The following is a 144,179-nucleotide window of genomic DNA, read 5'->3' as shown; positions in this document are numbered from 1 at the left end:
TGGCATCATGCCATAGTGCCTTTGTGAAGCATGGAAAAGACCCAACCAGTCCTTATAGTTACAGGTCATTCTCTCTCCAGCTGTCTCGGCAATATCCTTGAAAAAAATATTCACAGTCGACTCGTTTAGATCATTGAAAGGCAAGATCTAATGAGTAATAATCAGCATGACTTTCGCCAAAACAAGTCTTCCTTAGATTTCACGATCACCGCAGAATCTGTAATTCGCAATTCTTTTGGGAAAAACAAACATCTTTTCATGGTTTACGTAGATATGGAGAAGACACCAACCTACCCATGTTCATTAAGAATTTCCTCCAGAGTCGTTCTTTTCAGGTTCGATATCAAAACTACCGTTATACGACATTCTTGCAGGAAGGGGGAGCACCACAAAAGTGCATACATATATAAATTGCATACAGATGTCAAATTTTACATTCCCGATCGCTAATAACATCAGATTTTTGGGATTAATCACTGACGTTTAGTTAATCTTTGAGCACATTAAATTTGTACGCACTACATATCACAAAAAACCGAACAGACTGAAAGTTTGTTCTGTTATCTTGGAGAACCGGTTGTACCGCCTTTCTGCTTTTATATAGAGCAATAATTAGATCCCTTTGGATTACAGTGCTCCATCTATGATAGTCCGAAGTGTACCACGTTGGCTCGATCCTATTCGGCACCATGAAGCCTGGATTGCACTTTGTGCTTTCGGGACATCGTGAGATATCTCGATTAGAGGTGAGACCGTGAGCCTCAATATATAAACATTGAAGCTCACGAGCACCCTCCATACCCCCGCAGAAAAACATTGCTACTTAAGTACACAGCCAAAATACAAAGTTGCTGTCCGCTTCCTATTCACTCACACCTCTTCAATCTACCACTCCAAAATCTCTATAGAAATAAATCTAGTAAAATAAGGCCAACAGGAGGCTTACGCCTTCCTGAACTAACTGAGAGTTGGAATGCTTATAATTATTATACTAATCCCTCCAAATCACATTCAGCTGTTGGATCAGCGGAATTATTTCCTTCTGCCTCAACAACTTCTCAGGGGAACTGCATACAATAAAATTAGCTTTAGAAAATTTGAATCTCCACCCATCTTTAAAATATATATTATACACTGACTCGCTCAGCTCAATTACAGACAATTTAAAGTTCACCCTTTAAAACGAAATCAGGATCCTGTTAATGGAAATTGAAGAACATTTCAATGATCTTCTGCTGGAACTTAGCAATTTCAGGGATAAAGCTGCTAAAAATCCGTCTAATTTAGAATTAGCTTCCGTCCCTATTCCAGCCTCTGACAATAATCACATCATACACACTGCATGCCTCGCACAGTGGAAAGAGACATGGCACAAAAACCAATTATGAGTTGAAATTGTATCCAACACTTTGGCACTATTTGTAAGGATCACAAGAAGTGTCAAACTAGGACAAAAGAAGTAGGATTTTTAGGGTTTTAGGCGCATCAGCAACTCAGGCCATATTGCGCCGTATGGCTGTAGATTGTATGTGTTCTGTGGTTGATTTCTGTTTGCTGGACGAAAAAATAGAGTTTCAGGGGACAGAAAAACCACGCAATCCTCCCGTGAGATCGACTATACTAAGCCACTTTGTGAAAAAGGTCCATAAAAAATTCCTCCCGTCATTGAAAGAATTCGAACTCAGGCTTTTTCCATCCATTCTGGAGAGGGGGTGATTATAGTGTGCCACCAACTGTGCTACCCACGAGGGCACGAAAGAAGTAGGTGCCTTAAGAACCATTGGTGTAGTGCGCAGTGCTACAGTGGTTTGTGTATATATTTGTTATGCTGAATCATTTTATATGAGAGTTGCACTTTCACACTAACTGGGATTGTTCAGAAAGCGCAAATATTGCTGTTTTTTTCTTCTACATTGTCCTCAGTTAACTAGGAAAGATGCAATAAAAATTATAATGTCTTTAATAGCTTAATAATCGTATACCAGGACAGGCAATTTCTGTACTATTTCATCAAAATAACGAGGACAACTATATTTTTTGAGTGTTTGTTAAGTTGATTTGGAAAGATAACACGTTGGAACAAAATATTAAACTTTCTTACAAAAAAAAACTGGATCATTTGAGCTAAGATTGGTGAGTAGCCATTTATGGTGGGGCAAAGATGCTTAAAAATTACGGTGCGTTAGCTCATTTTCTTTCCAATTAGCGTCTATCTCTGGTTTGTGTGTTTTGCTTTCTCGCTTATCCATCTAAAGCATACAGCCCCTGTGGTCAAGGCAACCACGCATTACGGCATCTGTCATCAACAGAGGGCCTCTGAATACAACATTCCAGACACAGACTCGTTACGCGTAGACGTGAGTGATGCTCATCTCAGACCCCGGAACTGCTTTTACTGCCCTCTGGCACGCACGTGCTGGACCCTATGGCCAACAGTAGTGGTCCACATACATACCTGTCAAATGAGAACACTTCGCCAGGCCTCGAGACTCTTCCCCATAGTTTGTCCTGATTAGAGTCCCAATAAATAAAGCCGGGAAATGTTGATGGTTTAATGGATACTTCTGTCAGGTTTGCATTGAGAAACCGTGAAGTACTTTATCTGGATGTCACCAAGCGATGGATGATGTATAGACCCAACATCACCAAGAAACACTACGAAAGATTAACCCCCAAAAAAGTTTGGAAAAATATTTCGTTCCAACTGCCATTAATACTGACTTAATATGTTTATAAGATAAACAGGCTTGGGTAGGCGGGGATGACTGAAGAAAGAGAGAGAGAGAATTTTTGTGTGTCCATTCATAGCCGTGTTTCCGCATGTGCCTACCAGGCTCGTGTCCAGGGCTCCCTGGTATAGTGAGTTCCAAAGGTAGATATTTTGGTTTTCAGTTAAGCGGGCTATCTAGTTTAACCGAAGAGGGAAGGTGGAACTTAGCTGGAAAATATGCATTTAGTTTTAATGTTTTAAAAGATCGCAATGAGGAATTATGCCGGTGCAGACACCATTGTCCTTCTCCCCTCCTTACCTCTAAAGGAAATCGCTCAGAACTTTTATGGACACCCTGCGATACACAAAGGAAGTCCAGTAACGAGAAATCAATACACGAGTGCATTAGTATAAGAATCTCACTTGATGGTGGTTTAAGTTAAGATTGGTTAATGATTAAATTCTTGTTAAAGTGGCTGATTTTGTGGTCATGACGGATTATAAGCAGAACTTAAAAATAGTAAGCTTTAATGCATATTATTATTATTAGAACTACTACTAATAATAATACTTTATTATAAATTTTATTAACATCAATTAGAAAAAGAGGGGACCTCATTCCATTTGCCCAAGGACCCCCTCCCCAATGAGATAAAGTCGACCCTATGTGCACGTGTGTTCATAACAGCGAGGGGAGTTATCAGAAAGTAGAAAGCCAAATAATTTTGCGTGTCTGTATCTGTGTGCGAGCGAGAGAGAGAGAGAGAGAGAGCAGTGAAACGAAGTTCGATCGGTAATTTTAAGAAGCTTCAGCCGCTGCGGAGGTCAGTGGCGATTGACCACTGCAGTTAAGGTAGCTGGCGACTATGAATCACGATCATTACGGCCGAGGTAATGAGTGTAAGCTTTCTGTCACGCTCTCCTACATTTCCCGTTCTCAGTAGGTGTCCCAAAGAGCATTCAAAGTTTGAAATTTAGAGGGATACATCACACTGTCTTTATCGACGACATTTTATTCTTTCTTTATGTGACTCATAATGTTCTTTTTTCTTTTTTTTTTTACCAGGGTACAGAGATATCTGTACAATGCGTATCCTTCAGATTTCTGTCATTTAACTTTTTCAGGGAACGGGTATACATAATGAGATCCTATCGGTGATCTCATTTGCTTTTGTATTCGCGATGATTCAAAGTGCATAATAATGAAGCCGTATAAAAAAAAAAACCGTGCTTCTCGGTTTCATAATTTCTGTTTAGTAAATTTAGTTTGCTGCTTTGAATTTTTAATTCAATATTCTTGAAGAAATATGGTTTTTGCAAGCTTGTGGAACGTATGAGAACTCGCGCAATGAGATACCAAATTCCCTATTTGAATGAAAATGTTTTATTGTATTTTATTGTATTGTACCAATGTAAAATATGTTTATTAACAGATGCGTACCTTATTTAGGTCTACATATGAAGAGTTTGGTTAATCAGGTTTGATAGATTGCTGGTGATAAACTAGCTAAGGGAGAAAGTAAGACGAGTATTGGTGTATTTTAATCCACACTTAGCAAAAGACTTACACAGACTAGAGTTCCAGCACCACTTGACAGATTCAAGCCAACTTTACTAATATTGCTGGACCAGATCTCGTCAACTACTGCAAAGAACTAGATGAGAGCTACTACTGATTGACAAATACGAGGCTAATGGAGCTTGCTTAGAAATAAGCCAAAAGGTATAAAACAAATAGACATCGAAAAAAATTGCTGGAAAAGAGTATTTTGCAAGCCACACAATTTTAATCTGAATTATCACCAGCTAGAATATTTAACCCGGATGAAATTTGATCAATTACTGTTCCAAATGAACTTCTCTGAGTTGAACTCCCTTTTTTTAACTCCCTGAGCTGAAACCTCTTGTGGCTAAAGAGGTTTCAGCTCAAGGAGAGGCCAACTTGTTAATAGATTATGTTTTTCGGCCATGTGTTGTTTTGCATTCTTTCCGCAATGATCTTCCCTTGAAATAGAATAAAAGTAGAATTGTTAGGATCAAGATCTAGTAGGGACCTAGCTTTCATTAATTTCAAATTCAATTCGGCGCAGATTATGATATGATCCAGCGTACCTGCAAATTTTTGAAGACCATCCAGACCAGGACTGGATCCAATTTGGTAATTTTCTAAGTGGTGACATGAAACCTACAGCAGTTACGTTGTTGTCGTTAATAGGGTTTAATGGCGAAATGGCTGCAGCGGTCATATTGAGCGCTTAAGCTCAATGTGATCTCCACTTTTCAGTTTAAGGTAGCACTGTTTCCTATGAGGTGAAGCAGTGTTAACGGTTCAGATAATGTCGGAAAAGATTTGAAGGCGGCAGTCCTGTCAGCGTGATAATGAGGGCAGTCTATAAGGATGTGTTTTACAGTTAACAATGCGTGGCAGTGAACTCATTGTGGAGGATCTTCCCCTGCTAGCACAAAGAGAAGAGTCAGATTGGTGTGACCAATTCGTATTCTAGCAAGAACAACTTGTTATGCGTCGATTTTTCCGGAAACTGTGAGTTCCACAGTTGTGGTTCATGTTTAAGTTGTAATAGTTGATTGTTTGTGTGAGATTGTCAAAGCTTCTTCCATTGATTGTGGCATGCTTGTTGGATAAGAAGTTTATAATCTCAATATTGGACCTGAGTTGGTGAATAATACTGGCTGACGGGGTGTTTAGCGACCTCATCTGTTTTCATTTCCAGGAACTCAGTTGTGCCCAGTCAAATCGAACAAAAATCCACTTGAATTTTTGGGAGTTGCGCCGTCGTGCTAAATCAATCAGTATCGGATTCATTTCACAACAGGAATGGAAGGTAGAGATTTCCATTGTAGCGCATGCAGTTCCTGCACTCAGAGAGTCTGTTTAAATTGTGTTATGTGAAGCTGTTGTTGTAGTAGGGTTTTAAGAGCATTAGCGAATTATTATGTAAAGATTCTTCTAGTTGATAAGGTTATTATTTGTTAGATATTTTCGGAACAAGCCCCATGCCTTTTTTTTATTGTTTTTCTTTCTTGAATTTTTTGCATTCTGTATTCCACCAGTGATTATTACTTTTTCGTTTTTCTGCATACGATTACGTTAGAGAAACTTTGGCTGCAGCTAGTATTTGCTGCATTATGTGTTTTTTTTTAACAATGTGCTGAGATTCACTGACTTTGGCATCAAATACAACATAAGTGGTATATTTATTACAGCTCTAGAAATTTTCCATTTTGTTGCACTTTCGGTTTCTGAAGTTGTTTTTGTTTGGATTCGACTATTATGTAATGGTCGCTGCTGTAGAGTTACGCATCAATGATTGGAAACAATATTGACGAATATATGGAAAGATCGATGGCAGTGGTTGATTCTGTAGGAAGGTGAACGTATGTGTGTGAAGACCGGTGTTAAGTACAGTAAGGATATACTTTCCATTGCCCTCATGGGTAGCCAGTTGATATAATCACCGTCCTCCCCATACTGGGGAGGACGCAGATTTCGAATCACATCAATGACGGGATTTCGAAAGGGCACTTATATTTCTCACTCTTGGAGAACGCACTTATATTGATGGTGGAAAGTGCCAATTATACTCGTGGCTTTCTAAATGATCCGGTTGTCCCTCACAAACAGAAAATATTATGAGTCTCTGAATCAACTACCACAGAGCTGAAAAACAAGAAGTTTAGTCAAAGCCAAGCAAAGGAAAAATCGGATTCTTTGTTTAGTTTCTATGAAACCAGAAATTTCATACACAAGAATACTCAAGAAGAGTTATTCCCTAATTTTTGGAACAAAATTTAATTCTTTGATTGCCAATGCGTGTTTCTGTTTTCAGCCGTTAAACAACTTTATGGACTGCTGTAGATTTTCCTGGTGTGGATTCGCTCAAACCAGTCCGTTATTTTCTGAAGTATTTCAAAATTCAGTTGAAAAGGTATTTTATTGCAATTTTACAGTCTTAAAAGATCATAAAACATTCGAAAAACAGAAACATAAAACTGCCATTATTCATTATCATTTTCATTTACCTTCAAATCAAGAATTTCATTTCGAATGAATAGCATTTCTCCCAATGCGCGGACCTCCCTAAATTGGTAATGAATAAGTCATTTTTATTAGTCACATTCGCAGTGACAAATGACCCCACGCTCCATTTTAAACAACAGAAGCGGTGAGGGCTGATTTCAAGAAGAGATGTCACTGAAAATTGTATTTCTGTTTACTTGCCTTCACCTGTACGTAGAATTAAAATAAGCTTAAATACTGTAGAAAAGTATTTTTATTGCAAATCAATACTGGCGTTCGGAATAATTACTTTGACTTTCTACCCTGGTAAGCCAAAACGCTTAACAGTTTCCTACTCCGGTTCGTTGTGTGTGTGTGTGAAAGTCAGCTAAATGATCTATAAAATGCATCTGTAATTACGTGGATGCTTTATTTCTTTTCCAATCAGGCCTTGTTTGGTACAGAATGATGTCTAATTACATCCAAATTGCTTTTTCTTACCGTGGTAAATTCATCATGGTTGAGCCTTCGTGATATTAATGATACTTTTCTATTCCTTTGGGGTAAACATTCTCCATCCACAGAATTGGCAGTTTTGCTTTTTTTTTCAGGAGGGGAGGGAGACTGGGAAATTTAGCTCCAATTTTTGTCAAGGGAGGCGTTTAATTACTATCAGATTTCGTACCATTATCGGCACGAGGACTGCATTCACTAGCCACCTCACACACCGCCATTTTTAGTATGGTTTCCTCACTCGTTAAAGGGAAAAGTAGATTAGGTCCAACTGCTAAGTCCCGCCCCTTTGCTATTAATAATGTGACATATTTTTCAAAATGCCTATAGAAAGTTTCAACCGCACACTTGGAAAGTATCCCTATGGATATCGTTGGGAAAGCCCTAAAAAAGATCTGCATAATTATGGTAATACAGTCGCCTACCACTGCAATTAAGGTGGTTACTAACGTTGTTATAATGTTCCTATTACCAGTTTCCTGATCAACTGTACGTTGGTGAAAGCGGGGAGGTTACCAGCTAACTGTTGTCCTTAGTGAAATCATTTCGCCGTAATTATGGATGTTGTTAAATGCTGCTCATTATGCAGCAGTCGTATGAGTACGTTGGCTAATTCATTTATGTAAAATTCTTGCTTCTGTTCCGACTGACGCGAATAGGAATGACACCATGAAAGGAATTTGTGCGGATCTGACATACAGCGAAATCGTAATTAAAGGTTCCCTAGAATATGTTTTAAAGGATTGAATGCTTGGCAGTGTCAAACAATTGCATGATGTAATTCCAAATATAGCTACGAATAAATTGATAAGAAAACTGTTTCAGTTTCCTTATTATCTGTACAAAGTCTAGGGCATGTTCTCTGGTAGATTTTGTTTTGTTAGACGAAAAGCCCAAGTTCCAGAAAGAAAAAAACTTGCTCACCTCGCTTAATTCGTCCCACGAAATGAAAAGTCCTACCAAAGTTCCGCACATTATTCATGGGATTCGATCCAGGGCCTTTTCCACAGTATAGAAAGGTGTTTCAAGCCTAAATAAATTACACTTGGACCTCCAAGATCCACATTGTGACTGAGAAAACTCTTTTGATTACAAATTCAATAACCATACAGGTCGAGCCTTAACCTTTCGTTCCGAGATTTTATAGGAAGTTAATTCTATGGGATAACAGTTATTTGGTACCTTTGGATCCTTTTCTTCTTCGGAAAATCTGGACAATTAGTGGGCCCTGGCTACTGCTAAATGATGCTATAGATTATCGTAGTGGATGTTGTCTGGATCTATTGCAATTGTCATACAGAAAACAGTGCGACTGTAATTCTTAGTCAATGAATAGTTATAAAATTCGAGTCCTTTGGGGGAAAAATGATCCCCCCCTCGTTTTTCTAGTTGTTTGAAGGCTAAAAATTTTGATGTATATGGTGAGGGTGGATTTAAACACTCTCATAACCTCTATACATCCTTTTAAATATAAGGATTCTAAATTGAATGTAATCAGAAAAGCAGACAAATTGACTATAGCGTGCACTCAATTTACAGATATTATGTACCGATGCTTTTTGGCCTTTGGTACCGTGGCACTCATTCCAAACAAGCAAACAATTCCTTGTCTTGTTGGCCAGTCTGCAGTGCACTGTTTAGTGATGGCATTTTGTTTAAAATTTGTCCGAAAACTCTCCTTTGTTTTCTGTGAAGATTCTGGGATTTTTGAATGATTTTGAGATTCGCTATTACCAAATGGATATCTAATCCGAAATGATTCTACTAGACTTAGTACAGTTCCAATGATGACCATGAATGCAGTTGTTCTTAGATACCCGAAGAACACTAGAGAATCCAGAATGGATTCCGGAAACCAGCAATAAGAAAAGATTCTGGATAATTCAATGCGCACTTTGGAAAGTGATATTTCATGTTGTCTTGAATGAGTTTTAGGGGACCGCGAGGGTTTATAATCATGATTTAGCAAAAGACAGAGGACACGGAAGGGTGTAAGTTCTTCTTTTTTTAAATCTCAAGCATCGCTTCCAAAACTTAACCTAATATTTCAATGTCTATTCAGTCCTGAAGTCATTACAGAAATCAAATGACTGTCTCAGTAGTACGTTGGTGAAAGATGATCTCCTGTAGAATTTTACTAATGGAATTCTTCAATTTTTATTGAATTCGCATTTCGTCGAGATATATAACGATGAAGAAAGCAAATTTATGTGATGTTAACAAGTTATCAATAAATCCAATGCCGTAAAATGTTCCCAATAATTATCACGAATTGTAGCATAGAACGTTAATTATTTTATCTCCTATTTACTATAACCGAAGTGCATCTCAGCGCTTTGTTCCTGCCAGGAATGAAATTGTTTGGTGTTTGATTTACGAAGACAATATTCATGACTGTTCACAATTAAAGTTGAGAGAGAGAGAGAAAAATAAGTTATCTTGAATAAGGTTTATTATTAACCTTATTCCTTATTAAGGTTTACTGGATGAAAAACTCCAAAGAGAGCGAGAGAGAGATTAGAATAAACTTGCTAATTTTATGAACATAAAATTAGCAAGTTTATTCCATATGTTTTAAAGCTTAAGGCAAATAAATAAAATAAAGGTTTTCTGAGAATAAATCAGTTCATATATGCCCAGCATTTATTTGGAACAGGAACCTTTATTCCAAATAAATGCTGGGCATATATTTGGGTTCCTGTGCTTTTTTTTATCCAAACCTGATCTGCTGCTAAAAAATAAAAGAATAAAATAAGGGATTTCTACCATTTATCGAAATGATCCCTTCATTTGCTAGGTCTATAAACATGAACAAAACCGAAGTAATATTTTACATCACGTGGTCTCTCGAAGACGCATTCAAATACCGGCATCCGATATAAGTCAATAGTGAAGAACCATCTGCGCGAGGTCAGCTTCTTTTTTCTCTCAGTTTCCTCTCGTGATTTCGTTGGAAACTCTACTCCTCCTCTCTGTTTACTGCTTTTCATGTTGAGTCCACATTTTTCTTTGAATAATGAGCAGTTATTTAGTTCCCCTTTTCCCCGTTCTATTCAAATGTTTTCCATTTCCGTAATGAACTTAAAGCAAGATCGCTATCATTACAAAACGCAACGGGGGGGCATCTGTTGACCACGAAGGCCCGAGCGCGGTACGCAGCGAGTCCGCAAACCTGGTCTCCTATGAATTTTGAAAAGGCTACCCTGTAACAGAGAAACTGAATGCGCCTGATCAAATTACCGCTTTGTTCACGAGAGGGGCCCCCAGACTGGAGACTGTTGTCAATAAACGGTAGTTAAGGGAGATCGTGTTGACAAGGTCTGAATAATATCGCCGCCAAAGGATGGCGACTAGTCCGTAATAAGTAGATTAATGGAGGGGGCACCAAGATGTAAGGCTAGAAACCTTTATTGTCTGAAGGGCCACAGATGGCTGCGCTTTCCGTGTCCATGTTGAATAACGGGAAATGGAACAGAAAGGGGGAAAAAGTGACTTCGCTTTTTCATTAAGAAACTTATTTAAGAAGATTTCTACATTGATATACAGTAGCATATCAAAGCACGCATCACGTGGTGCCAGGGCAACCTCTTAAGTTATCTTCATCTAATGTCAGATTGTCGCATTTGTTTCTAAATCTTAATTTAACATCATGGACTCTGCAGTGGCATCAATGATTTAAAATCTGCATTCAAAAATACCTGCATCGGCATGGTTATGAGCACGAGAGTCAATCAAGATTCTAAAATTAAGAAATCGATCGTTCTTCTTTTTGTTTTGCTTTAAAAAAATAACTTGTAGTTGGTTTTTTGTCCTGTTATCTTAGCTAATTACCTATTTTACACTGGTAATTAGATTAATTAGAAAACTCAACTAGAACTTCGTGCATCTTATTCTGTAACTGGAGCGAATCTGAAACTCTAGAGCTTCATTAATAATTTTTTTCTTTTTTTTTTTTACGTTATAACGCGCTCTTCTTCGTATTTCTTATTGCATTCCCTCTCCACTAGCATTAAAAAAAAGCGAAGATCAAGGTGCTCTTTAAGAAACATTCCCTAAACATTTAAATCCCCTCGGTTCATTCATTTTTAAAACTATTACAGGTTGTTCAACGATCCTGACGATTTTTACTCACTTTGACAAACAAAAACTAAACAACCCATGATATTCCTGAAATCTTAATCACGAAAAACCAAGTGGGCGGTTTTTTTAATATACAAAATCAATGCCCTGATGAAATCCACTTTTTGTTACGATGAAAAACTCAACTATCGGGAGATTAAGCTGATGATCAGCTTAAATATAACACAGGCTGGCCATCAGTAATAAATTCCCACGAATATAATCCATCATATGAAGGGTTAAGCATTAGAAAAGAAGTATTACTTTTAAAATGATTATTTTTTGTACTCGTATTAAAAGGTGTGGTTCAGTTATTAATTGGTTTATTTGGCTATTACAGTTTATCATCATATAAAAAAGATCTCAAATGTGTTTTCATTAACTTAACACGTGATAGGATGTGAAATTCAATGGATATAATTATATTCGTGGCCTGCGAAATAGAAGGCAAAAACAGGAGTTTGAAGACAACGTCCCCTTTTCAAAAATATGCTGAGAGAGAGAGAGAGACGAACTTAGATAAGCAGAAAGTAGTTCATTTTAATTATAAAAAGGATAAAGAGAGATAGACGCCACGTTTATTAGGTACACCTACTCTTTTCATGTTCAACATGAATTGTTGTGGAGGCTTCCATCCTGTAGTGGATTGATGATGGCTGCTCCCTTTTACTCTTTTCATGAAATGGAGAGCTCCACAGTATCACGTGGTCGTAATATGCGATGTAAAGTCCGTGGGTCGGATAAGCAGGGACTGTACTGTATATTGTGTCTCTGTCTTGGCCACTCCAGAAGTTTACTACGTGTCCGCCATGACATGATTGGGAAGAAGTTCTGCAAAGCCAAACCAATCTAGTGCGTTGTGTGATGTATTGTGTACTAGTGCTGTGTTGTATGATTGCCACTAAAAATACATGTTGTAAATCAGCGCGAAGATGGGCAAGACGAAAGACTGAAGTGACTTTAAACTTGGAATGGTATTTGGTGCTAGACGCCAGTTTGAGTATCAGAGGAACTGCAATTTTGCTGAGATTTTCACGCAGAACTGAGTCTAAGGTGCATCTAGATTGGTCCAGATGCACCTCATCTAAATAACATTCAGCCAATGGCGATCCTGTGTTCGAAGACAACTCGTTGAGCGAGAATCCAATTCAGGCAGACAAGACTTGTGCAGGAAAACAGAAAGGCTACAGTCAGTCAAATAATAACCTAGTAGTAACTAAACAGGCATTTGAGAAAGCACAACTCGTAGTACCTTGTCGCGGATGGGGTATCGCAGACGATGACCGAACTGGGTTCCATTCCTATCAGTAAAAGCAAGAAGGTAAAGTTACAATGAGAGGAGCGCCAATACTGAAGAGTGGAGATTGCAAAAACATTGCCTGGTCTATCGAATTGCGTTTCCTGCTTCATGTTTTTAGGAAGACCAGAATAATCGTGAAAATGGCACGAGTCCATGGACTCATTCTGTCATGTGCCAGTGCAGGGTAGTGCTGGTGGCGGTGTAATGGTGTGATATATTGGACCCATTGATACTAGTGGAGGAACATTTCAATGCCACAAGTTATGTGGAAATAGTTTCCGATCAGGGTCATCCCCCCCATAATTGCAGTGCTGCATCAAATAATAGTCTTCCAGCAGAATGATGCGACATCTCACAAGGCCAGAATTCTATAGAACAGGTTCCAAGGACAAGAGTGAATTCAGATTATGGCCGTGGCCTTCCCAGTAAACAGATCTCAAACCAAATGAGCTCTTGAGGGACGAAATGGAATGAGCTCTTCGGTGTAAAGTTTCACAACAGTTCAATTTGCAAAAACTGGAAAGCAGTTGACTCAACATCGAACTAGCGTCACTTTTGTCACTTTTTCGTACCTCGTTGAGTCCATGCCACCAGCCATCCAGCTGATCTGAGGGTTAAAGGGAACTCATCCTTTGATGAGTTCCCTTTTAGCCCTCAGATCAGCCTGGAAGCAAGTCGTGAGTCTTTATACTCATTGAGAACACTGTTTCTTTCTACTTTTTTAGGGTTACCTGTAGCAAATGATTACACATTTTACTTTTCTGAATATTTCACTTAGTGGTCTTCTCTGCAAAGAAAGAAATTGCGGATAAACTCCCCGTGTTCTGAACAGGTATTTTTCCCTGGTTATTAACCGCTTTCACCCCAACACACCTTCACTACTTTACGAATTGAGTCGATGGGTGCTGCAGTATTTTTCAGTTATTTCTGAGTCTGCATGGTCTTCGTCTTCCCATGAGTGCATGTAGGGGCTTTATTGGGTACCTCGAATGTTGAGTTATTGCATTTAGCTGTGTCATAACAAAAATTGTTCCCCATTTCGAAAGAAGGCCAGTTCACAGGTTTAAATTGTCGTATGCCAAAAAGTGTTATATTAAAAAAAAAATTATTAAGGTAGTTATCATTTGAAATCAAAAAAACATTAGTAAAGCCGCCATTTCAAAAATGAGGTTATTGAGGACCTCATTTTTACACCATTTTTAGGTATATGTAGAAATGACCTTAATTTCCAAGTCCTTTGCGGGATCAACTCAACTGGCCATCACCCAGTTCAATTCTTTTTCCCGCCGATTTCATGATATTTTCCTTTATTAAATTTAAAATTGAAACTGTAATTTCAGCTAGTACACGTAATGTCACCGTTAGCTTCCAAGTCGTCTCCAAAATTCTAAAACTGGCTTACTTGGTACGTTCTTGGACTCGTGGTGAATCCTATCTTTAGGCCAAAAGGTGGGCTAATAATTCGATTCAGATATATCAAGATAGAGGAAGGGCACTTGGTTAAACGCGGAAGAATTATTAGCCAACTTCTTGAATGGGAGACCACGATTCGATATGAATCCAGAAACATAGCCAAGCAATAAAATTAGAAAGGCAGTTTTAGAAATTTGTTGCTAGACTTTGTATCTTCCGGTTTATGAGATAATAAATTAAAGTTCGAACATCAGAAACGTATCAGGTGTAATTACTGATGGACATTCTGTTATGGTGGGAACACAAGATCATTTGGAGAAATTAATCGCAGATGATGCGGAAATAACTTATTAATGAGATATCAGTGCATCGTCCACCTGGAGAACTTAGATGGCTAAATCATTGAAAACCGAAAGTGTCGTATCTGTTGTGATAAAAGCCATGAACTCCAATCATCTAAACGCTTCCAGAACAGATAGTTTTTAACAATGCTGATTGCTAGGGATGGGAATGTTATTTGCTATTCTGAAGTGCGATAGTCTAGATGAAAGGGAAAATTCAGATTTTCATGAAATTGGAAGAGAACTTGGTGATTCACCCTTGTGGACAGTACAGTGGTTACGACCGTTATCCTTCCATACTATGGGGAAGAGGCCTAAGGTTGAATCCTGTTTCTCAACGGTAGGAATTTTATGGGCTTTTTACCACACGGTGGCCACGTTTTTAGTTCTCATGCACGCATTATATGGTTTTATTAACAAGTACTTTTTTATAGCAAACAGGCATACCAAAGGATACACGAAATTACAGACACAGAACACCAATACCTCTTAGCCGTAGTTGCTTGTGCTTAACACACACTTGTTATTCTTCAGCAACACACACCTGGAAGCAGATGCTTTTCTGGATGAAAAATTTCAAGTGTTGCACAAGATCATTGACGAATATCTTGAGGGTACACCCCGAATTTCTACGTCTTCAACGTTCCGTGCTGTATGAACTGCATACTGCACGGAACGTAATGCCGCTGCAGATACGAGTTCCAATCCATTTTAGCTAAAATGACATAAGGAAAACGAAGCGAGTCCGATTCTTGTGAAACGAAGTAGGCCCAAGAGGCCCTTGTGCCGTTAAACCAACAACCGAACAACAACCCAGTCGGCCATTAGAGCATCACGAAGAAATTCTTGTTAAGTTTTTCAGCTTGTTCATAAACGACATTGTCATTAGCTAGATCTATACTTATAATAGGAAATTTCATTAAGAATGATTCTATTAATTTTAAATAACAAAATATTAATTTTACCTTTAAGCGCACTCATTAAAACACGAAAAAAAAATTATTGAACGCGCAGACGTTTCAAAGAAATTTAAAAAGCTCTTTTTCAGAATGACTGACTCTGATTAGTCAGCCATTTTCACGAAAACGATTTGCAAACACCTGTAAAACGTCATCCATTTGATAAACACTGTTTCGTATTTTAACTTAAAATTACGCCATGCATTCTATTTCTTTTAACCTGTAATCAGAACTTATGTTATGTCATTTAGAAGATAATTCGATGTAATGTTGAGTTCCGGTTTTTTCTCACAATTATTTATCATACTTTTGAAGCGTATTTTAGCCATAATTAGCCAATTCGATAATTAAACTTATTCTTTGGTCTTCTAATAGATACTTTCTGTCTATAAAATCTTTCACTCCTTTTAACGTAACGGCCTGCTAGAAAAGCTTTTCAAAATGTGTCAAAGCAAACACCGCTTGACTTTGCATACAACTATCATTAGGCCAACGGAACTGCTGATTAAACTAATGACAGAGCTCCTATTAGCAACTTATTTTGCGGGCGGAAAATAAAATCAGAAAAATGCAGAACAAAAATTCAAATATTGAAAGGAAAAATACATCAATAGTTTTTATATATAATCCGCCAATATCTGTTATTTGTCTACCTTTCTTTGATTCTCTTTTGAATTAATTTCGTTAGTTAAACGATTAACGAATATAATTCAAACAATGAATCTCTCTTTCTCTTTTATTCGATATACACGGAACAATTCATTGGAGATATTGAAGAGTTTCAATTACAGTTAATGGAAAGGTAATGTAATCTCCATTATCTGTCGTAGTTCACGCTTTTGTTTCTTGTCAATTTTATTAATTTTAAACAAACAAAATTTAAATAGGGAGAGATTTTTTTAAAATTCTTCACTATAACGAGTTTAAATACAAATAACCATCTAAACAGCTTCTAAATCGATCACGTTCGCCAAAAAGTAATCATCCAATTCCACTTTAAACTTTGCTAAACTCTCCTCCTAGGCCTCTTGGCATGTAATTCATGCCAATAATTTGCTGCCTGAATGTAAACTTTATGAAATCCATTCTTCTGTTAATTCCAAAGATTTTAAAGTTGGATCCTCATGTTCTTGCTCTCCTACCAGCGAGAATATACCTCCTTCGCCCATTTTAGTGACCAGTCTCTCTTCACAGCCTCAAAAGCCTTAGTCAGATCACTTCCCATAAGATGACCGATTATCAGGACTGTAGTGAGGGGCTATAAGAGGGTGTATGCTGTATACCCTCTACTTTTTGATTAAGACCCATTGGAGAAGTATTTTACATCTCCTTTTCCCCTCTTTTGATCATCCACAGTGGAGATAACAGAGAGAAGTGGAGCTAAATCAGAACAGAAGGGATAATACGGACAAATGTGGACTGCAGAGTGGTAAGTAGATGGGGTAGGAATTTTCGTCTCACTTCGATCTTTCGTCAAAAAGATCGTCTCACGAATGAGGCTGTCCTAGGTTCAAGCATATACGAGGCTACTCTAGGTTTTCATCGTCACAGGGCTACTTCTCTATAAATGCAAGGTGTCATAGACTATTCGACGTCACCTTGAACTGCTATTTATTGCTGTCAGAGAAAGAATTGTTTCCAGGCAGTTCACAAATCACATGCTCTTCTAAACCAATCAATGTCCAGTGTATGAAATGATTCACGATGACCCATCGCGAAAGAACGAAGAAGTTTCTGTACCCTGCGCAACAGCATAGAAAAAGAATGGCATCAAAGCGGAGTGAATTGCTCTCTAAACATTACTGTTGAACATTACTGGATGATATCCTTGAATTCCAGCAAGAATCGATGCTTAGATTTCTATTAGTTGCCTTTTAGATGGTGTTTTCAATGGTCCGAGATTCAGTTTCGTGCACAATATTGCCACACCACGATTTGGAAGCCTTCTAAAAAAGGAACGTGCTATTTCTCTCTTAAAACTCGTATTGTTCCCTAGATAGAGTTCCTAATAGATTGAGATTCACGACCACAGATGAAAATAAAATGCATGGCAGTCCATTCATCACCGGACCGCTCCATGACTGGATGAATTCGTCACTAGCCACTCATTTCTAAAGTTGTGGGTTCGAATCTCATCGATCACGTGAGGAATATAAGTTCTTAATTAGCTGAGTTAGCCACTCCTCTAGGTATTTTCATCTTACAAACATAAATACCAGCCTCAGTACAATGTACAGACATAATACTATTGATATTGCTCTATAACCAGCCTCCCTCCCCAAAATCTTCATTTACTTAGAAACGGTCTTATCTAGGAGTGGAGCTGCATAAGCCCTATTAGCACGAGGCATAGTCGTATTGCCGTTTAATGAGATCACTCTTTAAATAAAACTTAACTAGGAAACTCAGCAAGTTTATTTTCTACAGCAGGGCCGGTGGTGGATGCCCTAAAAGATATTTGTAATAATCGATGCTCATTTTTTTCATATATAATCCTGCCTGTTCCAAAATATTTAGTGACTTAGGGAATATGTCCATGTTCTGTGATCATAAACAGGGCAATGGACAGCATAAGGAATGAGAATATGATTGAACAGTTTGATATAATACTAGTATAAACACTAGCATTACATCAAAGTGGACAATTCAGCTACACAGCTCAGTGATTTATGACCTATTCATTTATTGTATAGATACGTACATGCAGCAAAGTATCTGCAAAAGCTTCTCCATTAATAATGTAGACAAATAATCCACATTTCAGCAATAAACTACTGCTTCTATTGTCCCAAAAAAAGAGACATCGTATGAGATACTTATCTTGGTTTTAAATAAACTGCTCACGATTGATATGTCATAACTGACATTAAACCGTATTGAAGTCTATGAGGTATTTTTTTTTTAAAGTTCTTTTTATAATGCTCTTATCGGAAAGCACAAAGGCAAAGGTGATTCCAGTAGCAGTGGTGAGAAGTCGTGGCACTGTTAATTATCCAAATCATGCAGTTTTCTTGATGCTCTTGCGCATTTGTAGAAGATGAAGAACAATTGTGGCTCGGATCACATGGGAGTTTCTCGCTTGTGCAAAATAATCAGATATTATAACCAAAAGCACAACCCTGGCAATAGAAGAATGTTGCTTTCCTGCACATTAGCTCTTCTGTTGATTATTGGAGTATTGATTGATCTGTAGCTGAAGAGACAAAATTGCAGGTTCAGTTTTCGCAGCAGCCAAGGGAGCGGAATGGAAAACAGTGTGGAGAGCATTGACCTTGACCTTATGGGTTGATTTACGTTTTGGTATAGAACTGTTATGAAAATAATGGTGGTATGCCACGAACTGGTGTTGGATTCCGGCCGTTCTCAAAGTAGTACTCGTTCTGATCAGCTGCTTGCTGGGTTCTTGCTTTTCTTTCACATTAGAGGATCAAGCTAACTCAATATGCCTTCGTAATCAAAAGTTTTGGAACCACAGCGGACTTAGTACATTGCTTCACTGTATTGTGAGATTAGGTGCTTCCGACGCTGTCTTGTAAATCATGGAAACTACTGCAAAGTAGCAGCTCAGTTTTCTTCCAAGACAGCAGCCAATTCCACCATCTGTTTTATTCCAACAACTGGTGGAATTCTTGCTAAGTCAGAGATTTGATTTTATGGATTACAGCAAGGTAACCAATCAGTATAACAAATAGTTAGACCCACTACAGCACTACACTAAGGAAGATCTCAGTGGTGGGAGTACCTCAAGATGATTTTTTAATCCCAGTACTCAGCAAGTGATTCTGACGTCTTCATGTCACTCGATGTCACTCTGCAGCTTTCGGAACTCATTAAAATTTCTCGAACCACTTTAAATGTTGTATCGGTTATTAGTGCCTTTTCAATGTTAATTTTTATTGCCTAGAACTGCAACATTTGGCTGATATTTCATGTTTTCAAGTCGGACACATGAATTAATTTTTGGTGTCAGTTTTCAGGAAGAATTAAAGATAAATTTCATTTGCTCCTATTAATAGATTAAAGCAAATACTGAAAGGAGTCAGAATTATTTATATCAAGCACAGCAAGAGTAGTTTAATCAGCACGCAGCATCGTGTCTGAAAAGGAAGTGCCAAGTTCTGTTGTGGAGTGCATTGCCAGAAAGTTTTCTAATTAGTTGGAAGAGGGGCGTTATGTGGTTATTCATCATATAGGAATGAGCTAAAGTAAACGACACTTACCTACCGCGTGAGAGATCAAGCTGAACTCCACGTCCAGTAGTTCAATCCACATAAATCCAGGAACCGGCCCAACAAGCCTAACGATTAGAAATGGTAACTTCTCGAATCGTCGCCAAACTTAAGTATTTCCACTGATGTGTATTCAATTTAATTGCAGCGTTTTCGATAAAGCAGCTTAATATCTCACGTGATAATTCAGTGTTGTTTATTTTAGCGAAAACTGCGCCACACTTTTGAAAATTGAAGACCATCATATAAAGAGAGAACATTAAACTTAGCCTAGGGCTATGTTAGGCTTAACTTCCAAAAAAACAAACTGGGATTCACGTCCGCTTTGTAAAAATACAGACTAATTCGAGGTAGTTAACATTTGCAAAAATACCTAACTTTATTATTCAATCGAGACGAAATTCCACATGGAGTTCCTTCTTCAGATTTATCGGTCAATATTTCAAATTAAAATGGCGACCATTGCAGTTGCATAAAAAGTGTGTAACGTGTCATAAATTAAATTTATGACACGTTACCGCAAGAATCACTCCCTCAGGTACCCTGTGTTTGAGTGAGTGGCAGAAAACGTTTTCTTGCAACAGCCTGTTGTTTGAATCAGTTATGGAAAAGTGACAGACCAAGCGACAGCCACACTCAGACACAATAATTTTATCAAAGGAATTTTAAATCTGAACAGAATTTGATTCTTTAAAAAAAATCAAATACTGTTCAAAAATAAAATAAAAACGGTGTGCAGTTAAAAAGTATTCACCTATTTTTAAGTTATACAGTATATTACAAATTAAATTATTTAATTTCAAGTAGATCTAACTTTATCGAGGACTATAGTTCGCACACAGCGATAAGCATCAAAAATACGCCACAATTAAAATATCCATTCTCCATTTTAATGATGCTTAGAAAACAGCAGCGACCAAGTATGTTTTTCTTGGATTACACAGCCTGCATTGCGAAAGAACGAGAAGTTTTCCTCGCTCAGCTGCAGATCATTGGTTATGGATGGTAAAACATCGATGGCTTTCAAGATAAAATAAGGACAAGTATTGATTTGCTATTAATATAATGTTTTAACATTATTATGTTTATATATTATATAAAATTATTATAATTTAATTGGTTTAACTAATTTAATATATTATTCAGTATAATTTAATATTAAATGGTAAATTATTAATATATTATGATTATTATTTTGTTAAAATTATTTAATTATCATAACTAAATTGTTATTCAAAAAAAAAAAAAGTACACCTTTTGACATCTCTCATAGCATGTATATAAGTAATGATTTGGTCAGCTTTGCTGATTTTCAATTGGAATAAATAACAGCAGATCTCTCTCGACGCTGGGAAGGAATTTCACAATATGAGACATATGAGATGTTTCAATAATGATGGCTGATGGACAAACTTCTCTTTGTTTTGAAATTCAACTATGTGGTAATGATGCAATTGCAGTAATAATGATCATAATTTAATATTTCATTTAAACCGCGTTGGAGTACATTTCATAATGTTTTTTGGTGGTGGGGGGCATCCAAACATCGTCAGGAAAGGCGAATACTCTGTCCTACCTGCCTTATCCTTCTTCCTTTAAAGCCTAATTATTATAAGCACTTCTATTGCAGAAGGCAGATGCACAATGGAATTTGTTTTCGGTTTTATATGCTCGCTTATATTGTAGATTTTAATGTGAAGGCAGTGGGATTTGCCTGTGGTATTCCTCTTTCATACTAAGATCTTCGATTAATACTTTTAGGAAAGCTTTAGAAAATAAATTTCCTGTTCTTTGTTCAAAAATACGTTTTATTCGGTATTGTGTGTTCTGTGCAGCTAATAGTTTTTCTGCACAGGATACCATTAACAGTATTTGTATAAAAAAACAAAACTTACGTTTTGTTAGTCAATAATGAAAATTATAAGAATAATATTCGACTCTTTTTTTTTGCTATTTTTCAATAAATAACTCGTGTCTTTAGTAAACAATAGAACCGGAAATTAATTTCTGACGTGTATCCCACAAATTACTCTTTGACGCATAAACATGTCTCTGTCGAATAGAAAGAGAAATTTATTTCACTGCTATGGATACAGTGAATCATTTTACCTTCAACATATTACAACTGTTGCAAAGTAAACACACTCAGACACGTACCATTTTGACGTATATGTATTTATTGACCAGCACATCGACTACACTGGTAGAATAAGGAGACAGTGCAAGAAAAAACGATAGATGTTAACACCAGAAATATTTCTAAAAGCAAATGGCTCCGTAAAGCGATGTTTCGAAAAAATGTATGATGTCTCTATGTAGAGGAGAAAGTACTGGATTCCTAGAAGAAGCAATTACAGACATTAAGTTCTCTGTGAAGTCTTTTTTCCTTCTTCTTCTTTTTTATATACATACAGACTGATGTGCTTGTTCACTCTTCCACTACCTCGTCTGTATACTGCTCTATAAAGCCATAACTACATGCAACATCAGAAACTGGAAACAGTGACGAACAGTTTTAATTTAAATCAAATGTACAGGTATAAAGAAGGTGCTGTGAGGATGTGTTTGACCTTGTTCTGGTCTAGCAGCAGACGGTACTGGTGAAACATCTCCAGCATGCCGGTAATATGTACAGTCACGGGTACGAACTCTACAGTTTCGGACCTTCGTCTTAAATAGGCATTTCTTAAGTTTTGTACTGTTTCTTTAAGGAAATTATGGTACCGCCCCTCCCCCCCCCCTAAGTGATGCATGTCCGCTTTAAGTCGGAGTTATCACCTCCAGCGCAAAATGAGTATTTGAAAGTGGGTAAGTGAAGAAATTGACTCCACCATTAAGTAGTTCCACTCTAACGGTAACAGGTTTGGAAAAGAAGCAGGTTCGTTCCGAATAAACACAGGATTATGGCGTATATTGACTAAAACAAAACGTTTATTGAATTTCGATCGCAATTTAGAGGTGATTTCTGACAACTGTGATTTCGGAACTGTGATTCTGACAACTGTGATTTAGGAACAGTGATGCCGACAACTGTGATTTTGGAATTGTTTCACAGTTGTCATCATTTTAAGACATGTTAGCTAACTGCAAGTTTCCAAAGGAAGGTAGTACGCAGTCTGCGATAATCTTCCAATGATTCACTGGAAAAATTCTTATTTTTAAGATAATTAAGGGGATAATTTAGCTAAATCCAATAAACGTATTTTTTTTCGTTATCTGAAGGACACCTTTTGCTTTAAAGTTTGTTCTTGGATTAATAATAACAAATCTGTTAGACATCTACAGAATAACGTTTAATCAAACTGAATATGTGTGATTATTTCGAGTTCATGTCTGCCTTTCACGACAAACTGGTCCTGTGAGAGTCTATATCGGAACTACCAGTAATCCTACAATCAGTATTCGGACCATTTCAAAATAAATAATATTCCGCACGCTCCACATTTAAAAGTTCTGTTAATGTATGGGGGATACTTTGAAAAGGAAATTCTACTGCGAAATATCTATGAGCGTTGGCTCCTCCAAACGGAGCTAAAATGAACTAATAATTTTACACGTGTACAGATGGGATGTTCGTGTTGGATATGTCGACGAGTGTATGAATGTATGCGAACGCTCTTGAGCTGGACTAAACTGAAGTTGGATCTAACACGGAGTGATATTCTGGCTACTACTCACGGAGATCCCCTCGTCATCATCCGGTCGTGCACGGTCGTGCAGGATGAGTAGCGCGTGGTGTTTGGTTTCGACATATTTTCGTAGGGGAGTTTCCTTTTATTTGTTTGTTTGTTTGTTGTTTTTTTTTTCTTTTTTTACTTTCTTTCTTTCTTTTCCGTTATCAAAATAGGACTTCTAAACGCGGCCTATCACTGTTGGGCTTGAGCAGGAGGCGAAGGGCTGCGACTCGACTCCGACGTGGTAGACACCGCCGCTGGACTACTCGGCGGGGCGCTGCTGCCGTAGAAGCTCCCGAAGCTTCCGTTGGTGTTTTCGTTCTCCTCGTCGGGCGACCTCCTGTCCGCCGTCTCGGCGCCGCGGTGACTCACGGGCAGGCCGAGGCTGGCCGCGCTGCCTGCCGTGCTCCGAGACTGGTTGCTGCTGTTGCTGCTCCCGCTCGACTGCTGCTTCATCTGATGCTGCTGCTGCATCTGCTGCTGGAGGAGTCTGCGGAGGGAAAAATACGGGAAGGTCAGTTTCGGAAGAGCGGAATTCTATAGCCATACAATGCATTACAGATATCAGAAACTCAGCGTGACTTAGAAAGACAACACAGATAGAGCGAAAGAGAGAGAGACAGATAGAGAGAGATGAGTATACACAGCACGGAGGTCGACTTAAGCGACCCAGGTCAAAAGTATCTCCCCCAGCTCACACCTGTAACACGATATCAAGAAAGATTAAATTACTGACTGTAACTTCTGCCTATACCGCTAGATGGCGATAAACTGGTTTTTTTTTATTTTTATTATTTTTTTTTATTTGTTATTTTTCCTCAATAATGATTTAGAAGAACGGGTACTTCATTTTTATATTTATTTCACGCTCATTAACAAATGAGCGTGAAAAATTCCCATAAATTTTTAACTGGGAACAACACTGTCTGTTAACTACAGATCCAATTAATCCGTATAAACTAGACAGCTGAATCTTCTGCTTCGATTAAAACGTCGGCCGAGTGGTCAAGTGCGTAGGTACAGAAGTGCACGCGTTTCAGTAACCATGGTTCAAACTTAGAGTATTAAAAACAGTGATGTCCTTGTATTCTCTCTATCTTGTGAACACCTCTGACTTTTTATTATTATAACAGCATTTTCAGCACTTCCAAGCTGGTGTCTTGTCACTTGCGATTAACCCTAACGCGTTGGGGTTAAATTTTCTAATCTCCCACCATACTACTTTATATACATGCTGTGTTGCCTTCGATATCCATATCGGATATACAATATATTGTTCTTGTTATTTTTATTTTATTTTATCGGTTGGGGGAAATTGGTGGAATTACAAAATACTGTATAACAATTAACAGAAGAACCCATCGCTCTTAGAAGCTGCCGAATACTGTGGGCCAATTTTCTTTATGCACTTCACGCGGACACTGGCTATACAGCTGAAGAAACACACGTGATACCTGTGGTTTTTGCACTCCTTCCGAACAAGAGTCGAAGCAGATGTATTGGCTTTGAAAAGTGTTTTCTCTTCTGTCAGTACTGAACGCTGCAACTTTTATTTCAATCGGTGCTGTGCCGGAAGATCTGGGAGTACGACTGGTAAGCGAGTACCAAGAAAGCGAAGACGTTGGACTGCATGTTAGCGTGTGTGCTGCTCTTGATAGAAGATTTAGACAACGCCTGGCTCTTCATTCAAGAAACACCTCATACGCACCCATAAAAACAACGCAGTGAAGGGATGGAATTATAAATTGAATGCCTTCATATCGAGAGCGTGGATCTTGAATTGGGGGCGGCTTTAAAAAATGGCGCAGAGCATTGTGATTTTTTTATATACCCCGATGATTTTTATAAAAACGTTGAAGGGGAAAACGAAGGACAGAATATACATAAAAACAGACAATAGGAAGAAAAACTCTGACGAGTATCTAGAAATATTAAGAAGTGTTTGGTAGCAGTTTCACTAAATTAGAAATTAAATTGGGTACCCTTAAATTACCATTCACGTTCAAAGGAAGTAAAAGCATCACGTTGCTACTGAAGGAACTTAATGAGACAGGTGAGCTGCACACGCACAATTCAGTATTAGAATAGGCAATACGAAAGATTTAATTGACTTTAAATGTGGCATGGCAGTTGATACCAGATGCACAGGTATGAGCGTCTCGGAAACTGCAATCTTGCTGGAGTGTCCACGTGTGTCTCAAGTATATTGAGATTGGTCCAATAACTATACAGACAACGACGATCATGTGGTAGGAAACAGAGTTGATGAGAGAGACCAACCGAGGACGACTAGACTTGTGGAAGAGGAGCAACAGTCAGCAAGTAACAACCATGTGTAACAAATGTGGCATTACAGAATGTAAAATTTTTGTGCCATGCCATGGTTGTATATTACAGCTGACGACTGAACTTGGTTCTACTCCTTTCAGCAAAACTCTAAAGGTGCTGTTACAGTAGTCTTAGGAACATCAAAACTGGACTGGACTGGACACATCCTAGTCCCTCTTGTTTCACGCTGATGAGAGGTCTAGAATATAGCGAAAACAGTTTGGGTCCATCTTGTCAGGCTTAATGTTGTTGGTGGGGCGGTGTAATGGTTTGGGGGTGTTTTCGTGGTGCATGGTTGCAGTGCATTCATCTGAGAATGGATTCTTACAACAGAATAATGTGACGTGTCATTATGTCAGAATTGTGAAAATCTGGTTCCAGGAACAGAAGAGTGAATTCAGCCTATTGCGGTGGCCTCGCAGGAACAGTGGAACGAGCTCTTCGCAGTAAATATCCATAACCATGCAATTTGCAACAGCCGTGGGAAGCAGTGTGCAACCAGAATTCGTAGTCTCAGCTTTAATTAAATACAAAACTCATTGAAAAATAAGAAACAGTTCAGTTTTTATTAGTTGTCAAGTTTTCGATTTGGCTAACTCCTTAACACCAAATCGTAGGAAGATGTGTTAATGCTCATCATAATATGACTGAGAGTTGCACTAACTAAACCCCAGATATCAACTGTCTTAGCCACTTTAAGGGCATGACCGCAAGTAGCATTAATTCTGCCTTGACTGCAACTTGCACAACTGCAACTGAACTAAGTGGATGTTTGGTGGCTTCGACGAATAACACTTTCGTCTTTTTGTGGCAGCGCATGCGTGTGTGCGACTCTGTACTCTAAATTTGACCAATCTGCTACGGTCGAGCGAAGTAGAATCAACTTTCCACATATTTGTTTAGTTACCGTGTTATTCTAACCCAACCCCATTTGTTATTCCCTCTCGATCTTTCTCTATTTATGTCTTCTTCCTTTGAGGGCTTGTGTTTCGAATTCTTGCATAAGGCTTGCAGCTTTAGTCAGCTAATTTTGAAAAACAATTGGGCAATCTTTGTTTTTATTTTGACGACGCCACCTAAGTCCACTTTTGGAGAAGACGGAAAACAGGATATTGTCATATTAATACCGTCATCCATCAAAGAACGTTTTGTTATCATTCGGATGTGAGCTGGGACATCGAATTCATTAATCGACTGTTGCTGCTGCTGCAATGTTCATCAGGAGGAAATGATTCGGCCATACCAGAAAAATGCCGTGCATGGTATGTCGTCTCTACATACTGAATGCAAGACTATGGCTCTGTCAGTGCTTTAACGCCTAGTGATTTCTAAACCAAATGCAGAAATAGATTGATTTAACGAATCGGTTTTATCCCTTATGCTAATCCTTCTCCACTTTGCCCTCCAAATTTTTTTTGGAAATGACCCTAACTTGTCGTTTCCTTCATAAAAGTTTGGCAATATCGTCGGTGACAGGCACTTTTTTTCAAAATGGGGCCTCCTCTTTCAATTTTTACTGTCTGTAGGAATTAAACGAAGTGAAATTCATCGTACAACGCGCCCGCAATGTAGTAACAGTTATTTTGGTACAATCGGATGTGCTGATGAACTTATTTCAGGACAAAGACATCAGTTTGGATGAATATGGTACAAAAATTGAATGATAGCCAGTTGTAATTCGGTTGGAGTCTCCGACAAGGCGTTCTCCCCAATCCCTGGTTTGGATTAAACTGACTTTAGAAAATAAAGCTAAATATAACAACACACCCACTAACCACTGACTTTTTGAAATGCTATAAAAAGAACTGTAAAGTAGTTTTTACCTTTATTATAACTCGAGCACAATAAATTTATATCTAGTTAACAAAAGAAATACATCTTTCAAGATTGTTTAATTAACACGTGCCTTGGATCAACCCAAGTGTAATACATTGATATGCAACGATACGGTTCCTTCATCCTACTGGCTTTTGAGCACGTATTGATCAAAAGTTTTTGTTTAGAGTTACTACTTCTGCACTCTGACTAGGATTCCTGAGCCCTCCTTTTCGTCAATCCATATCCACTGTCCTCTCAATTCATTAGTCATAATTTTCCTCAATTTCCCTCTGAACCTCTTCGCCCTAACGTTTCCCTCAATCACATCTTTCATTAGGAATCCTTCACCTCGCAACACAGGTCCAATCCAACTTTCCCCCCACCTTCTGATTATTTCATCCAATTCAATTTCTCCCGCACTTTCTGATTATTTGAGTCAAACATCTATTTTCGCCCATCGCTTTCAAAAACGTATGTTTATTTCAGGTATCAAAACAGTCCAAGAACCACCTGATTCATCAAGAAGCACGTCGTATGTCATTACTTACTAGCAATGTATCCATGCAAAATCCAATCCCGAAGCGAGAACACAAACTTGTACGGATATACTCTATAACAGGCATTGGACCCCCGGTTGGAACTCGGAACGATTTGTGGTGTGCAGACAAGATGCAGCAGCATTTGGAACTCAATAATTACCTTGATCGTAGTTGATGAAGCAGTTCATTAAATTACATAAACATTCCACGATTTAAAGAGAAATTTGCATTTAAAATCTGTTATTATTCTAAAAAAATAATAATTTTGGTATCTTCATTTTGGGACACACTACACTAAAAGGCGTACACACACCCTAATCTCAAACACGAAAATCGATTCCAAAAATACCATTATTAAATATCTAGGCGTCATCCGGGCTGAATTTTATGGCAATTTCTCAGAAAACAAACAGCCATTATTCGGTCAGAGTAAACACGTGACATACCATACAGAAGCAGATGGATATCAGTAACAACACCAACTACGCGTGCGCCCAGTCCCTATTGATAAACGTATTTCACACCCTTGTTTCCCTCTTGGTTACGCTGAACGTTATTTTCTTGTTTAAAATGATATTTTAGTGGAATGATCTCTTAGCACAACATTGCGGAGAAATTAATAAGTGGTCGGAATAAAATTACAACAGTCACGTGTTAATTTGCGGCGATAGTTTGCGTTACCTCATACCTTTCGTCTGTGGTTACGTTGCACGGAATGATCGTGTGAAAATAATATCTTAGAGACACGTTTCCTCTGTTTTAATGTCGACGGAATTCGCCCCCATCGTTCTGCGCTTGTTAAGACATTCCGCGCGTGCATCACGGCAGCACATTTCGGTCTTCCGCTCGGCTATGATGGGGGATATTTTGGTATCACATTCGTACACTCCCGTTGTGTACAATTCTTATATCAACGTGGGTATACGAAGTATCTTTCCAGTTCTCTGGACATAGCTGACGCAAGATTTGGTAAAACCATTTAATCCCAGAATCAAAGCTGATGACGACCCTACTGATGAACCTACGGCCGTTTGTTTCTTTTAAGTGACATTTTTTAAGCTTAGGAAACTCAGTATTAAATTTTGTTCGCGCTGACTCCACTCTGAAACTGGTGAAAAGAAAAAAAAAAAAAAAACCCTGCGCCTCCCCTGATCCGAGACGTAATTAGTTGTAATTAAATAAGAGTTTCTAATCTACGAACGAAAGTTGCCCTTAGCAAAATAATCCTGTAAGCAATTTAATGATTTTGACAAGGATGACCAAGATGGAAGTCTAATTCGACAGCCCCCCGATGCTTTTATGCAATCCAATATTAAAATTATCCGTCTCTCATCATTTGTAAATATTCATTTCGAATTTAAACTCTTTCGTCTACTGCTAATGGGCAGCGTGTCATTAGTTTCCGCTTGATTTCAGCGTCTCTGAAATCTGATATTGCGACTAATGAAGCGGATTACTTATATTAGTTGAATTCTGTCTTGACTTTTCTAAAACCGAAATAACAATTTACTTCTCTGGACAGTTCACTTCAAATTGTAGTCGCAACGTGCCGCTGGAAACGTTAACAGATTGCTGCTAATAACAATTGCTGCTAATGCTTTGTAAAGGAAAATGTATCTGTTTATTCCGATAACTGAGTTGAATAACCTTTCATGATAATCCTGCCTCTGCGCATATTATGTATCGTTTGTGTTCGCAATAGAGTTTGCATTTTTAATGGGATGAAAATCTGATAATACATTAGAAGGATGGGACAACACTTCCACTTCAGCTAAATACAGTTTCCTGTGGAACAGCCTTTTAAAAAGTTCCTTTAGGCAGCTGAGGGAATGAGGTTCACACATTCCGAAACGATTATCAAGTAACGAAGACACTACACCACGAATTATTTAATTATTATTTTTATAAGAAGTATACGCATGCTTTAAGATAAACGTTCATAATAAAACTAACTGTTGAACTTTTAAACTTGAATAATTACAGAAGATTTATTTATACACCTTTTTCTTTTTAATAAGACATCATTTATAGGTATAAGACTGGTGACTATTATCTAATGATTCGTCTGTTAAAGTGAAAAGAACTTTCATATTTTTTTTAGTTTCAATAGATTTATTCAGTCTTCCTCAGGGTTCAGCCCTGGGCCCATTGTTTTTCAACTTATATTTAATAATACTGCAGCCACTCTTTCTTTGTGCGTAGATGCTATAAAAATTTATGCAGCTATCTATTTCATTCATAAATTATTTAGATTTTTTAGACATAACTTTCCATTATTGGCCGTAATGCCAATATTAGAACCTGCTGTTCCAATTGGGTTTCGCAGCATTAACTACGTTTACGCCAAGAAAAGTAAGTAAGTTTCTAAACACCTTACATTAAGTCTTTTAATACCCTGGAGTTTTATTTCGCTACGCCTCATTAAAAAAAGGGCGGGGATGCTTTACCAGTCTTCTGATGACCTATCAATAACCATCAAACTCGGATGGCTGAAATAGTTAATGATAGGGTGCCCAGCTGTTGAAGAAATGATGTTCTTTTTAGAAAACCAGCAACCTATCGTTGCTTAAAGTAATGAAACTTAGTCTTTTTAAGATTTGTTGTAAGCCGCATTTGAAAATATCTTTTTGAGATGTCATTGAGAAATAAGGAGTGTGACTTTCACCAATTCATTAAGTTGCTAATATCTGTGTACCTCAGCATGTGGTGGAATATAAATTACTACTAAATTATCTTCAAAAAAGAATAAATAACCCTTCTCATTAATTGATTTAGTTGGGTGGAGTCCGTGCTGGCTAGATATTGAGTTCTTTTCGGTGTGCCATCTGCTCCGAACAGCAGATGTACCTTGACTTCGCCATCATCTGGTCATATATTATGCATTGCTTGCATTCAGCTGGGCTGGTGTCGTTTTATACGCATCTACTCAAACCTCAGACGTCAACAGCGATCAGGTTTCAGACTCTAAACCTCAATTACCGTTTTCCATTTAGTGTAAATAGGGGTATGATGAGGTACGCAAAGAAACAGCGATTTAAAAACTAGCCTGCGCTCATCCATCCATTTTTTTTTTCACCACCGGATGGCCGCCAAGAGAACATTTTTTTAAATTATTATTTTTTTTTTTGTTTGAACTATAGGACGGCCGTAAACAATTAAAATAATCTGTAAAATTAGTCAATTACAGTTTCCAAATAACGTGGCTCATTGTTTAAAAAGCACACATATTTCATGGCGTCGTGTAGGCTTAAACAGGCAGCGTGCTGACTTCTTTACCAGCACGCTATGACCAACTGACGTTTACAATTCTCTTAAGTATTTTATACTTTTTTCTTTCTGCATAGCTTCGAGAAGTGCTATTCCTGAGTATATATAATGACAGGTTCATTAGGAAAGGCTCCGCAATATCTTTTTTCTACCAAACAATATTCTTATCACCCATTAAGGCTGACTTCATCAGCTAACTTTTGAAGCCATTTCTTCGGTGTATTTTAATAATACTTTGAGATCGTCCCAAATGGGAAGAGCTTTCATCAAGCATTCCTCCCCCCCCACAAAAAAAATCAATGTCTTCTGAAGATGTCATCGGTGCACTTAATTTTGTAATTTTCACTAAAAGTAGCGCTGGACCCGATTCTGTAATTCTCTTCATTATAACCATTAGCAGCAAAAGTGCGGTGGCACAGAAAGATGCACGAAAGAAAGAGCGACATCCCTTGCAAGTGTAGCCACAATGACAAGATAATTAAATTGCCCTAAGCTACTAATGTTATTTTATGAGCCAACAGTGAAGCTCTAAATGGCATTGCCTCTTGAGGTTTGGTTCCGGTTGCTATTCAAATATCCCTCGCTGTTTACGGCAACCTTGAGAGGTTACTCGTTAGAGCATTTGCTTAATGCAACACGTGAAGGAAAAAAACGTTTGATTACAAAGAACATTTCAAATGAGTAAATTACTCGGAATATTTGTACTGTGATGGGCTTGGAAAAGTAGAGGGCGCTGCTGTCGGACGTGTCAGAAGTAACAGACGAATGAATCGGGCACCAGTTTCTGTAGTCGCTTGGCGCTAATGATTATTTGGTTTACAAGAAGTGCTGTGGACACAGCTTCCAGCGCTATTAGCTACTTGTGTGTGCGCGCGCGAGCGTGCGAATTCGAGATCACCGTCGGCAGAGACAAAAATATAATTAAAAAGTCAAATCGTCTCCAGAGATGTAATGCATCATCATCACGTGGTTTAAGTCATCGCCAACTGAAGAACATCCTTCCAAAAGATCTTTGAGTACAGTCGGTTTCTCTCATCGTTACCAATGTAACCTTCCGACAGGCGAAAACAACGCTAATCCGTTCCTTACGTTAACCTGCGTTGAATTTTAATAGCTCTAACTTTAATACGTGTTTTGATGGCTTATGGACTGCTCTAACGCTTGGACAGACTTAATAAGCTTGCGAATCATAAGATATAGTATGCTCCGGATGATTTGACATTGAGCGAGCTGTTTCGACAGCAAACGCAAATGAAAACTCCTTAAAAGGTTGTTAAATATGTTGGACACGATCTTGATCCTGCAGATAGGTATTGTAAAATACGAAAAGGAAAAAAAAAAAAAAAAAAAAACGTAAGCTATGTTGACAATAGCGCGGTCCATTATTTATTGACTTTATGAAAAACATCAGTGTTAGATGCAGAAACAATGGCACCGTTCACAAAGAGCAATCTGTTATACCGAAATTCAGTTTGACGTCAATTTTTTTTATTATTAAATCAGGCGACAGTTTTAATAACTTTAAAAATGTATTTTACGTTACTATGCCGTGTTTATTTAGCAATTTACTGGTAATTTAGTGAAGCTAAGAGCTCCTAAAGAAAAATTAATGGATAAAATGAAATTTTTCTAAGAATTTGTATTAAAGGGCTTTTTTTTTTTTTATTCTTTTGGTAACTTCTGGTTGTCGGCACAATCTAAGGATTGTTTAGAAGTACATTAGAAATCTTAAAAATGAACCAATTCTAATTATGCGCCCTAACGTTTCGACATCACTTCAAAATGTATTTCATCAGAATGACTGACAAATTTTGTGCATATCTCACAAAAAAGCATTACTTCCACGCTATTGTGATGTACTTCACTTAGGGGTTAGAAACCGAAACTTAGGGGTTAGAAACCTAGATTTTCGCTTAGAAACCGAAGCGAAAATCTAGTCCAGCACTCTTCTATCTCCACTTCGAATTCCAGTTGCAGAAATACAGTGACCTATTTGCCCGTTAAAGCCCTTAGTGATAAATTAGAACTTTTCTAGTGCTAACAACACGTGATACTTGTTATGTAGAGGATGTACAAAATTACGTTGATAATCGCGATCTCTCTCTCTCTCTCTCTCTCTTTGTGTTGTCTGACGGGCGTCATCTTGACTGTGAGATAGTAATCTTCCAACAGTTCTAGCCGTACGATTATAAGCAACCATGTGTTATTCTACACGAATCATTGGTGGCGCTCCCTTATAAATATACCGCGTAAGAAGTTAGGCATGCACTTCACAGCGTCTCCATGTGACAAGCCCGGAAGAAAGTACTTGTGTCACTGCCGCTCAAAATAAAAGCTTGTTCGTTATTCTAGTCCTAAGCTGGCAAATACTTTCCTTCAATAGAAGAGTGGATGCAGATAGTAATTGTACTTAATCATCCATGCAAGTCTTGCTCATAGTTTGGTTGAAAAAAAAAAAAAAAAATTTGCTACTTGGTTAAAGCATCAAACATGAGTATAAAGTGGGACAAAAGATATTTTCCAAGTATATTATGAATAATTTGATCACGTTTGATTTTCTAACTTTATCAAATTCTGTGACATTGTGACGCAATAAAGAGCTCCGCTTACCATTGTTAAAAAGTCATCTGGTAGGCGCGTGACACTGCGGATAACATATGTTGAATTGTGTTTAGTATTGTTGCAACAAATCAGGACACGTTGAAAGGGATAATATTTGTATTGTTGAAGTGGAACGAGTCACAAAACGCATTGAAAAATGGTAAAAAAAAAAAAGATATCCTGGAATTATTTAAACACGGCAAATAAATTGAAATGTCCCAAACGATGTTAATATAACTTCCAAACGCCATTACTCTTTTATATGCAGACGCCTTACCGGAAATAGGAACAAAAAATGTCTCTCTATTAAAAAAAAAAAAAATGGGTATCATATTCAGTAGGGTAAAAAAGAACGTTGCCTTTTTTTTTTTTTTTTTTTTTTTTTTAACTCACTCCGATCAGGTCCTACGTCATCGGTATCAATGAAAGTGGCAGACGATATTCCCAATATAAACAAATCGTTTGTATCTCCAAAATAAATGACAAAAATTTAATTAAAAATTATATCCACTTATATCTTAATTTGCATATTAATTATAAAATTCTATCAAGCACTTTTGCAACCCCTAATTATCCATTTGGGTGCGCAGTCACCCCTCGGCGGGTAAATTTACATAAAATTAGGCCGGCACTCGTCATCTCCCCGATATTGAGGTGAACCGGCGGAGGCGGACTGGGAATGGTGTGCGGGGGTTCTTTCGATAGTGCTCGCATTTTACCGAAGCTGCGGTTTCTTTTGGAGCAAAGTGCTATTTGGCGAGTAGGTTTCCGAGAAACAGGGTCGAAGGCGTTTTCACGTTAAAAAGAAGGCGAGAAGTTTCCGTCCGCTAATCTAAAGGGCGATCTTATTTCCGTTAATGAGGTTTCATTGAACTAACTTACGGTTTTTCAATTTGCAATGAAAACTCTAATGAACTGTTTTATTTGCTATTTAATAAATATCGAACGTTTTTTGGAGAGAAGGAAAGTTTAAATGAAAAATCAATGCGCTCATCGCTAGGCGAAAAGATTAATAAAAAAAAATCTTCGTTTACTAACAGTTACTGGGTCTCAACCTTTCTCTCTCTTCTCTTTCTTATTGGAACTAAAGCAAGTATGCTAACATCCCGTGAAAAGAAATCAGAAGTGGATAATTGAAAATAGGGGGTAAATATCACGCAGAATTAGCCGCAGACTCAACTCTGAACACAACAACAGGCTTTCTTTTTTTTTTGTTTGTTTTTATTTTTAATAAAAATACGCAGAAACTTTAATCGCGAGATTTTATTTTAGCTCAAATTATATAAAGTGTATTTCTCCAGTTTATGTGAATGTATATATTTCGTTTCAAGACCATAAAAATTGAAGGTGATATGAAACCAAGCTCCAATTTGTCCGTCTTGTGTCTTTGTCAATTCTGGCTTGAAATAGATCAGAGAAAAATACTGGCCACCTCAGATATGATTCCTTAATTGCGTTTCTTTGCGGGGTACACAGACTTAGACACATTAGGGACCAGGACCAAGACTTAGGGACCAAGACCATGACTTATTAGACAGATTAGGGACCGAGGTGGTCCACTGCAGGCATGTCAAAACATGTAAGGCTCATGATACAACCGTCTGTGGCAGTTTCCATCTACATATTCAATTTGATATCGTAAGCCTTTCGCACTCGGTAGCATTAGGGCTGTCGTGCTGGTCAAGGTGGTGGTCATTGTGTTAAGTGATGGAACACAGAGAGAAAGTTAAATTTTGTTTCAAGTTGGGCAAAGTGTGAATGAAACCCAAGAATGTGTTTGGTAACGATACTCTTATCTTGTTGCCATGTGTTTCGCTGGTTCTCAAGGTTTCAGGATCGGTGTGATGGTCTAGAAAATTACAAACGCTGTGGACGTCCGACAACGCTTCCATTCCCAGAATGTCAACTAAGATAAACTGAACTTTGACTTTTAGAAATCATAAACCAAAGTGACATTCAGTTTATCTCTTTCGTTAATATCAAGGGAACCAATCGTTCACAAGGAATTTGTTCCTCCCATGCTATGCTCATGCTAATCCGCATTCTGCGCTGATTATTAAAGAGTTGGTCAAGTGGGATTGTGGTTCTAAACCCCTCCTTATTCCTCCGATTTATCTCTTTCGTACTATTTGTTGTTTCCCCAATATGAAATAAATACTGAATGCACCTGATTTGAGAGAGTAAAGAAAATTAAAAGAAATGTGGGAAAGGAATTGGTGACTGTAGTTCAAATGCATCTAAAAAGCCATTTCGAAAAATTCTACGAGAGTTCTCACAATAAATATGTTGTCATAACAGACAGATGTATTTTAAAATGTATCCATTGAAGTATTACCACACCAATCTATATTTAAAAATGTTGACAACGTTTCCAGGACGCCTGAACATGACTGAAATTTCCCAAAGGCCTGAAGACTGGGTTCGGTAGAACCTCGAAACGTTGCCAATATTTTAAGTGGATTAACGCGGTAACACTTCAATATATATACATTTTAAAGTAAATTCTTGGCATTACAGTATACTAACCACGTATCATCCCCTTTCCACACATTGAACTGTTAAACTTTCTATATTCTAACAAAATGCACGGGAACTTTGTGAACAACTCCATAAATTCATTTAATAGTCAGATGATTTAATAGGCAGATAAAAACACCCCGAAAAAATTGCTTGTCATTTAGCTTAAGAAATTGTTATCAATACTGTACAATTCTAATCGAAATGTGATTATTTTTAAAGGAACTGAAGTCCGCTTAGAATGAAGAAAGTCGTGAGCAGCAAGTTGGATTACCAGATGAAATTTAACCCGAAAATATTCCTGTCTAAGTATCACCCATACGAGCTCATCCACCCACCCAACACACACACACGCACACATGTAGGTGTGGGAGACCAAAGGAGGTGCAGGGTCTACACAGATCGGTAGTATATATCTGAACCTCCCACCGACGTGTAAACTCACGGCTCATCTTCCACGGATCCAACACCTGTAATACCTGAAAATCGAAGCGTCGGAAACAGAGTAACACCGTTGCAACAGATTCTCCTTGACGGTAGGCGTAACCAAGCTTTCTCCAGCTGGGGCGTGCAAAACGTGATGCGGATAAAAACGTTATCGTGAATTGAGAGTCGGGGGGAGAAGACATTGAGGCCTTCTGTGAGAGGCAATACAGCTTGCATGTTGTTACCTGGTAAGATACTCGTACAATAATAGCGTCTCACCCTCCTAGGAGCGATAGTTGTACAAATATCATCTTCCCTAGAAATGTGGCCAACAACCTTGGCGATCAAAACTACTTGAGATAGATCTCATGTCTCAAACAGATCTAATAAACCAAATATATGACGCAAAAAGAAAAGTCGTTGAAAATTTTCACCTTTGAAGATTATATACACTCATTGGGAAAAAAAAAGGATGCATATTAGATTTAAGATCAGTTTTAATAATTGTCTGAGAGTGTTATGTTGTGTATTGGATTGTGTACTCGTAAAATACAATATTCGAAGACTTCCATAAGTACGTTGACACATCCGTACAGTTCAATCTGACCTTTTAAAATCCCTGATCCATTTTGAGAAAAGCGGATCGCTAATTACTAGTTATATAATAGAACGAAATATAAATCCCCAGTGAATATTCTCTGGGTACAAAGACGCAGCTAAAATGTCAATTAATTTTTCTCAGCAATAAAAGACACCGAAGAAAGGAACTACGTCTTATTTAATTTAGTAAAGCTATTTGATATGTTGGATGAAACGTTGCTAATAATGTTCTAATAAACAGCATAAGCTGGAAGAAAATATTACCAGGCGGGTTGCTATTCGTATATTGGTACTGAGTATTAAACACCTCATTAGCGACATTGCTAATAACTCAGGAAATTAATTAGTCACAGCACCCCTACGGATACAATTACTAGCACGAAATCATGCAACCAAACAAGTTGCTGTACACCTTCTGGGGAAGGGGAGTATTCACAAGAGGCAAAGCATTTGAGAGTGTCAAGAGCTGAATCGTTAATAGTTGTGATATTACCAGATATCGAATTTAGAAAATAAAAAATCTTTAATGTGAAACGGTGCTGGAATTTATTGCGTCGTTGGTTCAAGCGTACACAACACCCCAAATTACGCCGTCCGTGCTTGTTCATTGTTGAAGTAAACTACTATTTCAGAAATTAAACAACCGCAACAAAAAGTCTGCAAACGCAAACCACTGGTCCTAAGGACTGACATCTGCAGAACACGTAGAAGGGTGTAGAAAAATCCCGATTGTTAATGATGATGAAGCATCCTTTGGTATTAGAAAGAATAGTTTGTCCCACCTCACGATGGGTATAGGGGACATTAGAGGTTCCCAGATCCAGTACATCATGCTACATCCGTAATGTCCATCCAGTTGGTTATATTTCCAGAAAGGTGACACAGCATTCCGCAACGATTTTCAATGTCGCCTCTCTAAGAATGACGGGCCTGTTATCAATTTGTCACTAAACTGACATACAAATGACTTTCGTATCCCCTAAGGGCTGTTCTGGATGAATATCTGTCGACCAAGTGACAATGCTACGATGTCTAAGAAGATGGAATTATTTTTAATTAGGTAGCGCTTGTTGTTCCGTGACCGAGTTCTTGGATAAGGTGTATCCCAAAAGGAAACACGTCCATACCTCCCTCAGTCTGGTAAAGCGGTCGAATGTATCACACCACTTGTGTAGGTGATAATCACTCAGTGGTTACCATATAAGGTAACCACTGGAACAAGCTCTACAACTCCCTGCCATATCTCAGCACCCCCTTCCTTGGCGTTGTTGCTCGACTATTGGTGAATAGCACAACACTTCTGACACGTTCAGATTTCTTTTTGGATTGCTGCACGCATATCATGAAATCTCAACTGGTCCAATATTGTAAATTTTACGAATACAATACTTCATCTGTGTTAGTATTTCAGTACGTGCCAAGTATCGAAGTAAGGGAGTAGTACTCTTTTGGAAATTGACAATGGTAGCTGGGTTAATAATGAATACACTAATTTATCAAATTTGACTTCATGATATTTACCATACATATTGAAAAATTGTGGCGTGATGCTCTTCCTTCTCAAGACTACGTTATCGATCGCATTATGAAGTCATCTACAATGTCTCAACGTATATACTTCCTTATAGACGTCCCTCATGGCTCATCCTTAGGACCATAGTTGTTCAACATTTATATCAATGACCTAATGGAAATTCCGAAACCAAAATGGACCTCACTTACTGCTCTATGTAGATGTAAATTATATCAAAACTCAGCCATTTGCTCATTTACTACTCGTACGAATACAATATAAAGCAAGCCTTTAAAAGATTATGCTTCATTAAACATCGTAGGTTAGTTAAAATTCTCTTCACTTCATTAGTGTTACCGCTACTGGAATTTCCTTAATAGTCAATCAAATATACGTAAAGTAGAAAATATTCAAATTAGAACAATAAACATTTCGTTCAAACTGAATGACAGACAACAGTATATTAAATCTAACTATAATCATTATTTAACGATGTATCACTTATAGCCATTTATTTGCAGGCGATTATCAAACTGGATTAAAATTCATAATAAATTCTCAAATGCCATGAAACTTCCCTTAGTTTCACTAAATATTCAAAACGTATTCAACTAGAAGAAATCTCACATTTTCCATAAAATATAGAACAGATTATGGACAAAATAATCCAATGTCCCTATTACTGGAGCCTCTTGGATAGCAAAATTTCTGTTATCTTATTTAATATTTATTATTTTGTGTAATCTTATGCATTCCATACGTTGACATTGGGATCGTTCTTGTAATTCGTGTTTATTAATAAAAAAAAAACGTGTTAATGTCATCATCCAATATTAAAAATTAATAATTTCTCTAGGAATATGCGAGCCATTTTGATTCAGTAGTTCATGATGCTCCTAGGAGTGGTAGATCGAAAATAAGAGACTGTCATAGACAGAAAAAATAAATAAACGTTTGTAAACGTTTTGGAAGATGACAGTACAGGTGCTGTGCAGTCACTTATGACAAATTCTTGGCGATGACAAGTATAACAAATAACAATAAGTACCATTCCAGCGAGCAATCGGAATCACTGCACTTTTGAGTGCATGGTTCACTGCACGTGTATACTAATAATTGACACGGATTGATGTGCTAACATCACAGACCGTCTCCCTGATTATATTAAGAAAAGAGAGAGGGAGAACGATTTCAGAGCCGATTTCTAAGTCCTGATCTTTCGAAAACGGCAATTGTTGTTGTAATTTTGGCCAGCATTGTGGACTATGAGATTCTTCTATAACTTGCTCATTCAATACGGTTTCCAAACAATTTTAATATATTTGTAGATCTATCCTTGCTTTTATTCCGGATTTATTTAAAATTTATTTTAAATTACTTCTGCGTTATATTTTCTCAGCTCCTTCCCTCTATTCCCACAAACATTTAAGTTTCCAGCATATGCATCTATTGCAGATTGGAAACCATTGATGAAGGGCAGTACGACACGGAAGGACATTTTAAACTTACTGTCTCATCTTATTCAAATACGTAGATATCTAAACATTGGCTAGACACCGTAATATCTGGGGGAAATATTACTATAATTAGTTCTATCATCTGCCGCCTGTGAACTTCTGCAGGAACAATAATAATAATGCGTCAAACCACATTGTTTTCTCAATCTGGACTACTCTATCTCAAACTACATAGCTCAAGAAGTATTTTTCACCGAAAAAATAAATATATGTGGAGTAGGTAGCACTTTGGATGCTGATTCCAAGTTTGTTTTCGACATTCCTGCAATGCGTCCAATTTTTGTGAAGAGCACGACTACACGAACAAGATGAGCCTGATTTGCAACTCATCCATTTAGCTAACATAAATGACCATAATTATTATTAACTGTGTTCCTGTACCCGCGAGTGCCAGATGTGACACGGAGTATTATCGTCTTGGAAGAGCCAGTTTCTGTCCGGGAAAAAATGCAAGATGGACAGGATGCACACGGTCTCATAAAAGCTGCCAGTAAAACTCACCAGTGAAACGTTGGTCTATACATACCAGAGGTTTTAATACTTCCCAGAAAAACACGCTCCATATTAAGCAACCAGCAGCACCTGCCTGGATAGCGGGCACCACGCACGATGGATCCATGGATTCGTGTTGCTTGCGCTACACACGACGTCGTCTGGTTGTTCCAGGTATTTTGGACTCATCCGAAGAGCACATTCGTTTCGAGTCCTCTAGTGTCCAACCAGCGTGTTTTGGCACCACAGCATTTGCCGTGGACGATGATCAACAACGAGGAGAGGGTGTCTCTTGGGTCGTCTGTTGTGGAATCCCATATGTTTGAGTGTTCGGTGCATTGTCATTTGGGATATAATTCCTGCATTCCCCATATTGTGTTACGAAGTCACCTTTCACACTGGCCTGCCGTTCAGCTCGTACAACGTGCTGCGCTCTTCATTCACTCATCAAGAACATCCACCTTACGTAATTCTTTACAGTTCTGTCGGAGAGAAGTGGTTTGAAAGTGGTGGGCCATGAGCAAACGACAAGACGTGCCGTTTCCAATATGAAGCACCTGATCCACGAGCTCCCACAATCATACCCTTTTGAAACCCCGTGATATCTTTACTACATTTCATAACTGCTACTTTGACTCGCATAACCAGATGCAAATTGCCATTGCTGTAGGGAAAGAAGATATTCGGCTTTTTACACTGCGAGCTAAACAGCATGGTACATTATGGATGAGGATGGTTACTATTCAGTGATCACTGATTGTATATTATTTTGAATATATCTATATCCTTGTTATTTCATAATTTAAGTATTTCATTACAAATTGTTTGAAATTCAAATCAAATTATTTTATTAGAGTCACCCAGAATTTCTTCTATATACCCATATACGTACTGTGTCTGTAAATTGCGTGTATTCTCTACAAATTTGTTTCAGATAAGATCCGGTGAATTGCTGAAACACATTCATCGTCATAACTCTAAATGCAAAAAATCACCAACAAATTCTGCTATGTGCGCCGCTATTTTCTGATTAAATCACAACGTACACTTAACATGCACTGTGCATGTTATGTATACGTAGGTGTACCTAATACAATGGCAGCACTTAACATGCACTGTGCTGCCATTGTATTAGGTACACCAATCTGGTAGCTATTGAGCCTCCTTTAGCCTTCAAAACAGCCTGAATTCGTCTAGGCATGGATTGAACAAGATGTTGAAAACGTTGTGCAGGAATGGAGTACCATGGAGACACGAGTGTGTCACGCAGTTCCTTGAGATTCGACGGAGGTGTAGGCCTGCAGCGAACAGCCCTTTTCAGTTCATCCCAAAGATGTTCAATAGGATTGAGATCCGCCGACTGAGCGGGCCATTGCAGCAAAGAAAAGTCATTGTCATGTTCCGGGAACCATTCCATAGTGATAAGGGCTTTGTGCACCGGCACATTATCCTGCTGGAAATAACCATCTGACTGAGGATAAACTGTCAACGTGAACGGATGCACTTGGTCAGAATTAATGTTTACGTACGATGTTGCATTCAGACGTGAATCTATGGGTATAAATGTACCCGACGTCTGCCAAGAAAACATTCCTCACACCATAACACTGCCCCCACCGCCTTGCACAGTAGTCGTCAGACATAACGAGTCCATGGATTCATGTTGTTTTTTATCCAGATTCTAAGCCTTCCATCAACATGATGCACCAGGCACTTCGACTCGTCAGATCAAGCAACTGTTTTCCAATCCTCGATAGTTCAGTGCTGGTGTTGCTGTGCCCACAGGAGGCGCGCTCTCTAGTTCTTCATTGATAACAAAGGTACGCGCGATGTGGCCGTCGGCTGTTGTAGCCCATTCGCGAAAAAGTGCGACTAGTGGTCCGTTGCGATATTTTGTTCTGCGCACGAAGGTTGTATTCGGACGTGATGTACGACACTGTCACAAGCCCATACCTAAAATTGGGAGAGAGGACACAGCATGGATGGAGACTAACCTACGGAAAGGGACTGATATATTTTCTCAGTACCCATGCTAAAAATACCACAATAAAAAGGAATACATGCTGACTGCAGCACTGTCATTTCAGATAGTCATAACAATGGACATAAACTGTACATGTACCATAATAAACAGTACCAGGAACAAAAGACCAGTCAACCCCAACATGGCAAAAGTCTAAGACACAACAAGTGAGTAAGGGAAATGGAGAGTATACCCTATGCCACAGAAATATGACAATAACAAGAAGTAATGATTGCAACATGGAAAACAACAAAAATAAATTCAAGGGCATGGTACTGAACTACATCCTCAGTGCCCATGTTTCAGACAACACGGTGCACTTACCACACAAGTAGTTTAGCACCATTAAGAAAATACATGTTGACTACAATAGTACCTTCTTAGGGAACCTCAACAACGGTCATAAACCTTATATGTACCACAAATTATCAGTACCAGGCTCACTCAGACCAGTTAACCCTGTCAGTGCCTGGGCCTAGGGCACATCTGGTAGGTATAGGAAGCAGTGAATAATTGTCCTAGATCATGGTAGTAGTGAATAAGTGTCCTAGATCACAGTATGAACCACAAACTATTAGTGCCAAGCTCACTAAGACCAGTTAACCCTGCCAGTGCCTGGGCCCAAGGCTCATCTGGTAGGTATAGGAAGTAGTGAATATTTGTCCCAGATCACAGTAGCACTGCAAGAACAAGAAGGAATGATTGAGGCATAGAAGACAACAAGAAGGGAGGAAAGGGAAGGAAAGAGAGTAGAAGGAAAAGGGGAAGAAGAGAGACAGAATAAAATCAAGGGGCAGGTCACTGAATCACATTCCCAGTGCCCATGCCTCAGACATCTCACCCTGCAAGCAGTTAAGTGCCAATGAGAACAAAGCAGGTTGACTGCAACACTGACATCACAAATTACACCAAGGGCCAAAAACTTTGTACCTCACATCAACAGTACCAGGCACAATAAGGCCAGTTAACCCTAACATTGCCAAAGCCAAAGGCACATCAAGTGAGCAGAGGTAATGGGGTGAAATTCCCAGGTCACAATAGTATGACATGGACAACAAGCAAAGATTGAGACATGAACAACAACAAAGAAGAAGGGAAGGGGAAGAGAAGGAGAAAAGAGGAAGAAGGGAAGAGAAGGAAGAAGGGGAAAGGAGGGAAAGGGAAAGAAGAAGAACAAGAGGAAAAGGGAAAGAAAAGACTAATACCAAGGGGCATAACACTGAACAACATACCCAGTGCCCATGCTTAAGACTGCATAGGAAAAGGTACACACAAGGACATATCCAGGAGGAAAGAAAAGAGAGGGAAGAAGGAGGGAAGAAGGGAAGAAAGAAGAAGAAGGAAAATGGAAGAGAGGGGAAAAAGAAAGACAAGAAGAAATGGACACTACCATGCCAGATTGCGTACCCATATGAACTGATCACATCATTCCCACTCTTGGTCAGGATTGAGCCCTGCAAGAGATGGAATAGTACATCCCTCCCACTCTTGGCCAGGACTGAGCCCTGTGAGAGATGGGGTATAGGGATATCGAAAAGTAAATGATAGTCCTTATATTATTATAGTTTAATTTATTTTATTTTAATATATTTTACTTTATTTTATTTATTTTAATTATCTTATTTTATTTTACTTTACTTTATTGTAATTGTTTTATTTATTTTATTTTATTTTATTTTATTTCATATCTAAGGGGAAATAAAACCAAAAAAGTGTGCCCTGGTAATTCTGAGGGGACCTTCCCTGATGCATTACCCGGCCACACAGGATTAACTTGATGGGACATCAGATGTCCAAAAACTTAACCACAGGACCGGATCAGTCCGTGTCCTCTTAAGATAAAGTAGATCCTGGCTGCCTCCATGTGGCTAGGGATGGGAGTGAGGGGCTGTGACACAAACCTGCCACAGCCCCCTACTGCTAAATGCCAGGTGCCGGCTAACACACAACGCAAACACAACACTAATGCACACCTAATTACATATTTCATCTATCAGATGCATTTTTTTTTTTTTTTTTGTGTTAAATATATACGTGAAATTTTGATGCTCTTTTAAGTTCTTTTCTAAGCCGGCAACTTGGCAAAAGCCTAACAAACGGCGGATATAGGGGGAACCCTGGAAGCCGCTAATAACTTACAAATACACTTTTCTGTACGACACTGTGGCCCGTCTGTTTGCTTGCACAATTCTAGCCATCCTCCTCTGACCTCTCTCATCAACGAGCGATTTTCTTCCACAGGAGTGCCGTTGAGAGGATGTTTTCTGTTCGTTGCACCATTCTCGATACACCCTTGAAACTGTGGTGCGTGAAATTTTCAGCAGAACTGCCGTTTCAGAGATGCTTTGTCCAGCACGTCTTGCACCTACTACCATGCCACGTTCGAAATCCGTTAGATCACTCCGTTTGCCGGTTCTTGCTACGGTTTGTACGCTTAACTGATACTAGAAAGGTTGTTCTGCTGCATTTATATCCCAAACTGTGGTCATGTGACTTGCAACGTGCCGACCGGGCTAGTCGGGTAGGAAACGTACCTGCCTGGCAACCCAAAGGTCGCGGGTTCGAATCCCTCCTCGGGCTTGGATCAGAATAGTGCAAAAACTTTGGGAGGTGCATTATGGCCACAGAAGCCGATGCACCAACAACTAACAAAAAAAAAAAAAACTTCCAATGTTGTGGGACAAACCATTTGTGTGCATAGCAGGGGTGTACCTAATAAAGTGTAGCACAGTGTATATTTAGAAAATTTACCCATGCTAAAAATACCACAATAAAAAGGAATACATGCTGACTGCAGCACTGTCATTTCAGATAGTCATAACAATGGACATAAACTGTACATGTACCATAATAAACAGTACCAGGAACAAAAGACCAGTCAACCCCAACATGGCAAAAGTCTAAGACACAACAAGTGAGTAAGGGAAATGGAGAGTATACCCTATGCCACAGAAATATGACAATAACAAGAAGTAATGATTGCAACATGGAAAACAACAAAAATAAATTCAAGGGCATGGTACTGAACTACATCCTCAGTGCCCATGTTTCAGACAACACGGTGCACTTACCACACAAGTAGTTTAGCACCATTAAGAAAATACATGTTGACTACAATAGTACCTTCTTAGTTGACTACAATAGTACCAGTTATACTTTAGCTGTCCTTTAGCTGAAAAGAATAATATTAGGACCACTCGAGAACCCTCATCTACTCAATGTCAACATGTGCCTCACTACTGAAAAAGAGGAACCAAATTTTGGTGATATTCGTTAGAGTAAATGGACTGCTCCGCTACTGCCATGATATGAATGGAGTTTGTAAGGACAAACAAGTACGCAATGCATCCGAATGGAACCTCTTCTTCGACTCCTCACAATACGAAAGCTGTTTCCTTGCATAATGGGAAATTAAAGACAAACTCCACTGACCTGTGGTCGTGCCAGAGTATAAAACAAGAAATATGATGTGTCCCCGCTGCCCACTCTGTTCACTTGAAGGAGGCAGACTATAAATATAACGACACTATTGGAAACAATTCAATACAGCATTCATTGGTATGCCAATGGGCACTCAAGGAGGGTCACATAATACTGTTCTTTCCTATGCCTGTGGGACAACCATTTTGCAACAGACCATTACGTTAGACGCGACTGACCTCAAAAAAGGCACATATGAACCAAGAACGAGTAACGTGCAGAAGTTCCATTAGCAGATCCAATGAAGATTTTCCTTCCACCTCTTCACATTAAACTTTGCCTAAAGAAGAGTTTGTGAAAGCGATGGAGGAGGTCAATTCGAGGGGATTTCATGACTTAAATGAGAAATTTCCAAAGTCATGCCAGAGAAGTAAAAGAGCAATCTTTGTGGTGCTTCAAATCAGAAAGCTTCTGCAAGTTGAAAGCTTTGAAAAATGACTCAATACATGAAAAGTAAAAGCATGGCAGGCGTTCAAATAGCATTGTGGAGACTTTTTTGGGTAGCCACAATCCTCTCGCATACAAAGATGGAGTTCAGAAACTGCTCGATGCATAGAAAAAAAAAAATAATGGGACGTCGTGTGTTGTGTTGCTCAAACTTCATTTCTTGCATTCGCATTTCACTTCTTTCACGAAAACTTTGGCACCTGAGTGACGAGCAGCGGGAACAATTCCATCAAGACATTAAGTCGATGGAATGTCGACGACAAGGTTTCTGGAACGAAGGTATGTTGGCAGACTGCCGCTGGACACCGCAACATCAGAAAAAGTGTAACAAAGGAAATCATCCACAAAACGAAAATTGAGAAAAAAAAAATGTAATTGTAACTAGTCTCATGTGCTTTGTAATTAAATCCTTAATTAACTTGTACTGATATTACTAGCAGTAGTAGTAATAAACTACTCGTGCTTAAGAAAACAAATAAATGAAGGGATCCGTATTTACCGGTTTATCAAACTGCGTTATTAATATCTTTATTGCAGGCAGTGAATGGTTACATGATTGTAACCATTCATTGTAAAAAAAGAACTAAAACCTAGTGGACCACAAACTCACTCCTTCCTTCCCAACACAAGAAAAAAAAACTTTATCGCATCCTGGAAAACCATGTGCAATTCTGGAACCCTCCAAAACCCTTTTCGATCACAACAAATCTCGGGAAAATAAAATATATCCGACAACCCCAAGGAAAGGAATTTTATCACATCTTGCATCCCCCCCCCCACAATCACAATACTTAACTTCGTAATGTGACCAGGTCAAAACAAAAATGTCTCTCAAGCACCCGAATCGCATATCTAATGGACCTTCTTTATATATTTGATGAACTCCTCGAAGCTCGACAAAATGAACAGAACAAAATACTTTATTGTGACATCGAAGTAAACCTTATAGAGCCACATTCCCGTTTTTTGGTTGCTCATTGGGACTGTCACATCTCCAGTACTCAGAATGGAATGTCATCATCCTTTAGATTATTATTTGAGACGGCGGGCCGTTGGACGACTTGAAGCCGGGCAGTAGCAGGAGGGGTAGGCGCATTGGCTTAATGTGGCACGCAGTGTCGCCCCGGCACAATGAAAGCAGTGTTAGGAGACAAGAACCATTACAAGAAGAGCTGGCTACGGTCGTCCAAGGGCTACGTCAATCAGAACAGACCGCTGTGTGGCTAAGAACAAGACAGAACCCTATTATGTCCTGTCATCAACTGTCTTTTGAGATTGCTGCGGCCACAGGTGAAAACAATTCCAACAGGACTGTGTTAAGAAGGCTCAATTCAAGTGGACTCTACGCGAAGGATCCACAGTTTTGTATCCCATTAACCCGAAACCACAGCACAGCGCGTCGAAACTGGTGCCATAAACATATGGCTTGAAGCTCTGACAAATGGGGTACAGTTCTCTTCTTTGATGAGTCCCGTTTTAGCCTACAAACAGATTGTAGACGTTATTTCATCTGAAGGCAACGAGGAATGAGGTAACAGCCTCCAACATCAGAAAATAAGATACTTACGGTGGAGGTGGCGTTCTCGTGTTGGGCGGAAAAATGATAAACGGCCACAACACTCCATGTTTTTGATAGGGGCACCATAACTGAGCATAGGTACCGAGAACAGATCCTCGAACCCTATGTGCGACTTTTTACGTGTGCGGCTGGCCCAGACTTTTTTCATGCTCGACAACACCATTGCACATAGAACTCAATAGGAGGAGAAATATCTAGAAACTGAAGATATCCAACGACTGCCGTGACAAGCACTATCAACAGACTTAAATGCGATCGAACATGCGTGGGAAGCCCTTCGACGTCGCATTGCACGACGACAGCAATCTTCTCGGTCACTTGGTGAGCTAAAGTCTGAGCTGCTGTAAGAATGGGATTTGTTGTCACGGAATCACCGGTAGAGGGGTTCATACGCGTACTGATGTAATGTGACCATATTTTCAGGTCTCCTGTATCGACTTCTGTAATGTGACCTTTTGGTAATTCTTATACAGCTTCCATAAAAGCCCCTTATACCTATCCGAAGTTTCTCGCTGTCTGCTCATTTCATCGTTATTCTATGGTATACCATCATCCTAAATTTTGTCCCGCTTCATCGCATGCATCGCGAGTTACAATACGTTTTCTAAGTGTTCTGTTAATTCTGTCGAACAGTGTATTTTAGGACTGCTACTCCCTATGTGTAAAACCATTTTCCGTGATCATGCTTGGCATGATCATTAACCACTCTTCGACCCTTCACATTATCTGCAAAGTCTGAATCAACCCTCTATTCCTTCGTCGGTGTTATTTATGACATTACCACTATTTGGAGAACCCCACCTCTAACGTTATCCCAATCTGAAGAGTAACGTTAATCACAACCCTCTGCCTCCTGCCATCCTGCCATCCATCTTAGAATCTTTCCGCGATCCAAACATGTTCCAGCTTATACAGTACGCTCCCAACGAGGAACAAACTGAAACGCTTTGCTCAAATCCAAATAAACAATATCAAAATGATTTTCTTAATAATTTCCGAACTTAAACCGAAAAATATCCTAAATGTACGCTTAAATTATTCACAAGGGGTTTCGGAGTTTCATTATTATTTTTGTGAACTATAAGGCTCTTCATAACAATTTAACGATATTTTAACTGATTGAAAAATACCTAATTTACTACGTTCAGTTTTAAAATAACAAAAATTTCAATAATTAACTCAAGTAAAATAAAAATGTTACCAATACATTTACAATCAAAACAATTTTTATTCTGTTATTGATTTATCGCTGCCCTTGTTTATAATGTACGCGCTGCTAAAGGATATGTGCAGTATTAAAGGGGACTGGTTGATAAATGGGAGACCACCTGGTTAACGATTATAAGAAAACATATCCCCAAAAGTGACAGTAATTTCTGAAACATTTTAAATCCACACCTTAAGAGGAACTCCGATTTAACGGCAATTTATAAGAATCGTATTGTGAATTTCACCATAACTCTCTTGAACTGCTTCGCGTCTTCAGTTTATAACAAGAAAAAGGTCAAGGGGCCCCTCGACTAACAGTAAATCCTGTTGGCTTGCTCTTGTTTATACTCAGGCACGACCACCGTGTCACAGGAGTTACAATAAATCACGAATACGATCGTTAATCGTTATTTAGCAGTCACGAGCTAGAACCCCGGTCCATTCAAAGAGCATGTGCTACTGCACTCTAGCCCCTGACCACTCGGCTACATGAGGCCTATGGTCTCTGCGACTTTGGACATCTGGTGCAACTGTACCTCGGAACATGCAGCCTCAAATTGCATTTATTTTCCAAAGTAGATTTTTATCCCGAAAAGACAGGAAAGAATTTAAATTGAAGAATCGTACTTATGCTCTTTCAGGACATGATTATTTAATTTAATATCAGTTGACCAGAAAACAAAACAAACTAACCATTTGGTAGGTTTGTTTTGTTTTTCCGAATGACAATGGACATCATGGCCCTCTTTAGAGATGTTTAAATTGATCAGATACCAATAAGCGTGGATCTAATTTTTAACCCACACACACGTTGTTTTCTTTATTTATAAAATTGAGAGTATTTTAATGATGTTTTACTATACACTAAACTGCATACTACGTTACATTAATCTTATCTATTAAAATAAGAAAAAAAGCGAAAGAAAAGTAGTTCCTTCTTGTTTCAGAGCTACTCTCTACTGAAATATGCTCCTAGTCCAGTTCTAGCCCTGTAATAAGAGAGTGGTTGTCTGTTAAGTGGTAAGGGCGGATAAAAGTGATCCATTAAATAGTAGGCTAATTAAGTAATCTTACATATACCTCCAGAAACGATGACTTCGATTCCTTATTCGCTTTAGTACATAAGAAGGAAAAAAAAACTAATCACACTATTAATACAGAAAAAAAGAAGGGCTGAAATGCTAATTGGACAGCCAATGAGTAGAGAACCTCGCCCAAATGTATGGGTTCCGCGGTGTAAGTTCCGACTGTGCAGAACTGGTCCAATTATCTAATGGGTTTGTCAGGTAATTTATTTGCGTTTTCCTGTTTCTCAATTCTTATACCTTTGGCCAAATGGTCCTTGAGTAGTATCAGCTCAAGTTCTTGGCGTAATGGTACTCATTACAGACGATGATAACAGGAGAGAAAGGCATAATGCTCGGCACCAGTTGATCAGACTCATTTCCAACTTGCTGTTCCGTGAGACTTTTCGAAGTGATTTCTTTAAGGGGTAATTTTATACTTTGCCCCGGAAATATAACACACGATTGATCAGCTAATAAAATGTATGAAACACTTAAAAGATGTCCTTGAAACTTTCTATTTTGGATTCACTGACAAACTCTGGTGTTTCAAGAGTGGGCATCCGCAATTAGTAGTTTGAAAGCGCAAATTATTTCCTTGTTCGAATTGTAGCTAGTAAATGACGTAAAGGAGGATGGTGCTAATAAAGGGACGAAACCATAGTGGAGATGACACCAAAAACGAAAACCAATCCATCCTTTTCAGAGAAAGTTTTAGGATTTTGTTTCTTCATATAGTAATGTACAAAAACAAAACGTAGGTGAAAGAGAAGAAGTTTGTGGTGGTGGTGCTCCAGCATCTACTGAGAAGTCAAAACATAGAAAGTGCCATCTACTATGATACGTAGTGAGTAGTCCTATTGGAAATTAGCTAGATATTTACCAAAAATCACGGGTAGAGTAACGAATCAAATCAGAGATTACTTAAGAGGCCTCTACATGAAATCTGATAAATGTTTCTGAGATGTTAGCAGACTATTCGTGTTTCTTCCAACTTTTCATGAGTTACTTATGAGCTGGATATAGGAAAAATTTCGACAATTTATTTGGATTTTAGCAAAGCATTTGACTGAGTCCCTCATGAGAGGTTGATGTATAAGCTTGAACAGGTTGGGATTACTGGCAAGATTCTAAGATGAATTGCTGTATGGCTGCAGGCACAGATTTGTGATTAATGGATATTCTTTATATTGGTGCAAAGACAGGAGTGGGTCCCTCAAGGATCTGTTCTTATTCCCTGTTTTTTTTTTCTAATTTTCAAAAATGACATCGACGAAGGGACCAAGGCCTTATGTCGAAATTTTCAGACCACGTAAAGATTGGAAGAGTCGTTATTGATCAGTCTCAAGCAGTGCTCCTTCAGGATGACTTCAACGGGCTTCAAGATGATCAGAAAAGTGGCGGCTAGGTTTTAATGCAGAAAATACAAGGTATTACACTTGGGAAATAGCAAACCCAAAATATCGTTACACTTGGTGGGGTTAAATTAAAAACAGTAAAGAAAGAAAGGGATCTAGGAGTTACGATGCATGCAGGCAGTAAAGACATTGAGCAGGGTGAACAAGCGGCCAGGAAAGCCTATGGTGTGCCATCGATGATTTATCTAACAATATCCTGTAGAGACAAGGAGGTCATAATCCCACTGAACAAGACCGCATTTGGAATACCGTGTCCAAGCATGCAGACATCATCTGAAAAAAAGACATTGAACTTCATAAAATGGTCCAAAGACAGGCAACTCACTTGGTGAAATCAGCAAAAGGGCGACCGTACGAGGAAAGACTTTACTTATGTAGGCTACAGAGCTTGGCAACCAAATGCCTTAGAGATTATTATTATTATTATTAGCTATATGGTGCAAGGAAGCCTAAGGCTTATGCTGCACCAGCCAAAAAAAAAAAAAAAAATTCCCCAGTTACCCTGAGAGAGAGAGAGAGAGAGAGAGAGTAAAAGGGAATCACCAAGAAAGGGAAGAATGATGATATCCAGCTCAGGACCCTGGGTGTGCCAAACCCATATTCACCAGATGTGAGCCCCTGGGGTTAATGATCTGATTGAGGTTTATAAGCCTCTGAGAGGGGTTAGTAAAATGAACGAAAGCGGAATTTTCATTGTTATAAAGAATTTCAGAACTAGGGCCATAAATTCAAATTATAGGGGGAATAGGTTTAGATTAGACTGTATTAGGAAGTTTTCGTTTAGCCAGCCAGTTGTTGTTGATGGAACAAATTGCCTCCGCAGGTAGTCGAGGCTAACAGTTTCAGCAAATTCAGTGAACAATTCGATAGTTACCTACATGGGGAGAGAAGCGCACAATTTGTATTTTACAAAAAAAGTACAAAAACACAAAGAACATCCAATTATACATAAAAATAGGTTTTTTTTTTTTTTTTTCCTTCTTTAAGTAACAAATAGTATGAGTGGCAAAATAGCAAAGGTTCCAAAAATATCTGGAACAATATCGTCAGTACCAAAATACGTGCTAGTATTAAGATTCTGATCTTTTCCTGGAGATAACATTTGGAGTATCAGATGGTTAGTGTACGAGTAGTAGAATTCTCCATGCTCATAAGTCAAAAATTTGCATTTTTTAAAAGGCAAGGTTGAATGATCCTCATTTCAACACGAAGCAAATTTCTTATTCTTCTAAATCATTTTTTGGACTATGAGTTCTCATGAAATGGATGCTGCAGATTTTAATGTCAGCCCTTTCTTTACCACGTTATCCTTGTAGAAAGACAGTGTCTCTTAATTATAAATAATTAATGGAACCGAGAACATATACCGAGGCTTTTGGATTCACAAAAGTTAGAGGGACTCAGTGTTATGTTTCTGGAGATACTTTGGACTGACGGGTATGATGGCATGGCCATCTGTGGCCATGATTATTCTGTTGAAACCACACGTCATCTGTGGGGATGAAGTTGATCACTTTAATGGGATGCGGATTCTAGTATATGATATCTGCTAGTTGGATAATCTCGATGAACTGCGATTGTGCTGACTGTTGAAATTTCCAGCTCAATTGTCACTATTGTATTGAAATGTTATGTGAAAAATGTTGTGTGGTCAATGCTTTTTTTTTTCACATAACATCTCCATAACGTCGTTCCCACAATCCTGACCAGCACCCACTACTGAATACTGGTTTCAGCCCAATTCATCTAAGTCACACTTCGAAATCGGTAAGATCACATTCTTCGTCCATTTTACCTGGAACATGTATTTTAATATACACAATAACAAAATTTACATATTAAACTTTTGTACAAATAACTGTGTACATTGCCAGAGATGTCTGATTTCAGCCTGTAGCACACGCTCACAGCTATAAACAGACAGACGACGCTGGCGCGCCGTGGCCCTCCTAATAAATACGCCCAGCTCGTGTACTCTTATCTTTAGAGATCTCAATACACATGTCTAGAAACTGACTTGATATTAAAGACGATATCACAACAGCGTCTTTTGTCATCTATTCTACGCCTATTACATGATTGTATGGTGCAAATAAACTTGACGTAATTTGTCACCTGAAAGGGTCGGTGCTGCCTAGAGATATGAGAAAAAATTAGATTGTGCAAGACTAGCATTACCACTGATACCAAAGCTCACTCGAAAACCTCACCGGAGAAACAAGAGCGGAAATTGTGTGAGAATGCAAGGGTAAAGAGATATTGGAATTGAAAACATCTTACCTTCCTCTTTCAGTTTATTGAGAATAAAAGAAGAGGATTTTTTAAAAGATTATTCGCAGTCTCTGGTAACAAAATACATGACAAAAGCAGGCCGAAGACGCAATTGACCGGGGTGGGCAAATTGACGTTTAAAACCAATTGATAAATCGAATAAATCGCGATGCAAATGAACTTCAATCGAAACTACCATTACCTTTCCTGTCCCTTACTGGTTACTGACGTGTGGGGGGAGGGGCAATGAGACAACTAAGAACATTGAGAGGTTAATTTCCCTTCAGGAGATCGGTAGAATTCTTGGAACTGGTGCTGTATCGCCCCTCCGTGACCAGACCACCCTCAGGGTTTTGCTTGAATAATTTCTAAGTCAAGGACAAAGATTAGCGGGCTAGTTGTGAGCTCTTCGCATGGAAAGGTCGAATTGAAGATCTCCTTTGTTACCACAACGGCTTGCTTTTAATGTACAGACTTTATTTACGGACCAAAGAACAAACGAAACAATAGAAATAGCGTTCTCGTTTTACCCTCTTCAAATAAATCTTATCAGCAACATCCGGCTTTAAGGAGCTTCAACGTTAGGTATCGAACTCTTTACTTTCTGGAAAGCAAAGAAAAGACACAAAGTAACATTAGCACGATTATTAGATGAATCTAACGTGAACTGTAATCAGGATCGGCTCTAGACGCACGAGAGCTAGAGAGAGATCCTAACAGCACTTTAGATACGCTCACTCGCGTAACCAAAGTAGAATTTTGAAACTTGAAAATACTTGAGAACATACGGGAGGAATGGTTTAAGAAATATTTTGGTTATAATTTGTACAATTTTGTTTCTAGTCTTTCATGTCAGCTCTACTTTTTTCACCGCTGCCTTAACATTAAATTCTTTACAATTTTACAAATTATTACTCTCAGATTTCAAAACTGTAATGTATTTATGGGAGTGTCACGAGGAATTTGCTTATTCACTAATGAAGTGGAAACTTAAATGAAATAATCTCGATTCGTTTATAGTTTGAGTTTAATTGACAAACTAACCTTTGAACACTGTCCTCAAAGGCTAGTTTGTCTACTTAGGAATAAAAATTCATCTCTGTTTAAAACGGGCTCAATATTTGTCACGCCATCGACAAGATTCGAACCCGAACATTTTTTTTTTTTTTTTTTTTTTTAATAAATAGCGAGAGATAAACATATTCAGCGATTGAGCGAACCATCGTGAATTATTTGACACGCGTTAAGAAAGGCATTTTTTTTTTTCCGCTTTACTTGGCGAAAAGAATGCTGTCCAACCGGCTTCCTTGATCTCTCATCCCTTTCAATAATCCGATAATCTAAGACTGATAAAATGCCTTCGTTTGAAACAATAAATAGCATTTATCATGCTGAAGTTCAGTGGAGTGATCCACAGTAGCACGCTACACTGAGTAGAAATTTGTAGGTCTTGAAAATTTAGCAAAATGTATATTTTATTAAATAAGTATATTCAGTTAGCTTTTGTGCCACCCGCATTTCACGAAAGTCTACTGTATTTTAATTGTGTTTTAACTGTTTTAGCTGTCAGCTACCCTGCTTCTTGCATTTGCATATTTGTTTTTTGTTTTTTTCTGAACATGACGTAACCGCAGCAAACCTTATTATGCGTAATAAATCTCTATTAGTTCGTTTCCGTCCATAGTGGACCATTGGTCCACTGCGTTTGACGTGATAAAGCAAGGTTCATTCACATTAAACAGACTTTTCGAATAAACGATGCAGAAATGCACTGGCGGTGTGAAAACAATGGTCGCCAGGCGTCACTAGTCAAGACGCCTCTTGCCGTGTGGTAGTAGCAAATGGACAGGTCAGGGCTGTAGGCCTGGTGTTGCAGCACTTCCTACCTGTACCACTAAAGCCAAGACTGGATGTCAAAGGCTGTGTGCAGTTTCACATTATGGAACAATACCTTTAAGACAGTCCATCTCGTCCATGGTTGCCACAGGGTTATAAATGTTCGTCAGTTGTTCACCTTCCACGCCCAAAAGTTGCATCGCCGCATGTTGTATCCATTAAATAGGCATCGACAACCATAGGCACTCGGACGCTTTTCTGCTGTTATGATACTTTTCCAATTGCTTTTTTTTTTTTTACGTTCATACACCTGTCCAAGTAGCACGCGTGAAGATTTTAACTTTATAACCAACAAAAATCACACTCCCAAGGGAAAATGTTACCAACCCTTGCATTAGAACACACCAATGATATTCACAGCATTAAAACTACAGCTACCATTCCACTGTGCATTGGGTATCCAACGATAATTGAACATCGGTCCTAGACTCGTGTTTTAAACTTTTTTCATCAGCATTTTTCCTCGACTTTCATCTTTATGGCATTCTTTTTATCTTGTCCTCAGTTCCCTCTTTCGTACCGAGGTCATTTCCTTCTCTGTCAATCACATCATTTGTTTTCACTTCACTTTACAGAAGAATCCCCCCCTCCCCGCCACCTCCTCCACTTATTCCGAGATTGTTTTCAACTTAAATCATGGATACGGACTAAGAATCATTATTTACTCGTTAAAACACTAGTTAGTTCTAACTTGAGGTATCACGCGGGGGGATGTTGGTATGCCTTCAGTCAAATATACGTAATCGCCATAATAAGTTGTTCCAGTACAGAAAGTCCGGGTTTCTATTTGTCCCCCGTGGCCCATTCCCTTCCATTGTCATAAGAACAGTAGGGATATTTGCAGGAAAAGCGAATGAAATTATAGCTTAAAATATTTTCATTGCCATTATTCGCAAACCTTGCCTGCTGTAGTGTAGCCTACGAATAAGGAAGTATGATGTACTCACATTAATTTAAAACCCATTATCCACCCTTATTCGTTGATAATGGAGTCTTAAACAAGTGTATTAAAACCAATTTCTATAAATTGTTGTTAAACTCATTTTATTGTCCCAAGCAAGTTGAACAAGCGTTGAAAATGATTCCACTACACCTTCTACTTTGGATTGTCGATTTTTATCAAAGCCTTATGAAAATTCTAAATCTCTATGACATTTAACCTTTCGTTTTGTTTTTCCCGTGCTCAGTTTAACTAGTAGCCCGACCTTTTTCTGTTGTGTGTACGAAAATGTTTAAAAGTACAGTATGTCAAAAAGAAAAAAGCGTAATTCGCCTAAATAATGGAATCAACGTTATCCCAACAGTCCCCTTTGGTACTTATAAACTTGTGTTAACTAGAAATATCCACTGACTGTTTACAATTACAAGAAGTGGCCAAGGAAAGTATCAAATAGACAGATGGTAAACCGTTATGAATATGTAACACGTGAATACGGCTATCTGAATACGGCGGAAGTGAACACCAAAGTTAATGCTGCGGAAATTGAAGGCCAGGTTCCACGCATCGAGCCGACACACCCATTTGACACAAGGTAATTACAAGATTCGCATGATTAAAAGCGCCTCCTATCAAAAAACAATAATAGATAAAGGAGAGTCAATTTATAGCTTGCACGGTTATTAAATTATAATATAAAGCTTTTAGAATTTTAATTAAGAAATCGTCACAAAGAGGGAGTGTGCGGATGTGCCTGACGATTCCCGCTTATCTTCGCTCAATTGTCTTTAAGTCTTTATTAGACTCCAATTGTTTGTATGCAAACAAGCGAAGTGCTTAGAATACGTAACATCCTCTTTCCCCCGCTAGAGGTCACTGTGCTAAGTGGTATCGGTTAGCTATTAATTCTTAACGTGATTCGAATCTTGAGAACTCCTTCTGATGACCCTGATCGAATACGATGTGAAGAAAAAGCATCCTCATTGAAACTTATTATACATCAATTGAAAAGATAAAAGCAGAAGATAAAAATGTTTGTTTTAAAATGAAAAGATAAAAGCAGACGATGAAAATCGTTTGTTTTAAAATGAAAAGATAAAAGCAGACGATGAAAATAGTTTGTTTTAAAATGAAAAGATAAAAGCAGACGATGAAAATGTTTGTTTTTTTCGCTATCCATTTATTTTTTGGCATTATCTAATAATGAATGAAGTGATAAGTGGCATATTAGTGTCTGGTTACATTTCGGCTCTTAAATCAGGGTTGGGTGGAAGTAGATACACAAAATTAGGTTCTCAGACGTTGTTGGTTTCAATTAATGCTCTGATTATTCCATCTATTAACCCATTAACATATTCCGTCACTGTGCGTATCAGTTAATAAAGGCACAGAAGCAGTTTTTATTAAGACACGTACACCAGCAGTTTTTATTAAGACCATTTATGAAAATCCGGTTCCAGGAAACCGAAAACAACCTTGCATGATTTCTCTCCATACCACACTTTCTTCGTAGATCTTTTATAGACTGTTTCTTATATCCTTTCATAATACTACGCGTATGCACACAAACAAATGCAATCTAACCAGGGTACCCATTATAGAATACTCGCTTTGTGTTACAGTCGTGGAAGGAGTCAACATTAATATTTTAACAACCACACAGGAACGATACAATGAGCACAAACATTAGAATACGTAGTCGTGCACTTCTTCAAAAGGCAGTTACATTCAAAAACCCTATTCAACTCGTTAATTACATCGTAGTTGGCATGAACACGGGGATAGAAAGAGAAGAAACATAAATAGTGATTCCGTTTTGTTACTGGCACAACTGTATATCGAATCTAGAATAACCAAGTCCCTCTTCTAAGTGACGTAGATGCGCAATCAGTTCCACTGTCGCAGCCCTTATCACAAATTCATCCATGCTTCAATGTAGCCACAATCTGAGAATAATTATTCCTTCTCTCTCTCTGCATAATGCGCACACACGAATATCGGGGGGGGGGACAATTCTGCTGGTGAAAAATAGGCTCTGAAATAAACAGCGAACAATCTTTGTTGATAAGCACGAGGGACTTCGGGTGGACGCCGCCCCGCTCGAGCTCGCACAATGATTTTCCTATGTAACACACTCTTTCGTTCCTTCCCCCTCTTTGCCCACCCACCCCCTTCCCTTTAGTAGCCACCGAGAACTCTTGTCCCGTATAAGGCAACACGCTATGTTGCATGTGGAATCGGGTATCTGCCGAATCCTCAGTCATCGACTGACAACATTATTTCATCACCACCCTCCGATTTGACTGTAAGGGAAAGGAATCAGGACGAAAGTAAAGACAAACGATACATAAAAAGTTGTAATAAATCCTCCATTTTAACAGTCAAGGGAGGAGTCAGAAGAGGTTGAAACACGGCAGTTAGTGTTTGTGCTAAGCATACGAAATGCCTTTGTCTATCCATCTTCGCTTTCGCATTTAACCCCTGATGAATCGCCAGTTTCCTCTCATCGGTCGAACGAGGTATCTGACGACTTTTAGGAGGCTTTCCATAATAAAAAAAAAAAAAAGAAAGAAAAGAAAAAGAAAGGGACCAACGCAAATTAATAGTATACAAGAGCGATATACCCCTTCGGAGGGCTGATATCGATCTTGCCTTGGGCAAACAACGAGTTTTTAGCTCCAGCAGCCCAGTTGTAGACAAGTAATTATTTTACACTGTTTGTCTCTATCGATCACATTATGTAGTGACGCCACGTGCAAGAGGGAAATCTACAAATCGATGGTTGATCAGCGGGTGTCAAAGTTTATCTCGTCCGAAGTTGTTTCCCACCCCTCCCGTAGTTCGCGACGGGAAGTGGGAATTACACCAGCAGAAAGAAAAGTGAGTACAGTGTTCGATTACCTGTACTCTCACTCTCTCGCTCTTATATTGTCTACAGCACGTGCTCTCCGAGTGCACCTGGGAAAAGAGGTGGGCGAGAGAGGTTCTATAGCAAACACACGATGTTGGATAGAAATTAAATCATGCAGAAAAGTATCAGGATGATAATTAGACGCTATTACTACACGTGTATTTTTTTTTTTTTTTTAAACTCCTTTGAATTTCCTTCAGCAATAACAGGATCATTTGTCAAGAAGATAAAACGTGATCAGGATATCAACAGACTCCAATGGACACTATCGTACGCTAGTTCATCCTGGTACTCAATATTGTCGGATGGAATCTGTAGGTCCAATCCATTTTTGTATGGTGAGAGTTTTATCTGAGTACCCCTGCCTTTAACAGGACAAACATGCATTTGATCACCAAGTATTAAAATTTGTTCTCTTACATGATCCAGCCTAGGTCAATTTTAAATTTTAAAGACAATGCAAAAGAAGAAAAACAATTTTAAAACAACCTTTTGATTCAATTAGGCAGCTTTGCAATTAATTTCTCACCTTGAAGCTTTCGTTGCTGTGGAACATTGATAATTATCTCCCGAGTAAAAAGCATTTCATTATTCTCACAAAAAGAATGAAAATATTTAAAAGCTATAATAATAATAATAATAATAATAATAATAATAATAATACGTATTACTATGAAACGTGTTCTTTATCTTAGCGAAATAATAGGAAATGTGTGTTCCGATCTTTATGTACATATCTGTGAAATGTTAATCACTGCAGCAGAAGATTTATATTCTTCCTGTATCATATCACCTGCTGCTCTGCGACCATCAATTTGTTCTTCACTTTATTGCGTTCAAATATTCGTTATATATATATATCTCCTAGGTGTATCGCTTTGGTATAAGATATAACGGGAGTCTTACAGTTGATGACCCAATGTTCTTACAACAAAAAGCTATCTAGTGGAACACAAACATTGGAAATCAGGGAGACAAAGTCATATACGTATTTGTAAGTTTCAGTTTTTCATGTTTCTTGTTTGGATTGAACCGAGAGATTCCATCTGATAAAATGAGTACCAGGACCAGAGAGAGCCCACCCTTATAAGGGCATCTGCTGATAGAATAGTCCAAATGCTTTCGTGCATCTATGTTATGTTGAATACACGTTTATAATAAGATCCTCCCTAAAAATTATTCAATCCGGAGTTCCAATCCAAAGAGTCCACCCTTATAAGAGTATCAGCTGAGAGAACAGTCCAATTTCTTTCATGTATATATGTTATGTTGAATACACATTCACAATAACATCCTCCCTAAAAAAGATCCAATCCAAAGAGCTCAAAAATTCATTGAGAAACATTGTAAATCATTATGCCATATTTTATTAATTTTCCTAAGTTTTCTTCGCTTCCCGTGTTCTGTGCTATTTCCTAAAAAGCCAAAGGACAGAGGTCGATTATTCCACCCTTCCACAACTTCATTACCTTTATGTTTCTTGGCAACAGTTGAGTCCTTGTTTTACAACCGGGTACGTCGTGTGCTTGCGCCCAAGTTAGACTGCTTATAATAGTGCAAGTTGCCTTACTCTGTCCATCGTACTTTACAACGCTACAGCGTTATTACCAGTTATTAGCGGTTACAATGGTAATATAAACCCCTTCTTGGAAATGATCAATTTGTAGTTAGCGTCTTGTTTAGCCAATTACTGGTGGGCCGGATGATTTTTAGAACCCCTATCATCATTGCCGCCTTTTTTTTTATTAATCGTACTAATGACACAAAGGTACAAACCATCACATCGATACTACGCACTGGGTGTGTGATTAACTCCTCGTAACCTCTGAGTAACCCGAGGAGAAGTTGATGACTTAATAAACAAAACAATGAGTCAAAATGGAGCGCAACAAAATTGTCCGCGAGGACAGCGTCCGCTCATACAAAACGCATCCCTTCGATGTTCAACGCGTGCTGGAGGTGTATACACCTCGAACACAACGGCCACCGACATCGACCTTGTTACGCCAGGGGCCGGCAGTCGCTGTCGGCTACGGAAGCTGGGAGGGCACGGAAGCCCAGAGAAAGCGCATACATCAATGTCAGTAAGGTTATCACTAAGTTCTGTCCCAAGATCGACGGTCCTTGTGCTGTGTGTGGCAGCGACCTCGCTGTACTACTAACGACACTGCGCAGCTGTCTCTCTCTCTCTATCTTGAATACCGATCTGAAAAGTGTTCGTCTCATTGCTATCTCAGGTCTGACCACAGCGCATGCAGCAGAACTGATTAGAGTGTGTGCGATGAATCCAGCGTCTTTGTAAGGTCTATATAAAGCACCTTCTGCAAGCCGCCCCCTTCTGCCCTCCTTCAAAACTTGTAATCACCAGCGACCTGATTCTGGTCTTAATATCAAAGGGTGCTGGCAACGATAAGCTCTGGTTGCTTGTAATAACGTAATTCGCCCTGATTAACTCTTAAAAGGGTTCCTTTTTATTGAGGTTTGATTAAATGTTTATCTACAGTGAAAACATTTTCTCTTGAAATGTGTACAGATTTTACGGTTGCACTTTTATATTAGGTCATTATACCTAATTCAAAAGACTTGAGCGATCACATGTTATCATTTGTGAAAGAAAAAAAAAAAAGGGTGGTGCGCTTTTTTTCATCATTTCGACACGTCTCGCTCGCTATCAGAACCAGTTGACAAGGGTAAAAGGGATTTGTTACACTAAGCATTACATATAGAACAGTTCGTAATGTCTTAGTATGTCAATTGCCAGCCATCTTGGATACGGATACCACTGTGTGAATAGCTTGTAATGATAGCGCAACTGGCTACAGATAGAAGGAAATTTACCATTTTGGAAGCCAATTCGTCATTGCATTTTATTTCCTTAGACTTTTTTTTCTGTAGTTATTCGTCAGTTGTGAATCAAGGAGATTTGATAAGAAGAAAGGCTGGGATTTTCGTTGCATAGTTGACCAACGAATCTCTCTCTTAAGGTGCAGTAGAACGTCATCTAGTCATCTCCCCACCCTCTATTCCTGAGAGAGAGACTTTGGACTAGGGATGTTGCGAAAGCCTTTACGGCTATCCTAATTTCAAGGTGTTGGATTGGATTAAGCCAGCGAAATGTGAATTGTATCGATCAGCAGAAAGGCCTCAAAAATATTTAGTTTCTTCAGGCAGCGTTTTCTTATTATACTGTTTGATTTTGAAAAGTTAAAGTTTGTTGTCGAGTTTAAGTCCTGGGAACCATATAATGTTAGCTAGTGATGTGTGGTAGCTTCCCAGGTAAACTTCTGATTCGGGATGAATTCTGTGTTTTCTTCAGAAGTGGTTGGCAGTAGTTCGTGTGATGAAAAACCGTTTCCATTATGTAGCATCAAGTATTTAATTTTATTAATGGAACATTAAAGTTTCGCCTCCAGAGAACATGTATTTTGTGAGTGACCGAAGATGGTAAGATCGTCAACATACATTGCATTTTTCTACACCAATAGATCACGGTCGATTCTGTGTTATTTTAATTATTGGTATAGCTCTTAAGACTGATCCTTGTGGAACTACATCTTGGAAAATGATGAGAGAGTACATTTTAATAGCTAACTTGAAAAGTTCTGCTCTAGAAGAAAACTTTCAAACTCAGAATTACAAGGAATGCAAATTTTATGTATGCCATAACATCAGGTGGTGACGGAATTCTTTCTGTGTCAAGCATACCTTGACTAATTGTTCGTATATTATGAGAACATTTTGTACATGCTTCGACTAGACCGTGAAATACGACATGGACCTATTTCTCTGAAAACTAATTTGATTTATATTCATCAAGGATTGTGAGTTTAGATGCCATGCATCAGAAATTTTTCTCAAGCAGTTGATAATGGAGATTGGCTAGTTTTGTGGATTAGAATGATCATTCCCTAATTTCGAAAACAGTACTGACTAATTGGGTGATACCAAGAGGTGTGGCAAGGTGAGAGAAAGGATCCGATTGAAAAAGTCAACAAAATTCCCACAGTTCTGGAGTGGTCATATTATACCATTTACATTAAAATTTACCTTCTAGGATTTAGGATCTACAGCAGATTAAATAACCAGCCTTTACAGCGGTCCATAAATTCAATGTGCTAGACGTGAGAATGATCTTGCACGTGTGAGTAAATTGCTCTTCTTTTCTGATCAATATTTATTTCAGTTGTACGCTTGTCTGATTCTATGATTGCCGAACTATTTCTTCTTCTGTCACATCGAGTCCTATTCAGACATGAACCCTTTTAATGTATTCAATGTAGCATGGGCAGTAATTTTAACGGGTATTCCATCAATGACTGTAAACTTGTCCAACTATTCTGATTGTGGCCGATAGTTTCTGCAAGACTATCCCATTATCTCAGTCTTTTAGCATTTTTGTATGCATCATTTTTCAAGCATTTTTGAACAAGGAAGGAGGAGAGTTTTCCCATAGACCGGGTAGATAAAGAATGAATGACAAGAAAACTTTCTCCTTTCTCGGCTTTTACTTATGCCTTTGGAAGCAGAGCCCCTTAAATAAAACATGAAGTATCAAACAAAAAGTCCGTTAAAAATTCAAGAAATCAACCTAAATCGCTTTAAACGTTTGATCAAAAAACTCCAGACATTCAGAACTCCACCATAAGCAATTCAATAAATTTAGAGAGCAGTTTACCAGTCTTTTTATCTTTTTAAAATGTTCCAACAAATGCAATGTTATTACCAATGCTCGCAGAGCAGAAATGAAACTTAATTACTACTGATGAAGACCCAATCCTGATACCAACATTTCGAAACAGAAATTTCGAAGCATCTGTCACTTCCAAACCGGCATAATCATCAATGAGAGTGAGACGACCGTTGTTCTCACTCTACTTCTCATTGCTATGCTTTCTAGAAATCCTCGTTTCTACCAAAAGTGACAGATTCACAGAAGAACTGCGATTACGTTTTCTTGCAATACGAAGATTCTTTTTTTTTTTTTGGTTTTCCTTAGGCGGTGAGAAATTTCTGGCATTTATCGACAGGCTGATTTTTGACGGCTGTCAGATGTGAAGAAATAATGTGGAGGCCGCCAGTTATAAAAGGGCCTCGTTCGATTTCCATATATATGTACACATACACAGCACGCGAATATGTAATTCGAGTGTGACTGATGCTTCTCGTGGCAGAATTGGGAAAACTGCAGTGCAGCATCAAACAGAGATAATGATATCAAACTCTGGAGTGATAGTGAAGGAATTGCCAATCCTATTAGAGGGGTTTCTAATGAACATCGCTCACAACTGGCTTGTTACCCGTACACTCACTTCAGTGCATAAACTTCCAGGTGAACTTCCTGTTATTATCACCTCCATCATTAATATCCTGCTATATCAATGAATCGCTACAGTCGGACTTGAGACAATTGGCACGCAGGGTGTCGAGTTCTAAAGGAAAGGCGCTATCATATCATATTAATGAGAAACTCACCTGCTCGGGGGCATAGCGATGGGGGGGCGGGTTTTCCACTGGGCGCCTGTCTATGGGGCATCGTAAGGTGCCTGATGGCACTATTTATTTGTAGTAAAGGGGCGCAAATATACTGAATTGCCCCTGGGAACCGTATAACCTCGCTAAGCCTGGTTCTCCTATTAACGTTTGATATTTAAAGATTTATTTATGCACGTTGTTGTTGGTCAGGAGGGATGCGAGGTTCGAGATCTGCCTATTCAGAGATTGTCTCTGAAGAAAGTCAGCTCATGCAGAAGTTGTAAAAATCGGAATTTATGATATAACTGATCTGTTTTAAATATAGCTTAGCTGGAATCCTTAGAGTTACTCTCCTAACCTGTTAAATTGCAAAAGCTTACCTGTTTATGCGATCCTGGAGTGGAGTTTTCTTGTTAGTATATGGAATGGTCTGAGAGAGGGGTTTATATAGATTGATTTCGGTGCAGCCAATGGGAAGGTTGCTTATTATTTTTTTATTAGACGGTTTTGGAGCACAGGGATATTAAAATAAAACATTCCCATTGGCTACACAAAAACCAACCTATATAAATCCCTCTCTCTCAGACCACTCTATGCGCTTTCCAGGAAACTCCACGAGGATAGGAGAGACTAAGGAATACTCATAATAATGTCGAATGTTATCAAATTACCCATAAAGAATTATTCTGTAACCCAAGTATCCAAAGTGAAAAAAGAAGCAACTAATCTCATTTGTAACTTCTGCAACCTTAATTTAACATAACTAGATTATTAATACAATTTGGTAAAACTATCTAGAAATTGTACCCCAAACCAATGTTCTACCCCCACAGGCCTGAAGGCTGGAAACAGTAAGTTCCCGAAACGTAGCCAAAATTTTTTTAACTGTTTGGCATTGAGGTGTTTCAGATGTTCAATTTGTAGCATCTCAGTAATAAATTACTTAAATTTACCACGTGATATAATAGCGTAGTCTCAATCAATTAACAATCTCACAGTGATGGAGAATGGCGTAGAGCTCCCAATTAATTAGTTGCTGTCTGGTTTTTGTTCAAAATTGCCTAAATAGACTCCCTTTTTTGGATTATAGGGTTAAAAGTCTGATACTGCACTCAGAAAGTCTGCACATATTAAGATCTGGAAGGTGGCCAAGTTATTAACATGTTCTGAAGCTAGTTTAATGGCATGTAGTTCAGCAGAATGTACAACATTCTATGAGTACAGAGACAGCGTTGTACAATGGATGAGATATTTCTGCTGCACCATTGCAGGTGGCTCATAATTTTTCCCCTAATCTTTAAAAGCAATGGTAGTTAATGCAATTTCGAGCATTATACTGAGAATTGCATTAACTTGTTAGGAGATCAGATCATAGACGTTGTTAGCATGCCTCATAATCCTCTGTATGATTTGTTGCATTATTTTGTGTCCAAGAAAGAAGATGAGTTAGACTGTTTTTTATGAATGTTTAATTGTGACTATCATATTTAATTTCCTTTCTTTTTATAGAAAAAAGGAGCATCCGGAAAACTCGAGTTTCTGGAGTTGTGGGAGGGTGAATCGCCTAACTCAGCAACATTATAAAAAAAGGCCCATAAAATTTAGTTAGGGGAAGACGTTATGTGGTTGTTTTCTATAGATTGCGGGTTTAACTCGACTCCCTGTTTTCTATTGATAGCTGAGGTACCGAAATTATTATGGAAAAGGCTTCTTTGAATTTCCTTCTGTTGTGTTGCCTATCTGTAGAAAGGATTCTCGTGGTCTTGAAATCCCAAGTGTCAGCACATTGGAAAGCATGGAGGGCTGTGCCGGACATTAGAATTCCACCATCTTTATTGTGATCTTTGATTTTTCATTGTAGACGTCTGTATTATTCTACTATATACGTACCCAAACACCCACAGCCTATTTTATAGATAGGACCTCCAGGACTTTCGGGGTTGTTGGACTGATTTTTTACGATCTGCTTGATGGAGTCTGAACTTTTGAAAAAGGTGAAGATACCAAATTTCTTGGCTTCTTTTGCTATTCTAGTGCTGACTGATGGTATGTATAGTATATATATCAGGTTTCTGGGAGATTTGGCAAGAGGTAAGAATTTAATCTCTTTGTATTTACCTAATTTATTTGCAGCTCAACTCGTCTATTTGCAACTCTTAATTGTAAAATCATAACATTGGCAATTGTAATCGTAATATTGATAATTTTAATACTGGGAATTATATTCATATTTGTAACCCTTTCTATATTTGTTCCCCCAACAGCAAGGTCTGATGATGAGTATCGGTAAGACACCTAACATGTTACCTTAATGTACAGTAGTTTAGGCGAATAGCTTAATAAACTATATTATTAATTTCACGTGGTATAAGATGGTAATTAATATAGTAATAATCTTAAAGGCTAATAAAAATTCTTCCTGTCAAAGAAGGGACTCGAACTCAGATCTTTTCCATCCGGTGTGGGGGGTATAGCAATCCTACCAACTGCTACCTACGAGAGCCACTTAGATTGTCTATATTGTGTAACCTCTGTGAATAGAACTCCTTAGTCGAGTCCTCTGACCATTTTGGGTGACCCTGCTGCATTTTCAAGACACCTTTGGTTAAAAAAAGGGGAAAATCTTATTCACAGGTTCAGTAACAACGAGTGTATAATCAAGAAATCTATAGGTTCTTGATTATGTTCTTTTTAATCTCTTTGGGTGAGAGAGGTCGTGGACATATGATACGAGAGCTTTTCTGTAATGTTGTTGTAGGGTTTTAATGGCATCAGGGACTAAGGCCATACTGCGCCCTGTATACTATCTGTAAATTGTGTCTGTTCTGTGGTCGATTTGCTGTTTGACGGACGAAAAACCCGAGTTTCTGGGAAAAAAAAACCATGCTACATGAAATAGGCCCATAAAAAATTTTCACGTCATCGACGGGACTCAACTCAGGTCTTTTCCATCCAGCGTGGGGAGGACGGCAATTCTACTAATTGTGCTACCCATGAGGGCTCTATTCAATAAAGAATGATCATAAAATTTCATGAACAACCTTACTGCTTGCTATTTCTAACTGGACTGCTGAATTTAAAACCATACAAAGCTGCACGGTGTGACCTTCGAGGTCGGTCAAATTTATGCCTGTTCGGTTTCGGGTACATAACAATGGAAGTGACCCGCGAGGAACAGTATGCTGTCCTCAAATTTTGTTTCTGTCTCAAGAAAACATCAGCTGAAGAGTATGAAATGTTAAAAGAGGCTTGTGGTGAATCTACGCTTCCATGCAGCATAGCTCGCAGGTGGTTTAGATTCATTAAGACAGATTTGATTCAATCAGAAACATATGCAGTCCTGGAGCTCCAACCACTGTTGTCACCACAGAAACGTCTTTAGCGTCTTTTATAAATCTTAATCTGTTTCCTATGATTCACAAAATAGAGTTTGAAGATGCTTCAATGACTCTATACCATCAACAAAGATTTTTAAGATTGAGGCATTTTCAAACGCCACAGCAGCTCATTAACTGCTCCTGATCAAAAAGTTATTTATGGAAAATCGGTCGCTCAATATTAATAAAGCAATATGGGTATGAAAATTACTTCGAGCTTTAAATTATAGTAATTATCTTCCATAAACTAACATATCGCCTACTCTGTGTCTTGTCATCTTTGGTTCCATCCATTTTGTTATCTGCATTCTTCGTTTCATCTTATCGTGATACTGAAAAGTACCTCATATGGATTAAAAGTTGGAAACGAGCAGAGATTGACCACGCGCTGATCTTATATTTCTGTGGGTTGTAATTTTCAGGAAAAAAAAAATGGAGGAAGTTTGTTTTAGGTGGCGGAAGTAGAGTGAATAAATTAGGAAGAACAATGGCTAACGAACTTGGAGTTGAATTGGGACTGGATGAACTGGCTTGTGCCCATACTCAGAAGATCCTTTACAACTGAGTATGAGCCAGTAGTAAACATCCTTTACTACTGGCTCATACTCAGAAGGTCCTTTACAACTGCATTGGAAATTTTTATGGAAAGCTGGCAAAACTATTGGTACGCTAGTATTATGGAAACAAGAAGAAAGGTTTTGACATAGAAATGGAAATATATCATTGGTAGATAAAGAGTGTTAATGCCTTTTTATCGAAGTCTTTTTCCATACTAACCTATCTGTACTATTAAAGTGCTGCAAGTTTCAACAGTAACCATTTTAATTCATTCATTTGAACTTTGTGTCATTAATTGTTGTCTGGTTTTTCAATCCTCAAGCTAACTGTGCTAAGTACAGTAGTGCAGACTTCACAACGCATAGCCTCAGATTTCTTATCCCAATAGACAGGAAACCGACACACAATTTATAGACAAACCCCAGGGCCGAAAGGAGCACAAAATGGACAAAACTGGCTATCCGCCATTAGATTCAACGAGCTCTCGGTGGAATGCTTTTACGAGGACTGTTCAATAAAGAATAATCATATGTATATCTTTAATAATCATCCATATTTTGATGGTCCTCTTCAAACTAATCTCCATTTGATGAAGTGCACTTACGGTGGAAGCCATTTTTTGACATGCGTTTGAGAATCGCTTCCAATTTCTTTACAGCTTCTGATTACTAGAACAGTTTTCCTCGCAGCTCCTTCTTTAACTTTAGAAATAAAAATTCGCAGAGCGCGAGGTCAGGGCTGTAGGCGCATGAGGAACACATTTAACATTAATGCTGGCTAAGTACTCGATCACAGTATGAGCAGTGTGAGTTCGCGCATTTTCGTGATGCAGCGTCCATCAAGCTGTGTGCAGTCGTGGTCGTTTGAGACGAATGTGCTCCTGCAAAGTGTGTAGTACAGTTTTGTAGTAAGGACCTGTAACAGCCGCATGCTGGTAAACCATTCCTTGAAGCCCCACTTATTGTTTTTTCGGTGTTCGCGATGACATAGACTTAGAAACAGAGCTTTCTTGCTCACTCTCTGGGTTGAAATGATGAAGCCATGTCTCATCTGCCGTTATCACCTTGTGCAGAATTTCCCCATCTTCAGTAACCTTCCAATGCAGCTCCTGGCAAATCTCCATGCGAACTTGCTGTTGCTCAGGTGTGAGTAGTCTTGGAACCCAACGTGCACAAACGCATGTCATATGCAAATGGCCATGGAGAATACTGTGCGTACTTCCTACTAATATTCTCAACGTCTCTGTCAGTCGCCTAACTGTTACACGACTATCTTCTCTCACGATAGCAGAAGCAGTGTTTCTGGTTTCTGTGGTGACAACAGTGGTTGGAGCTCCAGAACTGCATATGTTTCTGATTGAATCAAATCTGTCTTAATGAATCTAAACCACCTGCGAGCTATGCTGCATGGAAGCGAGGCTATGAAGGTATAAAGTTTCTGAGAATGAGCATATAGGATCAAGGAGTTCACATGACAGAGAATAAAAGAGCATTACAGTAATTAGCAGCTACGTAGGCTCGAACCACGGTCAACTCTCTTCTGACCACTCGGCTACTATTAATTTTTAAGGATAAAACAGTTTCGTCCATTTTTAAAAGTAGTTTAGTTCTTAATGAAATTGGAGAATGCAGAAAAAAAGGCAGAAGACTGGATTTAAGTCTCATTGGACAATTTTATCTGCCAGTGGACAAATGCTCCAAAAAAAATTGTTTGCGATAATATTTCCGAGGCTATACAGTTTTAGAGACTATTGTCCTGACTCAATCAACGATGAGACGCGTCTCATCAATAATGATGAGACGCGTTGTGCTGTACCTAAAGTTTAATTGTTCTAGAGGACGGTTTGTCTGTTTTAGAGTAAAACGCAGTAGAAATCCTAGCACCTCTGTGTGTGTGTGGCACAGATTCTTGCGGTAAAGCAGATGACAGAATCTAGTCAAAAGTTAGCTCTGCTACTTAAATCTCATATGGAAGTTTTAATTCTATTCCCTTGGAAAAACAGATTGCTGTTACGGGCAACATTGCTGAAGGAGTCTGCCCTTATTGTTCACAAGGTTTTCAAGTTAAGAATTAAAATTAAGCTACGCCTTTTATTTTTGTTATAAAATAATGAAGTTCTTTCTTTGAGGGTACAGGTTACTAATTTTTTTCACTGAGTAAGATTAATTTACAATAAAAGTATGCTGAAATTCAATTCAAACGTAATTTCTAGCAATTGGTGTAATTCTCACTTTCATATCGTATCTTCAGCGCTCTTGGAACTTATAGCATGAAACCAAAATCAAACAATTTATTTATATACACTGTGCTACCACTTTATTAGGTACACCTACCTAGTAGCGTGTTGAGCCTTCAAAACAGCCTGAATTCGTCTAGCCATGGATTGAACAAGATGCTGAAAACGTTGTGCAGGAATGGAGTACCATGCAGACATGAGCGTGCATGTCACGCAGTTCCTCGAGATTCGACGGAGGTGTAGGCCTGCAGCGAACAGCCCTTTCCAGCTAATCCCAAAAATGTTCCATACGATTGAGATCCAGGGACTGAACAGACCACTGCAGCAAAGTAAAGTCATTGTCACATTCGTGGAACCATTCCAAAGTGGTTCAGGCTTTGTGCACGGACGCATTATCCTGCCGGAATTAACCATCTGACTGAGGATAAACTGTAAACATGAACGGATGCACTTGGTCAGCAACGATGTGGCATTCAGACGTGAATCTATAGGTATCAATGGACCCAACATGTGCGAAGAAAACATTCCCCACACCATAACACTGCCCCCACCACCTTCACACAGTAGTCGCTAGACATGACGGGTCCATGGATTCATGTTATTTTCTGAGTCTTCCATCAACATGATGCACCAGGAACTTCGAATCGTCGGATCAAGCAACTGTTTTCCAATCCTCGATAGTCCAGTGCTGGTGTTGCCGTGCCCACAGGAGGCGTGCTCTCTTGTTCTTCATTGATAACAAAAAGGTACGAGATGTGGCCGTCGGCTGTTGTAAGCCCATTCGCGACAAAGTGCGACTAGTGGTCCGTTGCGATATTTTGTTCTGCGCATCAAGGTTGCATTCTGATGTGATGTGCAACATTGTGGCCCGTCTGTTTGTTTGCACAATTCTAGTCATCCTCCTCTGACCCCTCTCATCAACAAGCGATTTTCTTCCATAGGAGTGCCGTTAAGAGGATGTTTTCTGTTCATTGCACCATTCTCGATACACCCTAGAAACGGTGGTGCGTTCAGGAGAACTGTCGTTTCAGAGATGCTTTGTCCAGCACGTCTTGCACCTACTACCATGCCACATTCGAAGTCCGTTAGATCACTTCTTTTCCCCAAGGGACTGAACAGACCACTGCAGCAAAGTAAAGTCATTGTCACATTCGTGGAACCATTCCAAAGTGGTTGCACAATTCTAGTCATCCTCCTCTGACCCCTCTCATCAACAAGCGATTTTCTTCCATAGGAGTGCCGTTAAGAGGATGTTTTCTGTTCATTGCACCATTCTCGATACACCCTAGAAACGGTGGTGCGTTTCTAGCTACGGTTTGTACGCTTAACTGATACTAGAAAGGTTGTTCTGCTGCATTTATATCCACAACTGTGATCATGTGACTTGCAACGTTGTGGGACAAACCATTTGTGTTCACAGCAGGGGTGTACCTAATAAAGTGGCAACAGAGTGTATATTTTGATATGGGTCAATAAAAATCACTCAGTATAAAACCAGAGAAATGCCGGCAAATGTAATTTCTGTATTTAAACACCCGTACAAAATTTGCCTTTTGGTTCTGGAAAAGATATTGATTATGTCCTTGTTTTTTGTCCTCGTGTGTAGCACAGTTGGTAGAATCGCTGTCTTCTCCACACCGGGTGGCAAATGCCTGATTTCGAGTCCCTTCGATGATGCGAGGAATTTTTATGGGTCTTTTTTCACAACGTGGCTGAGTTAGTCGGTCTCAGATGAGGATAGCATGGTTTTTTATCCCGGAAACTAGGGTTTTTCGTCCAGCTAAACGGAAAATCGACCATAGAACATACGCAATTTACAGACAATATACAAGGAGCAACACGATCTTAGTTGCTGATGTTGCTAAAACCGTATTACAATAACAAGCTGAGTTTTTTCGAAAAAATCGCGCGTGATACTGTTGAATTCATATTTCCAAATTCATCTGAAATAATAATAATATTAATCTGTTGTGAGTGAAGTGCTGATAATTATTTGCATATATCATGTCGAAGCTAAATTCCACAACCAGAAAAATATTTTTGATGAATTATAGAGTTATCACTGTTGAGAGAAACCAAAAGTTGAAAGTTTGAATTTTAAGAGTGCAACACTCTTGGTATCAAATTTCAAGGGGTTTTAGAGAAATATCCTAATAATGGAAAAGAAGAAAAGTTTAAAAATTCAATATATTAAGAAGCAATCCAGGTAGAAAATCAAGCAGTGAGGTAAGTCCCAAAGCTATCAATCCTACTCCGTTTTAATTTAAATGACAAAAGACATTCCACTAACCGTTTGTTTGCTGTCATTCGTGGTTAACGTAAGATCTGATTTCATTTACAGATTCGAAATTTGTGGTTTGAATTACAGCTAGTTATGGAGACAGATCTAAGTTAAACTTCATCGAAGTGCTTAATATTGTAATCAGCTAACTGCAGTCATCAAGCGATGAATACAAAATGGGCAAAAACTCAAAATACATAAAACAGATGTCAGCAACCATCCATTGGTGGCAGGAAAAGATTTACTCTAGACGGGGGTTCGATATGAATTTTTGATATTTGAGGGCGTTAATTTGTTAAAAGATTCTCAGTTAATTTAAAAAATGAATGTTCACCAGTTAAAACGGGTCATGGTTGAAATTCATTCTGGAACTTCACTTTAAAATTAAGCTGTACACCGTTCCATGCTTATCATTGTAGTGAATTTCGTAACAGTGCCCAATTGGGATGATTAAATGAAACAAGGTATGACCCTCAAATGGCGTCATAGCTTGTTTCATTTGGGGTATTGTACGGTGTAATCGCTTTTGGCACCAGTGTCTCATATTGCCAACCCGTTTCCTTTTCTTCGATTTATTTCAATCTTCAACTCGCGACTCCAAATAGACTCGCTTTCAGCTGTTGTTGTAGTAAGGTTTTAGGAGCATCAGCGACTAAGGTGTAAATTGTTTAGGACGACTCCAGGATTAGGCTTATAACCAAAATCCAAGCTAATCTCCGACACCAGGAACAACTCAACCCTAAAGGATGAGACTCCTTACCTTGCCCTTCCTGAATATGCACAGTCAACTTTCCAACTGAGAAGGATGATACAGCAAAGAAACATCCCATGAACAGGTCCCCTTTGGAACACCTACTCTCACTATCCCTCTTCCTCCTAAAACTCCAATGTGGCTGAGACCTCTGCTGGCACTCCGCTGGAATGTGGGATTGTCCTCTTGTGGAGAGGATCCTCTGGGGCACCATGCTTGCCAAGTATGATGTATTCTCCTAGGGGGGGGAGGATTTTCTGCTAACCCCTTCTGGGGTAGATTTAAGTACCAACCCTACAGGAGAGGATAATTTGCAAACCTCTTCGGGGTAGGCTTAAACTGCAAACATCTCCTGGGATAGGATCTTCCAGAATTGCCCCCTGAATATTTAATGTGGCGCGGGACTTTGGCACCGCTCCTGACTACCAAACGGCGCTTTACTTCACAGGTATCTAATCATGCATTCTTAGTGACTAACTATTCTATCACTTCCAGTCCTTCGAAGAATTTGTACGCCTTACGTTTTTTTTTTCCACATTTCTTACCTTCGGCTTACTTATAAACGTAATTTTCATACTATTAACCGCTGCTAACGTATTCGCTGATAGCATTTCTTTCATATTAGCCAGTTTGAAGGGAAGAGATCAAATGACAAGTGCAGATTAAATGAATTCATACTGTGTTTTATATTCGGTGTGCATCCATCCCTTCTGTTATTAGATTTTTAGTATTAGTCATATTGTGCAAGGAAGCTACAAGCTTCTGCAACACTGGCCAAAAAATAAAAATAAATAATTCAATAAAAATAGCGTACAAATAAAACAATATAATTAAATAAGCGACTTATGCGTTTCCCCTCCTTACGCAAATAATTTAACCGGCTCGCTTTTGTATATTCTCAAATTGTCAGCGTTAACCACTCGCGGGGGTAATTTTATTCCAGTAATTAACAACTCGTTGGCTAAAAAAAACTTCCTACAATCCAGTTTAAATCTCTTTCCCCGTAATCTGAATTTATCTATTTACTTATAATGGTGAAAATTTGGCCATCATTCATTTTACTGTCCCCTCTCAAAGCGTGTCAGACCTCGGTCAGTTACCGTCTAAGGTGCCTGGTTGCAAAGCTCTGCCGCCAACAACGAAGTCTTTCCTCATGCTATGGAAATAATGGTGTCATAGTGGGATTATGACCTCCCTATCTCTACAAGCAAATGTTTGATAAATCATTGATTGGACACCATGGCCTTTGTGGCCGTCTGTTCACACTGCTCGGATTACTTCATAACTCTCCGATCCATTTTATCCTCTACTGTTTTTAATTCATCTCGACAAAGAGTATATGTTATTTTGGGATTGCTGTTGCCCCAGGTGCAAGACCTTGCATTTTGCTGCATTAAAAACATAGATGTCACTTATCTGATCATCAATGAAGTCTATCCAAGAAATCCTGAAGGAAAGCTTCTCGCCGACCATTACCCATTCTACCAATCCAAATTTGACATCACATCCTCTATCCCTTCGTCAATAGCGGGTCCAGCGCCAATCCATGGAAGACCCCCACTTCTAACATTACAGTGTTGAAGAGTAACCATTAATCGTGATCTGTTTCCTGCCCTGCTGCCACCCTGCGATCTATCTTAGAATCTCACCACCAGTGATTCTAACATGCAGTAAGCGATTCTAACATTCTTATGCAGCAAGCAAGTGTTCTGAGTCAACCTCTTTGCTAAAATCCAAAAATTGTCGAAATTATTGCTCTCATCCAGTTCATTATTAATTGTGTCAAAATAGCTCACTAGGTTAGTTAAACATGATTTTCCCTTTATCATTGTCTCCATGATTCTCTCCCCTCACTGAATTCAGACTGCCTGGTCTGTAATTACCCACTTCGCTCTTAACACTGCCTTTCTTTGTTGGTGGTACACTAACATTTCCCCAGTCCAGAGGAATGTCTCCCAAGTCCAGTAACGCCTTTATAATTAACCTTAATGGTAACGGTGCATTATCCAGCTACCTCCTTCAAGATTACTAGGTATGTACCATCAACGTCAGGCCTTTCTTGCGTTTAGGTTCGAAAGACTTTCTAATAAACAATCGTGTACATTTCGATATGGCTAATTTCACCTTGTTCAGTCTCACTCGCTCAGCTTCTCATAAATATAAAGTTTCTTTCGCCTTTAAAGATCGATGAGAAGTCACTGTTCAATTCGTCAGCAACGTCAAATTCAAAACTTTTCCACACCCATTAAACAAGGGACGGACCTGGTTCTTCATTGTACTCAATTTGCTCTGTTAAACTGTGTTAGATCCCACATATTCAATCTTTGCCAACTTCACATTTTCATAGTATTACTATAACTCGAAGCTGCTATAGGCTTCAGTACTTTTCGGTTTTGAGATACAGCTAGAATTCTTCAGATAAGGTTTGAACTGCTTATTTATCGGAAAACATGACTATGTCTGTGCCAATCGGTTTAAAATATGTTATAACCAATCTTCAAATTGGCTTGTATGCATGTTCTTTTTTTTTTTTTCTTACTGCGCTTGGCGTAATCCTTCTGCGCTGTTTGAACACCTCCAGTACAATATTTGGTAGCGCCTTCTCTACCTTCAAGTAAGAAGTTTAATTTAATGGTTAAATTATACGTTAGATCTCACTAATATTCTCAAATTCTTGGGAACTCCTTTAATAGCTGCCGTTTCCAGTTGGTCAACTAAGTCCTTGTGGTATCCTCAATGGATTTACTATTTAGATCTTCCTATTTATTAACTTTTAAATATTCTGCGTGCTGCGATGCCTATTACGATTATTTCTGATCTACTCTAATCTATCATTTTATATCAGAAAGAGCAGCTTTACAAATACCATTTAAAATTACACATTCTTTTTCCACCAAAAATTAGTATATTCGTATTATGTCAATAGCTATAGCAGTGCCTATCAGATTCTCTCGATTGCGTTGTTGTAATCAGTGTAATAAATATTTTATTTATTTGGATGCGAAGTCTGCATGGGACATATTTATCGATTTAGGGAAACCGGAAAAGTAGAGGCCATCGCACAAAAGCAGACCGTGGAATAATTCAACAAGAAAGGGTTTTTCGAACAAAGAAAGGAGATTAAATGAATCCGTATTTACTAGTCTCAAAGTCACTTGTATACTTGCAGCCAGAGTTTCCGGCATCCCACACGTGCAGACATCCGTCCTACCTTTCGCAATATGTTAAACAACAAGAATTGCTAACAATCCCTTTAGATTGTACTGCTTTTCCTCATTGGGATGTTACAAATCGCTCTCTTCTCCATCCCTCTGTCACCCCTTCATGCAAATCCGACAGTGACAGATTCTGTCCGACCCCCTATTTCCCGGCTTATTACACACGAAGGGAAGTAATAACACTGCACATTTATCGGAGGATACATACACGTTATGCACGCAAATACATTGAACGCACGCCCGGGAATCTCCATTCCGTTTATCCATACCTTTCATATCTTTCCGACGCCAGTCTTTGTTAATTGGCAACTCACGACTTCGCTCACTGCCCGAATTAAAAGATAAATCGAGGCTAGTGGGGGGAACTGCTACGTTTATCGAAACAACTCCGATATTCCGAAGATGCTGAATAATTTGAAAAGTCCTGGTAGCTGATACATTTAAAAGAAAAAGGGTGTTTATAGCGATAAAGTGTTTATTCAACATTACGAATTAGTATTTCGTTTTGTTTATTACGATAAATGATTGCTGTACTCTCTGAACGTGTAATTGAATTATGTGTACGTCACCAATTGAATTATATCACGCTACACGCATATTATGCATCTCGCGTGAAGTGAAAATGACGTAACAATGATGCTTCGTAGTGCGTATTCTAATTCGGTTATTACATATTCTACTGAATCGTGTTAAGCGCACAAAATAAGGTGATTTCAAAGACAGAGAAGTATTTAAAGATTACACAGCTGGTCTTAATATTATGATTACACCAGAAAACGTTTTGCTATTTGTTTTGATCATAAATATCAACTTGTATTCGAAATGCGTCCATCTTACGCCTACATAATATGAGAAATTTAACGCTATTCTCGAATTTTATATGTTCAAGTCTGTGAACAAACGATGATATATTTGAAAACAGAAACAGAAAACGAAAAAAAGAGATGAAATTAGCGGCGGATAATAAACTCATCCTTTCATACTCGCTGGTGTTTCGGGTTCAGTGATTGGCGTTTCCTTCCGTCTTCCAGCGAGGCAAATGCCATCGCTTCTTGTAGAAGCAAGTCACGGATAGCAGACTCTCACTGATTCGATCTTGAGAAGGAGGCGGGGGGGTTGGAATTAGGTGGGGGGTGTGATAAAACATTTTGGGACGGCATTTGTAAATAATCATAATGCATGCATATTTCGGATCAGCAGAATATTTGGGAGGTTTGTTTAATTCATAATTGCTTTCATTATCGTAGTAGATGACAGAAGGCTAAACTCAGTCACAAGTCCAAGGAATATTCGTCTGTTTGTTGGTTTCAGAAACTTCGTGTGGACTTCAGCAGGGCTATCCAAAAGGGACAAATTACGTAAAACTTTTTAATGATCTTAAAAATTAATTCTCCGTTTCTATTTGTTTGTTTCCAGATTCACTGAAAGCCTTTAGAGAATGCCGTGTTTCTCAACCCCACTCCACAAGATGGCGCTAGGGTTAGCAAAAGAAAAGTACAATTTGAATATTTTATTCAAAACGGAACAAGTTTTAGCGCTCAGCCAATATTTTGAGGATCAAGGTCAGTAATTATGAACCATTTCTTTAAGGAGCCTGTTTTACGAGTATTTATTTATAAAGAAGTTAAGCAAACGCATAACTTTAGTCCAGTTTCAAATCCATTTAGCAGGATCGACATTCAAAAAACGTCAAAATAAAGTTCAACATTTATTTTAGAATCTTTCATACAAGTAACAAAACAAAACAAGGCAACAGTATTATTAAAATACTTATATATACAGTGTGTCAATGGGTTACCACCGCTGCGCGTGGTTCTTGCTGATTGCAAGACCTTTGTTTTGACAGAACTTACCAATTTATTGAATGAGAGACTTATCCAAAATCTTTGCGACATAAAACTTCGGGATGCTGATGGAAGTGGTCTTGCACACAAATATTAAACACCAAAGAACACTTAATAATTTCCTGCTATTAAAATACTTTGAGCAGAGTATACGATTCAAAAATAAGTAGTCTTATAACGCTTAACAGATGAATCATGCTTCTAAACCTGTACTTATGCGGATTAGAGAAAGCCAGTGAATCTCAAAAGATTTTCACCGCAATGAAACCGTAATCTGGTGTACCGATCAGGCTAGCTCTCTCTCTTTCTCTGATGACCGATAACTGCGGACCACGCAAGGTCATGTGAGAATAACGCCATACATGCCCATACCGTATGCACCAACGTCTGCTCACGAGACAAAGCCTACATAACGTCCTCGTTGGACGGCGCGTGGCAATGCACCCAGAGCCGTCTAAGACAAGCTAGCAGGTGTAGAAATCTCTGTAGGAGTGGAATTCAACACCTTCAACGCTTCTCGGCATCGTAATAAATTTACGGTACAAGTTGCGCGTGCCAGAATAAAACGAAACCAGAAACGTGCCAGCAATTCGATTGTGTATCGTATTGTTTGTATAACCTTAATCTAATAGACAAGCTACGCAAAAAAGAGAACTCAGTAATTCATTTCAAGCCATTTTTGTGCTAATAAGGTTGATGATTTTCACCATTTCACTCATAAAGTAGAAGTTACGCGCAAGATATCTTCTGATATGATTGAATATCGATTTCAAGTTGGGGTATGGTGTTCGGAGCATGGTGATTGTTGTGAAAAATGTCTGGGTTCGAATCTTGTCTTTATAGGAGTAATATTTATTGGCCTTTTTTCCGCAGTAGCCGAGTTAAAGTTTTTTTTTTATATGAATTCAACTAAAACCGGATTTTTCATCCCGAAAAACAAGCAAGTCGATCATTCTACTAAAATAGCTAATCACTTGAATATGTAACATTTCTTTATGATTACAGCTAAATCTTTGCAAGTGGTTCTTGAACACACGAGCATCTACTTATGGATTGGGAAATCAAAATGAAAAATTGGACAGTTCTATCTTAAAACATAAACATATTTGAAAACTAATAGAATAGCTTGACAAGTAACTTATACACTGTAGCATCTTTCCAGATCTACACCTGTGTGTGTGTGTGTAGAAAATTAATATGCGATCATCTTTAATATGCTGCTGTTTCTCACATCACTTTTAGGAATCTGTTAGTAATTGATTCGAAAATGTTCCCAGACTGATAATTCACGAAATATCTCATTATAATATTCGTTTCTCACGCGTCAATCGATTTGTTCTCCAACTGCTGGCTGCTGGAACGAAAAGGTACTACGAAATCCATTTCACAGCCAAAGAAGCAGATATATACAACAGAAAATAAAAATAATCGTGATTCAGAAAAATATAACAATAAATAGAAAATATTTGTGCTGCAGAAATACGCAACATCCTGTTTCTAAATAGCCTGCAGTTACTAAGAAATAATTTTAGCTTCAACTAAGAAGCCTATAAAACATTCAATCCATGGAAAGTATTCCAAATGTCTCGTTTTCCGCAGGCCTTGCTTTGAAGTACAGTTTCACGACTCATTTCCAGTAATAAACTTTAGCAGGTTGTAATTATCAAATTATCTGCAACCCTTCTTCTTCTCCAGCAATATTTAATAGAATAACGCGGCCCACAAATATTGGTTTTACTTTTGTAGCGTTTGCCGAAGATATTTCAAATGTTTTACGTTGTCAGGTTGAAGATATTTCTTCGCTTTAGCTCCGTCGCGATGTTGCTTTCAGCGGGGAGCGCAAATTACCGCGCTTGCGGTGGTGAGATCGAAAGAAAACATCATTGGCACCGAGTGTGATGATCTAGGGTCATTAGATATCGTTTAAAAGGAAGTCATTACTCAGAAAATAATGTGCTGTGTTCTGAAATCTGCCACTACAGATGGTGTGTGGCAAATAGCCGAATATCTTCAGCTTTCAGCATTCTCAGAGAAGACAAGACTGCGCTGCAAATGATGGATAGCTTCGGAGGAGAGAGGTAAAGAAAAAAGTTGAAAACGTTCAAAGGACTACTAAAACCGTTTGAGTTGTCACACTGTTTATTATTGGACAGTATGTGGTCTCTTTTAGTTGGGGATCTCCATTATTCTTCCATTTAAGGAGTATAAAACCATTTCTCCAGGATATCCCAAATGAGTTAAGGAGGATCCAGAAGCGACCTCTGACAGATTACTAAATATTCAAATGTTACTTATGCAATACTCATTAATTTCTGTACTTTAACCAATGTTTTTTGGCTGAATATGGCTGCAAACCAGAAGGAAACATACTATGAAGGACGGTTCCGAAAGAAAAACTTTGAAAAGAGAATTCAAGATTATTTGAGTAATTCTGTTTTATTATTTGGATTCACTTTGTTGAATGTTTGAAGATCGGTATACAAAATTAAAAATAATAGAGACAAGGCTGCTCTTGAATACAATCCCACGGAGTCAACCAAGTGGATTTAAAGACAATGACCAGAGGAGGATAGGTTGATCAATAAGTTCGTAGACCTGTTCTTAACTAGGAGTAATAAACATCGTCAAATATTATGACTTGGTTCAACCAGCAACGGACTTTGGAGGTGCTGCCTTAGCACAGTGTAATCAGCTTTTCTCCATATTCAGTGCAATATTGTTGATCCATTCTACTGTATTTCGGCGTTTTCTGCCATTCAGCATGGCGATACACATTATTTGATCATTTGAAGCTAAAAAGATAACTGAAATATTTCAAATGTTAACTGATTAGGGCACTTCTCCGAATAATCTGCCTAAAACTTTAAAACTTTTGATACGTCTTTTTCACCATAGGTGAACAAGGATTCATTATTTCTGTTTCTTTGGTTTCTTTGTTCTTAGTAAAGGTCGTGCTTTATTTTATTTTATTCTTTGAGATTTTAAAAGGCATCCAAAAAATCTCTAATTACCTGTGATAGTGAGCAATTGTCAAGGGCAAGTGCTACACATTCAGTTAACTGAAAAGCTGGATTAAGCAGCCATCGATAATAACTGCAAACAAATTTGTTTAAAATCTTAAAACCTATCCATTCAGTGGCAGCAAAGTATGATTGCTATCCGGATCATCAAGCTTCAGAAAAATCATGCGAATATCGGGAAATAACTCTGAAAAACGAGTGAACTAAACTGACATATTCTCCTCCTCTGTCACCATCTTGAAGTCTTGTACAATTAAGCCTAAATACTGTTTTCCTCGGAATTTTTAATTACAAAAGTTGGAGAGCTCCTCCGGTTTTCAGGGTTGAAAACTAAAGAACCAAACACCACCAACACTACACTAAAATACGAAACACGCCCTTCTGTAAAAGGTGCAACCTACAGTGAGAAAGGGAGGCGGACGTACAGCGACTGCACAAAATATCAGAATTATCTTCGCTAGGTATCAACCATTATTTCTGGTGACATGAAATTCTCAAGCCACAGTACAAATTGGGTGTATCAGTTGGAAGAAGAACGTTATCAGAACACCCCAATTTCGCCTGCCGTATGACTACACCCGATGTCGAGCTATTTCACTAACAAACACGTCATGCTTGTAACGCTAACCAAATTATGGTTCAATGATGAACAGATTACTTTTTTGCAGATTACCGTTAGAGCTTGCTGTTCGTGGATCTAAATCTTTGTAAACAGAGCGAAACATGACTCGATTCATTGCAGTTGCAATAGTTACAGTCTAATTTGTCAACCATTTTCATCACTCACTTAGTAAATTGCATCTTAAAAGGCCACATGTAACGTGGTATAGTTGGTTTTGTACCACCAACGATCATCTCAGAGATAGGACTAAAAATCTAGAAATTAATTTTAAGTGTTGTCAAAGTGAAAATTAACCTGGTTAACTGATTTCAAACGTGGTGTTGGATGTCTAAATTTGGGCACAGTTGCGTACACATACCGAAACAGACGTTTATTGATAAAATAGCATAGTACAAGTTGAAACAATAAGGAGGTGTTTCAACTTTGACTGTTGTATCTAAATTCAAAGGAAAAGTGTAATTTTGCCATTTTTCTTTTAAATAAATGCAAGATCTCGCAGAATGTAACAAGATGGGTGGTTATTGGTTGAGTATTTAGCGTTCGGTGGCTTGGGCATTATGAAAATTAGATTTAAGCATTTTTTTGTTTAAATACAGAAAACTTGAATCACAAATCAAATTCCAGTCTGCACTTTTTGAAGTTTGCATCAGTACATCCTGCAAACTTATTGCATAAATTATAACAACAAAAAAGAATGATTTTCTCCTTTCTATTTATCACCAGAATATTGTAATATTCTGGCACACACCTGAATAATAGCGAAGAATATACTGTGGTATTCAGATAGAAATAACAGCGTGCGCCTTGGTATTATTCTAATAACTTTATCGAACGAGTTTTCAGAAGAGGAAAGTAGCAGCGTGGACTGGAAATCGCCTGGTTTATGACAGTAGGAAAATAAGACCCCTCATCAATAATAGATAGCCGTGAGGGAGCTGACCATTGCCGAAGAATCGGTGAACACACTTGTGTGATGAAACCACAGAACAATGGGGTACGTCGGCGCAGTTTGAAACACAGCATTAACGGCAAAAGACAAATTACTTCCTCATGGACCCCGAGATAAAGTAGCGGTGACAAATTACGTTCCAACAACCTCATCGTGCAGTCCATGCAAAATATCTTTTGTCGGTGCTATGGCAAATGACAGCTCACAGAGCTTAATGCCAGTGATCGCCCGTTCTCTGCATAATGATTGTGGTCTATGTTTAGGGTAAATCGTCCCGGATCTGCATACAAATCGATAGTTCAGTTGTGAAGGATCTCGCGGAGTATCCAGCTACACCGTTCCCCCCTCGCCCTTCTGCCTGGGGAAACGGGGAGGTATTGGAAGCACCTAGGTATGACACACCATAAATATACATTACACAGCAGATCGAGGCTCGCCGGTGATGATACACACATACATATATATGGGACGGGGGAATGCCTGGATGTCGGCACAGGAGGACTCGCACGAAACGTCGCTCCGTATTTGCACAGGTAACCCCCGAGCTCACACGCACACCGGTCGTAACAGAGTAGGTAATAACCCCGCTATTTCGCACGACACCTTCCGTACGGCGCTCTCACGCAATTTTTTTTTTCTCCCTTGACCCAACCACCACACACAGACAGACAAACAGACACACGCACGCACAGCATTTACGTTCTTATAGAGTTCGCGCACTCACCTGTTTTTGGCTGCAGCAGCACGGTCCCGTTGACGCCGGTTCTTGAACCAATTGCCCACTTGGGTCGGGGTAAGGCCAGTCGCTTGCGCCAGCTCCCTCTTCTTGGTAGGATTAGGATAAGGGTCCTGTAAGTACCACTCGCGCAGCAGACTGCGTGTTCGTTCCTTAAAACAGTGCGTCTTTTGCTCGCCGTCCCAGATCGTTCTCGGCAAGGGATACTTTTTTCGCACCCTGTATTTGTCCACGGGTCCTAACGGCCGGCCCCGCAGCTTCTCCGCCTCCTGGTAGTGGGCCTCGAGCCACATGGCCTGCAGCTTGGCGTGCGACGCCTTCGTGAATCGGTGGTTCTCCAGGATGTGGTAAAGTTCTCGGAAATTTCCGGTGTGAAAAGCCACCAGGGCGCGGGCCCGCAAAACAGATTCATTCTTGTTGAGTTCCGCACAGTTCGGGTGGGCCACTGGCAAAGACCAGAGGAAACGTCCGAGCCGCTCAATGTCCCCACTCTCCTCGAGTGTTTCGCACACAGCGGCCACCTGGTTCACTGTGAAGTTAAGGGTGGGAAGTACAAACATGGGACTGTAGCCCGACACCGGGACAGCCGCATGCCCCAGGCCGAGCGCCATTCGCTCACTGCTCACGGATCACGGTGCGTATCACCCTCGCTCAGTCGGCGCATACGGGCAATAAAGTGAAACGCTTCTTGGTGTCCGATAGCTCTTGGGCCGAACTCCCTTGCCTCAGTGGTAACTGAGGCGAGGCTTGATCCCTTTTACGATCCCAAGCTCTCGTGCATAGAACAACACCATTAGCGATAAACACGGGGGCGGAGTTGGAGGCTATAGATAGGTGTCAGTTGTTATCACGGGATCGCCTGTCACCGTCGTCCCTCACCGCTTCGCACTGCGTCTGATTTGCTCGCCCGCGCTCCGTCGAACCGGTGGGTGGCACCTACCGAGCCGGTCGCCATGGCGACGGCGTCAGTCAGTGTCAGAACTGTCAATCTCGCATAATAGTGCAGAGAGTAGCCAGTAAGGTATAGATTTCAGACACGCTTCTCTCGGTACTGGTGAGAAGAACTCAGGGCGAAGACGAGCCTCTCCCGAGAAGGTTACTTAGAAAATGGCACCGGCATCAGACGTGTTTCCCGAAACCATTCCGCTGAATCGACAGTATGGCTGAGGAGGTGGGGGGGAGGGTGGGGGAATAAAAAAGAAAGAAAGGGTTGCCATTAGAGAGAGAGCATCGCAGGGAACGAGGTTTCTTTCGGTGTGCCGCTGATTACTTTCATCATGGCGTTACCAACGGCAACTGAAGTGATGACGTGGAAATATAGGTTTGTATGCTTTTATCTCTAAGTCTTAAATTGTAGATGTAAGGATGGCGAGTGGAGGGATTAATCCGATTATTGAGACATACACTGGTTGGTAGAAGCTGCTTTTTTTTTTTTTTTTTTTGGCGATATCAAAAAGGAAAGTGGAAAGGCAAAATAAAAACAATTGAAAAAAAAAGAAAAGATCCGGGAATGAATTTAAAACGAAAGAAAAAAGAATAGATAGGCAAGTAGGAATAATGAAATTAGAGAGAGAAAGAAAGAAATGGAGGAGAACGAAAACTCCAAAAGTTAGGGAAAAAAAAATAAAATGTTGATATGTAATTCTTTAAAATCCGTCCAATTGTCACGCTTTTATCATTCATGTTGAGATGACGTCTTTTGGTTCGATTTCCATTGTATACTCAACAATGGATTGTTTATTTAAGCGATGTGATGCATGATGGGTACAGTAATTATAAATTAGAAAGATTGATCTCAAATATATTTATCCGTGCAATGAAATAAAAGAATATAAGATTTATTGAAAATGATTAAGAATATCACAAACACGCGAGAAGTAGAAAAAAGAAAATAAAGAGAAAAAAAAATGAATTAATTAAAATATGCTAGAAAAGGAAAACAGATAATAGCAAAAACACGAAGAAATACGAGTGGAGCAAACATTACCGTATATTCTCTTGTACAACTCGACCACTAAAATATCGTCTGAAATTTTAAGGCAAACTTATATGCCATTTCTAAGTAGCCTTTAAAATTTAAGCACGCGCTTAATATTGCAAAGACACGAATTAATACCGATATATTTGCAATTACGTGTTTAATTTAAACAAATGATGCTGTTTTATTGAGTCACTGCAGAGGAAGAAACTTTGCTTGGTAGTAATGGACAGGGAACGCTCGGTTACACTATCAAAGCCTCCGATGTACACAACCACGTGAGGAAGAAAGTGAACAAATTCTTGGATTTTAAAAGAAGAGCGACAATGTATATCCCCGTCTCGGAATGCAAACAGAAAATTTGTTTAAGGTGTATCCCAGCGAGAATTTCATTCATACTCTGATGAAAAGAAATAAAAATTAAATTAGTTCGAAATCAGCCATAAGGTGATATACGGGATTGATTTCAATAAACCTTGGTCTACTAAACTTGCAATCGAATTATCACGTGATTCAAGTGGACGAAGGCAGCTTTGAACACTGCTTTTCTGGTGAGTACCTTTGAAATTATCAGTAAACCGTGTTCCTCATTATTACAGTTGGCTTTGAACAAATGTGAACGTAGCCTGAGTGAACAGAAATCATGGGACACCTACCTAGTAACCACACGTTTCGCCCAGATAACAGCATTCACACGAAGAGGCATTGAGTCCACTAGTTCACAAAAGCGTTCCACAGGTATTTCCATCCATGCTTGCTGCACCGCTGTCCACAACTCAGTCTTATTCCTGGGTGGAGGATTCAAAGCTTGAACAGACCTCTCCACAGCGTCCCAAAGATGGTCCACAGGGTTCATGTTCGTTGAACGGGGAGGCCGTTCCATGGTGGTAAATTCTGCGGAATGCTCTTCGAACCATGTTCTAGTCACCACGGCTATGTGGAGAGGCGTATTGTATTGTTGGAAGAGTCAATTGCTCTGTGGGTGTACGATGGCCATGGAGGGATGCAGATGGTCTGTGAGGGTGGACACGTAACTGGGACCGTTCAGAAATGCGTCTAGACGTACCAGAGGTCCCAACGTGTGTCATTTGAAGCCGGACCAGACAATTACCGAACGTCCACCTGCCTAAACAGATCTTTGTTGTCATGAGTGTATAACTTCGTGGGGTTTCCACCAGGTACGCAGCCTCCTGTCTGCACTCGAAATTGGAAACTGGACTCGTTGCAACAGTAGACGCGTCTCCGATCATCCAAGGTCCAATGCCAATGTTCTTGCTCACAGTTGAGGAGTAGGGTCCTGTGTTGTGGTGTTAGCAATGGCACTCTGGTGGGTCGGCGGCTCCCATAATCTACTGCGGATAATGAACGCCTGATGGTCTTGATGGAGACGTTTCTGGCACCTCCCTCGTTGAAGTCGGCGGTGATTTGTGCCACAGTTGCTCTTCGGTTGGCTGAAACTATGCGAGACAGATGTCGACGGCCACGTTCATCCATCACCTTTCTCCGTGCACAGCGCTGTCAACTATGAGATGTTATTCCGGAAATGGCGTATTCCCAATACACTCTTGATACTGTCGAACGGGGATAGTGCAATTTCTGTACCACCTCCGCGATAGTGATCCATGCGTGGGCACCCAGTATCATCCCTCTTTTAAAGTCGGTTAACTCACTACGTTTATCCATACTGACATCGAATTACCGTCTACATGAATGGAGTGTACCTATATACCTGCCAAGATGTCGGTTCGTATACTAGCGAGAAGTGTGACAACGTCGCGTTACCCAGGAACCAGGTATCCCATAAATTCTGTCTTTTAGTGTATACAACTTGTTCAATAATCTGCAGCTTTTCTGAAGCATATCTTCTGAAAATCTAGTGGATTTAATGGGCCAAATCATCTCCAGCATTTCTGAATATGACAACCACTATATAAACAAGTCGTCATCTAACTTTTTAATTTATTCCTTCAAAAAAATCTTCCGTTTGGATATCAAAATAAGGCTTCCGCAGCTGCTTTTATCTCTTCATCATCTTTAAAATGAATCCCACGATGAAACCTGAGGTTTTTGTACAAATAATAAACACTTGAGGCAGATTTTTCTTTACCTTTTTTTTCTGAATTGCAGATTTTCACTTGGGTTACGGGTGCCATAATATTCCTCGGTTATTGTTGTTTTAGGTTAAAAGTATTAAAGTTAAAAAAAAAAACCCTTTATGTCACAGAAAATTGAAGCCATCACTTTTCCAGCTCTGTGGGGAGGCGCATTGTATTGCTGGAAGAGTACATTGCTCTGTGGATGCACGATGACCATGGAGGGATGCAGATGGTCTGTGAGGATGGACACGTAACTTGAACCGTTTCCAGCTGATGTTGGATTTAAACCTTTTTCGGGTTTGGAGATCCCTTGTGCTTCCACATTTGGATTCAGGATCACCAAACAAAAAAGAAAAAAAAAAAAAAAAATCCTCCATCGTCTGGTGGAAATTGTTTCAAATGGTCGACTAGACCTTCGATCATTCTCAAATTCACTTCAGTCTTGTATTGACCTCTGCCGGCCATCTTGCAACGGTAACAACGGGGCGATACCTCTCCAAACACTAGTCATTCTTTCATGGATTTCTTCAAGATTCTGCCCTCTTTGGTCAAAAATTCGATTGCTGAACGATGCTGAATTTGCTGGATATTCATTCTTCCTCCACCTACCAACAATCAAAATTAAAGTTTGGAAACTACAAAGACATTGACATACTATAATTTTTCACCATGTTATTTTATGACACGTTATGATTTCAAAATAACCTAATTCTTTTGTTCATTAATCGATTTTATATATCCTGTTTCTATTGTTCATTAATCGATTTTATATATCCTGTTTCTATTATTCATTAATCGATTTTATATATCCTGTTCTCAGAACCTTTTAACCCCATTGCAATTTCGCTAATGTTCCTGGTTTAAACAAAGCCCGAATCGGTTTGGCAACATGCAAGCAAGCGTTATCAGGAAGCAGGATGATACCTTCTGCCAGTTGTCCTTGTCGCTTGCGTTTGATGCTGAGGCCCAGGAAGTTCAAAGTTTCGGGTTACCTTTCTCACATGTATCAGATTCGTCAAGAGTTCAGTATCAAAAGGCCACCTTGACTGAAGAAAACAGTTGCCATATCATTTCCTGGAAATCTGAGATTAAAATGTTTTCACTCTTGGGTATCGAGGATGCACTACCGTCCTAGTGATCAAAAAAGAAAGTATACACTCTTGACATAGGCTGTAGCGATATTTGTGTCATCTCTGCCGTTACATTAGGTATGTTCTCATTGCACGGGCGCTGACGATCACTGAAAGACGTGCTTTACTTGAAAAACACGTCCTGGAAGCGTTCCACATACGCCCGTTTGTGGAAAAACGCACACGGGTGCCCTTTCCCATGACACTGCATGTCCCTTAGGAAGTGAATGCGCGCTACTACATGAGAGAATGATGCTGATGTGTTCCTCTTATTAAAACTGTTTCTAATTTGAAAGTTTATTTTCAAATTAGAAACATTTATCAAGATCGACTGCACAATATTATGATATGGCTTCAGGGCAGGAGGCAGAGGGTTGTGATAAATGGCTATTCCTCAGATTGGGTTGATGTAAGAAGTGGGGTTCCCCATGGATCAGTATTAGGACCACTGTTGTTTTTAATTTTCATAAACGACATTGATGAAGGGATAGAGGGCGTGATGTCTAAATTTGCAGATGATGTTAAAATTAGTAGAGTAGTTAATGATCACTGTCAAGCTGAGCTTCTTCAGAGAGACCTAGATAGACTTCAAGAATGGTCAGAAAAATGGCAGCTGTGCTTTAATCCAACAAAGTGTAAGGTATTACACCTGGGAAACAGTAATCCCAAAAAAACTTATTCACTTGGTGGAGTTCAACTAAACCCAGTACTGGAGGAAAGGGACTTGGGTGTTACGATACGGTCAGACGTGAAATTCTCTGATCATTGTAAACAGGTTGCAAGGAAGGCCCATGGTGTCTTATCGATGATCTATCGAACTTTTGCAAGTAGAGATAGGGACGTGATAATCCCATTATATAAGGCTTATGTTAGACCACACTTGGAATACTGTGTTCAAGTATGGAGACCGCACCTAAAGAAAGACATCGAGCTTCTTGAAAGGGTGCAAAGAAGGGTAACTCGCTTGGTGAGATCGGCAAAAGGGCGTCCTTATGAAGAAAGACTTCGAATATGTGGGTTGCAGTGTTTGGAAACTAGACACCTTAGAGGAGATTTGATTGAGGTGTTTAAGGCTCTGAGAGGCATCAGTAAAATGAATGAGGACAAAATTTTCAAGATTATAAATGATGCTAGAACTAGGGGACATAAATTCAAGTTACGGGGGGAAATGTTTAGATTGGACTGCAGGAAGTTTTATTTTAGCCAGCGAGTTATAAATTACTGGAATAAGTTGCCTTCATGGGTGGTAGAGGCCGACAGTTTGGGGAAATTCAAAGGTCATCTGTATAGTACCTTCGGGTAAGAAAGCGCATAGGATGATAGGTTTAATTTCCTTTTTATTTATATTTTATTTTATTATTATTTTTTTATTTATTAATTATTATTATTTAGTTATTTATTTTATTTATTTTTTGTTTTTATCATTGTTTTGTTCGGATTTTTTTTTTTTTTTTTGCTGGTGCAGCATAAGCCATAGGCTTTCTTGCACCATGCGGCCGTTACTAATACTAATGATCTTTTCAATTTTATACGAGCTAGAAAATCTTTTACTAATTTCGCGTTAATGGTTTACGATTAATAAAAATTATGAAACGTATTCTATAAGAAAAAGAAAGATTAAATGAACAGTTGCTTTTTTTTTTTTATATATATAAAATCGCTTTTAAAGAAACAAACTAAGCGATCATGCTAAAGTCTGGGAAACAGTCATCTATATACTCAAGATGAGGCAAAAAACCAGTTAAATAATAATGCTGATAAATGCCCCTTTATGTTTCACGATGGCTGCACAGTGTCATAGCTGAGGGTTCAACTCAGCTATTACTGTTCACAACGGCAGTCATAATTTAATGACGCCATGTAGAACATGCAACGCGCGGAACTCGTCACCAGCGCACTGAACTCAGCTATGGACGGCACACCGCTATCAGTGTGGTATACAGGTTATAGCCTTCAAGGACGTTCAGAGGTGACGCTTGCACAAAGTGACTGAAAGGTCCTTGGCGGAGAGGGTGGAGATGCTGCTCTGGGTCCTAAATTCCAATAAGGAGGGCCTCTTTAATCGAGGCATAGAGAACTGCTTATTATCCTCTTATCATTTATATTCGAGCTCGGGCCCCTGAATTCTAGGACCAACACATCTCACCTCATTTCATTAAAGATCTTTAAGTTTACCTGCTCATTGAGTAAACACTCATCCGCACCTTGTGTCTCTAATTTTCAATAACTCTTATCAATCACTTAGTCATGTCTCACCACTTGAAACAAAATCCTTGTGGAGCATGTTACCGTCCCTGCCCGAGAGCGGCGGATCTCTACTATCGAACACCTTTGAAACGTCAATACACATAACTAAAACACTCCAAAATCTTCATTAACTTTAAACTCGATATAATCGTAATAACAAAAAATGTTGAAGATTAATATATAAACATAAATAAAACACAATAGAAACAAAACTGAGATCAATAGAACAAAAGTGCATTTAAAATCTAATTACATATTTTCAAACTACCTTTAAAATAATTATTTATATATTTACAAATCTTTTATATATATATATATATATATATATCACCATCGGTGGCCCAATATCTGAACAAAATTTCTCCTCAAATCTTAATACAGTCCACAATGCCTCATCACGTGTTCTACGTCCTTTATTATGCCACATGCACATTGAAGATCATTCTCAACTCCTAGTTCACATAACTTCTAAAGTCCATGTCCAGTTAATAAAATATAGCCAAAGAGTCCCAATCTAGGCCATCTCCTAATCTTCTCAATCATATGCACCCCAAACAGAAAGATATAGGTAACTATGCCTTCCTCAGAACGATCCCAATTCATGGTATGGCAGTTGTAATTTAATATTCTATCGATTTCCACCTGAAATATTTCCTCCCTTTCTTCATACATCCTCTCCCATAAACTATCTATTCTTGAGTAAATCTTACAGCCTTCAGCTCCATCGATTGGTTATTTTGGCAACAAACTCCAGCAGTTTTCTCACGGAGACTAAATAATCAGCTCATACCCTACCATAACTTGCAGTGCTTAATTTGAGACTGTTCTGCAGGCCTTGGTGACTCCAAGAACGGAAATCTTTGCGAAGAAATCAGGTTTCTTTCAATTTACTTTATGCCTCCGAGTCCCATAAGCATACGAAACAATGGATATAAATAAGCATTTATAAATGAGGTCAAGGGATATCGTCCATTATAACATACTCCACTACACAGGACCGAATAAAGGACCCGGAGGAGGCACTCCTCGAGTCATCTCCTCCTTCTTAATCCTAGTATATTTCGTTATTATTAAACAGGATCTATTATGGAAGTAATCTCATTATTTTGCAGAGGCCAGATGAACAATTCATCTTCCTCAATCGGAAAAGAAAGCTTCCCCTCCAAAGTCCATAAAATGCGTCCTTGAAGTAAATCAAAATACTCAGAGCTTATTTTTCCTGAGGTTGCTGTACATTAATCACCATTTTGTGAATCAGTTGATTTACCTTTCTTGAAGCCAAACTGCTTAGAGGAACTCGCTTTTTGTTGATACTTCTTTTCAATCCTATATATCAACATTCTTTCTAAATCTTTCCTAGGAGCAATAACAAAGCTATAGGCCTATAAGAACCTGGATCAGTTAACTTTTTATCAAGGTTCTTTAACTAAAGTTTTGCGGTTGCCTCTTCACATTCTTGTAGAACAATGCATTCCTTTAAGAAGGCATTATAAATCTACAACAAAGTCAATTTTTTTTTCTGTAAATTTCTTCACAAATCCATATTATCACACCCTGCCGCTTTACCACTCTTAGCAACAGGACACGTCTCAATTCATCTTGAGTGACATTTTCTTCCACTCCATTACCAATATATTCTACATTATCTTTCCTAATTCTTTGTTGTACGTGACTATCTAGCACCTCATTCATGTAATAATACCATCTAATTGTCCCAGCCGAAATAGCTCTCCTGACCTTATGAAAGACTTTATTTACAAGCTGTCGAACTTCATTTTATAGATAATATCTCAAGGATCTAGTGACATTCATTCGAAACCCATTCTTTTCTCACTTTGTATTAAATTCACATAACTCTTACGACGTTCCAAGTATCTGCCTTTCAATACCCTCACTTTTATTGAACTCGTTTATCTTCTGGCTCGCTAGAAGGACATTCTGGTCTTCACTACACGCCTCCGTCAAAACAGGGGTCCACCGATGTACTGGTCGCTTAACTCTCCAGTATTGCCACATAGAAGCGCAAGAGCTCTTTTAAAAAATGTCAACAAAAATGCTAGATTTGTCACCTGTCATGCCGCTGTTCCATTCTCTATATTTTTCAATAAAACCAATTCTAACTTCACTGGTAAACCTATGCAAGTCCGCAGACTTCACTTCGGGCCTTTTCAACTGCCATACCATGAAACTCGTCAGATATGTTTCTTACCACATAGGTAATACACCTATGTCGTTCAGTTGTCCTTCGCTTGCCACTTAGTTATTGTCGTTACCATAGACTAAATTCTTACTGCTAAATGTATATTTTACTCTCCTTGAGAGCAACAGCAAGCTGACAGCTGCCCTTCATTGATAACCCATAACCTATTAAATAGGAGTATTTGGGTTTCTTCTAGCGACTCTCTACAAGTATCAGAACCGGTACTCCAAGTAGAGGAATTAGCACTGGAGTTCATTGCTAAAATTATATATTTCTGCCTTCCACAGCTGATGGCCGATCGCCTTCAGCTGTGGATTCCTGAAACTCTTCGAGAAGACCATTAAGCCAGCACTTACAGAACATTGCTTCAACCACAGGCCTCCCAACCTCCACACAGTAATCAAAGGCAGGTCTACTAGTACCAACCTGCTTGGCACACTTACAAGAATACAAAGAACCCTCAGCGGCCGAGCGCAACTTCATGTCGTCTTCTTTGATGTAAAAGCAGCATATGACGGTGTCGGTATTTGATGCATTGATATATATCTTGGAGAACTATTTCAACGTGACTGGTAATGCTCTACGAATTTTACAAGCATTTCTAAAATATAGACAGCTTCTAATCACTCATCAAAACTATCAGTATAGGTGCCTGGTCACTAGAGGAGTACCACAGGAAGGGGTCATTTCCCCCGTTACTGTTCGCTGCAGCTCTTGAACCCTTCCTTGCATCACAGCAGGACTTTGTCTTATGCGGATGACATTAAATTGTACATAACATCATCTAATCCTAATCAAGCAGCTACCATCAATAAACTGGCCAATCGAAAAATACAACTAGAAATGTATAGATTCAATCAATCAATCTAGAAGTTAATCACGCTAAATCAGCCCAAATGACCTTTACAAACGAAGGGTTAAGGAACAATATACAAATCTGTATCGCAGCGGAACTAGTAGCAAAAGGCATCTCGCATAAGGACTTAGGCTTAACGTGGGATGAGGGCCTCACATTTCAGCAGCATCTAAGCGCCATCAAAACGAAGATCTATGCAGCAATGTGGCTGCTACGCCAAGAGCTCACAGGATATGATCCTCAACTAATCATCCGATATGTTCAACGCTGCCTTTATCCCATTCCATTGTATCCCTCCATCATATGGTCCTCAGCGCCCAAAACCCACTTCATCAAATTTCTCGGGTTAGAGTACTGGATCCTTAAATGGCTTAACAGAGAGACAGTATACCATCTCTAGATCAGTGCTCTACTCGAATTTAGACATAGATTCCCCCAGAATGGACGACATCGTTAGGACTCTAAGGACAGCAGGACGCTGCCAGACGGACCCTCGGCTTCATCTTCAAGCAGGGCTAGACAATCTAGGTTGCCTAAGTGCTATGTTCCCCGGAAACACTATCCAGCTGATCAACAGACTTGCCATTGATCTAGACAACTTCTGTGACTCAAAAGGATACAAAACAGAGAAACTACAGGAAACTTTCACGTAGATGGAGCTATGAAATCTACTCCCACTGAAAAAGCTGTACCTAAATTTGTAAATTTGTTTATTGTTAAATCGGCTACTGAAATTTGTAAATATTTCATATTTATGGCTATTATTTATGTAAGTTGACATCTACTGATTGTAAAAACTGATTTATATTTTTCATATTTAATGTAAACTTGCTTGTTTATATGGAATGTAAATAATTAATTGTATTACGGATCGCCCTCCTGGCTGAACGTCGTGTAAGGGGTACAGACCATATTTATTGGTCAATAAACTGATTTAATAATAATAATAATAATAATAATAATAATTATGTAAACCAGACTATGTCAATGTAATCTAAGTACGGACGCAATTTATCCCGAAATTGGCAGTACGAGTTCACCACAAGAAAGGTTTCAAATCCACCTATTCATTGCACACATACATACTATGAAGAAACAACAACTTATTCAACTGACTTTTACTTCTCTGTTCCTAATAATAACATCTGCCTGACAGATCTAACCATGTTGTGCCATTTTATCAGTCAAAGAGAACCCTTTATTGCACTGTGATACACTGAAAGACAGAATTCATGGGATATCTTATTCCTGGGCAACGCGACGCTGTCGCCCCTCTCGTTGCTGGACGAACCCACCGCTTGGTATGTATATAGGGACACTGCATTCACGTAGACGGAAATTCGATGTTAGTATGGATAAACGTCGTGAGTTAATCGACTTCGAAAGATGGATAATTTTGGGTGCCCGACGCATGGACCACTCTATCGCGGAGATGGGACAGAAATTTCACTGTTCCCGTTCGACAATATCAAGAGTGTATCGGGAATACGCATTTCCGGAATAACAACCTACTTTCTAATCTCAGCATTCCTCCCTGGAAACAGACAATTAACACAAGAAACATTTTCACATTAGCTCAACTGCTAACAGGAAGATTAGACGCTCCCAGTATTGAAGCCACCAGGATTGCTGAAACAAGACATCCTCTTCAAAGCAATTTAAAAAACCTGGACAGTCTAAGTCGCTTTTTTCCAGCAAACACAATAGAACTCTTCAATCAACTAAGGATTGAACCAGAAAAGTTCTGTAACGAAAAAAGCCTACACATTGTGTCTTTGCTGAATCCAATCGTCACTAGGCTCAAAAACTGCATTTAGTTTTGATCCCTTTTAACTATATATTCTCGGTATTCTAGATGCCAACCTAAGATGTCAAAATTTTAAGTATTTTATGGTGGTCAAAGATACCAAAATTTTAAAAATTCTATTATAAAATCAATTTACTCATGTATTCCAAAATTCTGTATTCAACCTTTCAGGGTGAACGTCCCATGGACTTTGTAACTTTATGCTCATGGGTCTGCTTCACACCTCAGAATGTAACTCTCACCCTTCTAGCCAATGGCTGTCCCAGGGGTATCTCTTCAACAGAGAAATAAATTGATAATAATAACAATAATAATCTCATTATGGACAGCGCTGTGGGCGGAGAGAGATGATGGATGAACGTGGCCGTCGATGTCTGTCTCACATTGCTTAAATGGAGAGCGATAGTGGCACAAATCTCCGCCGACTTCAATGAGGGAGGTGCCAGCAACGTCTCCACGAAGACTATCGGGCGATCATTAGCCGCAATACGTTATGGGAGCCGCCGACCCACCAGAGTCCCATTGCTAACACCACTACACAGTACTATACTCCTCGCCTGGGCGAAAGAGCATCAGCACTGGACCTTGGATGATTGGAAACGGGTCTCCTGGCCCGATGAGTCCCGTTTCCAGTTATTTCGAGCGGACCGGAGGGTGCGTATTTGGAAACTGCATAAAGCTATGCACCTGTCATATTAACAAGGAACTGTTCAACTGGCACGTTGGGACCTCTGGTACGTCTAGAGGCATTTCTGGACGACCCAGGTTACGTGTCCATCCTTGCAGACCATCTGCATCCCTTCATGGTCTTCGTGCACCCACAATGCGTTTCTCCACAGAGAAGTGGTGACTATAAAATGGTTCGAAGAGCATTCCACAGATTTCACCACCATGTAATGGCCTCTCCGTTCATGAATCCTATGCAGCATCTTTGGGATGCTGTGGAAAGGTCCTTTCGCTTTGGAGAATCCTCCACCAAGGAATGCGACGGAATTATGGACAGCAGTACAGCAAGCACCGCTGTCCATACACTGATGTTCCACCATTCTCTTATCCAGTTGAATGGAAATATAAGATTTCTGGACATCAACCTCTAATATTTATGCCTTTATCAATTGAGTTATGATCTTCATCCATTATGTACCCTTGATTTATAAATTTCTTAGAATTTCTTGCCTTTAGAGCACCCTCTGCTTTTCATAGAATGCCCACAATCTTTACTTCCACTCTTGTACCTTAGTCTCCAGTGGCAACTGAAGGTTAAACTGAAGTGGCAACTGAAGGTTAAACTTCAGTTGCCACTTCTTAGCCCATCTGCCCAAATTATCTAGATCCTGTTGCCGTAGCACACTGCCATTACTGTCATTAACAACCCTGCCAACCTTTGTATCATCTGCAAACTTCGACATTAAGCCTGATATACCTTCATCAATATCATTGATAAATATACAAAACAACAGTGGACCTGACACCGAACCCTGTGGGACTCCACTAATAACATTAGTCCAAGAAGAGCAGCACCCATTGATTACCACCCTCTGTCTTCTCGCACTTAACCATCCTTTTATCCATTGTAGCAACTTACCTTTAATACCATTCTGCTCCAATTTGTACAATAGTCTTTCATGCACAACAGTGTCAAAAGCTATCCTGAAATCCAAATATATGATATCAAAATTATTTTTTGCATCCAGTTCCTTTGTAACCACATCATAATATCCTATCAAATTTGTCAGACAAGACTTTCCCTTAACAAACCCATGCTGTGTCTGAATTATTGCTGCAGTCTTGTCTAGATGATCCTGCAATGCATTTTTAACCAGTGACTCCATTATTTTACCCGGAACAGAAGTTAAACTAACTGGTCTGTAATTACTCGTGTCACCCTTCGATCCCCCTTTGTGAATTGGGGATACATTTGGGGATACCTCCAGTCCGTGGCAACCTCCCCTGGATCAAATGATGCTCTCATAATTATGGCTAAGGGTTTGCTTAGTTGCTTTGCCGCCTCCTTTAATATAACTGGATAGATCCCATCCACCCCAGGTGCTTTTCTTACGTTTAACTTCAACAATTTCTCTTCCACTTTGCTCTCAGTTATTACAAAATCATTAAGTATCCTGCTACAATTTGATAACCTTCTGCCATTTTCAAACCTTAATAATTCCTCACGTGTGAATTATTATTCACACGTGAATAATGATTAATAATAATTAAAGTCCAACAGAGTCCAACAGAGTATGCTCTGTTGGACTTTAACGTCATCAGTGAGGGACTCTTTCTATAAAATTTTGGGCGTGTGGAGATTAAAACTTACTTCATTCCTCCCTGTAAGGCTGAGGCTAGTTCTCTGCTTAATCCGCGATACCTTGTCCTGGCTAGTAACTGTTGTATCAAAATATCCCAAAATGTCTTCTGCTGGGTTCTGATTTTACATTATTCTTCAAGCTACTATTGCACTCCGTGCTTTGTAACATGGAGGCCTTGACAAGTGGTCGTTGTTTTTGGTTGGGTTTTAAGAGCATCGGCAACTAAGGCAATGTTGATCCGTGTACATTGTAAATTTCGTGTGTTCTTAGGTCGATTTTCTATTTTCTTGACTAAAAACTAGAGTTTCCTGGAGTAAAAACCATGCTACCCTCACCTGAGACCGACTAACTGAGCCATGTATTGAAAAAACCCATAAAAATTCCACTCGTTATCGAGGGATTCGAATTCAGGTCTTTTCCACCCAGTGTAGGTAGGACGGCAATCCTACCAAAGGCTGTAAGTGGGCAAACGGTCTTTTAAGCCTGTCAGCTCAAATTTTGTGCGTTTTGGCACTACAGGTGATAATGGACCCGAGATCAGCACATTAAGCTGACACACAAGTGCCAACAATTTTTCGGGCCCGCTCTACAGAGGTACTACACCATTACAGATGAAAAAGATGAAGATGGGCAAATGCCTAAGAGTAACCAGGGACACAATACACACATGAAGAATTGTAAAAGAATGTCAGAACAAACAGCTGCATTCATGATTCTATTGACGACCGCATTAGACCAAGTCCAAATTGTGATAAACGAATCCATACCAATGCACTGCCAGCACTGAACTTCATGCTGCTGCAATACACTCCGGATGAAATTGTTCTTTGGGTGGACACCACCGTCTAATGGTCAAATTACCATATCGCCAAGTTCGCTACTAGCGGAGGCCCGACGGATAGTTGGGTGGCAAAAGGTCTTGTGGAGGTTCGTTCAACAAGCGGGAGTCTCCAAATTTACAGTTTCGCCTATGCGCTACGTTCTAGTGCATACATCTGATTCCTGGACTGTGCGGTATGCTTAATCATCGCTCCAGAAGACATTCAACCACGGTTAAGAGTTCCAATACCTTCGTCCACTGCACAAGGATGAGACTACGCCATCGCTTGATTGTTCAATAATCGATGGCGCCAGATTCTAAAAACCGAAAGAGAGCTACAAACAGTTTGTTTCAACCTACCCAGGTACATGTCCGCAGGTCAGGAGTTCACGTATTAATTCATGATACAGTGAAGAGAATAGACTCTGTGTTGTAAGTATGAACAAAAGAGCTGTTAAATACATTCGCATACAGTATTTTCTTTTAATTCTTGGAAAAATTAATGCTGAGAGAGTACTTGAAATCAATACTAAGCTAAATTACATAATAGCGAAGGTATATTCAAAGTTTTTGTACCCTCATACCTGATTACAGGTATTAAAATACACAAATGGAATTTTCTTCCTTCAGGGCGTAAACTGAAAGCAAGAGTCAAATGAATATTAATTAAAAAGTTATCTGAATCCGGGATTCAGATAAAATTTTCAGATATTCAGATACCCCGAAGATGGAAACAGTTTCCAATTATGCATTAGAAGCTCATACATCGAATTATACGTGATTAATGACTGCGTTCACATTTAATTATAATAATCCTATTAATGGAAGCAAATAACTCTAGACAACACCGCAATAAACAGATCACAGTGGTCAACTGAAAACTGATGACATTCGGCAATATTTCTCGTGGCAACTTTTCAGATGAATGATCGTCGTGCACGCGCCAATCACACACTATTAAAAGTGGAGCATAACAAATATGGCTTCCACAAATTAGTCCACTTCTTAAATTACTTTTCCTAATGACTCTGGCCGGAAGATTAACCGTGGGATGAGATTTCCTCTACGAAACCTTTGTCGGTTTATGCAGTCTGTATCCAGAAAATTATTTAATAGTTTCTGTTTGCAACAATCAGTCCACCAACCACATTCCGGTTAACTCAATTTTTTTCCTCTCTCTTAATTATTGGTTGTGATTCCTGTATTAGTTTTTCTTTTTCTTTTTTTTTTTCCAGGTGATCCCAAACACGAAATGTATTCAATATTCCACGATAGGGCAGATTTAGGATTTGTACAGAGTTAGAAGCTGTTTAGAAGAAGAAAAAGAACTTTATTTGCATTGCCCATATTTTTAAAACCCTTGATGTTGTCCAATAATATTAATTGGCCACACTTTGATCCATTTACAGCGTGTGAGACTATAGAGGTTAATGAACTATATAGGATAATCTTGATTCATATTCGATCTTTTCTTTGACGATCTCTTTATCATTATGTTTAGACTTAATGTGAGTTCTGAGGCTGAATGTAGGGTATTCTGCGGAAGTGGTAAATTGCACCGATTTGATTATATTATTTGCTCCTTCTCTTCAGAATAGCTAAATAGGCTCAAATTTACGTTTATTTTTAGTTGCAGTGAATAAAAAACTGCCAGTGTAAAATTAAAAAAAATAAGGAACTATATTTAGCGAGTATCAATGCTATCTTGATTGTCTAATAGTTTTATTAGCTGAACTACTTAATGGAACATGCTATAAACATGCCTGGAAGTGTAGTAGAAAGTTAGTCGACGTTCACAGAAGCAGCGTTCATGTGCGGTGCGATGTATGGAAGACACTTACATTGAGTGGACAGAAATCATGGGATACCTACCTAGTAACGGGTAGGCCCACCTTGTGCCTGGATAACGGCATTCACACAGCGAGGCATCGAGTCCACTAGTGCATGAAAGCCTTCCACAGGTATATCCATCCATGCTTGCTGCACCGTTGTCCATAATTCCGTCGCATTCCTGGGTGGAGGATCCAAAGCTCGAACGGACCTTTCCACATCCCAAAGATGCTCCACAGGGCTCATGTCCGGTGAACGAGGAGGCCATTCCATGGTGGTAAAATCCGCGAAACGCTCTTCGAACCATATTCTAGTCACCACGGCTCTGTGGAGATGGACGTTGCATGTCCATCCTTGCAGATGGTCTGCAAGGATGGACATGCAACCTGGACCGTTCAGACATGCATCTAGACGTACCGGAGGTACCAACGTGTGCCAGTTGAACACGCCCCACACTATTACCAACCGTCCACCTGCCTGAACAGTTCCTTGTTGACATGACGGGTGCATAGCTTCGTGCAGTTTCCGCCAAGTACGGACCCTCCCGTCCGCTCGAAATAACTGGAAACGGGACTCATTGGAGCAGCAGACCAGTCTCCAATCATCCAAGATCCAGTGCCAATATTCCTTTGCCCAGTTGAAGCGTAGAGTCATGTGTCGTCGTGTTAGCAATGGGACTCTGGTAGGTCGGCGGTTCTCGTAACCTATTACGGCTAATGATCGCCTGGTGGTCTTGGTGGAGATTCTGGCACTTCCCTCGTTGAAATAGGCGGTGATTTGTGCCACTGTCGCTCTGCTTTTGGCTGAAATAATGTGAGACAGATGTCGACGGCCAAGTTTATCCACCACCTTTCTTCCAACAGGGCAGTCCACGATGTGATGTTATTCCGGAAATGGCGTATTCCCGATATACTCTTGATACCGTCGAACGGGGATAGTGTAATTTCTATACCATCTCCGCGATAGTGTGACCCATGCGTCGGTGACCCACTATCATCCATCTTTCAAAGTCGGTTAACTCACGACGTTTATCCTTATTGATATCGAATTACCGTCTGCGTGAATGCAGTGTACGTATATACCTACAAAGTGGTCGGTTCGTCTACTAGCGAGAGTGGTGACAGCGACGCGTTGCCCAGGAAGCAGGTATCCCATGAATTCTGTCCTTTCAGTACACTAATGTCTGTATACATTTTGATGAGCCCTCGTATATGATTTGCAGTCAACCTATTTCCACGTCATGATCTTGGTTTACTCAGCGAAGATTCTGATCGACGCAATCCTTATCCATATGTAAGAAGCGAAAGAGATCGTTGCACTACGCTTGCCTAGGAGGGCATATACAGAAGCACATGATAGAGAGATGCAGAAGATTATTATGATGTAGTAAATGTAGTTCTCTTTAGGCTTAGGTCTGATGAATATGCTGGCCATTTTACACGTCTTTGTCCAACCCATCATTACTGAAACTGCTGATCAAACCGCACATGTATCTGCGAAAAGAAATGCGACTGTGTTCAAGTCTGAACCAGATTCAAGTTCTTACATATACCTAATGGGATATCGTCCAGAAGGCTGCAATAGTCGTGCAAAGAAAATGCACCACACTGAAGACCAACACACGTGTACTGATTGAAACTGCTCTTAAGTCCAGCATCATGTAGATATTTGTCTTTTTCGAGATTATAATTTGTAAGAAGTATGATTTTTACAGGTCTGAGTGAAAAGGCGAACGGGCACGTCCCCAGGTAATCCAGGGGTATTATTAATTGAGAGCAATGTCCCTTCTGTTTGCACGTTGTCAGGATGGAGATAGTTCTCGTGCAAGATTTGCCACACACCGGAATGTCACATTCCACAGCCAACTAGTCCAAGCATCGCTGTGCACGCTGTTCAACGTTCTCTCCATCACGCGCAGAATTCGCAGTGTGCGCAAACTGTCGCGATCGATGCTGACAGGATGACAGTTTTCCGCCTCACACAGTCACCGATTCACATTAAGGCACTGCTTTGTACAACACGATTAAAACACTATTGCGCATTCTGCAGTGCTACCACGTCGTCAAAGTCTCAAATGTCTGAAAGCACCCTCATAAAATGTGTATAACCAGAGGCAGAAGAAACTTTCCAATATCTTTTAGATCAATTTGTCCAGCCATCCAAAACTTTATTAAAATCGGAAAAATAAATACGGGGCAGTTATTATTTATATTTTCAGGTTGGCTGTCCATTATATTGTAGTTGAACACTACATATTTGTTTTGCTGTGCGCTGATTGGACGAAGGATGCGCAGAAACAAAATAGTTTGTTTTATGCAACAAAATTTATGTATTTATTTATTAGATCTCTCTAGTCTTCTGTAAGAAGCCGAAAATATCGTAGCCACTGCGCTTGCCTAAGAGGGCATGTACAGAAGCACATGACAGAGAGGCTGCAGAAGATTATGACGCAGTTTACTTAAATAACTTAATAGTTTAGTACACAGTATGTAATTTTTCTTATTTAGTACTGAATTTAAGTCAACAAAGAAGTTAAGATAATATTCTGATTTTTTCAATTACAGATAGCGCCTGAATTTTCTTAAATTTCATACTCTTCCATGAAATCTTTGAAACAAGTCTCTGGAAGAGGAAGAAGAAATGCAGCTACGTGCAGAATCTCGATAAAAGACCAACCCTCACACACAGTAAGAAATGAAAGCGAAGGATCTTCAATTTTTTTTAGAGAATTCAATTTGACGCTGGAGTGGAGATGGGTAAATGTTTTTTTGTTTCTGTTCACGCCAGTTATGGCATACAATCGGTAACTGTAAAAAGTGGGACGTTGTACCCATAGATATATCTAGGGGACAACAGATTTTACATCTGATTTTATTAAAAGAAATTGATAACAGCAGTGACTTTCAGTAGAAAGACTTTACCAGGTTTTGTTGCCTCGTCTTCGTGGATGATCTAAGAGCCTTCTTCAAGGCTTTTGCCATCACAGTCCACTGTTCTAAGGGGTGATGGTTTACCTGTTATTTTATAAAACCGATTATTTTTATTCAATTTTATATTAAAAGCTTTGTATTCTATTATTAATTTGGCTTAAGCTTATTCTGTAGCCTTTCAATCCAAATAAATCGTTATATTAAAGACGTAGTAATAGAGTCATAGTAATATCTCATCCTCTGATTGGCTCTCAGGACAGTGGAGTTCTTGACACTTGAACCAAGCGTGCACTGAAAGTTTTAAATGTAGAAAGGACGAATGCACCCTCGGTTAACCAGATTCAATCTTGAGTAGCAATTTTAACTTCAAGCAAAGGTTTTTGTGACTTGAAAGGTTAATGAGATTTGCTTAGCTTTTAGAAAGTTTTGTTTCCAGTGAGTCTTTTTGCTTACGATACCACTCTGCTCATCTTCAAGAGTCGAAGACGGGAAGGGCTGCCAAAATCAGCAAACGAACAAGAGAGAGAGAGAGAGAGAGAGAGAGAGAGAGAGAGAGAGAGAGAGAGAAAGAAAATTGGGGTGGGGAGAAGTTATTTGGTCACTTAAATGCGAGTTTTGTTTTTTTATTATTATTTTTTTCTTCCAGGTTATTTCCATTCGCGATGGCCTGTTTTGATTTGATGAAGCACGTTGTAGCTCATTCGTTTCCTCCTGTCTTTTTCTCTCTATTTTAAAATTAAAATGTTTGCTTTGAAAGTAATAAAAATGTATTACCACCCAATTTACATCGGGGTGTTCTGTGGGTCGATCTACACGTGGCTTTTCTCCCAGGAACATTCTTAAAAGATTCTGCTTTCATCTCGTCAGCACCGTTTCTCTTAAAGCATTTCTTTAACCTTTCGCCATCACCTCACCCGAAGCGTTCACTAACGGTGTGTGGACAAGTAAATAACCTCAGGTAACGTGAAACCAATGAATTTCAATGAAGTAATTACTTTCTCTTTTTCATTTCTGTGTGCAGTGTCAGTTTGTCAAACGAGTCGGTGGTATTGTGCAGTCGCATATTGTTGCATTTTTCGTGTGGTGTTATTTTGAGGAATTGAAATTTTTGCCCACTCCCCCCTCCACACTACTTCTTTTGATTGCTTTTTAAATCTGCAGCAGCCGATAAAGGCTCATTTGTTAAAATATTCAGCTTAACTAGTGCCACATTTTTAATCCTAGATTGAAAGAATGCATTTCTGATGGCAGACGAAGAATGATAAAATAATCTTCTGCTCATATGATGTCGCCATCTTGGGAGAGTATTGTTAATAACAAAAAAAGGTATTGATCTAAATAGAAATAGATTATTTACAGTATCTACATGACACCAACAAATATGAAGTATATTTGAATTGTAAACTCCTCCTACCTGTCCGTCCCTTAGTATAAACAGAAATTTATTTTTATTTATTTATTAACGAAGTGAAGTTTTCTGAAAACTATATTGTTACATTTTTAAATAAACCGATACTGAATACCTTAAATTACAAAAATATCATGCTCCCGGTAAATGTCATCCCGATAATCCGAAATTTCAACAATCCGAAAACAATAAAACGCTACGCTTTAACAGTAATTTAGCACTGTTGCAAATACTGATAAAAAGAACATTATAATTACAAATGCGCCGATTATAAAGTAGCTTTCTTCTTTTCTTTCTGTTATTTTCAACAGCTCTGCATTCTTTGAACACGTGATTTTCAACAACGGGAAAATAAAATTGAACATACATCCAATGAGTATACGCAGCAAATAAAACACCATTATTTTATTAAAACTGACAAATCGGTAATTTTTCACAGTCCCTAAAATATTTCAAGACAGCCCGTTTAATAGAAAGCCAGTAAACTCCTACCACATGTCAAAACAAAGCAGTATTTCTGGTTATTTCGTCGTAAGAATTGTATTAAAGTTCCTGTAATCGCCCAAGTGAAGGCGCACTCAGCGAGGTGTATAAAAGACAGTAAACACGGCTCCTATTGTGTACTAGACAAATAGTTGACAGCTAGCAAGTTGAGTGATAGAGCCATCACCGGGGATTACACTTGACGCTCTGCAACAGTAGAAACCCGCGAGATTACTGTGACCAAGAGTAACCACCCCACAGTCCACTATTTGTAATAGGGAGAGGTCAATAGCTATTGTGCTCGGTTTTGCTACTGCCTTCGGTAACAAATGAGCTAGCGATGCCCAGAACAGCCAGGCTTGAAATGGTGGAGTTGTCCACTCGGACACCCCACCGGCAATCACGTCTGGGTGATAGGGCTCGCGCCTGCGGATGAGAATAGCTACAATGGAATCTATTGTCCGAGAGCGCGAAGCCTGACAGTGCTAATAATGTAGGAGATGTGGCTAGAAGTAGCCCTTTCACAGCACACAGTGACACTTCTGACAACAGCAAAGAAAACCTCGAAGCCTGTCCACTTAAAAGTATGCACGGGAAGACGAAGAGAAAGATAGGGGGAAAAGGAACGAGAGAGGATAATAGACGTTGAAAGAAAGTACGAGAAGACAATGGAGAAATAGAGGTGGAGAAGTGAAAGAGAGAGAGAGATTATGCAGTATTTAGAGCTCATCAAGAAGAGATTTTACAGTACAGTACTGTATTCACAAATGAAGTGTTAAACTTCGCCAAGTGTTAATGACGTGTAAATTAAACGGAAACAAAGGTTACGTTTCTCAAGTTTATAATTTATTTTTCATCATTCTCAATTGTTCAAATTTCCTGGATTTTTATAACAATCGACATTATCTTCTCTGATTTTTATATCGTCTGCGAGATATTTTCAACATGCTAACAGCTAACAATTATTCATTGTTACAATCACCATAGATGCCATGCATCTCGTTCCAACAATGGCGTGTTTGCACGGTTTACACGTACATGTGTAGCGTGACTGGAGAAGCAAGTGAGATAACAGTACTTATAGAATTGTCAGCAAAATTTTATCTCTGAATTTTGCATAGAGTTACCAATGTGTGTTGTGTACACATCTGTTTCGACTATTGAAAAGAATAAAAATGTTTCCTCCTGTATCTTACTAGCTTTGAAAAGAATGAACCGTTAACTTTCCACTAACTGTTTTCATGTGAAAGAAAAAGCTAATAATCTTCAGTTGCTATGTCACTTTCTCGTTCTTGTAATAGAAAAGGGGCATTTGCATCATAAAAGTAGCCTCTCTGGAAGTATCTGTAACGGTTTCGCTCGATAAAAAAATGTATTATGGATGTGCTTATCGTTATTACTTGGAAACCATCCATATTCACCTTTAGCAGTCATTCCGAATGCGTTTTATAGAAAGAGAAGAATAAAATATACAAAAATTTGCATTCAGATACACCACGAAAAACAGAATATTAAAAATTCTCTCCCTCTTCGAATCTAGTGTGCGAATTAACATGCTTCCTCATTCAGGCAGTAAACATTAGGGCAAAGAAAACCTGCGTGACACCTTAACACAGAGAAAAAAAATGTCTTCCCAGGCAGCCACCTTTTTTTTAAAAAAAGGTATTATTAAAATAAACTGTTATTATGGATATCTGTTATCTCGAACCAGTAAAACTAATAATTGAAAAAAAAATTGTGCTGTGGTATTTGGACGATTTATTCAGCTGATAAATTTACGAAACAACAACTTAACAGTCTTCAACAATAACTGCAAATAACGGTATACACCTGATGATTACCATGCGAATAAACGATCAGGATAACCCCGTTTTGTGGTGTTTTGTTATTTGGTACTAACCCCCTTTCTTTTCCTCGAACCTGAGGGAAGTGCAGTGACTATGGGGAAGAGGCTACTGCAGGAGACTCGCGTTATAGAAGCTAAACATACCGATCGGTAGTTTGCTCTGCTCGGTGTTATTAAGACCAAAAATAACCTCCAACCGGAGAATATTTAGCTTCTGAATGCAATTTATTGTGCCCTTCGCTGCACACCTGAGCGGAATAACTAGTTTTACAACAGCCTAAGGGTGATCAGTTCAGCAGGAATATTTAATAAAACCCAATAACGCCACACATCCTGCGTTTATATGGCAAACGCCAGGGAAAAATACAGAATGCGATGAAAGAAACTGGCACACTTCTTGTAGTATTTCCTGATGGCCTCAGGGGGTGATGGAATACAATTGTTAGCTTAGAATGCCCCCGAATGAAGGAGTGTAATTCGATTTCGGTGAATTAGTTTCTTTAAAAGCCTTTCCCTTATGGATTGTTCGTAAATATCGGCACAGACTTGGGCAGGAAGATTGGTTTCTGCAGCTGTTTAAGGTAAACATCCTGTTCACTCTCAAAGTTTGTAAATCGGCTAATTTCGTCTTGGATTAATGACTATAGATTTTGATTATCGCATCGACATCATAAAAATTCATACTTCATCACCACACAATAATAGCAACAACATTTTTATGGGTGTTAAATCGGATAAAACATTAAGCACAACTGAAATTTTTAGGATAGTCATTGCAACGGAATTTCCCATTAGAATTATTAGTATATTTTTGACAAATTCAGGATATTTTATTTTGGCTCTATTACCATCAGTAGTCCAGATGTTCCAATTCGAGCTCTGCAGGGTTCTGAATACGACAAATGTGCACACAAGCGATCTTCTGAGGCAAAAACTTGAACCAGATTCTTGCCTCAAATGATGTCCACTTGATAAGATGAATAGTTGTTGTTGTAGGATATCAGGAGCATCTGTGTGTCTGTTCTTTGGTCGATTTTCTGTTTGCTTTTCGGTAAGATTTCCTATTCTTGACATTTTGTACAATGAGAGTTTAATATTGGTTACTCTTTCCATAGTTACACTGAATTCTATAGTTTTAACTGGCTCGACAACTACACTACCCTACCATCAATACCCGGACAGCTGCATATCTTCAAACAATCTTTATTTACAGAAAAACTAACAACGTTCGCTGAAACCTTTAGCCATTCTGACAGCTTCTAATCCCCGTGGAACATTCTCCACCATTTTTTTTTTTTTCTTTTTTGTAAATGTCCTCTGATATTTTCTGCCATTCAACCTTCACAGGGGCGACCATTTCAGCTCTGTTTTTTGGGCAGTCTCCTCACAGGCACTCCACGATCCAATTCATCTCAAAAGTTCTGTACAGGATTGAGATCACGGCTCCGGGCTGACTAGTCCAACTTTTCGACGCTTATGTCCATTAACCCATCCGTCACCACTCCAACACTATACCTTCCTCGAGGTGCTGCCACAATGTCGGCAAAGCATTACTGTCTAGGACGTCTAAATAGACCTCAGCATTTTTGGGTTTGGCCAAAACCAATAATCTCAGTTAAAACTAAGAAGAACGTCATTCTGTCTCCAACAAACTTCATTGTTGAGTTGATACAGTCAGGCAGGTAGGTTTCTTCGTGCATCCGCCACACCCAAGCACGACCGTTAGACCGATAGACCATGTACAGAAACTTGTCACTCTAAAGCACAGCTTTCCATTGGTACACAGTCCAAGATTGGTGAGCCATATGCAAGCCAGACGGCGTCTGGTATTATTCGGGGTAATTGAGGATGGCTGCTAAACTTTTTTTTTTTTTTTACTGGAAGCTTACCTGTATATGGCCCATACCAGATGGCTCGACCTGAGGTCATTGTTTCATCGGGTCTTGCTTCTTTAAGACTTACATTATGACTTGCCCAATTGTTGCGTGACATAGTCCACTGGCCTCCTAGGAGTTCATCTAGCTCATGATTGGTAGCTTACTGGCTCACCTCTGCTCTATAGCATTTGCAATTAAACTTTATTGTTCATCCATCATGTTATTTGAACATTGAAAGGTAGGATGGGTATTGGCCTTCACTTTTTGTAATTTTAAGGGTACAGGTAGTTCTCGACTTTACGAGTTAATTCGTTCCTAGCTCGCGCTCCTAAAGCGAAAACTCGTAAAGCGGAAATTTATTTCCCCATATACATAAGGTTAAAAACAGGGGTTACGTTCTCAACAATGAAATTAGTTAGCTAATTAGTTTATGCTTAAACAATGATTGATTTATCCAAAGAAACGAAATCGAAGCCTGTAAAATCAAGCAAATTATAATAATAGAGAAATTATTTATGACTTACAAATGTTAAGAATGTTTATTCTTCACCATCATCGACTAAATGCACACTCGTTGATCACTCATTATTGGCTCGGCACTCGTTGGTTTGCTGCACAAGGAGTCTTCCTCTTCAGAAATGTTTCAAGAGGCGTTTGTTTCCAAGATAATCTCTTTCAATTATAAATTTCACGATTGCATACATAAGCATTTTTTAACGGCACACACAAATTGCAACTAACACGATTCGCGTGAAGTAACAAGTTTACGAAGCTTAAAAAAAAAAAGAGGAATGAAGAGAAGATTCTGAAAATTTATTTATGTTTTTTATATGATTGAAGATTCCAGTAAAGGGGAAACACATTTCACCATAATAGACCACACAACAGCCGCAAATTACAGACGTATTATACACGGCGCAATATGACCAAAGTTGCTGATGCGCCTATAATCCTACAACAACCGTGCTTGTCCAGCTTAACACGTGGATACAAATAACTGGACAGTGAGAGGAATCATAAGAAAAAAAACCTAGACATTGAAAATTGTATCATTGAACTATGGCACAACACATTTTCTGACTGTTCCTAAATAAGACACATGTACATCTAGTTTGTTTATGTAAGTATACCATTAAACCAAAACAATTAGAAAATTAGTGGTATTTGGACTCGATATCAATCGGAGCTGTCAAAGACTGGCCTCCCAACCAGATTGTTAAAACAAAATCAGCTTGCTATAAATATCTATCTTATTGATTCATCCATGTTATTAATAAAAACAAACAAGGCCGAATCAATCAAGATTATTAATCACACCTAAGTATCGCTGAGGGGCGAATTAAATTGCTTCGTGCGCCATACCCAGCCTGTAGGCCATAGCTTGTCAGTTTCTGCATTATTAAACTATGTTCCCTTTAATTTTAATCCTGACATAAACAAATACTCGTCATCATCAGTTGCTAGGTAACACAGTGGTACTTTCAGCAGTTGACCAATTAGAGCTTTGCTCGATGACTTGTATTCGTTTATGTCAGGAGTAAAGTTAGAGTGACCAGATTGGAGACAGCAAGCAGTACAAAGTGATACGTTGGAATTCAGCCCCTGAAGCACCAGAATTCCTCCCACCCCCTCCACATATCTGTATGTCCATAGGTTGTAGCATTGATGAAATGGCCAGTTACAGGTCTGGTGTTCTAGATGTTAGATGTGGATGTTGGTATTGTGACACTCTTCTGGAGAACCAGCAGAATTCCAAGAGGCATGTCTAATTGGCATCTTCAGTACCATCTCTTCTTCGGAATAAGATGTTCAGCAAAAAGATGTTCTTCAAGTAGAGTAAAAACAAAGAAGAAGTAAATCTCATTTATTTTATTTTTAAAATAAATATGAATTTATTATTTTAGGCTTGTTCAAGTTTCTGAATTTAGTTTCTGCTTAAAACTCCAATCCGACCGGACTAATGGACGAACCTTTAGAAGGCGCTTGAAGCAAATCGATAATTGGATGCAGGGATTAAAATGGGACATAAGGAAAGAATAAGCCAGGAAGTACTAATAAAAGGATGTGAACTGGCTTAGGCGTTTCTAATATTTCTCAGCTGATTAAGAGTTCTAAATATATTACACTTTTACTTTCGGCGAGTTTCCTTTGATTAAGTAACGCCACAAAGACGGAACTTTGGCGTTTATTAAAGCGGAATTTTATTATTTTCGTTTCTGATCTGCTGGTGGTTTTTGTGACTCACAACGGAAGGAAATCTGTGGGGTTGTTTCATGAGAGCGGTTAACAGCTGGCGTTATGAAAACGCGTGCATGTTTTTAGTGGTAAAGCAAATAGAAATACTCGATTATGAAAGAGAAGACCAGATGCTCACTAATTACCCAACATTTTAAAATTAACAATGATGATTGTCACCAATCATATCACCTTTTTTAAACCAAAGCAATCAGTGCCTGATCCTTTTAATACTAAGCCCCTGAACGCTCCTTTTCAATGCATTTTGAACCCTGTGAAAATGTTATACAGCATCCATAATTTGTATTTTTAGAAGTTTTTTATTGATCAGGATTCCAGGGTGTTTAAGGGACGTGCTACAGTTGGTTTGGTTGTTGTCAAGGGGAAAAAAAAAAAAATAATCGGAGTACCCAGACTAAAAACTAACCGACTATTGTGGCTGAAAATTCTCGAATTTTTCTTTTAGCTCCTATTTTAATAAATATTTAAATTCCACCATCGATCCTTCGTGATTTCAGTGCACAAAAGTTTCCTTGTATTACACTGGTGGCCAAAATAAAAAAAACGTGAACCCCGAGAGGTGGCAGTTCGGTCAGATGATAAACCGACCACGTTGCTTCTTTATGGAGAATGCAAACAGAAAAGCAATTGGGAAGGCCTCATATTAAACAGTCAGGGCAAACAGTGGCAGGCCCAACGGAGACCTAAGGCGGTTGAAAACAGCAGGTCAACCACTTAGCTGCGATCTGCTCCCTAAGTGTCTCTGAAAATGGAAAGTCAATCCGCACGCGAAGCAATCTCGTTCTTAAACAGCGTAACGTAATTACACGTTGGAAATGTAATTATATCTCGTGCAGAGTGCGCGCTGGCAGAAATGGCAAACGCGAGTACACGAGCCCAAGAGTTTTGCGCGTGGAAACCGGGGCGTTTGAAATCATAAGGGACGTTTCCACAACTGCCGCTTGGGGGCCTCGCCGAATGAAACGCAGTGTAACGATAAACACAGGAAAAATTGCTTGTCTGACTAATTCCCCCTTGGTGACATTAATTAAATGAAAGGACTGTTGTCCGGGGAGATTATAGGGGTCCGTTAAAGAAGGTGGTTGTTGGCAAGATGGTAATACACTTAAATCCTACGCGGGGTCGTTGGATAACTTATGTAAAGATATCTGCATGCGAAGTACCATTGATAACAGACAGTTCGGCCCGTTCAGCCAATTGATCGACAAGGCTACCCGACAAATTCAATTACGTCAAGCTTCACAGACAGTTTTATTATGCAAACTACACTTGACTGCTTTATTAAAGAGCTCGTCTTGTCCAGCAGCTGCTATTAAAATCGATCTCTTCTATAGTGATGTCTGCTAGAGTGTTAATCTGCTGTGGGATCTTTAGAACTGATAAAAGGGCAACTGGTGCTACTGGTAATCGGTGGACGGGCACAATAATTCGATACATTTCGCCGTACGTCTGGATTCGACGTTGTTACAAGGAGACTCTTTCCATTAGTGTCATTGCTGTTTGAAATACAGCAGAAATATTTCCAGATATTTTTTAATTAGTTGTAAGATTCTGAAACGTAAGGGGAGGAAAAATAGGGGGAAATATTTACAGTGGATATATTTTTTGCTTATACTACAAGATGGACATGGTCCAGGTCTTCATGACGTAGGGTCACAGGAGTTCACAAGATAGAGTGAATACAAAACACCACCAAATTTAAAAATCTGATAGAGGAGAAATAGAATGACATTAAAAATAAGTGGAAATGGAAAATGGAAGTATTATTTAGAGAATGAAGGCTTACAAGGACTTAAAGTTGGCCTGGGATTAGGGATCATCCACAAAGATCAGCGTATGTTGATATAAAATGCCCCCATATAATACAGGAGATTATTTGCATTCAGAAACATGAACTACTCATCAAATACTTCAACCGACTCCTTATTGCTATACCCCTCTAATTTAAATTTGGTCATCGGTGGCAGCTTGCCACCAAAAGAAGTTCATTGGAATAGAGTATTTGGTTCTGAGATTGGCTGGGCCAGATTAGAAGCAACCGATTCCCTATTTCTTAGGGATTCATCAGGCACGACGATGGACATATCATTATGTCCAGAAACTTGCCATAATTCTTAATTTGGTTACTGGAAAGATGGGCTTACCTTCAACAAATGAAATAACTGACCTCTCCAGAGGTGGTAGTTAAACAGGCTCAAGCCTTACACTGAGGCAAGTCACAAAGCACAGATGTACAAGTATTGTGTACCTTAGAAATAAGCCGGTTTCTTAAACGCTTGGAAGAGGAGTTTTTGCAGAGAACAAAACAGAAATCGCTTTTCATAAAAGCTCTAGCGCATTTCATTGCAAAGTTAGATATGGTCAAATAATAAAAATGTAAAACAGTGCATCTGAAAAACAAAGAATGATTTCGTAAAGTAACAAGACAAAATTACTTCCAGGAGATCCAGATCAATAATTGTTGGTGGTTCTCCAAGGTGGTGTTTTCTTCCCAGCTATATTCGTGGCACTCTTTGTTCCTTTCGTCATCAACATATGTGGCATAATAACTTATGCTTCATGATGTGAAGTTACCCACGAGAATTGATCACGGGGATGATCCATTCAACATTCAAATGCTCATCAACCAGAAGACGGCTGATCTTATAGAACCCCTGCGTCCCTTCGACCTATCCATAAATTCGACAAAATCTTCACAAACAATATTTTCATGGAAACACATCTCATCTCTTTAATATGTAGAATTAAAGAAGGTTCATCTCACTGTAACCTTGGAGTCATTTTTTTTTCACTCCAAGCTTCAAATAAACTTCTCAAAATACCATGCTCCTCTCTTTCTTGTAGATACTTCCTTACCAACACCTTCCCATCAGTTTCGTAAAACTCAGAGATTTGTGGTTCTGCTGCTCTACCACAGTTCAAAGAGTCTACATCGGTGATTATTGACTCTCGTTTGGAAGGTATGGAAATTTCACCTTCCCCAGCTGATAACCACGACAGAGATGGAGCGTAAAAATATTTTATTAAAAACTGTAATTCAAAATAGTCTAATGAAAATCTATACGCTTGTTAATTCTATTTTAATAGTTGAAAGATTCTAGAACTTCTTCTACTGTTATCTCCTTGGGATGGTCGGCCACATTCTTTTGTGGGTATGAGATGGTTTCCATTTCATCCTTTTTAGCTTAGGAGGTAGAAAGAAGTCAGACTGACCCAAATTTGGTAAGCGGGAGAGGAGAGTTGATCTCAGTAGTCCAGACCTTCATGAAATCAAGAACTGGTGTTCTTTGTTGTACGACTACGCATCTGCGCATTTCGCATTTATTGTTCGAAGATTTGTATCAGAAATATTGATCAACTATCTTCATTATTCGTCAGATTTGACTCCTTTCTTTTCCAGAAGTTAAAAATGAATTTGTATAGGAAACGATTTCATATCATCCAAAAGAATATGACCAACCATCACAACTTGGGAATCATTTCGAAAATGTTTTCAACGATTGAAGCAGGTGTACCAAGTATACAGATCTCACGGGAACTATTTTAATCATTTTCATAACAAATTCTTTTTATGAACATATACTTCTTTAAGAACGTTTGTCTCATGGCTTTTCGGATGCCCTGTTTGTAATACTTCTAGAGCAGATGTGTTTACCGTGGTGTAAGTAATATTACAGGAGCAAACAAGGACTGCAAATGGAGTACGTTGAAATCCTACTAGTAATTGGCAAGAAATTCCTGTAAATAACACCTACAGAATATGAGTAATAATATTTCTGGATTTATAACCCACGTTTCATAATGTATAATTATCTTTTTACAGAGAAGAGCGAATTATTCGTGAAAGGGAAAAGCGAAGGTGTAGACGTTGGTTCTCTGCAAATCGTTAAATCGACACCTACTGACGCACAAACTGTAGAAGCGAAAAGAGAAGCTGAAAAGCCAAGTGGTCAATTGCCAGAGTACAGTCATGCAAGGGTTTGAGTTGACTAGTGTTGAAGTCTATTTGATTGCAATATGGGGTGCTTCTTTTGTATCATCTCTATCTTGTAATCTCCGAGATGTCCATATGTGGATATCTCAAAGTATAAACAAAAAGTGTCCAGATGATATGGACCATCAATCAATGTTAATGAATGCCTTATAAGTGAAGCTAAGAATGCTAATATGCAACTCATTATTGCATCATAACTTAAAGAAACATAACAGATACTTGTGTACAGTGAGTAGCGTTGTAGCTCAAGTACAATCATCTTCGCATCTTTCAAGTATTCACAAAGATGGCCGAATGCATGGCGTCATATCAAGAGAGTGCAAAGTTCGTTTAAAAAGTTCCGCCTACTACCATTTCATTAGGTCTAGTCTCCCTTCCCCAAAAGCTTTCATTCTTATCAACCTCTCCTGCAAATGACATCTCACTGTTGCTGCTAATTATGAACTTGGATAAACATTTGTGTTTTCTTGGTAGTTTCCAAAACTATTTTTACCAATAAACTAAGAACAGCAAAACTTTCTGTATTTACTGCTACTTGTTGTGTTCAAATGATTTGTATTGGCACTTTGAAGGCAGGATAAACGCATTAAGTCATATCGAGAGGGAGGGAGGAAGAGCTAGAGAGCGAGAGAGATAGATGCAGAGAAAGTATTCATTTCCTGTCTCTAAATGCAGTTGTGCCTTCTAAATCTCGTCTTGCTGCTTGCGCTTCCGAAATTTTTAATGCAGGTGTTAATTGGAAAACTTTATGCAGTGTCATCCAATTTCCTAATTAATTGTTCTTTTAATTAGTAGTTCCCACGTGAGAACAGAGACCACCAGAATCTGATTCAGTAGCTCTGGAGCCCATGTAGACAGGAAGGGAAGGGGTGAGGGGGGTTGATAACTGGGAGCCAGAGGAAACCAACAGACATAAGTAAACGTTGTGTGTGTCTGTTAATTAAAAGAGTGAAGCCCGGGGCAACTCTTACTTTTCTTGTCTAATTTATGGCAGAGAAGTCATTAGAGAATGTTGTTTATTAAAACAATTATTCCACAATACAAATATGCTGCTACATTACTTGTAAGAGTTTTCAAAGCCAGGAATCAATTGTGGAAGATTTCCGTAACCAATTCCCCCCTCCCCTCCCCTCTCCTCTCCTTAACTTCCCCATCATTCCGCTTTCGCTTCGGCATCTCAGCTTCACTGACGTTCCGCGAGCGAATCAAAAATAAACGACACGTTTTAACGGGGTGACTTTTCAAAGCGCGAGGCGAGTTGAGGAGATCCGCACAAATGAAACTTTGTTGTTCAGAGACAATATTTCTCTCTCGATGTTCTGTTCGTTTAACCGATGACTCCCCCCTCCCCCCAACTCCGTTTCAGTTAGAGAAATGTCTTAAGTTTTAATGAATCTTAAAGTGGGGTGATTTCTTCCAGTCTATCCAAACGCTTGATAAAGTTTGATTTGAAGATATTTCGTAGAAGGTACTTTGAAATTTCCTGTGCCCATTACCAACCTCATCGGGACGATTAATGGAATGATTTTCCGGTTTTATTCGAGGAACTTGGGCCAACCCGTTCTGTTAATAAGAACGCTGGAAGAGTATAGTTCTAATCAGCTACGATTAAAATTCTTAGAAGAAGAATCAAAATCTACACTGGGTGGTAAATTTATTATAGTGAAATTTCTATAGGCTGATCAACAGATTATTTGCTAGATATTTGGCGACGCATTGAGAGCGAGTATGGACAAGACGAATTAAGTGGCTTTGAACGTGCCACATGTGTCGGTGCCAGATGAACTGGCATGTGTATTCGGAAACTGCAACTGTGTCACACGCGAGTCAGTCAGATAACAACATTGGCAACCAAAGGGGCATTTCAGAAAGCGCTACTCTTCGTACTTTATCACGAATGGGATATCGCAGCAGAAAACCGAACCGAGTTCCACTGCTGGCTGCAAAATATAAGATTGTATTGTTTCGGTGGGCTCGGGAACACCAATAAGGAAGGAGTGGAAAAAAGCGTGGTTATCTCACTTAAATCCGTCACTGCCATGTCTGATGAATCCCAGTTTTTGTTGTCGAGAGTACCAAGAATATGAAGAATACAAGATGATTCCATGGGTGCATCCTAGCAGATGTCAACAATGCAGGCCGTTGATGGCGATGTGATGGTGTTGGTGTGTTTTCGTGGTGCTCAATGCCCTCATTAACACCAGGGTTTGATACTTCCCGGCAAGGATTTTCCCATCACTGATATTCCGCCACTATTATAGCTGTTTCACTGGTTATCACCATCTCATTAGTAGAGACAAGCTGCTTTCTTAATAAATTCATATCAAATTGCACAGTTCAGAAAGCAGTAACTCTTCCCACTGGCGAAGAAGTGTCAAAAATTTTCATGATAATGCCAAAACAGGGACCGCACCCCATTGACCATTCTGCGAAGGCCCAGTTATCTAGGTATGCCATAATAACAAACGTACATTCAGTGGACTGCATGAAAAGAAAAATTTTTAATGATGAACAGAGTTGACATTGAAAACTGCAAGCGAGTTCTCAATGTCAACTGTGTACACTTTTGGTAATTTCGGGAACCCTAAATAGCTGCATATCTCACTAAATCCACCACTGCCATGTACAGTACCGTGCTAATCAGGCTGAGATTCTCATATTTATAGATCTTCCATTAATCGTTAGTACATATTTCGGTAATGGAAATGACTACAAAAAGTCACTCAGAATGGTGTTGAGCCACAACGTACACTAATACTGAGTTGGTTCCCAAATTCCAGAACCAACTTGCAGGAATCGGTTATCATTCGTTCAGAAAAGGAATGACTAATTTACGCAGGTTGGATCGATGGTGGAAATCCCTGTCTTATGCTGCACTCCAGAAACTCCCACCAGTGTTGTTTTGTGGAACTGATTTAAGGTAACTGAAAGGCCATGGAAGACTGTAGCTGCATCTTGGTGACAACTGTTTACGAACAACTGTTTAACAATAAGGATCCTGTGAAGTGTAGTCTTTTCATCATGGAAGACACCAATCCCGAGCAGGCAGAAATTGTAGCATGTGCGGTACATGATCTTTCAGGATAGTAGCGTGGATCGCGCCAATGAGATTACAGCTTACGGGGACGAGGGAGGCTCAGGTTGTACAGAGGTAAACACGCCCTTTACCTTTCGGAACAACAGGAAACCTGACTTATAAGCAAACGTTCTGGATGGTATGATTTCTCTGCATAACTAAACGCTCGCATACCTGTTTGCCGCTAAATGGATGAGGGGCAACTCGTCAGACAATATGACATTTTTCCACTGATCAGCAGTCCATGGTCTGTGCTCTCGGCACCAATATATATCAGTCATTGCTAGGTGATATACTCTCTGATTTTTATCATGGAAACAGGTTGTCCACGGCTCTGAATTCTGCATAGATCTGTTCTGTTGTCCTCTGTTGCACTTCGCATTCCAAACTAATGACACCACGCCCATATTTATGATGGTGCATTATTGGCCACTGACACATCGATAAAGATGTCTTGCTCTCTTTCACTCACGTAGACTTTATCTTCAAGACAATTCCTCGTGATAGGCGAGTAAGTTCCACCATTTATGTCGCAGTTTCTCTTGTCAAACGAGTTCCAACGATTATACCCTATATAAAGTTATTGTAATCTGCTCGTTCACCGTCTCCGTCCGTTCGCAAGTGACAACTGGAATCAGAGTGACGGATTTTCATGAAATTTTATATTTGCACCTTTTAAAAATCAGGTGACTGGGATGGACACACCATAATTTTCAATAAATCCCTGTTATTAATTGCTTTTCTGAAAGTCTCTGCACAGCTTAGCGCTTCTGGTGCCAAGCTGTGCAGTAATATAAAATAATTGCTGTAATATAAAATTTCTTCCACAGAGCCGAAGGCCAGAGAACAGTGCATTATGCTCAAGAATATTTCATCATCAGAATTGGAGGAATTTTAAAATTCCTTCAATTCTAACAATGCCTCCCACTTCAGAAAAGCAGAAGCAGCCCTAGAACAAGATGGAACCACCACCGTGCTTGACTTTAAGCACTAAACAATGTGGCACCATTTTTTCTTCAATTGATTGTCTCACATATACTCTATGCTTGGATCAAAAAATTTCAAATTTGGATTTCATCCGTCCACAGAACTTTTTTCCATTCTTTAATTGTCCAACGTTGATAGCTCTTAGCCCACGGTAACAGTTTCTTACGATTTTTTTGGTTTTAATAAGGGTTTTCGAACCGCTACACGACCATGAAGTTCTTCTTGCTTAAGATCATGTAAACACGGGAGTTTCTCTGTTCCTCTTGAATTCATCTCGGATTTCAAGTGTAGTAAGACTGCGTTTAGAAATCAGTGTTATGGTATTATCTTGTCATTTAGGCAAGAGAGAGAGAGAGAGAGAGAGAGAGAGAGAGAGAGAGAGAGAGAGAGAGAGAGAGAGAGAGAGAGAGAGAGAGAGTATATATATATATATATAAAATCGAATTAATCCAAAATAAAAAATAGTCATGAACGATTAGAGCAAATATTTGGGTTCGGCCATAGAGAAGGATTTTTTTTATTGAACTATTTTTAATAGATACGATATGGAATATAAAGTATAAGATTTTTCATTCGCTTGTCAAGAGGTTTCTCCTTTAGGATGAAGTGTGCAGTGGGGGTTAAAATCAATATTTTGAGATTAAAAGTTCTGAAAGGGAACAACAACAACAGAGAACTCGCGGATACTTTCATCAAAGGCAGTACTTCGACTGAAGTTTTCATGGCCCAGAGTCTAATTTAGCTCTCACGTGAATACGAACAACCTCATTCTACACCACACACGTGTATTCGTGTTTGCACGTATATATACGGTGAGTTTTGTCGAAAGGAAGTACAGAATCTTTAAGGAATGCCGTAAGGCATAGAACGCCACCCCACGCAAAGAAAATCTAAATGAGTGTTGTGCGGTGGACATGGTCACATGTCCAATTGATTGCGTCGGTCTGATGTTCGCCGTGTATCTGAGGCACGGTAACAACCTCTGGGGCACAGATCGGCCGCCGAACACGAATAAATTGTCAGTTTTGCGTGTAGTAATCGTTAGACCATAACTTACTGCAGAGGGGGAAGGGCACAATGAATCCGTGTATTCCAACGGTGTCGGGCAATGGCGTGCGTGTAGCTGCGACATTCCGCAGAGATTTCAAATGGTCTGGGAGCGGCAGGCATCATTAGAGGACGCATGACTGCTGTTTCTCATACCACACTTCCTGTGATTTCCTGGACGGACCGGGTTTCATAAAAGGAGTATAAACAACTTCTCACTGTGCACACACAAACTTTACGCTAATAGATCGATACACATCGTGACAGCTACTAACAGGCTGGCGAGATTCAAACCACTGGGAAATTCCATACAAAATAATGCCAAGTTTGAAGTAACCAATTGCTACGTATATAATGATATGCAGAGTTTTGTTTAAGTTGGTTTGAAAAGTTGATAATTTAATAGTTTGACTTATCAAATATATTAAGATATGATTTATTTGCTAATATTTAATAAATATACAGTATATTTTCAGAAACCAACAACCGAGTCTCCATTCTAGGAATAGAAACTGACTTTTGTGGAACTGGATGTCAGCAAGTGATAGACTGTAGATCTACTTAAAGACTGGACAACTTTCAAAAACACAATATGCTTGGGCTAAGTGCAAAATATCCATATCCAGCAGGAATTCGTGTGACATTGTTATTCCACTCTCATGGATGAAAACCCGATTTCAGAAATCTTTGTCGTTATATGAAGGGTGAAAGAGGTCACAATACTCTCATACGCATTAAGATCTAAGATACCTTCTCTGGGAGTAGTATGAAAACGATACAGCGCTTGTATCGTGTGGGGAACTTGACCTAAGTATTTTTCTTTTCCTATTATTTTCTTATTCAGACCAATTTTTGTGGGACCCTTCAGTTATGGCCAATGTCTTCCACAGAAATATTCATCAAAGACCAGCAACACTCCAGATACTACATAAATTTTACATTTATTGTAAATTTTAGTTACAGCTCCAAGAGAGGTTTTCAACAAGTAACCAGACGTCCATAAAAATTCTAATCCATCCTTGACCAAAGGCGGATCCGGCCTTAAATATTTCCTTTTCTGCAGGGGAAGAGAGAAGAAGTGACGACACAGGAAAACCCTTTCTTCAAGAAGAAAAAAAATAACTACAATAATAATGTTCTTTGATTTGCTGCTTATGCCCATGAACTCCTTTCCAACTCTTGAAGTTTTCCCGAAATTGATCAGCAATTTTTGCATAGGGATTTTGTACCGGACAATGGTACCACTGGTTAGGTGGATCTAGTACCACTCACAGTATGACACTGGCAATGTTCCAATCGGAAGCATATTTCAAATGGAACAATTTCTTTAACTGCTGTGTACGACACGAAGAAAGTTTGTTACCATCACACTCCACGTGGAGACGTTCTAAAATGAGCCGTTATTATCGAACATCCTTGGCATAGTGCTGCTTGTTGATGGTATTTAGATGTATGCACTAATAGTTGATGCTTTCAACAGCATCTACGCACTTTAAAATCCATGATTAAGGGCAGTCAATAAAAGCGTGTCTGATACTTTTGGCAGGATAGTAAATATTTGTCACATTGCTGTCTACAAGTTTCCTTTATTTTTAAAGTATATTTTCTCGTTTAATAGAGTAGGAAATACACTGAAGTAAGAGAGAAAGAAAGAGGAAAAAAATACTTTTACTGTTCTTTCCGTCTGTGCTGTAGTTTTGATTTCCTTTTATTCTAACAAGTTTTTCTTATTATTGGCTGTCTAATATCAGATCCAATTTAACGATCCGGTGTGACTGGTTACGAGTGAATAAGGGCGCGAGATAATTCGAAGTTCCCTCGAAAAGTATCATCCCTTTATTCAAATCAAGCAATCGAGTTATTCTCGCTTTGTGACACGCATTGGGCAGCATTTCCTTCAGATGCCTGGTGCATCATCATCTCGACTTTTTCACTCTCTCTCCCTCTGTATTTCTCTTTCTCTCGGTTGCTACGTATCGGTGATATATCAAATAACGGAGCCACTGTCAGAGATCGGATGACCATGTACAACACACTGAACACCCAGTAGAGGGTTGACAGCGCTGAAAGCAGCCTCTGATGACAGGTTGTAAAGTGATGCCGGAGCTCACTAAGCCCAGAGTACAGTTTGAGCTGGAGGATGCTGTTCTCACCGCCCAGATCCCTAAGGACCGACATGATCGCCGTAACAGTAACAAGGCAACTGCTCGACTAACGAGCTTTGTTAAGGCCCCTGTTCTCCTGGGCTGACAGCTTCAGACAAGCCTTGCAATTCCGTATTCCAAAGGTGCTATTACGTTCTTGACATGCAAACCAGATTTAGGCATTAGCTTTCAAAACAGCGCTGATAACATGTTTCTGACTTTCATCTTGATGGCTCAATAGCTGTTTCGCTCCCTTGTAAGGCTTAAATAGAAAAGTGCCGGACTGCTGTAACACGATACTTAACAACGGAACCTTAATGAACCAAAAGACATGTAAGAAATAGGGAAGTTTCTGGAGAACGGTTAATTGATCAAGTTTAGTTATTTTGGCTTCATTACCCAATCACAATTTTTCCCCTTTCCTGCGCGTAACTAGGACAGAAGGCGTGTGCTTTGAACTGATCCCATTTTTACGTTTTCTTTTCTTAGTTAGTTGTTCATATACAGAACACGCAGTTCTTTTACTTTCCATACCTTTCTTTCTCGCTCCTTTAACATTACAATTCTTTTTAAATCTACTTATTCTTCCCAGAACTTTCCTCTTCTCCTCTGGATTATCCCTGAGAGTTGTATAATAAAAATATACATATTAAATCCTTGAATACATGTTAAGTCTTCGAATCTCGCATCCACAAAGCTAAATCTTGTATCATTCGAAAAATCTCAACCAGGAATCTACTCCATGATATAACCAGAATTTAAAACTTAATCTTTAAATACAAAATTAAGTAACTGACGGATGCGTTCTCGAATGATTAGCTGACACTGTAAATCAGCAATTGAGGTGATGCATCAAAAAATCAGGCTATAATGAACCGATTACTGTCATACACTGTGCTGCCACTTTATTAGGTACACCTCCTTTAGCCTTCAAATCAGCCCGAATTCGTCTAGGGATGGATTGAACAAGATGCTGAACACGTTGTGCAGGAATGGAGTTCTGCAGTGGCCCGCTCAGTCCCTAAATCTCAATCCTATTGAAGATCTTTGGGATGAGCTGGAAAGGGATGTTCGCTGCAGGCCTACATCTTCGTCGAATCCCAAGGAACTTCAATAGGATTGAGATTCAGGGACTGTGCGGGCCACTGCAGAACTCCATTCCCGCACAACGTTTTCAGCATCTTGTTCAATCCATCCCTAGACGAATTCAGGCTGTTTTGAAGGCTAAAGGAGGTGTACCTAATAAAGTGGCAGCACAGTGTATGTCTTACTCGTTTGTTTTACAAGTAACATGGGTTCAGATAAGGTGATATTTATTAATCGGTTTTAGAGGAAACAAAACAAAAATGTCATGCATGTTCTGTCGATCTCCTAGATTACTCTGTAATATTAACTGAATGCAATTAGGAAGATGTGAGGAGAAACCAGTTTTCTGTTCTATTAGATATAACGGACATTTATGTTGACATTCTTTGTGAGTGAGCATAAGAAGTTATTGCATTGTAGGGCATCATCATGATCATTGGTGAGCAGGTAACTGTGAATGAAATATGACCAATGCGCAATCTGGCTAGTATGGTTTCTTCCTTTCTGTTTCCTCTCAGGTTGGATTGCCACTGTTTGCGTTCTCTCTTTCTCAATTTCAAAAAGTTTATTATTTGTTTGTTGTTTCCGCATGCATATCCACCGTTCTTTATGGGTTTATTTGATAATGGATTTATGGTCAATACAAGGTGTTCTGAAATTAAGTGAGATCGCATTTAAAGCATTTTTGGCAGCTAAATCTGCTTGTTCGTTTCATGGGATTCCAACGTGTCCGGTAAGCCACCAAAAATTACGAATCGACCACGCTCATTGAATTCTCTTAACTGTGTCCAAGTTTTCTACAGTAGAGGATGCATGGAGGAGGAGTTCTGCTATAGAACATTCACAGCACTTAACGAATCGGTATATGTGATGGACTGAATATATGAGGTTTCTTTTATATTCTATAGGTTAGTAGGATACCATTTATCACTGAGGTGTAAGTACTGCATTAGGAGGGGAGCTATTTGGAGATGGTGGCATTAGACAGACCTACAGCTGTACCAACTTTACTGCCAATCTTGAATCAATCTGTATATCTTATTTTTAAATAAATGATTTGTTTTATTGACTTTATTTTAACAATAATTGCTCATCTTTAATTAAATAATAAAACATTTTCGAAAATGTTTTATTAAAACTTATTTGAAAATGTTTACCAGTAAACGTTAGCAATTAGTATTTATTTTTTAATCCATATGCAAGACACTACTTTAAACCTCAACGATCGATATGATGGGTTATGCTAACTTGCGATATACAAGTGCAGATTAATAAATAACGCACTATAAACTGTAACATTCTTATTATCTGAGATACTGGAACCATACTTCACATACATAAAATACAATCAACTTTGTGAAAAGATTGATCAATGTAAGAACCATCACACCAGCTGCATTTTCTCCAACGTTCTTTTCAGGCAGTGAATACACTTTGGTAAAAATCAAAAGACTGAAGCTTACACCAATCTTTAATGGCAGAAATCAGTTTATACCATGCTCAAACACCTCACCAAGTAGGTATGCCTTCAGTCTACTAAATAAAAAAATCTAATGGGGCAAGGTCAGGGCTATAGGTTTGGTGGGACATTATGCTCCACCCCAGTGGGCGATCTTTGACAGCGTCATCTGAAGATTCACTTCAGGTCTTTTGGTTTTCAGAGCTCGATTAAGCTCTTACATGGATAAACAGTATCTTTCGTTGTTGATGGTTATTCCATTTTCCAAGAAATCGATAAAAAATGATACCATTTTGATCATAGAAGAACGTGGCCATCACTTTTTGTCGATAATTTGCAAATTTTTTGGCTTTTTTGTTTAGAGGTGTTGTTGGTCAGGTGTGACTATTTCATGGATTGTCATTTGATTTGTGGATCATAATGGAAGAGCAATGTTTCATCACGTGTCACGATCCCTTTAAGGCACCCAGGAACGCAAGAAACCGAACCTTTCCAGATCTTCACAGATCTCTTTTCTCGCAGCCATGTCTTGCGTGAGGAGCTTAGGCACCCACCGAGAACAAATTTTTCCGCACCTCAGTCTGTTCGTAATGGTCAAAATACTTCTTTTTGACATTTTCGTAGTTGTTTGGTCATTATGCACCTGTCATTTCGAAGAGCTCATCAATGAGTTCTTCATTTTTTCACTGTTTGTGACAGATGTTGGCCTTACTGCTCTTGGTTTGTCCTTGATGTCGAAATCACCTTCCTGAAGAAGCCTTTGGAGCCAACTCGGGACATTACATCGATCAATCGTTTGGTCTCCATAGACTGTCAGGAGCTTTAGTTGGATAGATCTGGCCGACTGATCACCCGATTTGAACAGGAACTCCATCACACAGCCAGAAACGGTTGCCACTTCGTCCACCCATATCTTGACATCTAAAAACACCAGAAAAAAAATTATATTAAATGTATCAAATGAGTAAATCACAAATTCCCTCCTCTTCCTTATGCACGTACGTGAGTGTGTGAGTAGTTGTGCATTACTTATCGATCTACCCTTGTAATAAAAGGCATACTGTGAACATTAAATCTTGAATATTTGCCAGCCATGAGAATTTTACTGGTGGCCCACACCTCGCTATCACTAATCATGCCTATTAATAGTACTTAAGTGGTATTAATTAGTAGTTACATAAGTTAACAAGATTTAAGACTTCTATGAGGAAAATAAATTAGGAACGTGTTCATTTTTGTATTTTATGGCAACTACCCTGAAGTGGCATATTTGCTGTGGGGAAGAAACAATTCTCAACAAAACGCCAGTTACGTTTCATTTTATTTAAAATAAAAATTAAGAATTTTAAAATAAATAAAACAGCTATTATAAGAAAATCATTAGCTATTTTAACTGCGCTATCAATTTAATTGAAAATATCTTTTGTAAATAAAAATATATCCTTGAATTAATTTATTGCAGCATTTCTCTCCAATTATACGCGAACCATCTGTACCCAGACAATATCCCGGACTTGGAGGGCGTTTCAAAAGTGGAAGAGTCCTGAAGATTTACATCAACCAACAATCAACGAAACTAAGCTTATTTAACTTGTATTTGATATGGAGTACGCTGAAGAAGAGGTTCGCTAGTGAGTAAATGAGGATTTAGTAGGATATGTGGCCATTGCGGAATTGTCCTAATGTCAATATCACTTCCTCTCATAGGTTTCGCTGGAAGCTGGTATCCACAGTTGTAGTTCACGTTTGATCTGTATGAGTTTCTTTATTGATGTTCTTTTTTTACTTCAGATTCTGTGCCCCTTCATAATTACATAATTTTTTAATGGTGCTCTTATAATCCGTGTAAGGAACTAGAGGAAAGGGTTGAGATAAGGAATCAAATTGTTTTGTTGCACGGTCGGTCTGTTCATTTTCTAAAATACTGGATTATTCTGGGATCCAGCAGAAAGTTACTTTTTATAAAAATGTTAATGTATTCTTATCTTGTTATGCAAAGTAATCATTGCAAAGTGGAGTAAGGGCTCTCTGCCCTCACAGTTAGCACGATTAATATTATCAGTCTCCCCCATACCGAATGGAAAATGATTGAATTGGAATCCCATCAGTGACGTAAGGAATTTTTATGGCTTTTTTCACAACGTGACAGTCAATCGGTTTCTTGAGAAGGGTGCATGGTTCGCTCCCAGAGAACCATGCCTGTTCGTTCAAGAAAGGCAAATTGACCACAAAACATGCAAATCAGAGACATTAAATACCAATCTGCTTATAAAACCTCTACTAAGAGCTGTCTATAGCGGATTATACTAATTATTGTTCCATTCATGCAATAATTCTTTCAGTCGAAGATTTACCAGACTTGTCTTCTTAAGAAAGAAACTACTGAAGCTTATGAAGATGTTCCTCTTAATTTGCCTCGACATGCAAGCTCTGTACCGAGGGGAATTCTAAAGACGCTACTGGTTACGTCTCAACGTCAGTGGGCGCATGCTGAATGGTTTTGAGACATTCAAGATGCTTTTCCTGGCCGCGGCATTTATTTGAAGGATATAGATATTTTGTGAGCACAAGGATAGGAGACCAGTTGTCTATCTGAAAGTGTAATTTTCGGTTGTTGTTATGTGGTTTTTAGGCACATCTGCAACCGTATTGTGCCGTATATAATTTATCTAAATTGCGTGCGTTCTGTGGTCAGTTTGATGTTTACTGGACGAAAAACCATGCTGCCCTCGCGTCATCTATGGAATAGGAAGTCACATCTCTTTCTCCCGGTGAGAGGAGGACGGTGATTATACCAACTGCGCTACCCATGAGAGCTGTAATTTTATCTACCCATCATTAAGTTCACGAAAAGCTAACGGTATTTGTAATTAAGATCGGATCATTAGTATAAGTGGATAGTGTTGCTTGTCAAACAGCATCGGGATTGTCCCCCACCCCAACTTCGCGTTTGTATACTCTGTGTCGCAGTACAAACTCTGTAAAGGCCAGAGTTCGTGTAAGTTGTAGTGTTTAATTGTGTTGGTCTGTTGTTGTTCCGGCATGTAGCCGCGAAGCCCTACTGGGACCCCACGTTGTCCTCCAAAACCTACCTAATTCCATCAAGGCAGGATTATCACGTTGCGACGCCAAAAAAAAAAAATAATAAATAAAGCACTTTCAGATGGTCCATCATTACTCTGGAAAAAGGAACATGACAGCAAAGAATGCAATCCTAAAACTGGATCATTAAAACTGGATCGCCTCCCCCAATCATTCCTGAATTGGGGGAGGCGAACTATATTACATAACTCAATAAAAAAAATATCATATAAACGGGTTACTCGAGAACGATCTCATCCAACAATGTATCATATCCCTAAATTGCGCGTGTTCTGTGGTCTAAAACCCCCTTCCCACCCTCGTCTGAGACTGATTACCTCAGCCACCCAGTGAGAAAAATCCAAAAACTTCCTTCTGTCATTGATGGAACTTAAAAAACCAGGAATTTTTCACCCAGTGTGGGGAGGACGCTGATAATGACACCACAATACTGTCCCCCAAGGACCATACTCAATGACATATCGACTGTGGAAAATTGAAAATAAAATACAGAAACTCAAGGAAGAACGAAAATACACGTATATGGAGGCAAAGAAACAGTTAACGCTAATAAATAATATATGCAAATTTAGATTATGCCGAAGTAATACTCTCAGGTGTTTTGCGACAACACAGACTGATATTTCACTCCTTCCTCGAGAATTACACTACATGCCCGCTATCCTGACAAATGTACATGAGTTAAAAAACGAGTCGCTACTCCCACCTAGACATCAGTAGAAGTAGTAGCATCTAAACAAAAACTTTGTCCCACTTAGCAGCACCAGCCTGATATCAGTAGGAAACAGGATGCAAAGGACGTGAAGAAGATGAAACTGCGGATGATCCTCTTTTAGATATCTCTAAGGATGATACGTATACAGGGCACTCTTTATATTCAAGAACGCATAATTAAAACGAAAGCAGCTAAATTAAAATCTTCATCCTTTAGAGGCAGAGAGGGGAATCCACACTACAAAAACAGTAAACTTTTGGGAATGTAATAATGTTCTGAGTAATAATGATTAAATTTTTACAATCGAATTGTCTTGTATTTCGACGAAACACAAGAGGATGTCAAAACGCTTCTTTGTAAACAAACTTATTTGTTCCTGTTTGCAGAACATGTATTTAAAAGCAAAAGATTATCTCATTCTACGGAACTCTACTGCTATCTAAGGGAGAAACAAACAAAAACTGACAGAAACAGAATAGCCCGACCGATGGAGGAATCGCAATCATTGTCGACAAGCGAACTCTTTCATATCAGTTCAGTTGAACACTAAGAGGCGAAAACAATCCGTTTAGCAATGAGATTCCTTCATACAGTCTATTATTTATATTTGATTTTTTAAACAAACATCTGCCAGGCAGACTTGATCTTGTTTCACAAATGCTTCCACATTCCTACTTCTTAGAGACCCTAATGGACAAGATCCTCTGGAGGCAGTGCAAGAATTAATGAACCAGATCGCATTATTGAATGTGTTTGAATTGAATACTGAAAGGTCATTGTTGTTTACCTTTCTGTATTAAATGTGAGAATCAACACCCACTGTCATATGCCCTCCAGTACATTTTCTGCAATCAATCTGTCCGTGTGGACAGGTTGATTGCAGAAAATTGATTGCATGGTTCTCGCCCTTCCCCAATATTTGGGGAGGGGGAGGGAACCATGCCACCCACATAGAAATTCACGATAGGAATTTGACCAAATGGATTATAAACATATTCATTCAACTTACAGAATCTCATCCTGATACAACCAAACAGGAACCAATTGCTGATGCTGTGACTTGCATTACAGGTGTATTATCTGGTCTTCTACAGAACTCTGTAGAAAGCCAGAAGTGTGTGTGTTGTTATGTCTAATTGTTTCTGGCCACTTTGTTTTCTGCATTTTAACATACGCATGGATATGTTTGTTAACATGAAGTACTGGTCGGAACTTTAAGAAATGGCTGTAAAAGGCGTAGGTATGTGTGTGTGTGTGTTTGGCAGAGGTCCGACAATTGGAGAAAAAGCAGAAGATGGAACAGTCAACTTCTGTTTTCTTTTTTAAATACTTCTAGTGCAAATATTTGGAATGCTGAAATGCATTCTTCATGATCCACGAGAAGAGCTTCATTTCCTTCAGAAAAAAAAAAAAAAAATTATGATAAGATTTTATTGTCGATCTTCGGTCACTGTAGTTATGATAGCAATGATAAATCACGTGAGCCCAAATTTCCTCGGACCCGCAAGAACAAAAATGTGAGCTGACAATGCTGAATTGATATAATTTTAAATTTAGGGATCCGTGACATCAGCGATTAAGAATGAAGAATAAAGACCACGGCTGAACATTTTCTTAATATCCCTGCCAGTGGCAAAGGTAAACATCTGGTATAAAGTTTCGTGTCCAGTGTGGGTGGTATCCCATCTGGTTTTGCAGATGTTTTCAAATTTATCTGGGATAAAATATTCGAAAAATGAAGGTTCTCTCAACAATATTAGAATACACTTTCAGACCCAGTCGCTATTGCTAATCCTCTAGGAGAGGCATTTGCCAGATTCTCCAGAGTTCCTGGTTTCGAGAGGCAAGATGAGAAACACGCTCAACTTTTACACAAGCGATATTGAGCCTTATGACTTGCCATCCATTACTACTTCTGGGACAACCACAAATTTAGTTATGGAAAAGTGGTTGTCTTGGAGGATAAAAGACTTCACAATGGTTATGTCTTTTACCCATCAAGGACAGATCAAAGTATGGAAAACTTTAGGGAAAAATATGTATAAAGTAATATTAGTCCTCTCAGTGAAAAGAGAAGACGAGAGGGTGAATTCTTTAACTTCTCCAACCTAATGGAATGCGCAAGTAAAAACAAATACAAGCAGTACTGGAAGTAACGTGGTATTGGCCAAAACTGGGGACGATTTTATGATCTTCCGAAGATCCACAGACCATAAGTTCTTTTACCCAATAATTTATTTGGAGTATTTGAGCTAAAAATCTGGGCACCACTTCCCGGAGACACTTCAACAAGGCAAGAAATGTCTTCGCGTTAGGGCAGCTCTTAACGGGGTGAATTGATTCCCCGACTGTATTCCCACTAATTACTGGAACTAAGAAGGCAAGAAGAGAGCTCCCACACTGTCCCAGGTAGCATCAATTTGGTTTTAAAGCAGGCTGCAGTACAGAAGATGCTATCCACAGATTAATCTCTCTAGCTACCCAGACAGAATCTAAATACTCTCTAGCCATAATGGTGGACTTTGCGGGGGCCTTCGACCGACTATGGTGGCCCAGCATACTTCAAAGACTTCGGCAGGCCAAGACGTCCAGCAGTCTATAACAGTATAAAGTCCTACCTCAGCAATAGAACAGTGCAGGTAACCAACAAATACCAAACAGTCACCAGGAATATACTGCGAGGCTGTCCTCAGGGCTCTGTTCTTGGGCCATTTCTTTGGTCCATTGTCTTGGACGAGTTCCTGGGGATGGATCTCGGCGAGGTCAAGCCCCTGGCCTTTGCTGATGATCTCGTACTGGTTGTTCATTCTGGTACAAAAGCCACATTGGAAGTACAAGCCAACTTTGCACTGGGAAAACTTCAAGACTGGGCTGCCATGCACAAATTAACAATCTCCAGTGAAAAAACAAAGTCAATCCTTCTAAAAGGAAAGCTCCAAATCCGACGGCCACCAGTGATGAAAATTAACAACACCCCAATCCGTCTCTACACAGAAATCAAGTATCTGGGCCTGTATCTAGACGCCAAATTATCCTTCCACCCCCACTTAAAATACCTGTCAGCTAAAATCCGAAAATACACTGCAATGATAAGGCGGATTAGTAGAGCAGATTGGGGCCTAAAGAATAAAGCTCTATCATTAATATATAAGATTGTGTGCTATGGAGCCTCCATCTGGTGTGAAAAGGCAATCCTGGAAAGGAACAAGCGCAAGCTTGATTCCATTCAAAGATTTATGTTATTATCGGTTACCAGGGGGTGCTGTACTGTCAGCACCCCTGCATTACAAGTCATTACAGGATACTTACCTCTCTATCTTGAAGTTGTCAAGAGGGGTCTCTTCCAGCGCCTGAAGAAGGGAATCCCAACGCGATTGTTAAACCTGCAATTGAACCAGGCAAATGACCCTAAGAAGGAAAGAATAAAAATTGCAGACCACCTACAAAACCTCTGGCAAGAAACATGGGACACAACGCCTAAAGGAGCAATCACCAAAAGGTTTATTCCCTCAATTAGTCGTACTTCCCCAAAGCCTCCTCCCTGGTACTCGCCTGGATTGCAAGTCACCTTCCTGCTTACAGGCCATGGACCGTTCCAGCAAAAACTAACAGCCATGGAAATAGAAAATAACCCATATTGCCACTGTGGTGAAGAGGAGTCTGGGAACACCTTATGTACGAGTGTCTCACTTACGACAACGCCAGACTTCAATTTCTCACATAGATTCAAGGAAACCCCCGCAATCAGGAGTCAACTTGACTTCAAGAAGAGGCCACATACCTAGCCTTAACACGCTACGCCCAGGCTGTTTTCACTTGTAGAAGAGCAAGACTTGCGGAATTCAGGGCAGAACAGAATAACGTGCCACCCCTGCGATCCCCTACTGGGATAGGATAATGCAATTTACCCTGGGTGCAGGATACTCACAGGAGCACCTGCTCCTGTAACTTTCAACTCCCTTCTCCATCCTCTTCCTTAGAGTGGACTGCCTTCCCTCTTTGGTCCACTCCAACTACTGTTCCCCACATTTGACCTCTTCTTCGTCTCTTACTCCCCCGTATGCTCTATCTTTTTATTTTATTTTACTTATTTTTTTTTTACAGCCTCAATTTTTTTTTCACTTTTCATTTTTTTATTTTATTATTATTTATTTATTAATTTTCTTTTAATATTTTTTTATTTTATTATTATTTATTTATTAATTTTCTTTTAATATTTTTTTATTTTATTTTATTATTTTTTATTTATTTTATTATTTATTTATTAATTTTCTTTTAATAATTTTTATTTATTTTTTTTATTTATGTTTTTATTATTATTATTTTTTTTATGGCTTCTGTCAGGAAGCTTAGGCAACCCTGGCAGAGGCAGCCAGAGTATAATGGGCAGCCTGGCTCACCTCCCAGTGGTTGTGGCTGGCAACGTGGAGTCCCAGTAGGGGCCCCGCGGCCAAGCAGCCAGACACAACAACAGAACAAAGCACAATACTACATTAACCAGACACTACACTTTTTCTGGCTGTGCAGTAGTTCTGCATTTCATCACAGAGTACATATGGTGCAGATGTGGGAAACCACCGGTGGCGCCTGAACCTAAATACTATGCCACTATGTCCCAGGTAGAGCCCGCATGTGCTCTTATACATTGTACATTTGGTTCCTCGTACCGCAGTCTGTCAATTTCACGCCCTAATGAAGCATGCTTCGTTAATAAGCAGAAAACAATTTGGAAATGGAAGAAAACCTCTGACCATGATGATGCGACTTAAAAGAAAGCCAGAGCTATATTACTCCAGCTTCAGAGAAAATCCCATTACAACATTGTATATAATAAGCTACTGTAACAAGATATAGAAGAATTAGGCTGATGGGCTGAGAAATGGCAGTTGAAATTTAACATTGGCAAATGCAAGGCATATGGATAGCAGTAATCCCAGAGTAATTTATCGACTGTGTGGTACTACACTCAAGATAGTGGAATCCTCCAGGAGTATGAATCTTCTCGGTTAAGACTCATACTCCTGCATATGCAGTGAATATACATATATTGGAGATTTAATCCCGAGATGCCTGCCATTTTGCATTTTTTGTTTTTAATGTTATTACAAAAGAATCTAAATTACTAGAATTAACTTTATAATATGGATAAGTCATAGAATCAATTTAAAATAAACTACAGAAACTAAAGAGATAACCTTTGATCCTTTGAAAAAAAATTATATGAATAAATATTAAAATATGAAATTTAAAACAAGATTACAAGTTATAATTTGTTTGAATTTCAAAAAATGGCTATGAAGTTTAATGATTTAAATAAAACTAATTAAAAAATCAAGAAGAACAATGTGTCTGTATTTATCACTAAAAATACAGACATTCTCTTTTGAAATTCCAAAGCCATAACTCAGTATACATCCAGAATCGGACACATGTTAATATAAACTACCCCCCCCCCTCCACCACACACTTTTTTTTAAGTCCCACGTCGATCCTGTAAGACATTTTTTTTTCATAATAATTATTAAGCTCGTAGCATGAAAAAAAACATCCATGTGATATTTGGCAAGACTCGATTCAGTATCTCCAAAGTTGGTACTCCATTGCTGCTGCTTAAGATCCTCCTGGAAAACTCATTCAAATCCGAAATGTATTCACTAAATTTTAATCTTAATATATCCATCCATCCTATTTCCCCTATCCGCCTCAAAAACAAAAGCTACTGCTTCTGGGAAGCGCCAGGAAATCTAACCCATCATCTCAATCAATGGTTGACAAATTCAATGTTCAGAGCATCATGACCAGAAATCGAGAGATGGGATTGGGCAGTCTCACTAAAATATGGCTTCGAGGTTTAAAATTCTGTGTCATCACTTTTTTGTAAATATTTCAGGCATATTTTAACAGTTTCAACTGGTAAGATATGCATCATCATCTTCTCAGCAATAAAGAGTGGGTAAAAATAAGATCGTGCACGATTTCGCAACCATATGCCCACTTTTCGACCATCTGAATTTGATACTTAAATCTTAAAATTGAACGAACAAATGAAAAATTTGATTTCTGATTATATTACTGAATTCTGAAACTACAACATGGTGTTTCATTCCACTTTCTCGGGCTGAAAAAGCAACTATACTGAGGCAGCTACAAGTGTAATAGTATTGTGAACACCAACTGCGACACTAAAGCTGCACTTTAAGAACTAAACAGAGGAAATTCTTCACCTAAATTTAAAAAAAAAAAAAAATTGCCTTCATAGATTACAGGATTTTAAAATTATAATTTTGTTTTTTTATAGACGCAATGTAGAGTAATAAAAGTAAGGCTCTATTTTAATGATTTAAAAGAAGGAATAATGAATCTAAAAGAAACATGAAAAAACACTGTTTTTTTCTCTTTGGAAATCTAAAATTGCAAACCTACTCATCTTTTGTCTGAGGCTAAAAGTGATTTCACCATAGGACTGATGGAGACCAAAGCTTTCATTTGAGCTTCCACCGGTGGCTGAGGATGGTACTTTAACCTCAATAGATGAAGGTCCTTGATCTTTATAGCTGTGGAAAGACAGTGGATGCAATGATCAGGATCCAGTTAATTAAGTTTGCCAGTCCGTGCAGGGGTGAGGAGTTCACATACCAGAAAAGATTCGAGAAATATGCAAATCAGCTCATGCATATTTCAACATTAATAAACAGCAAAGGAAGTTGTAATCGGAGTTCGATTTCTTCCTACGCCCAGGCAAACTAACAATGACAATGTACACCCTATGAAGAGGACTGTTTAAGAGTGCTGTTAGTACCGAACCTCATCTCGTAACTCATATGGGGTTTGATGATTCCCCCCAGGCATGAACCATTTAAAATGATCCTATCTATGATCTGTGTGAAGTCAAGGGACTCGTTACCACTGTAGAGTATTACTGATATTTTGAAGAGAATTATAAGCTAAAATATCCAAACAAAAAGGTAGGATTACACAAAATTAAAACGGCATATGTATCATTAAACTGCTCGTGATTGCACAGAGCACAATTGATGAAATTACAGGCCGTGCATCCTCTTTATCAGATGATGTTCCATGTGACTTGTTTCTATTGTACGAGATAAAAACATCAAAGGGGCATGACTTTGGGTCAAATGCCATACTGAATAAAGTAGTTGTAGATAATATCAAGAGGATGTCTGAAGCAGTTTTCGAATTAGTGTCTAAAAAGAGCGCTCCCTCCCCGTTAGTAATGCTATTTTGAGCCAGAAGGAGGTAACTTGGAAGGCTTAGGACGTTTTACACCGAGCGGACTCTTTATCAGGTACACCTACCGTTTTCACGAATGAAGCCCTCTTTCAGTATCAACATCATGTGCTCATACTATGAGAGCACGTAATACTGATGCTGAAGATCAGCAGATAATTGAAGACACAGTATGCTGCTAATGTAGAGTTTTAGGCGCATCAGCAGCTTGGGACATTCTGCGCCGTACATCATATATCTGTAAATTGAGTGTGTTCCGAAATCGATTTGCTATTTGCAGGACGGTATCAAGTATCAACTGTGTTATTCACGAGGGCGACACGTTGGTATCAGTTCAATAACACTTAGAAGCCACACGTTATCTGAAAATGGTTTCCGACCAGGCGCATCTTTCCAAGGATGTCTATCCATCTACGAATGAATTCTTCGAGCAGGATGGCATTAGGTCAGAATTGTGCAGAACTGGTTCCAGGTACATGAGAGTAAATTCGGCCTACAGTGAAAAACCTTCCCACTCAAAAAAAAAATGTCAGTTCAGTCGAGCATTTTCGAGTTGAAGTAGAACGAGCTTTTAGGAGTGGAGCTCTGAAACGGCTTAGTTTGCAGCAACTTTGAAAAAAAACAAACAGTAAGTCAACAAGGGACAACATCAATATAGCAAGCTCTTGACATTTCATTGAGCCAACGCTGAAACACGGCTATTCTAAGATTTAAAGGCGAACCTACTCGCTATTAGCAGTGTGCCTAATAAAGTGGCCACTCAGTATATATATATCAAGCCAGTAGTTTTTCTTACGACTACGATGTATACTGAGTGGACAGAAATCATGGGATACCTACCTAGTAACGATTAGGCCCACTGTTCACCCGAATACGGGCACTCACACGGCGCGGCATTGAGTCCACTAGTTCACGAAAGCGTTCCACGGGTATTTCTATCCATGCTTGTTGCACCGATACCCATAATTCCGTCGCATTCCCGTGTGAACAATCCAAACGAACGGACCTTTCCACAGCATCTCAAAGATGCTACAAAAGGTTCATGTCCGGTGAACGAGGAGGCCATTCCATGGTGGTAAAATCTGCGCAATGCTCTTTGAACCATGTTTTAGTCACGAGGGCTCTATGGGGAGGCGCATTGCCCTGCTGAAAGAGTCCATTGCCCTATGGGTGCACGATGACCATGAAGGGATGCAGATGGTCTGCATAGGATGGACACGTAACCTGAACCATTCAGAAATACATATAGATGTACCAGATGTCCCAACGTGTGCCAGTTGAACACGCCCTAGATCATTACCGACTGTCCACCTGCCTAAACAGCTCCTTGTTGACATGACGGGTGCATAGCTTCATGCGGTTTCCGCCAGATACCTGTCCGCTCGAAATAAGTGGAAACAGGACTCTTCAGACCAGGAGACCCATCTCTAGGCATCCAATGTCCAGGGTCGATGTTCTTTCGCCCAGTTGATGCGTAGAGTCCTGTGTCGTGGTTTTAGCAATGGGACTGTGGTGGGTCGGCGCCTCCCATAATCTACTGTGGCTAATGATCGCCTGATGAAGACTTTCTGGCACCTACCTCGATGAAGTGGGCGGTGATTTGTGCCACTGTCGCTCTCCGGTTGGCTGAAACAATGCGAGATGGACATCGACATTGCAAACCAGCTGCACAGGATGCAGGATATCGCGGTTTAGCGTAGCCAGGCGACTCCAAAAGGTGGACTGTTTGCCAGACGGCCAGTACGCTGTGCCCCTTTAACACCTGTCAGAGACACCATTTACAGTGTTGCATCGAACACAAGGACTGGACAGCAGCGCAATGGGTTAAGGTACACTTTACAGATGAGAGTAGATTCAGGTCTTAGCAGCGATTCTGGATGTTCGGTAACCTGGAGAGAGGTTGGCACACGGTATCACCTCGCAAACATCACTGAAAGGGATCGATATGGCGGTTGAGGTGTTCTCGTCTGGGAAAGCGTTATCTTGGATGGACGTACACAACTCCAGATACTGGAAGGCGGTACTGTAACCGGTGCATGCTACTGTACTAAGGTAATCCTTCCCCATATGCATCTGTTCTGAGGTGCCATTGGCCCAGAGTTCGTGTTTATGGATAACGCCCCATCGCACTGCAGCTGTTGACATGCTTTTGGAAAGTTGTTGTTGTTTGGTTTTTAGGAACATTAGCAACTAAGGCCATATTGCTCCGGGGATATACGGTGGTCATTCCCTGACCTTTCCGAATACTCTGTATTTGATGGTCACGGGTTCGAACCCCGGTCTAATCAAGAAGCGTGTGCTACGCACTGCTGCTCCTGCCCACCTGGCTACAGAGACGCCTTTTGGAAAATGAGGACATTGTTCGTATGGATTGGCTTGCCCGTTCCACCGATCTAAATCCCATCAAACACACATGGGACGCTCTGGGAAGACGCCTAGCGGCAGGTCCACACCCACTAGAAAATGTTCACTAGCTGAAGATGGCGCTGACAGAGGAATGGACGATGTTACCGCAAGAACTTATCAACAACATTGTTCTAAGTATGGACAGTCGGTGCAAAGCCTGCATCGGCATTAGGGGTGGCCATATCTCCTACTGAGGATCACCTCTTCCCTTTGTTCCATCTTTGGCAGTGATGCATCTGTATCATGGCAGCCAGTGCTCTGTTGCCATTTTTGAATAAAGTCCCTCTGTACCGTTTTGTTTCCATCATTTCTGTACCTCACGAGGTTCCTTTGGTATGCTTTTCCCATATCCAGGCCACTCCTTGAGAAGCTACAGGTGAAAACCTGACTGGTCCTTAAGTTTTGCATACCAGTGTATAAATGCTTCTCTTTCCCACCGTATGCAGATCTGTGCAAAATTTTGGACGAATTGGCATCGTTTCAGATCATGCTAAATATTAATTAGAAGTATCGAATTATTCAGTGTATCGCGTCGATAAGACTACAAATACTACAATACGCCGCGTTATGACCTTAAAGAGATCGGATTCGAACCTTAAACGGGTTCGAATCCGCCCTTGACCGAACAATTTTTATGGCCGTTTTACGCGCCATTGCCAAGTTATTCCCACTCGGAATAACTTGGCTATTTCATTACTTGGATGTTTATTGGTTATCACACGTGTTTTAACTCGAAGTGTAGTTTCAAGTAAAAACAAAAGATTTAGCTTTAAAGTTAGTGATTGCATTCCTTCAATATAACCACCGCCATTTGCATAACTTTTATTTTTTCGATATCCCTGTTAACCGTAAGTTTATGTGAAGAGGGGTTCCATCGATGTCTGCAATAGATTAGTCTAAGCTAGTTCAAATAAAAATCAAAGAGAGCTCTTCCCTATATAGTATTTGCTAATTAATAATAATAATTTATTTATCCCTATTTTATGTTACACGTTTTTGGGAGATAACAGCAAAAAAGGGAGGGAGAACACATAACCCAATGGCTTTTTAGGTACATTTCTTTGAAGAAGACTTCGTAAATCATCACTACTTATAATTGCATTGTGAACATTTTTACAATTAAATGATGAGAGAGGAGAAAAATGATGAGATGGCTGCGCAGAAATTTACAAACTATTTGCCAACTGCTCCCAGGAGTTGAGTGGAAGGTAATTCGAATCAGACATCCTTTGTGATGTATTCAATTAGCAGTTTACTGAAGTGACATTTTTGATTTCTGCAGGAAGTTTGTTCCAGGTTTTAGCGACTCCCTATTTCATATTTTTCTGACCTATAGCTTTTCTGAAAAGCGGAACCTTAAAGGTTGGCTTCATTTCTTATATTGTACGATATTTCTTTTTCTATGGTTATGAAAAAAGGATCTGGAGAGAGGGAGGAACTCTGGTGTCTTCAAAGTATTGCAAACAAAGATCGCCTCGGCTTTCTGTAGCAGTTGGTAGATGCTGAGGAGTCTCACTTAAGGTTAATTTTAACGTTGACGGATTTTTAGCAGAAATATCAGCCAGCTCGTTCCCTTTGATGCCTGAATGTGCTGGAATCCAGAAAAAGTCCATTCGTTGCTGACGATCTTCAATTTTCAACAGCAAATTCCTGATTTGATTTAAAAAAGGGTGATCCTTATGAGAGAGATTCTGCATTGCTCTAATTGAGCTGAGAGGGTCGGTGTAAACTAAATATTTTGCACATGGGTGGAGACTCAAAATTTTCTAGAGCTAATTGAATTGCATATAATTCCGCTGAAAACTGCTGTAGTCAGGTGGAAGAGAGGCTGATATGATAGCAGAGGGAAACACTGCTGCTGTTCCAACAGTTGAATGAGATTTGGAACCATCAGTATACATCGGTAAGAAGTCAAAATAGTTTTGAATATGGCTAGCGTGGAGTTGTTGCACATTCAGAATCGGTAGACGATTCTTTCCCCATTGGAGAAAATAATTATCGCAGGCCGGTTGAGGAAAGGGAATCCATGGTGGGTGAGAATAATTCTTTCTCTGCTGCCTACTGTGGAGAGGAACATTCCAATTTTGTGCTATTTCAAGGAGCCTGCTGGTCCTTGCTGGGTAAACCTGCTGGTCGTATTTTATTTGGTTTTTTTCTATAGAAATTGCGAAATGGTGGATTAAAGAGATACGGTTGAATGGGGTGAGGAGAACAGTTTCGTATTCTGACTGCATATTTAAGTAGTAACATTTTTCTGCGGAGGTACAGAGAGGGTTCATGGGCTTCAATATATAGAGTATAGGTGGAAGATATCCTATAAGCACCAAGAGCAATCCTCAGTGCATTGTGTTGTACAGGATCGAGCCAGCGCAATACACTCTTTCGGGCAGAATCATAAACTGGGGCACCGTAAACGAGATCTAGTCAGTGCTCCATATAAGAGCAGCAAAGTTGTACGATCTGCTTCCCAAGACTGGGCAGATAGAGCCTTAGCATGTTCAGCTTTTTCAGACATGTAGTACGTATTACTTTAATGTGCTCAAAGAAGTTTAACTTGCTGTCCAGTATCAATCCCAAGAATCTAATTTTGTTGGCAATCGGGATGGTGGAATTTGATATCCGAAGTTCAGGGTCTATATGTAATTTTCGTTGATTGCAAAAGTGGATCGCAACTGTTTTCTGATGGGAAAGCCGATATCCATTGAACTCGCCCATTTTTGAATTTTATTGAGGGACATTTGCAATTGCCGTTCAATAGATCTCATGCTCTGAGAAGGGCAAGAAATGGAGAGATCATCAGCATAAAGATAGGCTTCTACAGTATTTGGAAGTTCTTTTGAAATGGAATCAATTCTAAGGGCAAATAGGGTTGCGCTCAATACCGACCCCTGTGGTACTCCTTCCTGCAAGAATGTAGAAGAAAAGGAGTTTTGGTATCGAACCTGGAACAAAAAAAAAAAAAAAAAAAAACCAAATTATTATTTTAGGGTTGCCCGTAATTAAATACGTTAACCCGTACTTGTGTCTGTAAATTGCGTATGTTCTATGATTCATTTGCCTGTTTTGCTGGACGAAAAAACCCCAGTTACTGGGGAGACAAACCTTGCTATCTACGCCTCAGACCAACTAACTCAGCCACGGAGTGAAAAAAGCCCATTAAAGTTCCTCGCGTCATCGAGGGTATTCGAACCCAGGCCTTTTCCACCCGGTGTTGGGGGGACGGTGACGATACCACTATGCTACCTGCGCAGACATCGAACCTGGAAAGAGTGGCTCCGGAGGAAGTTCCTAAGAAATATAGGCAGATTGCTTCGTAGACCAAGATTATGTAGGTCACTGAGAATGCCATACCGCCAGGTAGTATCAAATGCCTTTTCTATATCAATGGAGACCACGAAAACGTGTTCGTTTTTCACAAAGGCATTGCGAATTTCAAATTCGGCCTTGATCATCAGATCTAGAGAGTACCTATTTTTGCGAAAGCCATGTTGAATTTCAAATGATCCAGGTGAGTCGACTGTGGATCATTTTTTCAAGAATTTTACCAAGGCAACTTGACAGAGATTGGCCTGTAACTATTAGGACTGGAAGGATCTTTTCCAGGTTTCAAAAAGGCCAAAACTGTAGCATGGTGCCAAGAGGTTGGATA

The 144,179-nt window shown here is 39.2% G+C and overlaps 1 protein-coding gene across 1 annotated transcript; it reads right to left on the bottom strand.

Annotated features, from left to right (window-relative positions):
• Positions 1-23,445: 23,445 nt before the first annotated feature.
• LOC150074881 (homeobox protein SIX6-like) lies at positions 23,446-85,858 on the bottom strand. Its single transcript, XM_090389428.1, has 2 exons — positions 85,182-85,858; positions 23,446-23,766 (listed from the first exon to the last, which is right to left on the bottom strand). Exons 1-2 carry the CDS (start codon positions 85,802-85,804, stop codon positions 23,469-23,471), a joined length of 921 nt encoding a protein of 306 aa, XP_090245554.1. The 5' UTR covers positions 85,805-85,858; the 3' UTR covers positions 23,446-23,468.
• Positions 85,859-144,179: the final 58,321 nt, after the last annotated feature.

This window comes from Mastigoproctus giganteus, unplaced genomic scaffold (assembly GCF_048544385.1).
Source record: "Mastigoproctus giganteus isolate SK-2022 unplaced genomic scaffold, ASM4854438v1 scaffold_17, whole genome shotgun sequence".
NCBI lineage: Eukaryota > Metazoa > Arthropoda > Arachnida > Uropygi > Thelyphonidae > Mastigoproctus > Mastigoproctus giganteus.
The sequence above is the reverse complement of the archived record's forward strand: the minus strand, read 5'-3'. Positions and strand labels throughout refer to the sequence as shown.

Bases quoted from the DNA above. Each gene is read 5' to 3' on its own strand.
- LOC150074881 (XM_090389428.1), bottom strand. From the start codon at position 85,804: ATGGCGCTCGGCCTGGGGCATGCGGCTGTCCCGGTGTCGGGCTACAGT. The intron at 23,767-85,181 runs GTGAGTGCGCGA...TTCCCTCCGCAG, and splicing joins GCTGCTGCAGCCAAAAACAG to ACTCCTCCAGCAGCAGATGC.